The sequence below is a fragment of the Ranitomeya imitator genome, chromosome 1 (assembly GCF_032444005.1).
Source record: "Ranitomeya imitator isolate aRanImi1 chromosome 1, aRanImi1.pri, whole genome shotgun sequence".
Taxonomy (NCBI): domain Eukaryota; kingdom Metazoa; phylum Chordata; class Amphibia; order Anura; family Dendrobatidae; genus Ranitomeya; species Ranitomeya imitator.
This window is the reverse complement of record NC_091282.1, coordinates 975942813-976086991: the sequence shown is the minus strand read 5'-3', so window position 1 is coordinate 976086991 and position 144179 is coordinate 975942813. Positions and strand designations below refer to the sequence as shown.

At 43.8% G+C, this 144179-nt stretch overlaps 1 protein-coding gene across 1 annotated transcript; it reads right to left on the bottom strand.

The window, feature by feature from the left end:
* Positions 1 to 56906: 56906 nt before the first annotated feature.
* ETNPPL (ethanolamine-phosphate phospho-lyase) lies at positions 56907 to 116782 on the bottom strand. Its single transcript, XM_069743866.1, has 13 exons — positions 116609 to 116782; positions 92171 to 92289; positions 91861 to 92020; positions 84954 to 85028; positions 84766 to 84859; positions 79211 to 79327; positions 76079 to 76161; positions 72523 to 72748; positions 71272 to 71426; positions 69137 to 69226; positions 63131 to 63261; positions 59641 to 59705; positions 56907 to 57590 (listed from the first exon to the last, which is right to left on the bottom strand). Exons 1-13 carry the CDS (start codon positions 116662 to 116664, stop codon positions 57483 to 57485), a joined length of 1479 nt encoding a protein of 492 aa, XP_069599967.1. The 5' UTR covers positions 116665 to 116782; the 3' UTR covers positions 56907 to 57482.
* Positions 116783 to 144179: the final 27397 nt, after the last annotated feature.

The following is a 144179-nucleotide window of genomic DNA, read 5'->3' as shown; positions in this document are numbered from 1 at the left end:
ACGCTGGTAACCGGACGGCTTCTTTGTTTAAAATGAGCGCCTTTAGGACCTGCGAATGACGTCGCGGCTTCTGATTGGTCGCGTGCCGCTCATGTGACTGCCACGCGACCAATCAGAAGCCGCGACGTCATTCGCAGGTCCTCAATTCCTAGAATTAGGAGTTTAGTGAATGAGAATGACGTCGCGGCTTCTGATTGGTCGCGTGGCGGTCACATGGGCGGCACGCGACCAATCAGAAGCCGCGACGTCATTCTCAGGTCCTAAAGGCGCTCATTTTAAACAAAGAAGCCGGCCGGTTACCAGCGTGATGTCCAGGGGCCGCCGGAGAGGTGAGCATATCAATATTTTTTATTTTAATTCTTTATTTTACACATCCCTATGGATCCGATACCGATACCCGATACCACAAAAGTATCGGATCTCGGTATTGGAATTCCGATACCGCAAGTATCGGCCGATACCCGATACTTGCGGTATCGGAATGCTCAACACTAATGGTGAGACATTTTTCCAGATTACCTCAGCAAATTAACTGCTAGAATGCCAAAGGTCTGCAATGCTGTAATTCCTGCAAAGGGAGCATTCTCTGACGAAAGCAAAGTTTGAAGGAGAAAATTATTATTTTAAATAACAATCTTTTTTTTCGAACCCTGTCAATGTCTGGACTAGATTTTCAATTCATTTGGAAACTCATTTGATTTATAAAAGTAAAAAGTATGCGTTTTCATGGAAAACACAAAATTGTCTGGGTGACCCTAAACCTTTGAACGGTAGTGTATATGGAGGACTGAGGAGTGTATTTTAATATATGGAGTACTATGAGGAGTGTATTATACTACAGTCATGGCCAAAAATTTTGAGAATGAGGCAAATATTAATTTTTCAAAAGTCTACTGCTTCATTTTTTCTAATGGCAATTTGCATATACTCCTGAATGTCAAAGTGATCAGCTTAACAGCAATTACTGTACTTGCAAAGTCAATATTTGCCCAGAAAATTAACTTTAACCCCCAAAACACATTTCAACATCATTGCAGTCCTGCCTTAAAAGGAGCAGCTAACATCGTTTTAGTGATTGATCCATTAACACAGGTGTGGGTGTTGATGAGGACAGGGCTGGCGATCAATCAGTCATGATTAAGTAAGAATGACATCACTGGACACTTTAAAAGGAGACTGGTGCTTGGTATCATTGTTTCTCTTCAGTTAACCATGGTTATCTCTAAAGAAACACATGCAGCCATCATTGCACTGCACAAAAATGGCCTAACAGGGAAGAGTATCGCAGCTACAAAGATTGCACCTCAGTCAACAATCTATCGCATCATCAAGAACTTCAAGGAGAGAGCTTCCATTGTTGTCAAAAAGGCTCCAGGGCGCCCAAGAAAGACCAGCAAGCGCCAGGACCGTATCTTCAAACTGTTTCAACTGCGGGATCGGACTACCAGCAGTGCCGAGCTTGCTCAGGAATGGCAGCAGGGTGGTGTGAGTGCTTCTGCACGCACTGTGAGGCGGAGACTCTTTGAGCAAGGCCTGGTTTCAAGGAGGGCAGCAAAGAAGCCACTTCTCTCCAGAAAAAATATCAGGGACCGACTGATATTCTGCAAAAGGTATAGGGAGTGGACTGCTGAGGACTGGGGCAAAGTCATTTTCTCTGATGAATCTCCTTTTCGATTGTTTGGGACATCTGGAAAACAGCTTATTCGGAGAAGAAGAGGTGAGCGCTACCACCAGTCTTGTCTCATGCCAACTGTAAAGCATCCTGAAACCATTCATGTGTGGGGTTGCTTCTCAGCCAAGGGAATCGGCTCACTCACAGTCTTGCCTAAAAACACAGCCATGAATAAAGAATGGTACCAGAATGTCCTCCAAGAGCAACTTCTCCCAACCATCCAAGAGCAGTTTGGCGCCCAACAATGCCTTTTCCAGCATGATGGAGCACCTTGCCATAAAGCAAAGGTGATAACTAAATGGTTAATGGAACAAAACATAGAGATTTTGGGTCCATGGCCTGGAAATTCCTCAGATCTTAATCCCATTGAGAACTTGTGGTCAATCATCAAGAGACGGGTGGACAAACAAAAACCAACAAATTCTGGCAAAATGCAAGCATTGATTATGCAAGAATGGACTGCTATCAGTCAGGATTTGGTCCAGAAGTTGATTGAGAGCATGCCAGGGAGAATTGCAGAGGTCTTGAAGAAGAAGGGTCAACACTGCAAATATTGACTTCCTGCATTAACTCATTCTAACTGTCAATATAACCTATTGGTACTCACAATATGATTGCAATTATATTTCTGTATGTGATATAAACATCAGACAAACACTAATAAAAACCAGAGGGCAGCAGATCATGTGAAAATATAATTTTGGTGTCATTCTCAAAACTTTTGGCCATGACTGTATATGGAGGACTATGGGTAGTGTATAATACTATTTGGAGGACAGAGGAGTGTATTATACTATATGGAGGACTGAGGAGTGTATTTTAATATATGGAGGACTATGAAGAGTGTATTATACTGTATGGAAGACTATGGGTAGTGTATAATACTATATGGAGGACTGAGGAGTGTATTTTAATATATGGAAGACTATAGGGAGTGTATTATACCATATGGAGGAATATGGGGAGTGTATTATACTATATGGAGGACTGAGGAGTGTATTATACTGTATGGAGGACTATGGGGCACATTATATTATATAGAGGACTATGGGGTGTGCATTTTACAATATGGAGGACTGTGGTGCACTCTGGTAGTTGATGTCCTTAGAAACAACACTCTATGTAAGACAAAAGCCCTCACAGCAGGAAAACGATAGTGGATTGAAAAAGCAAGTCAGTTGTAAACTTGATTATATTAATTCTAAATATACCGTTTTAATAACATTAGGCTACCCCTTTAAGTGATTGTATGTGCTCTTGTTTCATGGAAACTGCAGCTTCCTTTCAGATTTGCCAGTTTTTCCCATTGAATTAAAGGGGTTGTCTGGCTTTTGGGTACAAGTCTGCAGTCACTCTAAGTGATTGCCAGTTTGTGACTCCTGACAACGCACGCACTGCATATCTTGAGCATTCGCTGGACTCGAGAGCCTGCAGTCATGTGACTACAAGTAAAGGTACCGTCACACTAAGCGACGCTGCAGCGATACTGACAACGATGTCGATCGCTGCAGCGTCGCTGTTTGGTCGCTGGAGAGCTGTCACACAGACAGCTCTCCAGCGACCAACGATCCTGATGTCCCCGGGTAACCAGGGTAAACATTGGGTTACTAAGCGCAGGGCCGCGCTTAGTAACCCGATGTTTACCCTGGTTACCGTTGTAAATGTAAAAAAACAAACACTACATACTTACATTCCTGGTGTCTGGTCAGGTCCCTCGCCTTCAGCTTCCAGCACTGACTGAGCGCCGGCCGTAAAGTACAGCGGTGACGTCACTGCTGTGCTCTGCTTTACGGCTGGCCGGCGCTCACCAGTCAGTGCGGGAAGCTGAAGGCGGGGGACCTGACCAGACACCGGGAATGTAAGTATGTAGTGTTTGTTTTTTTACATTTACAACGGTAACCAGGGTAAACATCGGGTTACTAAGCGCGGCCCTGCGCTTAGTAACCCGATGTTTACCCTGGTTACCAGTGACGACATCGGTGAATCGGCGTCACACACGCCGATTCAGCGATGTCAGCGGGAGATCCAGCGACAAAATAAAGTGCTGGACTTTCCCCAGTGACCAACGATCTCCCAGCAGGGGCCTGATCGTTGGTCGCTGTCACACATAACGATTTAGTTAACAATATCGTTGCTACGTCACAAAAAGCAACGATATCGTTAACGATATCGCTATGTGTGACGGTACCCTAAGTTTTGTCTGGATGCTGAATAAATGAACTCTTCAATTTACATAAACTATTGAGTGCCAAGCTATTCAATATATTTACAAGTAAGTAATTAGCATACTTCCGGCCACATTCTGACTAGACGTGGCTCAATACACTTGCGAGGTCGTGCACGACTAGATGGCATATGCCTGCATGTATGCAAATAACATACTTGCAGTCACGCACCTGCCACTTCCGGTGAGGGCAGCGAAGAATCCTCATGGTGCTCAGTGCATGCGTTGTGAGGCGTCACAAGTCTGCAGAAAATTTTCAGGAGTACATAAAATTACTTCAGTGAGGACAAGAGAACACATTTTTAAAAAGATGCAATTGGCAAATCGGCTGAAAACTTCTATAACCTTAAATCTCAGCCACAAAAACAAACATAAGATAAAAACAGGTGAAGTTATAGAAAAAAGACAATTTAGTACAAATGAAAATGAGGTGGGAAACACCAAAAAACAGACAAAAAAGGCACAAATGCAAAAATAAATATGGCCCTGTGATTTCTGCCACTTCCTACTACGTGATATGCTATGGGGCCAATTCATCATTTACAATTTTCTTTTTAATTTATAGAAATTTTGAGGAACTTCAAATGAGTAGGAACAAAATATACTTCAGTGATATTACAAATGTATCTTTATTTTACATCAAGTGTAAAATATTTGCTTGACAAAATGTAACGTATAGTGTCCTCATACATGTTAGCAGGGTGTGCAATGAGACATGTAGCTAAACCCCCTGTCTTCTTTAAGAAAAGAGGCTGTAAAGTTGTAACCTTCTTTTATTGATTGCAGATGTGACAGGAAAGGGTGAAACTATAATGCGATAACAGGAGCATTTCAGAATATATAACTGCACAGTGCATAAAATACAGATTGTCTGCAATACACAGGTAACATGAGGTAATACACACTGATGATTGCCTACTTAGTACAGCGAACCTATTGATAAACACAGGATTATAGCACATAGATAGTGCTTAACAACTATGCTTAGAGCAGGCTGTCTAAGGAGCATGAAGAACACGAATGGTGTAGTTTCTCCTAAGATGCATGGAGGAATAATGGCTGCTGTTCCCTTCACAGTGTCATAACAAGATCATAAGCAACAGGAACAATCCCATAATGCCCTAGGAACTTCCCATAATACATTGCAAATTAAACTAGAATCTATGCATTAAGCGGCCATCAGGTGGTGCTGTTACCTTACAATATGAAATATAGGAAGGATTAATACACACAAAAATACAATGTCTGTAATAACGGAGACATAAAAAAATGACTAAACTTTCTAGACAGCAATTATATGGCTGGACAGAACATAACCAAAAGCATAGTTTTACGTTATGAACAGCTCATCAGGCTGTATTAAAACATACATACGTAAATACGTATACTGTACTGCGCAAAAGTTTTAGGCATGTCTGGAAAAATGCTAAAAAGGAAAAGCATTCATAAAGAAGAAGTCTTAATTGTTTATTTTTATCAATTAACAAAATGCAAAGTGAATGAACAAAACAGAAATGTGAATCAAATCAATATTTGGTCTGGCTATTCTTTGACAGCATCAGGTGTTTTAGGTACGCACACTTGCACACAATTTCGGAAGGAACTCTGCAGGTAGGTTGTTCCAAACAGTTTGAAGGACCAAGCACAGATCTTCTGTGGGTATAGGTTGGCGCAAATCCTTTGGCCTCTTCATGTATCAGACCGGCTGATGTTGAGATGAGTGCATTGTGGGGGCCATATCATCACTTCCAGGACTCTTTCTTCTTTACACTTAATATAGTTCTTAAAGGGGTTGTCCAGGCTTTTCACTCTGTGACTGCAGACTAGTAAATCCTCACATTGCGCACAGGACACTATGAAGATTCTCCGGTGCCAGCGGCAAGGCCAAAGGGTCATGTGATCACAATTTAACCATATGCATACTCCTGGCCTCATTCTGACCAGACATTCGTGATTCTCATGGTTCGGGGCGACGTGTGTGCAGGGCTTTATTTGGTGCTCTTTTTCATATTCATCCTCATGGGCTTACATGACAGGTCACTGAACCTTCAGTGACCTGCCTCTTTTTTTACATACTGCATATAATAGTGTTAGCTTTGAAAAAAAATTAATTACAGCAAAATGGCACTGGCGGTGGCGTTTGCGTAGTAGCATCTATTGACAATTGATAGATGCTACAGCCTCTGCAATGCCGCTGACGCCATTTTGCTGTAATAATTTTTTTTTTCAAAGCCAACACTTATATATGCCGCGTGGAAAATAAGAGGCAGGTCACTGAAGGTTCAGTGACCTGTCATAAGCCCATAAAGATGAATATGAAAATAGAGCACCACATAAAGCCCCGCCCACATGTCACCCCGAAGCACGAGAATCTTAGTGACTGAAAACTGGAAATACAGATTAAACAACAACCACAAGACATACATAGTAACATAGTAACATAGTTAGTAAGGCCGAAAAAAGACATTTGTCCATCCAGTTCAGCCTATATTCCATTATAATAAATACCCAGATCTACGTCCTTCTACAGAACCTAATAATTGTATGATACAATATTGTTCTGCTCCAGGAAGACATCCAGGCCTCTCTTGAACCCCTCGACTGAGTTCGCCATCACCACCTCCTCAGGCAAGCAATTCCAGATTCTCACTGCCCTAACAGTAAAGAATCCTCTTCTATGTTGGTGGAAAAACCTTCTCTCCTCCAGACGCAAAGAATGCCCTCTTGTGTCCGTCACCTTCCTTGGTATAAACAGATCCTCAGCGAGATATTTGTATTGTCCCCTTATATACTTATACATGGTTATTAGATCGCCCCTCAGTCGTCTTTTTTCTAGACTAAATAATCCTAATTTCGCTAATCTATCTGGGTATTGTAGTTCTCCCATCCCCTTTATTAATTTTGTTGCCCTCCTTTGTACTCTCTCTAGTTCCATTATATCCTTCCTGAGCACCGGTGCCCAAAACTGGACACAGTACTCCATGTGCGGTCTAACTAGGGATTTGTACAGAGGCAGTATAATGCTCTCATCATGTGTATCCAGACTTCTTTTAATGCACCCCATGATCCTGTTTGCCTTGGCAGCTGCTGCCTGGCACTGGCTGCTCCAGGTAAGTTTATCATTAACTAGGATCCCCAAGTCCTTCTCCCTGTCAGATTTACCCAGTGGTTTCCCGTTCAGTGTGTAATGGTGATATTGATTCCCTCTTCCCATGTGTATAACCTTACATTTATCATTGTTAAACCTCATCTGCCACCTTTCAGCCCAAGTTTCCAACTTATCCAGATCCATCTGTAGCAGAATACTATCTTCTCTTGTATTAACTGCTTTACATAGTTTTGTATCATCTGCAAATATCGATATTTTACTGTGTAAACCTTCTACCAGATCATTAATGAATATGTTGAAGAGAACAGGTCCCAATACTGACCCCTGCGGTTCCCCACTGGTCACAGCGACCCAGTTAGAGACTATACCATTTATAACCACCCTCTGCTTTCTATCACTAAGCCAGTTACTAACCCATTTACACACATTTTCCCCCAGACCAAGCATTCTCATTTTGTGTACCAACCTCTTGTGCGGCACGGTATCAAACGCTTTGGAAAAATCGAGATATACCACGTCCAATGACTCACCGTGGTCCAGCCTATAGCTTACCTCTTCATAAAAACTGATTAGATTGGTTTGACAGGAGCGATTTCTCATAAACCCATGCTGATATGGAGTTAAACAGTTATTCTCATTGAGATAATCCAGAATAACATCCCTCAGAAACCCTTCAAATATTTTACCAACAATAGAGGTTAGACTTACTGGCCTATAATTTCCAGGTTCACTTTTAGAGCCCTTTTTGAATATTGGCACCACATTTGCTATGCGCCAGTCCTGCGGAACAGACCCTGTCGCTATAGAGTCACTAAAAATAAGAAATAATGGTTTATCTATTACATTACGTAGTTCTCTTAGTACTCGTGGGTGTATGCCATCCGGACCCGGAGATTTATCTATTTTAATCTTATTTAGCCGGTTTCGCACCTCTTCTTGGGTTAGATTGGTGACCCTTAATATAGGGTTTTCATTGTTTCTTGGGATTTCACCTAGCATTTCATTTTCCACCGTGAATACCGTGGAGAAGAAGGTGTTTAATATGTTAGCTTTTTCCTCGTCATCTACAACCATTCTTTCCTCACTATTTTTTAAGGGGCCTACATTTTCAGTTTTTATTCTTTTACTATTGATATAGTTGAAGAACAGTTTGGGATTAGTTTTACTCTCCTTAGCAATGTGCTTCTCTGTTTCCTTTTTGGCAGCTTTAATTAGTTTTTTAGATAAAGTATTTTTCTCCCTATAGTTTTTTAGAGCTTCAATGGTGCCATCCTGCTTTAGTAGTGCAAATGCTTTCTTTTTACTGTTAATTGCCTGTCTTACTTCTTTGTTTAGCCACATTGGGTTTTTCCTATTTCTAGTCCTTTTATTCCCACAAGGTATAAACCGCTTACACTGCCTATTTAGGATGTTCTTAAACATTTCCCATTTATTATCTGTATTCTCATTTCTGAGGATATTGTCCCAGTCTACCAGATTAAGGGCATCTCTAAGCTGTTCAAACTTTGCCTTCCTAAAGTTCAATGTTTTTGTGACTCCCTGACAAGTCCCCCTAGTGAAAGACAGGTGAAACTGCACAATATTGTGGTCGCTATTTCCTAAATGCCCAACCACCTGCAGATTTGTTATTCTGTCAGGTCTATTAGATAGTATTAGGTCTAAAAGTGCTGCTCCTCTGGTTGGATTCTGCACCAATTGTGAAAGATAATTTTTCTTGGTTATTAGCAGAAACCTGTTGCCTTTATGGGTTTCACAGGTTTCTGTTTCCCAGTTAATATCCGGGTAGTTAAAGTCCCCCATAACCAGGACCTCATTATGGGTTGCAGCTTCATCTATCTGCTTTAGAAGTAGACTTTCCATGCTTTCTGTTATATTTGGGGGTTTGTAACAGACCCCAATGAGAATTTTGTTACCATTTTTCCTCCATGAATTTCAACCCATATGGACTCGACATCCTCATTCCCTTCGCTAATATCCTCCCTTAAAGTGGACTTTAGACAAGACTTTACATAGAGACAAACCCCTCCTCCTCTCCGATTTTTACGATCCTTTCTAAGCAGACTGTAACCCTGTAAGTTAACTGCCCAGTCATAGCTTTCATCTAACCATGTCTCGGTTATTCCCACTATGTCAAAGTTACCTGTAGATATTTCTGCTTCTAGTTCTTCCATCTTGTTTGTCAGGCTTCTGGCGTTTGCGAGCATGCAGTTCAGAGGATTTTGTTTTGTTCCAATCTCCTCACTGTGGATTGTTTTAGAAATGTTCTTACCTCCCTTCTGAGTATGTTTTCCTGGGTCGTCTTTGTTCGAGTCTAATGTTTTTCTTCCCGTCCCCTCTTCTTCTAGTTTAACGCCCTCCTGATGAGTGTAGCGAGTCTTCTGGCGAATGTGTGTTTCCCAGGTTTGTTGAGGTGTAGTCCGTCTCTGGCGAGGAGTCCATCATACCAGTAATTCACACCGTGGTCCAGGAATCCAAATCCTTGTTGTCTGCACCATCGTCTTAGCCAGTTGTTTGCATCAAGGATCCTGTTCCATCTCCTGGTGCCATGCCCGTCTACTGGAAGGATAGAAGAAAAAACTACCTGTGCATCCAGTTCCTTTACTTTCTTCCCCAACTCTTCAAAGTCCTTGCAGATTGTCGGTAGGTCCTTCCTTGCCGTGTCATTGGTGCCAACATGTATCAGAAGAAATGGGTGGACGTCCTTGGAGCTGAAGAGCTTTGGTATCCTATCGGTCACATCCTTGATCATCGCACCTGGAAGGCAGCATACTTCTCTTGCAGTTATGTCCGGTCTGCAGATGGCTGCTTCTGTGCCTCTCAGTAGTGAGTCTCCCACCACCACCCATTTCATCAACCCATGTATCATTTTAATCAGTGCAACGGCACCAACCTGACAATGTCTGTAGCTTGCTTAGCAAAACCCGATGGCACATTCACTTTAAGTACTGGTGTTTTGCTGTAGATAGTCTTACTTCAGTATAATGGCATCCTTCACTGGGCTTCTTCAAAATGGCAGTTGATATGCACATGTGCTCTACAATCACATCTCCTTCAACTGAGGGAGTGAGCATGTCTGTGACAACATCTGGAGATTTCTCCTTCAAGTGCGCTCACTCTGAAAATTCGAAGAAAAACAGGCAGATAGTTATTCATCATACAATACCATAACTGAGGCATCTGATTGTCTCCAAAGTTATTCTGCAGCTGGACAATGACCCCAAACATATAGCCAATTATATTAAGAACTCTCTTCAGCAAAAAAAGAAGAACAAAGAGTTCTGGATGTGATGATTTGCCCAGTCTCTCTCCTATGGTGGAGTTATGAATGCTGACCTTAACTGAGGCAAGTGAGGCCTGCAGTTCTTTGTATGTTGTTGTTGGGTCTTTTGTGACCTCTTGGTTGAATCGTTGCTGTGCTATTGGGATAATTTGGGTTGGCCTGCCACTCCTGGGTTGGTTCACCACTGTTAATAATAATCTTTATTTTTAATAATAATCTTTATTTTTATATAGCGCTAACATATTCCGCAGCGCTTTACAGTTTGCACACATTATCATCACTGTCCCCGATTGGGCTCACAATCTAGAATTCCTATCAGTATGTCTTTGGAATGTGGGAGGAAACCGGAGTGCCCGGAGGAAACCCACGCAAACACGGAGAGAACATACAAACTCTTTGCAGATGTTGTCCTGGGTGGGATTAGAACCCGGGACTCCAGCGCTGCAAGGCTGCTGTGCTAACCACTGCGCCACCGTGCTGCCCACTGTTCCATGTTTTCACCATTTGTGGATAATGGCTCTCACTGTGGTTCGCTGGAGTGCCAAAGCTTTAGAAATTGCTTTATAACCTTTTTCCAGACTGATAGATCTCAACTACTTTGTTTCATGGCAAGATGTCTAGCTCTTGGTCAACTTCAGTTTTTCAGGCAGGTCCTATATTAGTGATTTCTTGATTGAGAACGGAATTTGAACTCAGCTTCCCAAAGATGTGATAAACCACAGTTAATTTATGTTTTAAGGAGAGGGGGCTATCACTTTTTCAAACAGAGCCCTGTAGGTTTGGATTTCTTTTTCCCTTAAGGCCATGTTCACACAGTGCGTTTTTAACTGCGGAACCGCCGCGATTTTGCCGCTGCGGGTCCGCAGCTGTTTTCCATGCAGGGTACAGTACAATGTACCCTATGGAAAACAGGAACCACTGTGCACATGATGCAGAAATGAACTAAAAAAGCCGCGCTGAATAGCTGCGGTAAAAAAGAAGTACCATGTCACTTCTTTGTGCAGAACTGCAGCGGTTCTGCACCCATAGACCTCCATTGTGAGGTCAAACCCGCAGTAAATCCCGCAGACAAAAAAAATATCTGCGGGTTTTCTGCGGTTTGTGGTGCAGAACCGCTGCAGCAGGAAGTGCGTGAGCGGAGTGTGGCTGCCCCCCCGTGCTCCAATCCCACCCCCCCATGCTCCGATGCCACCCCCGTGCTCCGACGCCCCCCCGTGCCCTCATCTCTCCCCCTTATACTTACCGGGCCTCCCGGTGTCCGTCCGGCCGTCTTCTCCCTGGGCGCCGCCATCTTCCAAAATGGCGGGCGCATGCGCAGGCACATTTTGATCACTGTGATAACCTCACAGTGATCAAAATAAAAAAAAAGGTAAATGACCCCCCCCCTTTATCACCCCCATAGGTAGTAACAATAATAAAATAAAGAATTTTTTTCCCCCACTACAGTTAGAACTAGGGTTAGGGTTAGGGGTAGGGTTAGGGTTAGGGGTAGGGGTAGGGTTAGGGGTAGGGGTAGGGTTAGGGTTAGGGGTAGGGTTAGGGGTAGGGTTAGGGGTAGGGTTAGGGTATTTTCAGCCATTTTAACCCTAAAAAAACTTCCTAGAAAACACACAGACTCTGCAGAGAAAACTGCATAAAAAACCGCACTAAAAACCGCATAAAAAAACGCATAAAAAAACGCACCAAAAAACGCACCTGCGTTTTCTGCCAAGAGCTGCGGTTTTTAGTGCAGAAAAAACAGCAGGGAAATCAGGAACGTGTGAACATGGCCTAATAATAAAGACTTTCATTTTTAAACTGTATTTTGTCTATTATTTAAATTTGTTTGGTGATCTGAAACATCTAAGTGTGTGACTGTATGTAATATGGCTGGACTACCCAAGTCAGGGGGAGAGGAAACCCCATTTACAATGAGAAGATCCTAAAGTGTAGGAACTTTTTTCTACGTGCACTTCAGCACATATCAATTCAAGCTCTGATTTCTCAGTAAAAGTGGAACAGACTGACTAACTAAACGTGTGGCTGGAGTTGTCTTTACAAGAACAACATGTGCATACAAATAGTTTGGGGGTTAGGAGTTGTGGGGAAATCCTGCTAAGATATTCCCTTCAAGCGGCACACACATTTCTACGTGCAGAGTAGCAGCCGCCTAGTTGTTGCAAAGACCATTGAAGGTCCTTAGCACTGCTAGAAATGTGGCACTAGCTAGTACCACCCAACAAGAAGCATTTTGGTGAGATAGGCTGTGACATAGGGTGGTCTCCCAAAGATGTCAAGAAGCAAGAAACGTTTGGCATCAGCAATCTAGGGGATTTGTGACGACCAATTAAACAACACTTTGTAAATTTTTCAATTAAATTATTTCTTGTAAAAGTTCAATCTAATCACCAAGCACATTGTGCCACTTATGTGAGCTGCATCCGTCAAGCACAGTAAACCTAGATGTGGGAAGAAAAATAACATTGTTCTCCATCATTACGTGAGATACAACCCCTTCATACACCGACTGAACAACCTCTAATTTCCTATTCAATGTGTATGATCGAAGCTATCAAACAGGATTTTTAGATATTTTCTTATGGCAGCAGCATGAGTATTTCATCAGATGCAGAACTTTGTGATGTCTGCACCCCAGCGCTTAAGAGTCTGTAGGAAATTGTCCGAAATAAAAAGCATGCCTGTCTATGCATTATATTCTGTGTACTCAGGACTTTTGAACAGGCAGCTGCTATGCACTATTTAGCATGTAGAATAAGCTGTGTCATCTGGATTATATCTGACAATAGTTAATCAGCGGATGTTTGAGGAGGAAGCTCCTGTATACTCTTTTCAAAAATCCCACACTCTATGCAATGCAATGCCCATTATTTTAATCCTACATGTGACGCTCCATGCTACAGTCCACCTGTATGATGATAACTACTAGGCATAATAAATACCAACAACTACTGGTGAAGGTCTCTTAAGAAACTTGCCACAGGCACAAAAAGAAGGCATGACCTCTGTAATGTCTAGTAGAAAACATGAACCTAATGAGACAGATATTCAATATTTCAATTTTACAACTAAGTTTCTGCTTGCGGAGTAATAATGTAGTGCAGTCTAAAGACATGCTCTTTGTGAAGGCTGCTTCATGGCATTGCCCACGTGGTCTCATAAAAACGGGACTCATCTTTAACCCCTTCATGACCCAGCCTATTTTGACCTTAAAGACCTTGCCGTTTTTTGCAATTCTGACCAGTGTCCCTTTATGAGGTAATAACTCAGGAACGCTTCAATGGATCCTAGCGGTTCTGAGATTGTTTTTTCGTGACATATTGGGCTTCATGTTTGTGGTAAATTTAGGTCAATAAATTCTGCGTTTATTTGTGATTAAAATGGAAATTTGGCGAAAATTTTGAAAATTTCGCAATTTTCACATTTTGAATTTTTATTCTGTTAAACCAGAGAGATATGTGACACAAAATAGTTAATAAATAACATTTCCCACATGTTTACTTTACATCAGCACAATTTTGGAAACAAAATTTTTTTTTGCTAGGAAGTTATAAGGGTTAAAATTTGACCAGCGATTTGTCATTTTTACAACGAAATTTACAAAACCATTTTTTTTAGGGACCACCTCACATTTGAAGTCAGTTTGAGGGGTCTATATGGCTGAAAATACCCAAAAGTGACACCATTCTAAAAACTGCACCCCTCAAGGTACTCAAAACCACATTCAAGAAGTTTATTAACCCTTCAGGTGCTTCACAGCAGCAGAAGCAACATGGAAGGAAAAAATGAACATTTAACTTTTTAGTCACAAAAATTATCTTTTAGCAACAATTTTTTTATTTTTCCAATGGTAAAAGGAGAAACTGAACCACGAAAGTTGTTGTCCAATTTGTCCTGAATACGCTGATACCTCATATGTGGGGGTAAACCACTGTTTGGGCGCACGGCAGGGCTTGGAAGGGAAGGAGCGCCATTTGACTTTTTGAATCAAAAATTGGCTCCACTCTTTAGCGGACACCATGTCACGTTTGGAGAGCCCCCGTGTGCCTAAAAATTAGAGCTCCCCCACAAGTGACCCCATTTTGGAAACTAGACGCCCCAAGGAACTTATCTAGATGCATAGTGAGCACTTTGAACCCCCAGGTGCTTCACAAATTGATCCGTAAAAATGAAAAAGTACTTTTTTTTCACAAAAAAATTCTTTTAGCCTCAATTTTTTCATTTTCACATTGGCAACAGGATAAAATGGATCCTAAAATGTGTTGGGCAATTTCTCCTGAGTACGCCGATACCTCATATGTGGGGGTAAACCACTGTTTGGGCACATGGTAAGGCTCGGAAGGGAAGGAGCGCCATTTGACTTTTTGAATGAAAAATTATTTCCATCGTTAGCGGACACCATGTCGCGTTTGGAGAGCTCCTGTGTGCCTAAACATTGGCGCTCCCCCACAAGTGACCCCATTTTGGAAACTAGCCCCCCCAAGGAACTTATTTAGATGCCTAGTGAGCACTTTAAACCCTCAGGTGCTTCACAAATTGATCTGTAAAAATGAAAAAGTACTTTTTTTTCACAAAAAAATTCTTTTCGCCTCAATTTTTTCATTTTCACATGGGCAGTAGGATAAAATGGATCATAAAATTTGTTGGGCAATTTCTCCCGAGTACGCCGATACCTCATATGTGGGGGTAAACCACTGTTTGGGCACACGGCAGGGCTCGGAAGGGAAGGCGCGCCATTTGACTTTTTGAATGGAAAATTAGCTCCAATTGTTAGCGGACACCATGTCGCGTTTGGAGAGCCCCTGTGTGCCTATGCATTGGAGCTCCCCCACAAGTGACCCCATTTTGGAAACTAGACCCACCAAGGAACTTATCTAGATGCATATTGAGCACTTTAAACCCCCAGGTGCTTCACAGAAGTTTATAACGCAGAGCCATGAAAATAAAAAATAATTTTTCTTTCCTCAAAAATGATTTTTTAGCCTGGAATTTCCTATTTTGCCAAGGATAATAGGAGAAATTGGACCCCAAATATTGTTGTCCAGTTTGTCCTGAGTACGCTGATACCCCATATGTGGGGGTAAACCACTGTTTGGGCGCACGGCAGGGCTCGGAAGGGATGGCACGCCATTTGGCTTTTTAAATGGAAAATTAGCTCCAATCATTAGCGGACACCATGTCACGTTTGGAGAGCCCCTGTGTGCCTAAACATTGGAGATCCCCCAGAAATGACCCCATTTTGGAAACTAGACCCCCAAAGGAACTAATCTAGATGTTGGGTGAGGACTTTGAACCCCCAAGTGCTTCACAGAAGTTTATAACGCAGAGCCATGAAAATAAAAAAAAAAATTATTTTCTCAAAAATGATCTTTTAGCCTGCAATTTTTTATTTTACAAAGGGTAACAGGAGAAATTTGACCCCAAAAGTTGTTGTCCAGTTTCTCCTGAGTACGCTGATACCCCATATGTGGGGGTAAACCACTGTTTGGGCACATGCCGAGGCTCGGAAGTGAAGTAGTGACGTTTTGAAATGCAGACTTTGATGGAATGCTCTGTGGGCGTCACGTTGCGTTTGCAGAGCCCCTGATGTAGCTTAACAGTAGAAACCCCCCACAAGTGACCCCATTTTGGAAACTAGACCCCGAAAGGAACTTTTCTAGATGTGTGGTGAGCACTTTGAACCCCCAAGTGCTTCACAGAAGTTTATAATGCAGAGCCGTGAAAATAATAAATACGTTTTCTTTCCTCAAAAATAATTATTTAGCCCAGAATTTTTTAATTTTCCCAAGGGTAACAGGAGAAATTTGACCCCAATATTTGTTGTCCAGTTTCTCCTGAGTACGGTGATACCGAATATGTGGGGGTAAACTACTGTTTGGGCACATGCCGGGGCTCGGAATTGAAGTAGTGACGTTTTGAAATGCAGACTTTGATGGAATGCTCTGCGGGCGTCACGTTGCGTTTGCAGAGCCCCTGATGTGCCTAAACAGTAGAAACGCCCCACAAGTGACCCCATTTTGGAAACTAGACCCCGAAAGGAACTTATCTAGATGTGTGGTGAGCACTTTGAACCCCCAAGTGCTTCATAGAAGTTTATAATGCAGAGCCTTGAAAATAATAAATACGTTTTCTTTCCTCAAAAATAATTATTTAGCCCAGAATTTTTTATTTTCCCAAGGGTTACAGGAGAAATTGGACCCCAAAAGTTGTTGTCCAGTTTCTCCTGAGTACGCTGATACCCCATGTGTGGGGGTAAACCACTGTTTGGGCACACGTCGGGGCTCAGAAGGGAAGTAGTTACTTTTGAAATGCAGACTTTGATGGAATGGTCTGCGGGCGTCACATTGCGTTTGCAGAGCCCCTGGTGTGCCTAAACAGTAGAAATCCCCCACAAGTGACCCCATTTTAGAAACTAGACCCCCCAAGGAACTTATCTAGATATGTGGTGAGCACTTTGAACCCCCAAGTGCTTCACAGACGTTTACAACGCAGAGCCGTGAAAATAAAAAATCATTTTTCTTTCCTCAAAAATGATGTTTTAGCAAGCATTTCTTTATTTTCACAAGGGTAACAGGAGAAATTGGACCCCAGTAATTGTTGCGCAGTTTGTCCTGAGTATGCTGGTACCCCATATGTGGGGGTAAACCACTGTTTGGGTGCACGTCGGGGCTCGGAAGTGAGGGAGCATCATTTGACTTTTTGAATACAAGATTGGCTGGAATCAATGGTGGCGCCATGTTGCGTTTGGAGACCCCCTGATGTGCCTAAACAGTGGAAACCCCTCAATTCTAACTCCAACACACCCCTAACCCTAATCCCAACTGTAGCCATAACCCTAATCACAACCCTAACCCCAACACACCCGTAACCCCAACACACCCCTAACCCTAACCACAACCCTAATTCCAACCCAACCCTAGCCCTAAGGCTATGTGCCAACGTTGCGGATTCGTATGAGATTTTTCAACCCCTCAATTCTACCTCCAACACTAACCCCCCCACACCCCTAACCCTAATCCCAACTGTAGCCATAACCCTAATCACAACCCTAACCGCAACACACCCCTAACCCTAATCCCAACTGTAGCCACAACCCTAATTCCAACCCTAAACCCAACACACCCCTAACCACAACCCTAACCCCAACACACCTCTAACCCTAACCACAATCCTAATTCCAACACTAACCCTAAAGCTATGTGCCCACGTTGCGGATTCGTGTGACATTTTTCAGCATCATTTTTGAAAAATCCGTGGGTAAAAGGCACTGCGTTTTACCTGCGGATTTACCGCGGATTTCCAGTGTTTTTTGTCCGGATTTCACCTGCGGATTCCTATTGAGGAACAGGTGTAAAACGCTGCGGAATCCGCACAAAGAATTGACATGCTGCGGAAAATACAACGCAGCGTTCCCGCGCGGTATTTTCCGCACCATGGGCACAGCGGATTTGGCTTTCCATATGTTTACATGGTACTGTAAACCTGATGGAACTCTGCTGCGGATCCGCAGCGGCCAATCCGCACCGTGTGCACATAGCCTAATTCTAAAGGTATGTGCACACGCTGCGGAAAACGCTGCGGATCCGCAGCAGTTTCCCATGAGTTTACAGTTCAATGCAAACCTATGGAAAACAAAAATCGCTGTACACATGCTGCAGAAAAACTGCACGGAAACGCAGCGGTTTACATTCCGCAGCATGTCACTTCTTTCTGCGGATTCCGCAGCGGTTTTACAACTGCTCAAATAGAAAATCGCTGTTGTAAAACCGCATTGAAATGCGCAGAAAAAACATGGTAAATCCGCCATAAATCCGCAGCGGTTTAGCACTGCGGATTTATCAAATCCTTAGCGGAAAAATCCGCAGAGGACCAGAATACGTGTGCACATACCGAAACCCTAACCCTAACCCTACCCCTAACCCTAACCCTACCCCTAACCCTAACCCTACCCCTAACCATACCCCTAACCCTACCCCTAACCCTAACCCTACCCCTAACCCTACCCCTAACCCTACCCCTAACCCTAACCCTAGTTCTTACCCCAACCTTAGTGGAAAAAAAAAATATATTTTTTTTTTTATTGTCCCTACCTATGGGGGTGATAAAGGGGGGGGGTCATTCACTTTTTTTTTGTTATTTTGATCACTGAGATATAACCTATCTCAGTGATCAAAATTCACTCTGGAACGAATCATGCGCCCGCCATTTTGGAAGATGGCGGCGCCCAGGAAAGAAGACGGACGGTCCCCGGGAGGCCAGGTAAGTATAAGGGGGGGGAGATCAGGACACGGGGGGGGGCGTAGGAGCATGGGGGGGTGGATCGGAACACGGGGGGGTGGATTGGAGCACGGAGTGGGGGATCGCTGTGCGGGCGGGTGGATCGGAGCACGGGGGGGGAATCGCTGTGCGGGGGGGGGATCGCTGTGCGGGGGGGGGATCGTTGTACGGGGGGGTTTGATTGGAGCACGGGGGGTGTGATTGGAGCACGGGGGGAGCGGGCAGGAGGACGGGGGAGCGGAGCACAGGACCGAGGGGAGCAGACCACAGATCGGGGGGCTGGGGGGGCGATCGGAGGAGTGGGGTGGGTGCACATTAGTGTGTCCAGCCATGGCCGATGATATTGCAGCATCGGCCATGGTTGGATTGTAATATTTCACCATTTTTTTAGGTGAATTATTACAAATCGCTCTGATTGGCAGTTTCACTTTCAACAGCCAATCAGAGCGATCGTAGCCACGAGGGGGTGAAGCCACCCCCCCTGGGCTAAACTACCACTCCCCCTGTCCCTGCAGATCGGGTGAAATGGGAGTTAACCCTTTCACCCGATCTGCAGGGACGTGATCTTTCCATGACGCATATGCTGCGTCATGGGTCGGAATGGCACCGACTTTCATGACGCAGCGTATGCGTCAAAGGTCGGGAAGGGGTTAAAGCAGATAGATCTCCATTCCTCCCTACAATGCAGTCTTGCTCTGCACCATGATAGGCTCTTGAGAGAGGTGGTGTGAGGTCATTGAAGAGGTCTTGTCAAGGGAATGTCACACTGGCCCTATGCCCAAGATTATAGCATGAGGTGACCCCTGTAGCTGGAACCCTGTAGCCTTCATTCCAGGTACACAAGTTGTATGGCATTATATGAATTTTGTTGTTAAACCAATGGTGGCCATTTCTCAAAAGTGTCCCAGGAGCAGTTTTTCATCACAATGCCAGACCGCATGTTGCTCATGCTACTGTGAGCAGCCTGTGAAACGCCCGCCAGAGCTGTGAGGTATTCGGCACCGGGTCCAGTCGCTCTTAAAGGGGAAGTCATAGTGGCTGTGACCCGGTCCGTGGCCCTGGGACTCAATTAAAGGGGGTCAGAATAAAGTCTATTGTTCGTGACGCCACCTGTGGTGTTCGGTCAGTGGGGACAGACGCTGCTTAAAGGAGTCCTCTGGGGTGATGGTATGGAGCAAGATGGTGACACTTCCCACAGGTGAAGCAGGGTCCCCAGGGCTTCCCAAGTGTAGGGCACCAATGGTGTGGTGGATGGTATAGCAAAGAACGAGGAAACAGGTTTGCAGTCTTTACCTGGTTTACTGATGGTAGTAGTAGTCCTCATTCCAGGGCACCAAGTGCAGGGTAGCTGTGGTCCGGCTGGCTTGGAGGCAATTGGAGATCCCTCTCCCAGGTGAGGTCCGTAAGCCTTTCCTACTTGCACTATTTAGTTGATTAGGTCCCTGCTAATTGAAGGTTATTGCAAGTCCCCTCTCTCCTGTCCTAAGACAGATGTCTGTACGATAGGCAGTTAGAGCCTGTTTATAGGATCTTTATCATGACCCGGGCTCTAAGGTCACTGATTCACCTCAGACTTTATGCAAGCAATTGACATACAGTTCTATGCCCTTCGCTTCTGTTGCGCGTCCTGGAGAACAACACGACCTCGGGTTCCCAGTACCCGGCTTCTGCGCTCTGGCTCCTTGGGTGTCCTTCCACTGTTCCCCTCCTGAGCCTTTTCCTCCTCTGTTTCCTTCTAAGCTTCTCCACAATTCAACTCTCCTTCAGTTTCTCCCTCTTTTCAGGGGTAGCTGCTCCCTCGTGGCTGCTCGGCCCCTACGTCTGTTCCAGACGTCCTTCTACTCTCCTCTCCTCTCTCAGACTGACTGACTCCTCCTCCAGACCAGGATACATAAAGTGTAAGGAAGCTCCCCTGAATCTGGGTCCTGAGCTCACCCTCCTGGCCTAGATTCAGACGTGTTGAATGTGAGTGCCTTACCTGATAGAGAGAATCTCCCTTGCCTCCAAGTGTGACATCACCCTTCCTGAAAGGAAGGCAACATGACTGCAACAATCGGTTACCTGGGGTGTTGCACCTGCATGGCCTAATTGTGCTACTATAGCCTGCGGCATCTCCGGTCTTGTCTTCAATTGTGTACATCACTGGTTATCAATTACAGAGGGAGCTGCCATCAGCGGATCTTGATGAGTTGTGTGCCCAAGTGCATTCAGCGCGGCAATATTCTTCACACAGCCGTTAATAATGTAATTGATAGCATGTCTATGTGTGTAAGATTGTGTATTTCTGCACTGGTCCACAACTTTTTCTTCTTAGTGTTGCAATGTCAATGTTAAGGAGTGATATAAAGAGAATTAACTTAGTACTTTAACTGATTTTAAAGGTAATTTATAGACTATTTAAAGGGACTCAGTTTGAACAGTGATTCTGTGCTGGCAAAGTCCCGCCACTCGGTGCTTCACAGTGGGGCCAATCATTTAAATACAACTTCCCACCTGTTTGTTTTCCCTCTATCTCCACCCTCTCTCTTTTTTGAGCCACAGCTCTGGCTTCATAGAGCCAGAAAAGGGTGGAGATAGATGCACACTAATCAGGTGGGAAGGTGTATATAAATGATTGGTCCCACTGTGAAGCACCGAGCACCTGTGCTTATTTTAATTAGTCTTTCTGTGCTGACAAAGTCCTTTTAAAAGGAACCTGTCACCTTGGAAAACACTATTTACCTGCAGATATAGCATACCTCCAAACCGTCCCGGATCCAGCTGGACTGTCGTGATACATTAATTGTCCCGCACTGGTTGGGAGGTATGTGATATCACCCGGTCAGCTGAGAGCTCCCTGAGTCCCTGCACAGGCTGCACCCGCAGAGCAGCACACCATGTAATGGCTGCTCTGTGCGAACAGGACCTGTGATGAGGTCACAGGATGGGAGGAGTCAGGGATCATAGATCGGGAGGACCTCCATGTACAGGACTCTGCTGGTTGCCATGGCGCCAGAGGAGGGTAAGTGTATGTATGTGTGAGGCCAGGAGGTGTTTACAGTGTGGATGTAGCAGAGCCGTGTGTGTACGAGGTGTATGGATCGGAGCAGCGTGTGAAAGGTGTATAGAGCGGAGTCGTGTGTGTAAGACGTGTACGGAGCGGAGCCATGTGTATAAGAGGTGTACGGAGCGGAGCCATGTGTATAAGAGGTGTACGGAGCGGAGCCGTGTGTGTAAGAGGAGTACGGAGCCGTGTGCATAAGAGGAGTACGGAGCCGTGTGCATGAGGTGTACGAAGTGCAGCCGTGTGTGTAAGACGTGTACGGAGCGGAGCCATGTGTGTAAGAGGTGTACAGAGCCGTGTGCATGAGGTGTACGGAGCGCAGCCGTGTGTGTACGAGGTGTACGGAGCGGAGCAGCATTTGAAAGGTGTAAGGAGCGGAGTCGTGTGTAAGAGGTGTATGGAACCAAGTGTACGAGGTGTACGGAGCACAGCCGCGTGTGTATGAGGTGTACGGAGCGGAGCAGCGTGTGAAAGATGTACGGAGCGAAGCCATGTGTGTAAGAGGTGTGCAGATCAGAGCAGAGAGTGAAAGGTGTATGGAGCAGAGTCGTGTGTGTACGAGGTGTACAGAGCGGAGCCATGTGTGTACGAGGTGTACAGAGCAGAGCCCCGTGTGTATGAGGTGTGCGGAGCAGAGCCATGCGTGTACAAGGTATACGGAGCAGAGTAGCGTGAGCAATGTGTATAGAGCGGAGCCGTGTGTGTGCGAGGTGTATGGAGAGGAGCCGTATGTGTATGAGGTGTACGCAGCAGAGCCGTGTGTGTGCAAGGTACACAGAGCGGAGCAGCGGGTGCAATGTGTATGGAGCGGAGCAGTGTGTGTACGAGGTGTACGGAGTAGTGCCGTGTGCACGAGATGTATGGAGAGGAGCCGTGTGTGTGTGAGGTGTACGGAGTGGTGCCATGTGTGTACGAGATGTATGGATAGGAGCCGTGTGTGTATGAGGTGTATGGAGCGGAGCCGTGTGTGTACGAGGTGTATGGAGCGGAGCCATGTGTGTACGAGGTGTACGGAACGGAGCGGTGTGTGTATGAGATGTATGGAGTGGAGCCGTGTGTACGGAGCGGAGCCGTGTGTGCAAAGTGTACGGATTGCAGCCACGTGTGTAGGAGTAGCTATGTGTGGCCATTATACGGTACGAAGTATCATGTGCGGCCAATTTACAGTATGGAGCATCATGTGCGGTCATTATACAGTATGGAGCATCATGTGGGGCCAGTATACAGTATGGAGCATCATGTGTGGCCATTATACAGTATGGAGCATCATGTGTGGCCATTATACAGTATGGAGCATCATGTGCGGTCATTATACAGTATGGAGCATCATGTGTGGCCATTATACAGTATTGAGCATCATCTGTGGCCATTACACAGTATGGAGCATCATGTGTGGCCATTATACAGTATGGAGCATCATGTGCGGCCATTATACAGTATGGAGCATCATGTGAAGTCATTATACAGTATGGAGCATCATGTGCGGCCATTATACAGTATGGAGCATCATGTGTGGCCATTATACAGTATGGAGCATCATGTGTGGCCATTATACAGTACGGAGCATCATGTGTGGCCATTATACAGTATGGAGCATCATGTGCAGTCATTATACAGTATGGAGCATCATGTGCGGCCATTATACAGTATGGAGCATCATGTGTGGTCATTATACAGTATGAAGCATCATGTGTGGCCATTATACAGTATGGAGCATCATGTGCAGTCATTATACAGTATTGAGCATCATGTGGGGCCATTGTACAGTATGGAGCATCATGTTTGGTCATTATACAGTATGGAGCATCATGTGTGGCCATTATACAGTATGGGGCATCATCTGTGGCCATTATACAGTATGGAGCACTGTGTGGCCATATTTTTTTGTTTATAATTATTCTTTATGAACAGTGTGATCAGCAGTGCTAAATGGGTGTGGTTGGGACGTGGATATGGGTGTGACTAGTGAATGGGTGTGGTCAGAGGCATGGCCTAAAATTTGCCGCGACGCGCGTTGCGCGCCGCAAACTTTGTCCCTCTTTCCCAGATTCAAAAGTTGGGAGGTATGGATATAGGGATAATATGGACGTATATAGAATTACAAAGCTTATACAACAAAGGAAAACACCAGCGCTACCAATAGAAAAGATACCCTTTGCTGCTGGTATCAAGACAGCCAGATGCCAGGGCTGTCAATGAATGTAAACAATATTAGTAAAACAGGATGATACCGCGCTAAAGAGAAATGTCTGTGCTGAGGAATCTATATACCAATAGGTGGAGTATACAAAAGTTGCCCCTATTAATAAACTCCCCGCTGAGTCCCTGCTACATGTGATGGGAAAAAAGTGGAAGGATAAGTGCACTGTGATAAATACTATGCTGAGCACAACGTGGTACCAGAGGTGTTGGCACTAAACAATACGAGTCTGACTCACCGAGGTCTGATGATAGACGTAGTGCCAGAGGTACCAAGGATCCGAGCGCCTGGAACGTGAGTCCAGCACATGAGACGCTGCTCCTGAGGAACAGGTACCGGGCGAGGAAGCCAGCGCCAGGTGGCAGCAGCCAAATAGAAAGGCGACCCTGATGAAGAAGGACTGCGTTCCTTCGAAACGCGTCGGTTGTCTGCTTGGTCCCAGTGTTGCTCCACACTTTTTGTGACGTCACACAGTGAGCGCTCCCGTCGGCCATTTTTTTTTTCCTGTTTTGCTTCACTGTCTCCAGGGACGCCACCGGCCGGGGCGTTCCTGGTTTCCACGCCGACTCACCGCCTTCCTGTTTGGCTGCTGCCACCTGGCCAACACCTCTGGTACCACGTTGTGCTCAGCATAGTATTTATCACAGTGCACTTATCCTTCCACTTTTTTCCCATCACATGTAGCAGGGACTCAGCGGGGAGTTTATTAATAGGGGCAACTTTTGTATACTCCACCTATTGGTATATAGATTCCTCAGCACAGACATTTCCCTTTAGCGCGGTATCATCCTGTTTTACTAAGAATTACAAAGCTGCCCGGCTGCCTTACTGAAAGTGCATCTACTGGGTTAAAATTAAGTTATTTCTTCCCAGGAACCGCTGGCTTTCAGTCATAGGGCCGGTGCAGAGAACACTTACAGTCATCACCCACGTCATCACTCACCACAGCCTTGGTAGTTTGATTTATAGCCGGCTTTGCAGCACATCTGTGCAGAGCGAGATGTCAATAAATGTGCCAGGAGTGCTTAGAGCCACCGCTCATAGTATGAGTGGTGATGTGAAATGTGACTGTAGCTGCTCTGTGCTCTTGAGTGAAAGCTGCTGGTCAGAGGAAATAAGTTCATTTTTGTCTTGTTGTCACACTTTTATTAAGTTTTATTTATTTTATAATGTTTATTAAGCATTGTAACAGTATTTACCTGCAGATTTACCCTATATCTGCAAGTAAATAGCATTTTCCAAGGTGATTGGTTCCCCTTAAGATTGCTCCAGGACTGGATACAAAGGGAATCCGTCAGCATGTTTTTGCTATTTAATTTGATAGCAGCACAATATGCAAGGGAACCTGATTATAAGGATGTGTCACTTATTAGGCTGCATGTTGTAGTTTCAATACAATCAGGTTTTTATTGGTAGGAGATTATCAGTACTTGACTAGGTCTCATGTGAAGGCCAGTCCAGCTAATCTGTGTAGCCCATCCCCCACTATTGATTGGCAGCTTATTGACAATGCATGGTGTACACAGGAAGACGACAATCAGTGGTGTGGGTAGACTTCTAGGCACCTCAGAATTCTGACCACTGCTATATCAACAACAGAGAAAACAGGAATTTTATGAAAACTACACAAAGCACCAAGCAGTCCAGTAAGTGAAACATAGCTAGAATCAGGCTCTATCTCCCTACATCTCAGATTTCATAGCAAAAAACTGCTGACATATTCCCTTTAAGTCCAATCTGTATTTCAGCTTCCGTTCTCTCAGTTCTACTGAACCAAACTTAGCTCATAACAGCGTATGGTATTTAAACTCCAATAATTTGAACCACAGGGAATCTGGATGTTGTAATTCTTAAGGGCAATTCATACTTGGCAGCTGTTCACGCTCCATCAGGAGCCCTTATCCAGCCCTTTTCACTTAGAAGTAACCCTTCAAGGGAAGCAATGGACTTCCATATGTCATTTATATGGAATAAAATGCAAAAAATGTAAAATCATAAGGCATATGGTGGTACAGTAGAAAGGGAGTGTGAATAAGGGTCTTATTAAAGCTAATTTCCAAACAGAACCATAATACATTTGTGTAAATTAGACCTTTAGGTTTGGTTATGACAAAGAACCTGAAACCTTTTTGATAAATTCATATATGGGCATCAGCCAGGGCCAGACTGGCCATCGAGCAAATCTAACAATTGCCAGATGGACTACTGCGGCCGTGTGCTGCGTCAAATACAACACTGACAACACTATCGGTGTCCTCAGGACATTGGTACTGTTAACAGCTGTGGAAGAGCATGTAGCCACAACAGGTTACTTCCAAATATGCAGGGACCCCAGTTGGCACAATGAAGTCACGGCAACACACCGCCCATGTAAAAAATAGAAGAGGAGAAGGCTGCTGCAGCAAGCTTAGGTGAGTATAAGGTTTTTTTTCTGTGGGCTGTGGTGACCATAGTGTGTGAAGGGACCAACATACTATATGGAGGGCTGTGGGGAGATCATCATATTGTATTGAGGATGTGAGAGATCGCCATACTATGTTTGGAGGCATCATACTGTGTTGGGGCTGTGGGGACTATCATACTATATGAAGGGCTGTGGGGGGACTATCATATTGTATTGGGGCTAAGGGAGATCACCATACTATATTTTGGGGCATCATACTGTATTGGGGCTGTGGGGGACTGAAATACAGTATTAGGACAGTCGGGACCATCATAATGTATGAATGTGTTGTGAGCACTGGTGGACATCATACTGTGTGGGAAACTGTGGGAACCATCATAATGTGTGTGTGTGTGGGTGGAATAGTGATGACCATCATATAGTGTGGGGGCAGTAGTGATCATCATACTGTGGATGGAGGTGGGGGACAGCGGTGACAATCATAGTGCGCTGGAAACAGTGTTTACCATTACTGTATATTGTGGATGGCGAGGTAGTGAAGACCATCATAATTTGTGGGGCTCTGATGACCATCATGCTGTGTAAGGCTGGTTTCACATTTGCGTTTTTTGCCGCTGCGTCTTAGCGCAAAAAACGCATGCGTTTTTTTCTATACTTAACATTAAAAACGTATTGGTTTTTTTGCCGCGTTTTGATGACGCTTGCGTCGTTTCTATGCTTGCGTTTTGTTGCGGAAATGCAACCTGTAGTAATTTCTAGTGGCTTTTTTTGCCGCAAAAAACGCATGCGTTTTTTTTGCGGCAAAAAAACGTATTGCTGTCTATGTAAACGCATGCGTTTTTAAGCACATGCGTTTGCATGCGTTTTTAAACGCATGCGTTTCAATAGAAAAACTCAAGAATACACACTGATAAGCCACCCCCAACCCTAACCCTAGGGATCCAAACCCTAACCCTAAAGGTTAGGGTTAGGATCCCTAGGGTTAGGGTTAGGGTTAGGATCCCTAGGGTTAGGGTTAGGATCCCTAGGGTTAGGGTTAGGGTCCCTAGGGTTAGGGTTAGGATCCCTAGGGTTAGGGTTAGGATCCCTAGGGTTAGGGTTAGGGTCCCTAGGGTTAGGGTTAGGGTTAGGATCCCTAGGGTTAGGGTTAGGATCCCTAGGGTTACTAGGGATCCTAACCCTAACCCTAGGGTTAGGGTTAGAGTTAGGGTTAGGATCCCTAGGGTTACTAGGGATCCTAACCCTAACCCTAGGGATCCTAAACCTAACCCTAACCCTAGCTATTTCTGTTTTTAGTGGGTTTTCTAGTTGATTTTGATGATTGGCAGCTGTCACACACTTCTCATCATGCGTTTCAAAAACGCAAACGCAGGAAAAAACGCATGTAAACACGTCAAAACGCAGCGTTTTTTTACCACATGCAAAAACGCATGCGTCTAAAAAACGCAGCATTTGCACGCGTTTACATGCGTTTTTTGCACCACCTGCGTTTGCGTTAAAAACGCTGCGTTTTTTAACGCAAATGTGAAACTAGCTTAAGTGGAGGAATGTGGGAACATTATTCTGAGTGCTGGATTTTTGGGGAGTATAGTGCGTGATAACACTAGGGGGCTTTAGTAGGGGAAATATTACTGTGTAACTGATGCAATACATGTCCCTCTCTATACCTTTAAAAGTAGGTAGGTATGCCCTTCTGTGACTGCCTCTTTGTGCCGAGATAGAAACCACCGGAGACTAGACGGAGGTGGACATGACTTGGGGATGGGTGGACTGAGATCTCCTGCAGCCTTTGTTTGTATTGCAGTGTAGATTTTAAACAAGAGTGTTGTTGCTTTAAGAGGAAGGAGTTTAAATGTTTGTGCCTGGTCTATTACTGTGAGGAGGGTGGGGCTTATATAGGGGAGGCAACTCTGGCTCTCCCTCTTTCTCTCAAACGATGGACAGGAGGAAATATTACCCGCCCTCCCGCCCTGTTTATAATCTCTGTCCTTAAACTTTTTAATTATTGCTTGTATAATGATAAATGCTTTATTGTATTTTTGAATTTGTCATTGTATATCTTGTACCAGGTTCAATTGTATATTGGCTATAAAGAGTTATTATTTGCGGTATCCTTCTAAGCCCAAGGGAAGGGCAATCCTTCAGCCATGGTTCCCTGGAGGTTTACTCCACAGGGGGTTTTTCCTCTCCTGAGCGCTGTAGGATGACTCTTTGTGAGTCGGGGGTTTGCCAAGTTTAGTCCCATTAATGCTTTTGCAGGGACTCCTAGTTTTTAAGTTTGCAAAAATGATTTAATTATAAAAAAAAAAAAAAGGTGTCAAATGAGACTTGGAATTTATAACCCGTCACGGCTTTGCGGTTTAGGAGTCAGGTGGAAGTTGCAGACAAGTTAAGGTGGACTCATTTTAACTAATAGAGGATGTAAAACCTCATGGTGGTGAGCAGGCTCGGCTTTGGTGGCCAGCCTCAAGGACGTTGTAATGGTAACATCAATCAGGGGCGGGCACAGTGGTTAAGCACAGGAGTGAGGATAATAGGGTCATTGGTGCCCTGAAAGTTTACTGGCTCTGCTTGAATGGCAAGCCAGTGCGTGCCGCCCCTTTATGGCTGTCTGTCCTGGTGCTGTATGTCAGACAGCTGGGGATATCGCAGTACTTGTGAATCCCAATGTACTAGCACTCCACCTGACTCCTACTGTGATTATTTAATCCTGTGATTTGAATAAAAGCTGTGGCCATTTTGACAACCAAAATAATGTGTTTTGTGTATTTATTTTAGTACCTAGGTTTACAGTAGTTATGGTGGTTTTAAGAAGGAGTGGGGTCCATCCCATATCCAAAAGCCAAGGACTTTTACCATAGGGTTCTTTGATTTCTATATATGGAGGCATGAGCATTATGACAATAAAGAGGCACTCAGGGTCATGTTTATATATGAGTCACAATGGGGGATTGTTATCATTGTACAGTAAGAACAAAAGGCATTATTATTACAAAAAAAACACTGTGGTGTTTGTTCTATTATAAAAAGAAGTGGGGTCATTATCATTATAATGGGTTAAGGGGAATTATTATAAGGCAACATAAGGGAATATTATTTCAATAGTCTGTTGTGTAACTTTAGGGCGCAAAGCGGAGCATTATTAATAAGAAAGTACAGACAGGGCCAGAGTTAGGGGCAGGCAAACAAGACATTTGCCTAGTGCCCCCACTCCACAAGGGGCCCCCCAGCCAGTGACAGGGCGCAGCAGGTGCAATGACGTCACTTCATCACGCACCATGTTGTGCTGACCAGTGGAGCTGGTGAGTAGACGTGCTGCAGAGGGCAGAGCAGCCGAGGAATGAGAAGAGGTGAGTAATGTATTTTTTTCTAAATCAGTGAGTACATGGTGGCCATTATACTGGAGGATTATAGGAGCTGCATTATACCATATGTAATCAATGGGGCTTCATTATACTCTATGCAGGCTGCATTGTACTCTATAGGAGCTGCATTATACTCTATGAGGGCTGCATTACACTATATGGTGGCTGCATTATACTCTATTGGGGCTGCATTTACTGTATAGGGGCTGCATTATATTATATGTACTCTCAGGGGTTGAATTATACTCTACGGTGGCTGCATTATACTCTGTGGGGCTGCAATATACTCTATCAATGGCTGTGAGGAGTGCGTACTATACGTACTATATGGGTGCTGCATTATATTCTATCGAGGACTATGGGGAATGCACTATACTATATGGGGGCTATGTTATACTATACAGGGGCTGCATTAAACCAGGAATTGTAGCTCAAGGAAATAATTTGCATATTCCTGGTGCATTCTGGGAAGTGTGAAGAGTCGCCATGAGTCTGAGGATCTTTGGGTGTAGCTGGATTGAGCAAATTGGAGGAAATCATCAAATCGAATCTTTACAGTGATTCCACAGAAATTTGTTTTGTTCAACATGTAGAAGGTGATTACCCATATGATGTGCTGCAATGTGTGCTATATGTTAACAAACTTGCCAGAGGAATGGCAAAATTTACGTGCCAGAAATGCAAGCTTGTGACGCTGTTAAAGAAAAAGGTGCAAAGTCTTCAGGAGAGAATAGCTGCACTGAAGCTCATCAAAGAAGATGAGGCTTTTCTTGACAGAGCAGAAGAATCTCTTTAGAATGTTGCAAGAGAAGAACTTTTCTGCGCTCCTACAGAAGCTAATGACAGAGTAGAAATAACTCTTCTGAATGTTCAAAGAGAAGCATCTTGCAATGTACAGTCACCACCCATACCACTGGAGAACCGCTGCCAGGTTCTCATGCAGGATAAGTATGAAGATGAATCTCAAAGAAATGCTTTGTCTTCAAAGGACACCCCATTAAGAAATCAGAAGCATCTTGAAGAGAGAAAAAGGAGCACTGTGATGAAGAAGAAAAGGAGAGTAGTTGTGGGGAATTCCCTAATGAGATGAACAGGAGCCGCTATCTGCTGACCGGACATTACCTCACGAGAAGAGCGCTGTCTTCCAGGTGCCCAAAACAGATGTGTCTGATAGGGTATCAAGACTTTTCAATGCTACAGATGACTATGCAAGCCTACCAATACACGTAGAAACCAATGACACAGCAAAAAAAACCCTGGAAACTATATGCAGAGAATTGAAGACATAGGCCGGAAAATTAAGGAACCTGGAGAGCAGCTCATCTTATCTTCCATCCTCCCAGTGGATGGACATGGACCAAGGAGATTAAACAGAATTCTTCAGGTGAAGAACTGGCTACATCAAAGGTGCCATGAGCAACGTTTTGGGTTTCTTAACCATGGAGTGAATTACCTGTATGATCGACTACTTGCTAGAGATGGGTTGCATCTAACGAAAACAGGAAAACATATATTTGGTAGGCACCTTGCTACACTCATCAGGAAAGCTTTAAACTAAACACAATATGGGATGTGAAATATACGGCCAGGAAAACATATGCAGCTAAAGAATTATTTTGAGAACCCTGCTATTAAAAATGGAAATAAAGAACAAAAACAGCAAATTATTAATGAATATAGAGGAGTAGGAGAAACCGATTACAAACTAAAATGTGTCAATACAAATGCACACAGTATGGGAAAAAACATGGAGAAGTGGAGCTGCTAACACAGGAAGAGAGATATGTCATAGGAATCATTGACAATTGGTTGGATGATGCACATGATTGGAATGCAAACCTTGAAAGCTACAATGTATTTATTAAAGGTAGTGTTAACAAAAGTGCAGGAGGTGTTGCATTGTATGTTAGGAAAATGAACATTTCCACAGAGATCCAAGCTTCAGAGACTGGTAGCTTTGTAGAAGTTGTTTGGGTAAATATAGAAGGAGAGAAGAACAGAAAGTAGGTGTTTACTATAGGCTGCCTGGACAGACTGAAGATATGAATTAACTCTTTTTACATCAGATCTCTCTGTTATAAAAAAAAAAAGTACAAGAGATTTTAACTATCCAGATATTTGTTGGAAATCTCTCTGAGGCAAAAGTAATGGGTCAAGAAAATTCTTATCTTCTCTTGTTGACAACTTTATCTTTCAAAATGTAGAGGAGAGAACAAGAGGATCTGCAATCTTGGACCTAATTCTTACCAACATGGAGGAAATGGTTGAGAAAGTAAAGGAGTAAACGATCATGCTATCCATGAATTTTGGATTACAAGAGGAGGAATGGCTGCGAGGACTCAGATTTTAAAGTTAGACTTCAGAAAGGCAGAATTTAATGGACTCAGAAAGAGGGTAGGAAAGGTCCAATGGCTGAATGTTCTTGACGACAGAAATGTCCAAGAAGGATGGGAGATTTTGCAAAATGAAATTCTCACTGCACAATCAGTAACAATCACAAATGTATATTAATTGCAAAGAGGGGCATAGGTAAAGAAGAATATAATGCTGTTTCGAGTGAATTCAGGGTAAGTGTTAGAAGACCTAAAGTCAGTAATGAAGTGAGTGAATTTGCAGATGATGCAAAGCTAGGAGGGATAACTAATGCTAGAGAAGACAGAGAAAGGATTCAGAGAGATCTAGATAAGCTTGAACAATGCGCAGTGACTAATAGAATGGTATTTAACCCCTTAATGACAGCCAATACATCTTTTAACTGACCTGAGATATAAGAGAATAGCATCCCTTATACAGGTAACAATCCAGCAGCTGTCGGCTGTACACTATAGCGCACAACTTGCTGCATCAGCCACGATCAGTGTTGGCACCGTCCAAATCTGTTTAACCCCTTAGATGCTGCTGTCAATAGTGACTACATCATTATAAATGGTTAACAGAGTGTGTCGGCTTCCTCTTTATCCCAATTTGTGCCCTCAGATCATGATTGTGTGGTCCTGACGTTTGCGATGGCAATTCATGACCAAATAGCGACCTTAGAGTCTGTCAGCTGTTGTAACCTGTTCAGAAGTTACCGACATTTAGGTGATAAAAATACACATTTTCATTTCTGTCATACCACTTTGCATTAATTCCTGTAAAGCACCTGAAGGGTTAATAAACTTCCTGACAGCAGTTTTCAATATGTCAGGGGGCGCTGTTTTTAAAGTGGTATCACATTTGGGGTTTCCCAATATATGAGACCCCTAAATTCAATTCAAACATGGATAGTTCCCTAAAAAAATAAATGTTGTAAATTTCCTTGAAAAAATTAAAAATTGCTGCTACACTTTTAAACCTCCTAAAATGCTAACAAAATAAAAGAACATTTTACAAATGGTTCTGATGTAAAGCAGGCACGAGGGAAATGTTATTTTTTAATGGTCTGCTGTGGTATGGCCATCTGGATTAAAGAGATAATCATTCAAAGTTTGAAAATTGGTAACTTTTTACATTTTTATCAAATTTTTTATATTTTTTATAAATAAACACAAAACATATTGACCTAAATTTACCATTATCATAAAGTATAATGTGTCACGAAAAAAACAGTCTCAAAATCACTGGGATTTGTTGAAGCGTTGCAGAGTTATTACCACATAAAGTGACACTGGTCAGATTTCAAAAATTTGGCTCCGTCACTACATGGAGAAATGCAAGACTCTACATTTGGTCAGGAAAAACAAAAAATACATCTACAGAATGGGAGAAATAGAAGTAAGCAACAGCATGTGTGAAAAAGACTTGGGTATACTAAAAGATCACAGACTGCACATGAGTCAACAGCGTGATACAGCAGAAAAAAGGCAAATACAGTTTCAGAATGTATTAAGAAAAGCATAAAATCTAGATCATGAGAAGTAATTATCCCCTCTACTCCTCCATAGTCAGGCCTCATCTGGAATACTGTGTATAGTTCTGAGCACTATGTTTTAAAAAAGACATTGAAAAACTGGTGCAAGCTCAGAGAAGAGTTACCAGAATGGTGAGCGGACTGCAAAATATTTCCTACGAGGACTGGTTAAAGGATATGGGGATGTTTAGCTTGCAAAAAAGAAGGCTCAGAGGAGACTTAATAGCTGTCTACAGATATCTGAAGGGATGTCACAGTGTAGAGGGATCATCCTTATTCTCATTTGCACATGAAAACACAAGAAGCAATGGAATGAAACTGAAAGGGAAAAGATACAGATTAGATATTATAAAAAACTTTTTGACAGTGGGGGTGATTAATGAGTGTAACAGACTGCCATGAGAGGTGGTGAGTTCTCCATCAATGGAAGTCTTCAGAGGCTGGACAGACTTTTGTCTGAGATGGTTTAGTGAATATTGCATTGAGCAGTGGGTTGGACACAATGACCCTTGAGGTCCTTTCAAACTCTAGCATTCTATAATTCTATTGTTTTACTATATCAAGGACTATGGGGAATGCATTAAACTATGTGTCCTACATGAGGAGTGCATACTGTATGGAAGACTAAGGAAAGTGCATTATACAGTGTGGAAGACTAAGGGAAATGCATTATAATGTATGGAGGACTATAGGGAATGCATTATACTGTATGGAGGACTATGGGGAATGCATTATAATATATAAAAAATTATGGGGTGCATTATACTATGGCAAGTGCATTGTTCTATATGGAGGATTATAGGGGTGCATTATACAATATGGAGGACTATGGTGTACATTATACTATATGAATGACTGTGGGGAGTGCAGAGTACTATATGGTGGTCTATGGGGAGTGCATTAGACTATTTGGAGGACTTTAGTGAGTGTATTATACTATATGGAGGACTATGGGGATTGTATTATATTATATGGAGGACTATGGGGTGCATTATACTATGTGGAGGACTATGGGGTGCATTATAATAAACAAGCAAAATACTGCCTATTCATTGAGTAATTGTATTGTTTATGCCAAAACAATAATTATTGTTCTCAGTGCACATTGAAAACTGCAGATATGCTGCTGATACTTGGAATTGTGTGAGGACAGACTGATCTACTAGTGATCGTTCTGTGGTCATCATCCTTCCTTAGGCAGTGTAGAGAGGCCAGGAAACAAGTGTCGAATAACTTCAATATTGTCGATTGCGATTGTGTCAGACACAAAAGAAGGGGACTATTACAAAACAGGTCAAAGAGAGGGCATTATTATTGTCTAGGATAGATGGTAAAACTGCCCACTCTTCTTGGCAAAGAGCCTCCAGTTCCTGTAAATTACTGGGCTGTCTGGCATGAACTGTGCGCATGAGATCTCCCCAGAGTGGCTCAATGACACTGAGGTCAGGAGGCTGAAATGGCCACTCCAGAACCTTCACTTTGTTCTGCTGTAGCCAATGATAGGTCGACTTGGCCTTGTGTTTTGGATTGTTCTCACGTTGGAACGTCCAAGTACGTCCCATGCGCAGCTTCCAGACTGATGAGTGCAAATTTGCCTCCAGTATTTGCTGATAGTGTGCTGCATTCATCTTTCCTTCAACTTTGACCAAGTTTCCTGTGCCTTTGTAGCTCGCACATCCCCAAAACATCAGTGATCCACCTCCGTGATTTATAGTAGGAAAGGTGTTCCTTTCATCATAGGCCTCTCTCCAAATGTAACGTTTATAGTTGTGGCCAAAAAGTTCAATTTTTGTCTCATCACTCCAAATTACCTTGTTCCAAAAGTGTTTAGGCTTGTCGCTGTGCTGTTTTGCGTATTATAGACAAGATACTTTGTGGAATTTGCACAGTAATGGCTTTCTTCTGGTGACTCGACCATTTTTTTCAAGTGCCTACTTATTGTGCATCTTGAAGCAGCCACATTGCTAGTTTTCAGAGAGTCCAGTATTTCAGCTGATGTTATTTGTGGGCTTTTCTTTGCATCCCGAACAATTTTCCTGGCAGCTGTGTATGAAATTGTTGTTGGTCTTCCTGACCGTGGTTTTGTTTTTACAGAGCTCCTGATTTTCCATTTGTTAATCACAGTTTGAACGCTGCTGACTGGCATTATCATTTCCTTGGATATCTTTTTGTATACCTTTCCTGTTTTATACAGTTCAAGTACCTTTTCCCATAGATCCATTGACAGTTCTTTTGCTTTCCCCATGACTCACAATCCAGAAACATCAGTGGCTAGATGAAAGATGCAAGAGTCTGTCTGGATCCCAGAAACTCGCTCAGCTTTTATGCACATACACTGATTACAAGCAAGCAGGTCACAAGTGAGGATGTTACCTTTAGTAGCCATTCAAACCCATTTGTGTCAAATTCTGTGCATGTTATCAGGCCAAACTCACCAGGGTACGTAAACTTTTTATCAGGGTCATTTGGATATTTTGGGTTGTCATTATTATTTAAAAAGAGAAAGCACAGTAGTTTAACAATTAATGGCTTCACCAAACCACTAACCATGAGTGGAGAAAAAGTTTTGGTGTTATCATTCATATTCTCTGAAAAAATGCCAAGAAAGCAAAAATTCTGCTGGGGTATGTAAACTTTTGAGCACAACTGTATATGGTCTGAAGAGCATTGATGTACAAGTGATATTACCATTATAATATCACTATATGGTGATAATATCAGTTCTAGATCAGTAGTTTTGGTTAATGATTAGTATGGCAGTATTTTCCCTACTGTGCAGTCTATGCTGGTAATATGTTGTTATGGTCTGGTGGTATTTGTTATATTACAATATTATTATTACACTACTGGATGGTGGCCCGATTCTAACGCATCGGGTATTCTAGAATATGTATGTATGTATATAGCAGCCACATAATATATATCACAGGCCACGTAGTATATAGGAGCGCTACGTGGCCTGTGGTATATACCATGTGGCTGCTATATACATACATATTGTAGACTACCCGATGCATTAATATAGGCCGCGCAGTTAATAACACAGCCCACACAGTATATAGCAGCCACGCAGTATATAGCAGCCACGCAGTATATAACACAGCCCACGCAGTATATAACACAGCCCACGTAGTATGTAACACTGGCCACGTAATATATAATACAGCCCACATAGTATCTAACAGTGGCCACGTAGTATATAGCATGCAGTATAGAACACAGCCATGTAGTATATAACAGCCATGTAGTATATAACGCAGCCCACGCAGTATAGAACACAGCCCACATAGTATTTAACACTGGCCAGGTAGTATATAGCAGCCATGCGGTATCTAACACAGCCCACGTAGTATTTAGCAGTGTGGGCACCATATGCCTGTTAAAAAAAATAATTAAAATAAAAAATAGTTATATTCTCACCCGCCGGGATTCAGCGTAGATCTAGTGAACCTCTGGCGATGCGTGTGCGCGCGGCTGCCGCCATCTTTCGTTCCCAGGATGCATTGCGAAATTACCCAGATCACTTAATGGTTTCGTGAGACCGCTAAGCCTTCTGGGTAATTTCGCAATGCATCTCTGGGAACGGAAGCTGGCGACAGGCGCGAGCGCATCGTCGGACTACGGAAGGTGAGAATAGCAGGTTTTTGTTTTTTTTTATTATTTTTAACATTAGATCTGCATAGGCAGCATCAATAGTAAAAACTTGGTCACACAGGGTTAATAGCTGCGGTAACGGAGTGAGTTACCCGCGGTATAACGCGGTCCGTTATCGCTGGCATTAACCCTGTGTCAGTAGTGACTGGAGGGGAGTATGGAGCGGGCACTGACTAAGGGGAGTATGGAGTGGGCTCCGGGCACTGACTGCAGGGCAGTAGGGAGGGACTGTGGCCGTCGCTGATTGGTCGCGGCAGCCATGACAGGCAGCTGGCGAGACCAATCAGCGACTTGGATTTCCATGACAGACAGAGGCCGCAACCAATGAATATCTGTGACAGACAGAAGGACAGACAGAAGTGACTCTTAGACAATTATATAGTAGATTATTATTGAATGACATAATAAATTATTGGAAACATAGGTCTTGTAGTAAATCTTGATTTCCTGCAGGAACGATATTATAAGTAATAGAGAACCCCTTCTGGGGATGTGGATGGAGCTGGCATGGGCTTTAAAATGCCAGGGCTGAATTTTAGTGTCAGTCCATCCCTGGTGTCAGTATCAAGTATTATTTTCCCGGTCGCTCTGAACATTTCCTGCTGACTTTGTAGAACATTTTACAAACATTGTTCCTATCTCACACAGGAATGACAGAAGTAACTTGTACACACAGAGCAGGATATAACCAGTTTATTTCCAGATATTTAACGGAGGGCAAAGACCAAGTGTCTGATAGTGTCACAGACCTGTGAACAACTGTAACGCTAAGGATCAAGGTTCCAGCAGGTAAACAAAAAATTGCACATTGACTTCATTATGACCTTATTACAAGTGGTATATCTCATATGAAAGTCAGATCCAACAGCTTGAATTTCTCTGTCCTTAGTGTGCAATCATAAATGAATTTCCATTTCACAGCAGATCTAGGTACCGTATATACTCGAGTATAAGCCGAGATTTTCAGCCCAAATTTTTGGGCTGAAAGTGCCCCTCTCGGCTTATACTCGAGTCACGGTCAGCGGTGGGGTCGGCGGGTGAGGGGGAGAGGGCGCTGAGGCATACTTACCTGCTTCCGGGGCTCCTGGCGCTCCCCCTGCAGTCCCATGGTCTTCGGGTGCTGTAGCTCTTCCCCATTTCAGCGGTCACGTGGGACCGCTCATTAGAAAAATGAATATGGACTCCACTCCCACAGGGGTGGAGCCGCATATTCATTTCTCTAATCAGCGGTAACGGTGACCGCTGACAGAGGAAGAGGCTGCGGCACCGAAGACCATCTGTCCGGGAGAAGGAGCGGGACGCCGGGAGCAGGTCAGTATGTCATATTTACCTATCCCCGTTCCACACGCCGGGCGCCGCTCCATCTTCCCGGCGCCGCTCCATCTTCCCGGCGTCTCTCCGCACTGACTGTTCAGGTCAGAGGGCGCGATGACGCATATAGTGTACGCGCCGCCCTCTGCCTGATCAGTCAGTGCGGAGAGATGCCGGGGCCGGACGCTGAGGAGCTGCAAGCAAAAGAGGTGAGTATGGCTTTTTTTTTTTAATTGCAGCAGCAGCAATGGCACAGCTTTCTATGGTACATCAATGGGGCAATAATGAACGGTGCAGAGCACTATATGGCACAGCTATGGGACAAAAATGAACGGTGCAGAGCACTATATGGCACAGCTATGGGGCAAGAATGAATGGTGCAGAGCACTATATGGCACAGCTTTCTATGGTACATCTATGGGGCAATAATGAACGGTGCAGAGCACTATATGGCAGAGCTATGGGGCAAAAATGAACGGTGCAGAACACTATATGGCAGAGCTATGGGGCAATAATGAACGGTGCAGAGCACTATATGGCACAGCTATGGGGCAATAATGAATGGTGCAGAGCACTATATGGCAGAGCTATGGGCAATAATGAACGGTGCAGAGCACTATATGGCACAGCTATAGGGCAATAATGAACGGTGCAGAGCACTATATGGCACAGCTATGGGGCAATAATGAACGGTGCAGAGCACTATATGGCACAGCTATCGGACAAAAATGAACGGTGCAGAGCACTATATGGCACAGCTATGGGACAAAAATGAATGGTGCAGAGCACTATATGGCACAGATATGGGGCAATAATGAACGGTGCAGAGCACTATATGGCACAGCTATGGGGCAATAATGAACGGTGCAGAGCACTATATGGCAGAGCTATGGGGCAATAATGAACGGTGCAGAGCACTATATTGCAGAGCTATGGGGCAATAATGAACGGTGCAGAGCACTATATGGCAGAGCTATGGGGCCATAATGAACGGTGCAGAGCACTATATGGCACAGCTATGGGGCAATAATGAACGGTGCAGAGCACTATATGGCACAGCTATGGGGCAATAATGAACGGTGCAGAGCACTATATGGCACAGCTATGGGGAAATATGAACGGTGCAGAGCACTATATGGCAGAGCTATGGGGCAATAATGAATGGTGCAGAGCACTATATGGCACAGCTATGGGGCCATAATGAATGGTGCAGAGCACTATATGGCACAGCTATGAGGCAATAATGAACGGCGCAGAGCACTATATGGCACAGCTATGGGGCAATAATGAACGGTGCAAAGCACTATATGGCAGAGCTATGGGGCAATAATGAATGGTGCAGAGCACTATATGGCACAGCTATGGGGCAATAATGAACGGTGCAGAGCACTATATGGAAGAGCTATGGGGCAATAATGAATGGTGCAGAGCACTATATGGCACAGCTATGGGGCAATAATGAACGTGCAGAGCACTATATGGCAGAGCTATGGGGCAATAATGAACGGTGCAGAGCACTATATGGCACAGCTATGGGGCAATAATGAACGGTGCAGAGCACTATATGGCACAGCCATGGGGCCATAATGAACGGTGCAGAGCACTATATGGCACAGCTATGGGGCAATAATGAATGGTGCAGAGCACTATATGGCACAGCTATGGGGCAATAATGAACGGTGCAGAGCACTATATGGCACAGCTATGGGACAAAAATGAACGGTGCAGAGCACTATATGGCACAGCTATGGGGCAATAATGAACGGTGCAGAGCACTATATGGCACAGCTATGGGGCAATAATGAACGGTGCAGAGCACTATATGGCACAGCTATGGGGCCATAATGAACGGTGCAGAGCACTATATGGCACAGCTATGGGGCAATAATGAACGGCACAGAGCACTATATGGCACAGCTATGGGGCAATAATGAACGGTGCAGAGCACTTTATGGCACAGCTATGGGGCAAAAATGAATGGTGCAGAGCACTATATGGCACAGCTATGGGGCAATAATGAACGGTGCAGAGCACTATATGGCACAGCTATGGGGCAATAATGAACGGTGCAGAGCATTGTATATGGGGCACAGCTTTATATGGAGCATCTATGGGGCACATTTTTATATAGAGCATCTTATGGGCCCATCATGAACTGTATGGAGCATTATATGGGGCTCCTGATTCAATATAGATATTCAAAAACACTTAACCTACTGATGTCTCAATTAATTTTACTTTTATTGGTATCTATTTTTATTTTTGACATTAACCGGTAGCTGCTGCTTTTCCCACCCTAGGCTTATACTCGAGTCAATAAGATTTCCCAGTTTTTTGTGGCAAAATTAGGGGGGTCGGCTTATACTCGGGTCGGCTGATACTCGAGTATATACGGTATTTTATATACTGAAGTTGCAACATTTATTAATATACACAAGAATAGACTGCATGGGAAATCATACCTATTTAACCTAATTAAATTAGATCATGATTTTTTCCCCCCTTATTTTGCAATATATCTTTCATCAAGGATGCAATCCATGCATTCTCATAACCATAGACAAATAGTATTTAGCACAAAATAGTCACACAGTGTTTAAAGGGAATGTATCATCAGAAAATGATCTATTGTTTAAATCACGGTGTTCTGTTTAATATATTTTGTTGTTGCAAGTTTCTTTTCATATCACAATCTTTATAAAAAAAAAAGATCTTTTGCAATTTTCACACTGGTCACAGGTAGTGATGGGCGAATCCCCCGATGTTCGGGATCGGCGTGTTCACCCTAGTATTTCTGAAAAGTTCGAGTTCGGGCCGGAGATGACGCGAACTTGTGTCCGAACCCCAAACTTAGAGTTTACAGATATGGTATGGGGCGGGGAGGTTTGTAAAAGAAAGCATAAAATTAATAGTAAACATTATAATTATACTTACCTGTCCAGCGATGCGTCCTCCCATCCTGCTGTCTCCTGCTTCCGGGGCTGCTCATTACCTTCTAGCGGTATTCACAGCACTCGACAGTCTTCTGCTTTTTCCGGCAGTGTTCGTGCGGGGTCTAGTTTCCAAAATGGTTTCCCCTGTTCAAGCACAGTAGGGGCTCTACAAATGGGACATGATGTCGGCTGATGATTCCAGGAAATTTTGCATTCAAAAAGTCAAATGACGCTCCTTTCCTTTGGAGCCCTGCCATGCGCCCGGACAGTAGTTTTCTCCCTCATATGGGATATTATTATTATTATTATAATTTATTGTTATAGCGTCATTTATTCCATGGCGCTTTACATGTGAGGAGGGGTATACATAATAAAAACAAGTACAATAATCTTAAACAATACAAGTCATAACTGGTACAGGAGGAGTGAGGACCCTGCCCGCGAAGGCTCACAATCTACAAGGGATGGGTGAGGATACAGTAGGCGAGGATAGAGCTGGTCATGCAGCGGTTTGGTCGATCGGTGGTTACTGCAGGTTGTAGGCTTGTCAGAAGAGGTGGGTCTTCAGGTTCTTTTTGAAGGTTTCGATGGTACGCGAGAGTCTGATGTGTTGTGGTAGAGGGTTCCAGAGTAGGGGTGATACGCGAGAGAAATCTTGTATACGATTGTGGGAAGAGGAGATAAGAGGGGAGTAGAGTAGGAGATCTTGTGAGGATCGGAGGTTGCGTGTAGGTAAGTACCGGGAGACGAGGTCACAGATGTATGGAGGAGACAGGTTGTGGATGGCTTTGTACGTCATGGTTAGGGTTTTGTAGTGGAGTCTCTGGGCAATGGGGAGCCAGTGAAGGGATTAACAGAGGGGAGAGGCCGGGGAATAGCAGGGGGACAGGTGGATTAGTCGGGCAGCAGAGTTTAGAATAGATTGGAGGGGTGCGAGAGTGTTAGAGGGGAGGCCACAGAGCAGGAGGTTGCAGTAGTCAAGGCGAGAGATGATGAGGGCATGGACTAGGGTTTTTGCAGATTCATGGTTGAGGAATGAACGGATTTGTGAAATATTTTTGAGTTGAAGTCGGCAGGAAGTGGAAAGGGCTTGGATATGTGGTTTGAAGGAGAGATCAGCGTCAAGGATTACCCCGAGGCAGCGAGCTTGTGGGACTGGGGAGAGTGGGCAGCCATTTACTGTAATGGATAGGTTCGTTGGGGGGGTCGCGTGAGATGGGAGAAAGATGATGAATTCTGTTTTGTCCATGTTAAGTTTCAGAAATCTAGCGGAGAAGAAGGATGAAATAGTGGACAGACATTGAGGGATTCTGGTTAGAAGGGAGGTGATATCTGGTCCAGAGATGTAGATCTGTGTGTCGTCAGCATAGAGGTGATACTGAAAGCCATGAGATTCTATGAGCTGTCCCAGGCCAAAGGTGTAAATGGAGAAGAGCAGGGGCCCAAGGACTGAACCTTGTGGGACTCCGACAGATAGAGGGCGAGGTGAGGAGGTGGTGTGTGAGTGGGAGACGCTGAATGTCCGGTCTGTTAGGTATGATGAAATCCAGGATAGGGCCAAGTCTGCGATGCCAAGGGATGAGAGGGTCTGTAATAATAGGGAATGGTCCACTGTGTCAAAAGCAGCCGACAGGTCGAGGAGGACAGAGTAGTGTCGCTTGCTCTTGGCGGTTAAGAGGTCATTGGTGACTTTGGTTAGGGCAGTTTCAGTGGAATGGTGTGACCGGAAGCCAGATTGTAGGCGGTCAAAGAGGGAGCAAGAAGAAAGATGGGAGGACAGTTCAAGGTAAACGTGTTGTTCCAGTAGTTTGGAGGCATAGGGGAGAAGTGATATAGGGTGATAGCTAGATACAGAGGATGGGTCAAGAGAAGGCTTTTTGTGTGATGGAGGCATGTTTAAAGCTTGAGGGGAAAACACCAGTTGTTAGTGATAGGTTGAAGAGATGGGTTAGGGTTGGGATGAAGACTGTGGTGAGGTTTGGGATGAGGTGGGATGGGAGCGGGTCAAGTGCACAGGTGGTGAGATGCGATCTTGAGAGCAGAGTGGAGAGTTGATCTTCTGTAATGTGGAGAAGTTGGTTTTGGAGGTGGAGGGCTGGGAAATCGGGAGGAAGGGCTCTGGGGGTTGTTGACCAAAACTGTCTCTGCTGCTATCAATCTTGATATTGACATACTCAGGGGAATTTTCACTACAAATTGTATGGTGCAATTTCTCCTGTTACCCTTATGAAAATGCTAAATTTGGGACTAAAATAATATTTTTTGTGAATAAAATGTGATTTTATTATTTTCACGGCTCAACGTTATAAACTTCTGTGAAGCACCTTGGGGTTCAAGGTGCTCACCACACATCTAAATACATTCCATGACTTGTCTAGTTTCCAAAATGGGGTCACTTGTGGGGGGTTTCCACTGTTTAGGGTATGTGCACACGTCAGGATTTTCTAGCAGAAATTTCCTGACAAAAACCGGACATTTCTGCCAGAAATCCGCATGCGTTTTTGTGTTTTTTTGTGGTTTTTGCACGTTTTTTTGTGCGTTTTTTTGTGTTTTTACCCAATGCATAGAATAGCGGGAAAAACGCGAAAAAAATGCAAAATTAATGAACATGCTGCTTTTTTTACCGCAATGCGTTTTTTTCACGGAAAAAAAGCGCATCATGTGCACAAAAATTGCAGAATGCATTCTAAATGATAGGATGCATATGTCTGCGGTTTCTAATGCGGTTTTTATCGTGAAAAAACGCAAAAAAAAGTGAAAAAACCTGAACGTGTGCACATACCCTTAAGCACATCAGGGGTTCTCCAAATGGGATATGACTTCTGCTAATGATACCAGGAAATGTTACATTCAAAAAATCAATTGTAACTCATTCCCTTCCAAGCCCTGCTGTGCACAGAAGAAGTAGTTTTCTCCCTCATATTGGATATCGGCGTTCTCAGGAGAAATTGCACAACTAATTGCATGGAGCAATTACTCCTGTTACCCTTACAAAAATGCAATATTTTGTGCTAAAACCACATTTGTGGGTAAAATTAGATTTTTTTTATTTTCACAGCTGAACGTTATACATTTTTGTAAAGCACCTGAGGATTTAATTTGCTCACCACACATCAAGATCTGTTCCCTGAGGGGCCTAGTTTCCAAACTGGTGTCACTTGTGGGGGATTTTCACTGTTTAGGCACATCAGAGGTTCTCCAAATGTGACATGCATCCGCCAATTCTTCCAGCAAATTTTGCATTCAAAAAATCAAATGGCACTCCTTCCCTTCCAAGCTCTGCCGTGCGCCCAAACAGCGGTTTTCTCCCTCTTCTGGGGTATTGGCATGCTCAGGAGAAATTACAGAAAAAAATTTGAGGTCCATTTTTTCTGTTACCCTTGTAAAAATAAAAAAAAATGGATCTGAATAAATTTTTTTGTTGAAAAAGTTAATTGTTCATTTTTATTTCCACATTCCAAAAATTTCTGTGAAGCACCTGAAGGGTTAATAATCTTCTTGAATGTGGTTTTGAGCACATTGAGGGGTGCAGTTTTTAGAATGGTGTCACTTCTGGTTATTTTCTATCATATAGACCCATCAAAGTGACTTCAAATGTGATGTGGTCCCTAAAAAAAATGATTTTGTAAATTTTGCTGTAAAAATGAGAAATCGTTGGTCAACTTTTAACCCTTGTAAAAAACAAAAACAAAAATATTCCAAAATTGTGCTGATGTAAAGTAGACATGTGGAAAATGTTACTTATTAAGTATTTTTTGTGACATATCTCTGTGATTTAAGGGCATGAAAATTTAAAGTTGGAAAATTGCAAAATTTTCTAAATTTTTGCCAGATTTCAATTTTTTTCACAAATAAACACAAGTCATATCAAAGAAATGTTACCATTGTCATTAAGTACATTTTGTCACAATAACTAATCTCAGAATCACTGGGATCCATTAAAGCGTTCTAGAGTTATCACCACATAAAGTGACAATGGTCAGAATTGTAAAAATTGGCTTGGTCATTAACGTGCAAACCACCTTTGGGGGTAAAGCGGTTAATTCGAATTAATCCAGTGCTATGATTGTGTCAGCCTTTTTGTGAGACATCATGTTTTTACTAATAACAGAGCACAGCAACCTATGTAACCTTTTTAACATATTTATTAATGACCTTGTAGGGGGCATATAGAGTAGAATTTCAATATTTGCAGATGACTGTAAACTCTGCAGGGAGGAGGAGGACAATTTTATATTACAGGATGATTTATGTAAACTAGAAGCTTGGGCTGATAAATGGCAAATGAGCTTTAATGGGGATAAATGTAAGGTCATGCACTTGGGTAGAAGTAATAAGATGTATAGCTATGCGCTTAATTCTAAAACTCTTGGCAAAACTGTCAATGAAAAAGACCTGGGTGTATGGGTGGATGACAGGCTCATATTCAGTGGCCAGTGTCAGGCAGCTGCTACAAAGGCAAATAAAATAATGGGATGCATTAAAAGAGGCATAGATGCACATGAGGAGAACATAATTTAACCTCTATACAAGTCACTAGTTCGACCACACTTAGAATACTGTGCACAGTTCTGGTCTCCGGTGTATAAGAAAGACATATAGCTGAACTGGAGCGGGTGCAGAGAAGAGCGACCAAGGTTATTAGAGGACTGGGGGGTCTGCAATACCAAGATAGGTTATTATACTTGGGGCTATTTAGTTTGGAAATACGAAGACTAAGGGGTGATCTTATTTTAATGTATAAATATATGAGGGGACAGTACAAAGACCTTTCTGATGATCTTTTTAATCATAGACCTGAGACAGGGACAAGGGGGCATCTTCTACATCTGGAGGAAAGAAGGTTTAAGCATAATACCATAATAACAGACGTGGGTTCTTTACTGTAAGAGCAGTGAGACTATGGAACTCTCTGCCGTATGATGTTGTAATGAGTGATTCATTACTTAAATTTAAGAGAGGACTGGATACATTTCTGGAAAAGTATAATGTTACAGGGTATATACACTAGATTCCTTGATAGGGCGTTGATCCAGGGAACTAGTCTGATTGCCATATGTGGAGTCGGGAAGGAATTTTTTTCCCCAAGGTGAAGCTTACTCTTTGCCACATGGGGTTTTTTTTTATCTTCCTCTGGATCAACATGTTAGGGCATGTTAGGTTAGGCTATGGGTTGAACTAGATGGACTTATAGTCTTCCTTCAACCTTAATAACTATGTAACTATGTAATGGTAGCAAATCCAAGGTTATGTTGGCATTGTTTTCACTTCTCTATTAAATTATATAATATAATATGTAGTTTTCTATCATGGCCATAGCATTGATGTAACACTAACCTCTCATCACTATACAACACTACTACTACTAACACACTATCACACTGTGGTTGTCATTGACGTAGGACATACATTTAATATTGTACATAACTGAATATTAGGCAATTAAGTTTTGCATTGGCACTGCATGGACTGGCACTAACCCACCTTATTTAAAAGCAAAAGATTCATGCTACCAAAACCACAGACAGCAAGAATCAGAGCCTTACTGCTAGATTGCAGCTAGGTATGTTTTAATGCCCCCATGCACATCAGATTAATGTTGGCCAATATTGATGGGCTTGGCTGAAGCACCAGCCAACTGATTGTCAGGTGAGATGTAGATTGGGCATCTCCGAATTCGGATTGCTTGTAGGTTTATTCTCCCGGATATATGCCACCAGCAGAGATGTCTGTCACTGTTTTTTTCATGGAGAGCACAAGATTGCATATGGGAGCTCCTGTGTAAGGGAGTGACGGCCAAGGTGACTGTTAGACATCTAATGTGTTTGGCTGTAAGGTACCTTCACACTGACCAACTTTACAACGATATCGCTAGTGATCCGTGACGTTGCAGCGTCATGGATAGCGATATCATTGTGTTTGTCACGCAGCAGCGATCTGGATCCTACTGTGACATCGTTGGTCGGAGCAGAAAGTCCAGAACTTTATTTTGTCGCTGGATCACCCGCTAACATCGCTGAATCGGCGTGTGTGACGCCGATTCAGCGATGTCTTCACTGGTAAGCAGGGTAAACATCGGGTTACTAAGCGCAGGGCCGCGCTTAGTAACCCGATGTTTACCCTGGTTACCAGTGTAAATGTAAAAAAACCCAAACACTTCATACTTACATTCCAGTGTCTGTCGCGTCCCTCGGCGTTCTGCTTCCCTGCACTGTCAGCGCCGGCCAGCCGTAAAGCAGATTACAGCAGTGACGTCACCGCTGTGCTTTACAGCCATCCGGCGCTCACAGTCAGTGCAGGAAAGCACAGCGACGGGGGACAGACACCGGAATGTAAGTATGTAGTGTTTTTTTTTACATTAGCACTGGTAACCAGGGTAAACATCGGGTTACTAAGCGCGGCCCTGTGCTTAGTAACCCGATGTTTACCCTGGTTACCAGGGGACTTCGGCATCGTTGGTTGCTGGAGAGCTGTCTGTGTGACAGCTCTCCAGCGACGCTGCAGCGATCGGGATCGTTGTCTAGATCGCTGCACCGTCGCTAAATGTGATGGTACCTTAAGTCTAAAACTTTGCAACATTTCAGAGAGAACATAGTCTGAAAAACCAGCCAGAGACTATGTGTGTCCATAGGAAGAGACCTGTAAATCAACTTGTGTGGGGTGGAGAGAAACCCGCTGCAGATTGCACCAAACTAGTCCGCTCTCTCCATATAGTCCCCTTTTTCAAAACTATGTTTTCTCTGAAATGCTGCAGAGTTTCAGAAAAAGACATGGCTGCAATCATGAGGCTCTGCTTTGGGCATCATAAAACTATGATAGGTAACCCAAATAGTGGAAAGTGATACCTCGTAGCAGATCCATGTTCAGATTGTAGTGACCAATTCTTTTACTAAAGCTCTTGTGTTAAAACTGCAGATTTTTTTCTTGGCTTGTCTTGCTCGTTGCATAACTTTCTGTTGACTCTGCACATTGACACATTGTGATTATTTCATACTGTTCCATTCTGCTGGCTATCATAAGGTAAATGACCTTAGTTATGTAAAAAATGGATTTTTCATCTCTCTGCATACAATAAGTTGTATAGTTGATGTCTCAAACCATTCAGTAACAGAGGTGCACTGACCATTTCCTTACAAAGGCAATACTGTAGGAGCCAGAACCAAAAGATATCTAAAACCCCTGATTCTGATATAGTGGAGTCTATCAGCAGTTTTGATCTTACAGAACAGCAGATAACGCTAGATAAAAGACTTGTAGATGTTTCAAACCTTACTGTAGCATTTTAGCAGCAGCATTAATTAAAAAAATAGAAATTTGAATCCAGTGGGCACCTTTCCTGCAATTACTCTAGAGGTAAAGGTAAAGTTCTCTCAGCTCTTTGCTATATAAGGCTTGGTTCACATTGCATTCAGGGGCAACGTTAAATGGAGTACATTACACCGCGGCATAACGCGGTGTAACGTACTCCGTTAACACCGCCATTGAATGCAATGCTGGACGCATCGCCTAGCGCACGCCCATAATGGGCGTGCGCTAGTGATGCGCCATCATTGAGTGACGGACCCGAGACGCTGGCTGCAGCGTTTCTGGGTCCGTCACTGCTAGCGCAAACTCTTACGTCTGACTACTGTAGCTTCCATCAATGAGTCTACTATACACTGTGTGCAGAATTATTAGGCAAGTGGCATTTTAATCACATGATACTTTTTATACCTGTTGTCCTACTCCAAGCTGTTCAGGCTTGAGAGCCAACTACCAATTATGTACATCAGGTGATGTGCATCTCTGTAATGAGGAGGGGTGTTGTCTAATGACATCAAAACCCTATATAAGGTGTGCTTAATTATTAGGCAACTTCCTTTCCTTTGGCAAAATGGGTCAGAAGAGAGATTTGACGGGCTCTGAAAAGTCCAAAATTGTGAGATGTCTTGCAGACGGATGCAGCAGTGTTGAAATTGCCAAACTTTTGAAGCGTAATCACCAAACAATAAAGCGTTTCATGGCAAATAGCCAACAGGGTCGCAAGAAGCGTGTTGGGCAAAAAAGGCACAAAATAACTGCCCATGAATTGAGGAAAATCAAGTGTGAAGCTGCCAAGATGCCATTTGCCACCAGTTTTGCCATATTTCAGAGCTGCAACGTTACTGGAGTAACAAAAAGCACAAGGTGTGCGATACATAGGGACATGGCCAAAATAAGAAAGGCTGAAAAACAACCGCCTTTGAACAAGAAACATAAGATAAAACGTCAAGACTGGGCCAAGAAATATCTTAAGACTGAGTTTTCAAAGGTTTTATGGACTGATAAAATGAGAGTGAATCTTGATGGGCCAGATGGATGGGCCAGAGGCTGGATCAGTAAAGGGCAGAAAGATCCACTCCGACACAGACACCAGCAAGGTGGAGGTGGGGTACTGGTATGGGCTGGTATAATCAAAGATGAACTTGTGGGACCTTTTCGGTTTGAGGATGGAGTGAAGCTCGACTCCCAGACCTACTGCCAGTTTCTGGAAGACAACTTCTTCAAGCAGTGGTACAGAAAGAAGTCGGTATCGTTCAAGAAAAACATGATTTTCATGCAGGACAATGCTCCATCACATGCCTCCAACTACTCCACAGCGTGGCTGGCCAGTAAAGGTCTCAAAGAAGAAAAAATAATGACATGGCCCCCTTGTTCACCTGATCAGAACCCAATAGAGAACCTGTGGTCCCTCATAAAATGTGAGATCTACAGGGAGGGAAAACAGTCCACCTCTCGGAACAGTGTCTGGGAGGCAGTGGTGGCTGCTGCACGCAATGTTGATCGTAAATAGATCAAGCAACTGACAGAATCTATGGATGGAGGCTGCTGAGTGTCTTCATAAAGAAAGGTGGCTATATTGGTCACTAATTTTGGGGGGGTTTGTTTTTGCATGTCAGAAATGTTTATTTCTAATTTTTGTGCAGTGATATTGGTTTGCCTGGTGAAAATAAACAAGTGAGGTGGGAATATATTTGGTTTTTATTAAGTTGCCTGATAATTCTGAACAGTAATAGTTACCTGCACAAACAGATATCCTCCTAAGATAGCCAAATCTTAAAAAAACCCACACCAAATTCCAAAAATATTAAGCTTTGATATTAATGAGTCTTTTGGGTTGATTGAGAACATAGTTGTTGATCAATAATAAAAATAATCCTCTAAAATACAACTTGCCTAATAATTCTGCACACAGTGTAGTAGTCTGTTAAGAAGAGGGGATGGGATTTGGAGTCACATAATGCAGAGCGGCGAGCGCTCCTAAAATTTAGTAACCAGCTTAGGAGCACAGTTAGACCACCATTATTGCTTTCCCATTTACTCCAAGCATAGACTTTCTGGATCATTCTCTAATGTTCACCTAATCACTTGTGTTCTCCACCTAACACTATCACACAACAAAACTTTGCAATTGCATTTATTTGATCCGTGAGTCATCTCTTCAAACTAGCACTTAAAAGGTTTATCCAGGATTATTTCACTTTTTTACTATAGGCCTAAGGGTACCATCACACTGAAACGACGCTGCAGCGATACGACAACGATGTCGATCGCTGCAGCGTCGCTGTTTGGTCGCTGGAGAGCTGTCACACAGATAGCTCTCCAGCGACCAACGATCCCGAAGTCCCCTGGTAACCAGGGTAAACATCGCAGGGCCGCGCATAGTAACCCGATGTTTACCCTGGTTACCAGCGTAAACGTAAAAAAAACAAACATTACATACTTACATTCCGTGTCTGTCCTCCGGCGCTGTGCTTTCCTCTGCACTGTCAGCGCCGGTCAGCCGTAAAGCAGAGCGGTGACGTCACCGCTGTGCTTTCTGGCTGGTCGGCGCTGACACAGGATGCAGGAGGAGTGCAGAGAAGCAGAGCGCCGGGGACAGACAGCTGAAGGTAAGTATGTAATGTTTTTTTTTTTTTTTACGTTTATGCTGGTAACCAGGGTAAACATCGGGTTACTAAGCGTGCCCCTGCGCTTAGTAACCCGATGTTTACCCTGGTTACCAGGGAAGACATCGCTGAATCGGCATCACACACGCCGATTCAGCGATGTCAGCGGGAGATCCAGCGATGAAATAAAGTTTCAGACGATCTGCTACGACGTACGATTCTCAGCGGGGTCCCTGATCGCAGTAGCGTGTCAGACACAGCGAGATCGTAACGATATCGCTGGAACGTCACGGATCGTGCCGTCCTAGCGATCAAAGTGCCACTGTGTGACGGTACCCTAAGAACTAGTAGGCAGTTAGCTCCTATCTACCAGCCTGTTGTGACCGCTGCTGGTCTCTGCTGGCACGGAGTGGTCACAGACCACTATTGCTTGTAATTCAGTGGCTGCTGCGGACATCACATCAACAGAGCAATGGCTTCTCTTCCGCTCTGCTCCGTTGATATGGAGTGAATGCCAATGTCATGCTGACTGACAGCTGTCTTCTCACTGCCTAACTGCATGAAGCCAGCTGTCACTCAGCATGACATCAGCAGTCATGCCCCATCAACTGAACAGCCTGGAAGAAGAGCTGCTTTGTTGACATTGAGCAGTTGAACCGCAGGCAGGAATGTTCGGGGTTACCTCTGTTAGAAACTATCTGCCTGTTAGTTTTTAGGCCCATTTCAAAATAAAATAGTCCTGGTAAACTCTTTTAATATAACATTTTCCATTTATCACTGGGGATGGGGCCACCCGAGTGTAGATTCTCTCCTGCGAGAGAATCTGATCGATTATGGTAATGACACGTGGATCAAACTCTGATCATCATTTGAGCCGACTATCGGCTTAGTGTGATCCAATTTGCTCAGATCAGAGAATCATAGCACAAGTGACGAGGAGGTGGAGAACAAGTTTTCTCCATCTTATCCATTGTGTGAGTGCATTCGAGAGCAGTCAGATGTTTTCCACACACTCATAAACTTGAATGGCTAAGTGCCATCCAATATGCAGAACCACTCGCGGCATGCTGCTATTTCTCTCATACCCACTCAGCAAAATGAAACCCGCAGATCAGAATTACATTGGTCCGAGTGCTATCCGATAACACATCGGATAGTGCTCATCCGATGTATATGCTTGTGTGAGTGAGCCCAAAACATGCAACTATTACACCCATCCATGAGAAGCCATATCTAAGCCCATCCTTTGTAGCTATTGCCACCTGTTATAAATCCTCTCTTCCTCAAACCTTGATACAAAAGTCCACCTTTGAAGTGAACTTCGATTTTTAATGCATCATGAATCCAATGCAATTCTCTGGGGAAACTATGGGGAAGGAAAAAGCAGAAGTCCAGCGCGGGTGATGTCCATAAAAAATACCTTTTATTCCATATTCGTTAAAAGCACATAAATCCAAAGTCCATCTTCATATCCATAGACACAAAAACGGGTGATTCATACCAGTTGCAGTCACAGGCTTAAAGTGCATTAAAATCATACGCGTTTCAATGGTCGTGCCGCCTTACTCATTGTGATGAGTAAGTAATGAGTAAGGCGGCAATGAGTAAGGCGGCACGACCGTTGAAACGCATATGATTTTAATGCACTTTAAGCCTGTGACTGTCACTGGTATGAATCACCCGTTTTTGTGTCTATGCATATGAAGATGGACTTTGGATTTATGTGCTTTTAACGAATATGGAATAAAAGGTATTTTTTATGGACTTCACCCGCGCTGGACTTCTGCTTTTTCCATCAAACTACTTACTGCACTGCATGATCCGTGCGCTGGGCCTGAGAGGAGGTGAGCTGATCTTCGTTGCTTTTTCTTTTCAAACTATGGGGAACTCTTAAGAAAAACTCACGTTGCCAATCTCAAACACACACCACAGATCAGTATATGCAGCATAAAAAAGAAGCACAGAGGGCATGAGATTTCTATAAGTCCCATCCACTTTGCTGGGACTGTAAGACGCCGTGTTTTTAGCATAGCAAAAATGCATAGCGTCAAAAACTCACCAAAATCTCATGTGACCTTAACCTCACAGTCTTTTTCATATACCCACGCATGGCTAAATCTTGCTAGCACAGCTCATCAGCAGCCTAAAATGAATCATAGCTTGAACTAATGCCAGTCAGAAGAGGATCCAAGAACTAGACCTAACCACAAAAATAAACAGTATAAAAAGACATTTGTTCTTATAGGCAGTTCATGTCAGGACAGCGAGGAAGTCACTTGGCAAGACATGACGAAGTACACAAATACAGAAATTAAAAGAAGAAGATGGTAACTTAATACAGCAATTAGTACTTGTTTGTTTTATTCTTTCATTAAAAAGTAACTTCACCTTGAGTGAAAAATTACTCACTAAGGTACCAAAGTGTCAAAATACAGAAGAGACAGACTTTTTATGATACAGAGTTTGTCATAGGCCCATTGCTGTTTTAATCAACTTATTAAGGTTCATGCAGACAACTTTATCCAGTCACACATCCCAATACAATGGTAACACACTTACACAGGGACATGGAGGAAGGCGATCCCATATTGTTATCTAGAAAACAGTGTTCTTAGTCGTTCTTGTGGGGAATATGCTGCCATGTATGTGCGGCGCTCCATTGTCCTGGTCGTCACAGTGGTATTGCTTTCCTCTTGGGGAGAGTGATGCTACGTTTGAAGGCAAGGAAGGATAACTGCATCCAGGTACCACAAACATGCAACACATTCACACTCTAGGCCACCAGGGGGAGCTTTTGCTGCTATTTATTAGGACACTCCCCATATATATATAACTGGCAGTATGTAGGGAAAGTTAGAAAGTTTCAGACAGGAGTTAGTTCCTGACAGAGCTCCAGACAGGAGTTCTGTAAGAGTCAGTTCCAGACAGTAGTCTGAGGAGGACAGAAGGTTAACAGAGCTGTGCATGCCCTCAGAGCTGCAGCTCCCAGAATGAGACATTGAAAGGCAGAATTGTATAGCAGCGAGCGTGAAGGAAAGAAAAGGAGAGGATACCAGAAGGGGACCAGCCTCGCTCAGGCTGCCTCCTTCTGAGGCGCAAAATCCCAGCAGCCGCAACACCGAGGGAGTAAGGACCTCTACGCCTTATTTGAGAGACCATATAATAAAGTATAGCATGGCACAGCTGAAATGGTGCTCAAAGAGGGTTCCCACACCAGAGAATATATATAATAAACTTTGGCACTCATACGAAAAAATCAAAGAAGACATAGTATATAGCGTGCACACGGAAAGGAAAGTTCATATAATAAAGTACAGCGTGGCACAGCTGAAATGGTGCACAAAGAGGGTTCCCACACCAGAGAATATATATACTTTATTATATGAACTTTCCTTTCCGTGTGCACGCTGTATACTATGCCATAACATCACCCCAGCGGACCCCTTAAAGCAGCGTCGGTCACCCTGACCGAATACCACAGGTGGCATCACAAGCATAAACTTTATTTATTTAAAGACCTTTCCCTTTTACACGGACGTCCCAGGGCCACGGACCGGGTCAGCCACCGTGAGATCCCCCTGTGAACCCGCAGGACCCGGTACCGAGTACCCCACGGCGCTTGAGGGGCGATCCATATGACACCCAGTTGACTGTGATACTCTTCTAAATTGCACATCAGATTACAGCTGAAGCATACACAGTCATGTACATGATGCTTTGCTCTGCTTTATAGAATATGGCTCCAAAAGCGATTATGGCCAGTGACTGTGTTTTTTTTATATTTTATTATATATCACTTATGGTACCTAAGGCTCTGTTCACACCATTATTGTAAACATTTGTTCAGCTTCACAGCATGCAGTAATATTCATGATATTACAGTGATGGAAAACTTGATGTAATTCTGACAGACCCTAGTGGAAGTCCATGAGATCTCTTAGGCATCCTTGGGATCTTTTGTGTGATGGATTCAGCAAAGTGTTTTGGCTCCATCACAAAAGAAGCCACAATGCAGATGAAAACAGTTTCTAACAGAAGCAACTGAAAAAAAAATGATGCTTGGATCATCATCTCTGTTGTCATTCATAGGCACTTTTTTATTCGGCAAGAATTTAGATCTGGACGGATCCATTTATAATAATCCTGCTGGTTCCTTGTAAACTTCTCTACAATTTAGAAATACATTAGCATTTTAAAGTATGTGAACCCTTCAGAATTTTCTATATGTACACTTAAATTCGATCTAAAATGACATCAGATATTCACACAGAAAAAGTAGAAAAAGAGAGCCAAATAAAACAAATGAATCAAAAGACTTTGTAATATTTAACTGAGAAAAATGATCCAATATCGATTGTATGTGAACAGTAAAAGTAAATGAACCTATAGTGAACAGTACTGGGCCTCATCAGAGCTGGTAGTGCCAGCCTAATGTGAGATGCCCAGGGATATCCGGGCTCACTGCATTGATAAGAAGAAGAGTTGAGGAACTGACAGGGGGACTGTGAGGAGAGGAGGGACTGTATAGGTGAGTATTAAGGTGAATATAAGTTTTTTTTAACCTCTTTACAATTCAGGAAAATGGTGGACAACCACCGCCGTTTTGACAAATCCATGTGAAAGCCAATTGCAAAAAAATCTTAAGTTTTGTAATATTCAGTTAGAATAATTCCGCTGGAATATATTCGCTCTTCTCTATTTAAGATCATTTTTACCCATCCTAGGTAAGCAGACATTACTCCAAGCGTAAGGTGTACAATAGTTTACAAAGTCACAAAGGAACCCAAGGTAATCTATAAGCAACTAAAGGCCTGATAATGGAAATGTTCATGAGTCCACTATCAGTAGGACACTGAGCAAGAAGGGTGTGCATGGCAGGATTGAAATGGGATAAACCAATGCACTGCTCATCTTCTGTTTACTAAAGATCATTTGGACAATCTAAAGGTATATTATAACAATATTTCGTGAACAGATGAGTCGAAAATAGAGCTTTTTGCTTTAAATGAAAAACATTGTGTGTGAAAAAACCCCTAGAGCATTACTGCATAAAAACCTCATGCTATCTGTGAAACAGTATATTATCACAGTTTCTGCCCGATTTGCTGCATCTGTACTAGGGTGGCTTGTCATCATTGATGGAACAATGAATTCTACATTATATTAGCAACTTTGAAAGTGAAACGTCAAGACATCTGTCCATGAGCTGAAAGTCAAGAGAACATGGGTCATACAGCTAGACAATGACCCAATACACCACAAATCGAACTACAAAAGAATGGCTGAAGCAGAATAAAGGTAAAGCTGCAGAATGGCCAAGTCAAAGCCCCAATCTTAATTCTATAGAAATCTTGTGAAACCGTTCATGGGAGAAAATCCACAAACATAACATAATTAGAGCTGGTTTGTAGAAATAAATGGGCTAAAATTCCTCCAAACTGATGTGCCAGACTAATCAATAATTACTGGAAATGTGTAGATGCAATAATTGCTGCACAAGGGGTCACAGCAGATACTGAAAGCAAAGGTTCACATACTTTTGCCACTCACAGATACTGATATTGGATCATTTTAATTGTTCTAATATTTTTACGCATGGCTGCAGATAGATAAATAATACACATCTAAGAAATAGGGTAATTAAACTGGTAAATGAAATGGTTTATTGATATTACCATAAGTAATAGTGAAAAGTTACAGTACAGTATTATATTTATATAGTATCATTATCCAATACGTTAGGTTAAGTCTGTCACCAATAAGTCTCCATACGATTTCATGAACTTTACAGTACTGCCATTTGTTCTCGACGTTTGTTCCTATTACACAATTGCATGATTTATTGGTTAGATTTTGGATTGTGAAATAGCTGTACAAATACCATGATAGCTAAATGAAGAATTCCGCACATTAATTTGCAAAACCTGATAACATGATGAAATATTGTAACTTGGCAATATGTATGAAAAGGTTATTTGATGGCATTGCACTCTCATAATGCACCACCCCCAAGCCAGAAATGTGAAATTGTGTTATATGTTTAAGCCATTAAAACATGGATATAGTTTCCATTCCAATAAGAAATATTGAAATTACAGGCACGCATACAATACAGATCACGGTAGAACCATGCATTTCTACCATTACCCATCCATACACTGGCTTTCATCGCAATATTGGAAGCATTAAAAACTGCAAAGGAATCTGGCATCTGGTTTATGTTCTTATTCTTTTGTTGCTGACCGCATGGTTTTCTGAGTGTAACCCACTCTCTTGGGTTCTGCAAATATTGCCTTGTAAATTATTAGAGGTCTCATGTGCATCCTGTAAAGAGAAAAACTTTATGAAGGTGAGGTTGCACATCTATGGTAAACGACCTTACATATTGGTGGTCAGAGCAATATTATGACATTACTGCAAATGAGCTTATGCCACTATCATCATGTGAATGGGTCTCCTCAGACTACTGCCATTCCTTATGGAACATCCTAGCATACAACTGACTTCTACTGGAGATCGCCTTGCGTCTGTGTGGTTTTATCAAATGAAATGCATTTTTTAAGGCTGGCCAGGAAGCATTTCCACAGACACCTCCGGCACTGCTTTTCTCTAGATAGGATAGATGATCGAAGGTTAGGGAAGATAAAAGTTCTACATATCCAATCCTTTTTTATCACAATAGCTTACTCTGGGACATAAGGAAAGAAATATAGGAATGAGAATGTTTGCAAATCCACTATAAAATTATGTGATCCAGTGATAAAAATGACATGTCTATGGACACGGTAGTACTTAATTCTGGCAAAAACCTGTTTTAATGACAAATTTAGTGCTAAATAAATAAAACAGATGATAATTGTAACCATAAGGGTATGTTCACACGTTCCTGATTTCCATCCTTTTTTTTTCAGGACTGAAACCGCATCTCTTGGCAGAAAACGCAGGTCCTTTTTTTGGTCCTTTTTTTGTGCTTTTTTGGTGCGTTTTTTGATGCGTTTTTTGATCCTTTTTTTTAATGCAGTTTTCTATGCAGAGTCTGTGTGTTTTCTAGGAAGTTTTTTAGGGTTAAAATGGCTGAAAATACCTTAACCCTAACCCTACCCCTAACCCTACCCCTACCCCTACCCCTAACCCTAACCCTACCCCTAACCCTAACCCTAACCCTACCCCTACCCCTAACCCTAACCCTACCCCTAACCCTACCCCTACCCCTAACCCTAACCCTATTCTAACCTTAGTGGAAAAAAAAAAATTCTTAATTTTTTTTATTGTTCCTACCTATGGGGGTGACAAAGGGGGGGGTGTCATTTACTATTTTTTTATTTTGATCACTGAGATAGGTTATATCTCAGTGATCAAAATGCACTTTGGAACGAATCTGCCGGCCGGCAGATTCGGCGGGCGCACTGCGCATGCGCCCACCATTTTGCAAGATGGCGGCGCCCTGGGAGAAGACAGCCGGACGGACACCGGGAGGCCGGGTAAGTGTAAGGGGGGGAGATTAGGGCACGGGGGGGGGGGGCATCGGAGCATGGGGGGGGCATCGGAGCATGGGGGCGGTATCGGAGCACGGGGGTGGGGCATCGGAGCATGGGGGGGTGGGATCGGGGCAGCCACACTCCGCCCACGCACTTCCGTCCGCTTCCCCGCACTTCCTGCTGCAGCGGTTCGGCACCGCAATAAAACCCGCAGATATATTTTTGATCTGCGGGTTTTACTGCGGGTTTGACCTCACAATGGAGGTCTATGGGTGCAGAACCGCTGCGGCTCCGAAAAAAGAAGTGACACGCTCCTTCTTTTTTCCCGCAGCTATTCAGCGCGGCTTTTTTTTTTAATTCAGGATCATGTGCACAGCGGTTCCTGTTTTCCATAGGGTACATTGTACTGTACCCTGCATGGAAAACAGCTGCGGAACCGCAGCGGCAAAAACGATGCGGTTCCGCAGTAAAAAACGCACTGTGTGAACATGGCCTAAAATGTCTACTTCAACATAAAGCAATCTCATATTCTTCATTTAAACAGCATATACAGTACATAGACCAAAGGACTTCTACATCATTTTTGGACATATACGCCTAGACTAGACTAGACTAGAATAGTAGACTACATCCTGGTGCCTGCAATAGGTGTAGACAGCCAAAAATGATGTACAACAGAGCACACCGTGACTCCGTCTGCATCATTATAGTCAATGGCCCCCTCAGTGCATACGAATAAATCCCGATTTGCTTGGCTTCAGACAAAAACCCAGAGGGAGACACTGAACGTAGGGTCAAATGTGATGTGAACATTGCCTGAATAAGAAATCTCCTCTAATAATATTTAAATTGCTGCAAAGATACAATGGTAAAAATCAGCAAGGTTAGCAACTTACTTTTCTTTTGTTTCCAGACTGTTCATTCGCTATGGCTTTGTTTGTTCCTGTTGCTTCTTCAAAAGCTGCAAGGAAGCAATTACAAATTGTTTTTGTTACCATTGTTTTCCAATATACAATTCTAGTGTACCTCAGAATGTTATCAGTTTGCAATGGTGGTTCATAAATGTCTGGACTTAGGCAAACTCAACCAAAAGGAAATTTCCTTGAACTTTCTCCTCAGTTAATAATATGTAACTTTTACATGTTATAACTGTATACACTGTCAGAATGGGGAATAAGGAACTGTCATGCATTGCCGCTGTTGCATTGCCTTTTATGAGTTTGTCCTCCCTCTCTCCCTGTCTGCCTCCCTACCTCTGATGTCAGTAACCCTTACCTTCTGCTTACTCATTTTATGTTTGTTCGCCATCTTATGAGGCTCATGTCTTTGCATCTCTGGTTCAGAAAAGTCTTTTTACCTATTGTATTGTGCATAACTACAAGAACTAGCCTTCTGCTGGAATTTTCATACATGCCTCCTGCAGTCGAGTCAAGCTATCCGATGAAATCTCTTTGTGTGAGTACAAGTACATGGATATATCCATGGAAATGGAGTCTCAAGTATCCTACACTCGCAGCCTAGTTATGGATCCAGAATAGGAATTGTTTTCCAATGAATTCTGTCTAGAAAAGCAGTCAGTTCTCTGATATACTATGGATCACTTGGGTATCGAGAGTTGTCAGTGACTAGGACAAATGTTGCACCCACTAACTCTGAGTGTCACCTTAAGGGCTTGCTCACACCACCGTATAAATTGGACGAGTGCTATCTGTTTTTCTATCGCTAGAACTCGGACCAGTGTTATTCAATGGGGCAGTTCTGATGACCGTTCTTTTGACTGACAGAATCTGTCTGTGAAAAAAATGCTGCAATTTCACTCTGAAGTCAAATGGATCTGAGAAAAAATCAGATGCCATTCAAAGCCACAGTAAAGCATCCGATTTTTACTGATTCATTACAATTCTGACTCATAGGAAGCTCTAAACAGAAAAAAAAGCCAGATTGAATACTGAGTGTACACGGATGACAAATGAGAAAATAATCATCCTGCGTTTCTGGATGAAAATAGGCCCAATTTATATTACGCTTGTGTGACCCTAACTTAAAACTAATAATGCCTCCTTTCAAAAGTGTTAATGCTCCCTTAAAAAGTAAAGATGCCCCTGAGTGTCACCTCCAAAAGTATGAATGCCATCTTTGGCCAACCCACACAAAAATTGTACTCATCTAATCCAAGGGACTGGATCCTTTTCTCCCTTGCACACAGATTGGGTGATGCAGTGCAGTGATATCACTGCGCCATCTGCAATTTGTGGCTTATCTTGGGGAAAATAATGCAATTGGTGGGCTGAAACTGTACATGCACGATCAACACCTCTGCCAATCATCAGTCAGCTGCTGCTCCCGTACACATTGCACCCTTGGCCAAAACCATCAGTATCAACTCAGTTAGCCAACATTAGTCTAATGCAGGGATGCACAGCCTGCAGCCCAGGAGCCACAAGCAGCCCTCCATGCCATTTTGTGTGGCCCTGAGCATTCTGTATACAGTACTTTGCAGGTCAGAGTGGAAAAGTGTAGCACATTGCTCAGGAGCAGGGATGGATAAGCAGGGATAAAGCACTGTTTAACATAACTGGGTCCACCATACATCAATAAACTAGTTCTTTGAACTCTGCTTAGTACTTTAGAAAGGTATATGTGAGTTAGTGAGGTGGTTGTCTACGTATGAAACTTGCACTATTCTATTGTTAGGGAATTGTGAAATGCAGCCAGCGACTAGAACCATAGTCTTCAGTGTGCAGGGTCTCATCCTGTCTAGATTACTGATTGAAGGAGATGATCACAACTTTTCCCTGATACGTGAAAGTCCTGGTAGTGGTATCTGCATCTCTTAAGGTACCTTCACACTGAACAACTTTAGAACGATAACGATAGCGATCCGTGACGTTGCAGCGTCCTGGATAGCGATATCGTTGTGTTTGACACGCAGCAGCGATCAGGATCCTGCTGTGACATCGCTGGTCGGAGCTAGAAGGCCAGCACTTTATTTCAGCGCTGGATCACCTGCTGACATCACTGAATCGGCATGTGTGACACCGATTCAGTGATGTCTTCACTGGTAACCAGGGTAAACATCGGGTTACTAAGCACAGGGCCGCGCTTAGTAACCCGATGTTTACCCTGGTTACCAGTGTAAATGTAAAAAAAAACAAACACTACATACTTACATTTCGGCGTCTGTCGTGTCCCCCGGCGTTCTGCTTCCCTGCACTGTGTCAGCGCCGGCTGGCCGTAAAGCAGAGCACAGTGGTGACGTCACCGCTCTGCTTTACGGCCGGCGCTTACACAGTGCAGGGAAGCTGACGGCGAGGGACGCGACAGACACCGGAATGTAAGTATGTAGTGTTTGTTTTTTTTACATTTACAATGGTAACCAGGGTAAACATCGGGTTACTAAGTGCGGCCCTGCGCTTAGTAACCCAATGTTTACCCTGGTTACCCGGAGACTTCGGCATCGTTGGTCGCTGGAGAGCTGTCTGTGTGACAGCTCTCCAGCGACCACACAGCGACGAAACAGCGACGCTGCAGCGATCGGCATCGTTGCCTATATGCTGCACCGTCGCTTAATGTGACGGTACCTTTAGACCTGTACTTTTGACATTCCATAAACCTTTCAAAAGGTAATACCCCTCTAACTGCGGCCCTTGAAGCAGTTCAATATGATAGCGTGGCCCTTGGACCAGAAAAGGTTGCGCACTGCTGGTCTAATGTGTATGGGACCCTTTATTCTGCTATTTGTTTGTCTGCCCTTACACTCAATAAGAAATTCTGAAACAGTTATTGACAATCCCTGACACAGAAAATGCCAATGCAATCTGTCTAACCTTGTGCATTGCTGATAGCTGCACATATTGGCAGTATCCAAGGCAATATACTTTATCTTTACTGACGTGCACAGACGCAGCACTGAGATATGGAAGTATTATAGATGTCAACAACACAAGTACAGTCTCCGACTCCCGTACAGGACAGTGTCATCCATCTGACTGTAATGAAAGATTTGCTGTTTCCCATGTATAATACCTTCACCTTATCATAGATAAGAGGCCCGTGAACTGCACCTTCTCTATTCATGGCCTATTTTTTCTTGGCTTTAATCTTTTAGCCTTTGTAAATAAATTTACCAACTCAAAAGCAGAAGAGCTTGAGATGTTTATAAAATGTATATGTTGTAAGGCTACATAAGAAAATGTATGATTCATTCTTTATGTGTATAATGCATATGATATGTATGATATGTATCGGTGAAACTTTTGTTACTTTCAATTCATATATTGCTTTTCAGGGCTTTGGGAAGCTGTCTCTTCCTAGGTATAATTTTGAATGGAATATTTCTTTTTTATAGAGGTTTGACATTACATTATTCTCTTGCGGTGTCCTTACCAGTAAGTAGTTCATCTATAATATCCACCACCATCTTAGCATCTTCCTTTGTAAAGCACATCGGAGGCTTAAATTTAAGAACATTTCTATGGGGGCCATCTGCACTCAGAAGAATATGTTTTTCTTTCAACCTGTAATATACAGAAATATTTAGGTTTCTTTCCTTTTATGTTAAACTTAATTTTCCATAAATGTTTAGTCATAAAACATTCAGAACAAATAAAGTGGTAGGAACAAATGTCATGAATTGTCTTATAATAGTTTCCTGGAAAAAAGAAAATGCAAAGCTATAGTCATAGGCTAACTGAGTACTAAAAGAGGTCATTTACTGCTTTTATATTGATGACCTATCCTTAGTATAGGTCATGTGGCTTATAAGTATAAGTATAAGTTAATGATATCATATAAAAGGGGGTCCAGCCGATATCACCTCCGATGGCCAGATGTAGAGAGTGTAAATAATAGAGCACAACAGCTTCACACACTATTTAGTGTACACAATAAAGCACAATAGCGCCACACAATATTTAGTGTACACAATAGAGCACAATAGCGCCACACACTATTTAGTGTACACAATAGAGCACAATAGCGCCACACACTATTTAGTGTACACAATAGAGCACAATAGCGCCACACACTATTTAGTGCACACAATAGAGCACAATAGCGCTACACACTATTTAGTGTACACAATAGAGCACAATAGCACCACACACTGTTTAGAGAACCCAATGGAGCACAACAGCTCCACACACTACTATTTATTGTACACAATAGAGTACAATAGCGCCACACACTATTTAGTGTACACAATAGAGCACAATAGCGCCACACACTATTTAGAGAACACGATAGAGCACAATAGCGCCACACACTATTTAGTGTACAAAATAGAGCACAATAGCGCCACACACTATTTAGTGTTCACAATAGAGCACAATAGCGCCACACACTATTTAGTGTACACAATAGAGCACAATAGCGCCACACACTATTTAGTGTGCACAATAGAGCACAATAGCGCCACACACTATTAAGTGTACACAATAGAGCACAAGAGCGCCACACACTATTTAGTGTACACAATAGAGCACAATAGCGCCACACACTATTTAGAGAACCCAATAGAGCACAACAGCTCCACACACTATTTAGTGTACACAATAGAGTACAATAGCGCCACACACTATTTAGTGTACACAATAGCGCCACACACTATTTAGAGAACACAATAGAGCACAACAGCTCCACACACTATTTAGTGTACACAATAGAGTACAATAGCGCCACACACTATTTAGTGTACACAATAGCGCCACACACTATTTAGAGAACACAATAGAGCACAACAGCTCCACACACTATTTAGTGTACACAATAGAGCACAATAGCGCCACACACTATTTAGTGTACACAATAGAGCACAATAGCGCCACACACTATTTAGTGTACACAATAGAGCACAATAGCGCCACACACTATTTAGAGAACACAATAGAGCACAACAGTTCCACACACTAGTTAGAGGACACAATAGAACACAACAGCTCCGCACAATAGTTAGAGTACATAATAGAGCACAACAGCTGCACACACTGTTTTTTGGCTGCTACAGGATACTGCATATCTGCTCCTGTTCTCCTCAATAGTAGCCAATCTGCAGTAATCAGTAGAAGTCCCTATAAGAGATGTGATGAACTGTGGTGTTCTTCCCGGTGCACTTTTTACACCCGGTCATCGGAGGTAATATCGGCTGCTCAGTAGAGTTCCTATTTAACCCCTATAAACATCATACCTGTATTATAGATTCTAGTGGTTTAAATGTAAGAACAAATATTTATTTTGTGTGCAATTTAGGGAATTTTAGTGCACAGTTGGTGTGACCAAGGACTTGTTACACCATTAAGGCCTTTCAGTTTGCATATTAAGCACATGGTCATAACTTGATTGACTACACCCAACCAAGTGATGCCTGAACTCAAATTGTGGCTTTGCGACACTGCAGGAGCTCAGCTATGTTCAGTGTCAGTGTACACTCTCATTGCTGGTTGTTGCCTGCAGTTCAGTACCAAGTGCCATGTATAGACAGGAGCTGGAGCACACTGACACTGCAGGAGTACAGACATGTGCTACTCCCACACTGTCAATGTGTGCTCTGTAAGAGTGCATACTGACGCTAAGCCTGGCTGAGCTCCTACAGTATCACTGTTTAGGTTCCAAGCCGCTGGTTGAGGTCAGGCAGCAGTTGCTTGGGTGCTTTTACATAATATATGTCAATGTGCTCAGTATGCATATAGAGGGGGCATAATGGTGCTCTGAGCCCTTGGTCACGACAAGCGTGCACCAAAGACCACTCTTGTGCATACAATTTTTTTAGCTACCTAAACCACTAACATCTATACTACAAATATATATATATATATATATATATATATATATATATATATATATATATATATATATTTTAATAGGAATTAATTCTACTACCTACATGTGTAAGTGGTTGAATTAAACCCTTTGCCAGATGTTCTCATAGACAACAACTGATTACTGAATTATCATCATCTGCCTATTGTCATGGGACCAAACATGTGTTATTCATAGTATGAAGATAAATAGGACAATAGGAGTCGTTAGTGGGGTAATAAATGTAGAATTTAATAAAACTGGAGTGTGTAAATATAGATTTTCTGCATTGATAAAGATAAATTGATAAATCTGGAATACTAAGTTTGACTAGTTGTTAGTTGTAACATTATTCAGTATGTATAAGGCTACATTCATGTCTAACAGTCCAAGCATGGACCATGATGCTCAAACTCTCCGGAGGTCTCCTGGCTTGAACTTGATAGCTCTGTAGATATACATGAGGCTGTGAAGACAGGAGATCCATGGAAAGTCTATGCATCACATCCCGTTCTTAGATTGTGAGACATGGATGAGTGAATGTAGCCTAAGGATGAAATATTATGTAGTGTAAAAATATACATTTCTTGCCTTATGCCTGACATGCTTATTAAAGTATGCAAGCCCCATAGAGATTTCCTAATATATTTCAAAGTGAACCCAACAGCTTATAAATGCTGCCTGATTTACGGCAGCACATGTATCAGACACTGGCTGTGCGATTTCAGCCATATATTTTTGACTCTGAAGCTCTGTTCCAGAGGAAAAGAACAGCACGGGAGTCTAGTCGGACATGTAGTTTCCCCAGTGGCATCTCTTCTCCCACTCTCTGTCAGTGTCAGGTCTCTCTATGTGCACACACATAGTGAGGGACTTGTCACCCATAGAAATCGGGCAGGGAGAATGTCAGGGACCCGCCTGTCTGTCTTCATGCAGCTCAGTCCCAGATGACTTTTATGTGTTTTTCTCTGTATTGCTGCAGCATTTCAGGCTCAAACACACCTGGCTGAGGTCAGCCAGTGCCTAATACATACTATCTGTATATTGGCAGCATGTATCAGCTGGAAGGTTCCCATTTAGGCTTCTTTTACACTTGCCGTGATTTTGCGGCCCATTTTTGCAGCCCCAATAGATTTCTTTGGGGCGGCAAAAACGGGCCGCAATAATTTCACGGAGCGCTGTGCGCCATATGGCCGTGAAGGCCATATTTACGGCCGTAGAAAAAGATCGAGCCTGCTTGATCTTTTTCATGGCTTATGGGCACGGCCCGGAAGGTTGTTTTTGCGGTGCACCGTGACTTCCCGTTTTGCGGACCGCCATTCTTTTTCCCAATACTTTTGCTATAGTATTGGGAACCCGAAAAATGGTGATCCACTAGTTTTTTGCGGTCCGTTATTGCGGCAGACCGTGAGAATTGTGGCAATACGGCCTGCAAAAAAGGCCCGCAATAACGGGCTTCAAAAAACCCAGTTAGTGTAAAAGAAGCCTTAATGGCAGAGATACTCCATTACAGAAAGATAAAATATTAAAATACAATCCACTGGCTATGACATTTTAAAATGTTCCAAGAAACATTAGAATAAAGTTGATCAAAATGATCAATTTCAACCAAAATGGTCATTGACTGGGTAAAAGCGTAAGAAACAACTGTATCAGCTGAATCATCGCTGGTTGTCATAATTTGTAATTAAATCCACTATGTTTCATTTTTTGGGCCAAAAGTCGTGCAAATGAAAGATTGTTCATCCATGAAGGATTTTTTATTGTCATCGGGTAAACATCAGTACCGTATATACTCGAGTATAAGCCGACCCGAGTATAAGCCGACCCCCCTAATTTTGCCACAAAAAACTGGGAAAACTTATTGACTCAAGTATAAGCCTAGGGTAGGAAATGCAGCAGCTACCGGTGAATTTCAAAAATAAAAATAGATGCTCCATACCGTTCATTATTGCCCAATAAGATGCTCTATATAAAGCTGTGCCACATATAATTCTCCATACTGTTCATTATTGCCCCATAAGATGCTCCATATAAAGCTGTGCCACATATAATGCTCCATACTGTTCATTATGGCCCCATAGATGCTCCATATAAAGCTGTGCCCCACATATAATGCTCTGCACCATTCATTATGGCCCCATAGATGCTCCATATAAAGCTGTGCCCCATATATAATGCTCTGCACCGTTCATTATGGCCCCATAGATGCTCCATATAAAGCTGTGCCCCATATATAATGCTCTGCACCGTTCATTATGGCCCCATAGATGCTCCATAAAAAGCTGTGCCCCACATAAATTGCTCTGCACCGTTCATTATGGCATAGATGCTCTATATAAAGCTGTGCCCCATATATAATGCTCTGCACCGTTCATTATGGCCCCCATAGATGCTCCATATAAAGCTGTGCCATATATAATGCTGCTGCTGCAATAAAAAAAAAAATCACATACTCACCTCTCTTCGCTCAGGACGCCGGCGCTTTCAATATTTACCTGCTCCTCGTGCGGCTCCGTCTCCAGCATTGACGCTCAGCAGAGGGCGCGCACTGACTGCGTCACCGCGCCCTCTAACCTGAGCGTCACAGCCAGAGGACGCTGGAGACGGAGCCACCCCGGAACGAGGAGCAGGTAAATATCGCGCAGCGCTCCCCTCCCCGTATACTTACCTGCTCCCGGCGCGGTCCCAGCAGTCCCTGCTTCTTCCAGCGCAGCAGATTCTTCCTGTGCTGTGCGGTCACATGGTACCACTCATTACAGTAATGAATATGCAGCTCCACCTCTATGGGAGGTGGAGCCGCATATTCATTACTGTAATGAGTGGTACCATGTGACCGCTCAGCACAGGAAGAATCTGCTGCGCTGGAAGAAGCAGGGACTGCAGGGACCGCGCCGGGAGTAGGTGAGTATAACTAGACAGCCCCCACTCCCACTCTCCTGCCAACCCCCGGGTATGACTCGAGTATAAGCCGAGAGGGGGACTTTCAGCCCAAAAAAATGGGCTGAAAATCTCGGCTTATAGTCGAGTATATATGGTAATTACCTTTATGTAGTAAAATATTAAGTCTCGTGTTGGAATTACAATCATTCGTTAAACGTTCTTTCGTTAAACAATCACGTAACCAGCAATATACTTTAATCTAATGTTTAAGTGAACTTTTACTTGAGATAGGAAGGGTTCCTATTTTATAAGCTTTTTGTACTGCTGGAAACTACTCATGGACTTACCGTGAGGCAGGATAGTCAAGAAGTCCAGAGTCAGTACCAAGAGGGTTCGTAATAGACAAAGGGAAAAGACAAATGCGTACTAAGGTAACAGTACAGTGCTGAATAGCCCAGTAATCAAACAGAATGGATGACTTTTGAAGGAGATCCCACAGACCTAGCCAAAAGGGACAACTGAGCTGTCAATCAACCTCTGCATTAGATTGGATGGTAGAGCTGTCACTGACAATCCTGAAGGGTCAGCAACCCCTCAATCCCACATGGTGGCAGAGCTGTTATTCACATTGTCCATAGGACACTGTGAATGGTTGAATCATGACACTGTTACTCGGCACGGACTTGCCTTACTGTTAAATAATGAAATACTTACTTATATATGATGTGCTGGGCCTCCGCTGTAGCGGGAGTCCTCAGTTGTCGGTCTTTAACCAGATCTACACCAACAAATAAGCCGACACCTCTGAAAGAATAGTGAATGATAGTTTAGTATATTTTTACAGTACATAAAGGTAATATGCATAGTAATATGAGCTTATTACAAATTGCTTTGCTCTGTATAAATCTGGGGTTAATAAAGTGTTTTATATGCAATTAATAGTCACGGCTATAGTTGAACACATACTGTAATAATAATCATTTGTATTTGTATAGCGCTCACATATTCTGAATAACTTTACAATTGTACAGACAATAGAGACATTACAGAATAGCACATAACTCAGGCGTGAGGACCCGGCTGGTAAGCTTACCATCATGTACAATACACTGTAGTCTATAACGATTCAGTGTAAACTTATTTAGCCTTATAGGCAATTTTATATAATTTTACAGCATCCCATCTTCTTTTTGGATGTTGAGTAATTATTTTCAACCCCAATTCCAAAAAAGTTGGGACGTTGCATAAAATGAAAAAACAAAACAAGAATGCAGTGATTTCGAAATATCTTATTACCATATTTTATTCACAAAAGAACACAGAGCGCATATAAGGAGTTGAAAGGTGAGACGGAAATAAGTCTAACTTTCCACTTCTGATCTGTGTTCTATGTTCTTCTGTGAATAAAATATTTCAATCATTGCATTCTTGTTTTCATTACACTTTACTCAAGATCCCAACTTTTTTGGAATTGGGGTTGTATAATAAATATATAAATTATTTTATTATAAGAAATACATGTAAGCATGTAACCACTTCTTATGATATTGAATTAAAGTTCACGACATAATGAGACTCATGACCTAAAATGTTCTTAGATTTAATGACCATATCGATTTGTTATATTTTTCATAGCACACCGGATTACTTATAGCAAATAACTGGGCAAAGATTTCAGTCTAATGATACACATTAGATTAAAGAAAGCCAAACCTGCAAATTTCTGTGGAATTTCTGTGGGACACCTAATGTGGATGGCGGCCTGCTGACTTTCCCTCAACAGAAAACAAGGGGGGAGATAAGTATCGGCAATTTGTATTCAAATCCCTGGCCTGTTTGGTCTCCAGCTAGGGGAGCCCCAGGCAGAGGTGTGGGGCTCTGTTCTCCCTAATAGATAATACATTAAGACTTGCTGAGCATCTATGTCTATGGGAGAGACATGAAAGTTACTGTAGTTATCAACCAAGTTTATCCAACAGATATCTGACTGACCTGTTTGGGCACCTTTAGACAATGACAAGCATTGAAGACAGTGTTATCTTGCTGGGACTTGTGTTCTAAGAGGTCTTTCTTCCCTGTATGCACTCATTATAAGACCCTTGAAACAACTTGCCATACCCTTGTTTGCCAGCAGTCTATTCTATATAAGATCAATTTTACACAGGTTCTTGGCACCAGCTAGGCTTGGTCCGCTCTTTTTAGCCTCATGTTCTATCTTTATGGTATATATGCCATTAGTCTATAAGTGTTAACTCTTCCTTATTGATCATCCTGTCATCAAGATTTGCAGAGTATCTTCTCTTCTTTTTATTCTTTATGCTGTGAATTTATTCACCATTATGACACGTAGTTCATATCAAGGCATATAGAATTCAGAATGACTACATAGTGCTCATAGTTGAATTTTTCAAAGAAAATGTTTCTGCTACGTAAATGAAAGAAAATTACGTCCAGCTGTTTTTCCAAAGTAATTGTCTCATATATATTCGTAAGGAATTTTTCCATTGCATTCCACGGAATGAAGCGTCTCATGCTCACATGTGAACAGAACATATAACACTGAAATGAATCATTATTATGAGTTGCCATTTCTGGATTAGAGGAAACTGAACATAGTTATAAGGCGGCCAGATGCTAACAATCATACCATTCATTCCACTTGTGAGCATATTCGGGAACTGAGGAGCTGCTGCTATACTTATGTCATTCACAGTCAGTCATTATGGAAAGTAGGAGGGAGAAGAGAAATATGGCCAAGAGAAGGACAGCTGGTGACCTTGCCCTGCAGCAAGGTGTTTTGGAAATCTATTTTAGCATCAAGGCAGATCACTTCTACAGAGAGCAGTTACCTGATATCGCCTATCATCTGATGTTTTTCCTTCTGCTCCTGCAGTAGCTCAACAAGATAGTTTCCCACTCTGGTAGCATTTCCTCGCAAATCTTCTTTTTCAATAATATCAAGCACTGCCAAGCCAATGGCACAAGACACAGGATTTCCTCCAAACTGCAAAAGTTACAGAGATCAGTTTTACCAAAAGTCACTGAAAAAGGATTAAAATAATCACTGGCAACATGTGAGGCCTTTCAAACTTGCTATTTGAGAGCTGTCTTGTAAAATAACTGTTGTTATATGAATGGGCCAGGACGGATGTTCGGCCACCAGTCACTGTGTGCTGAGCGGTGGCTGTAATCTCTTCGGGCACGCCTCTGTGACTGAAAGCCTGAGGAGTAAAGTGCATTTTCTCCCAATAATTGCACTTTCAATAAGGTGTCTGGACAGCCTTGTAATGCTATTAACTTGCAGATTAAACCTATATCTGTAGGTTAAAAGTATTCAGGGATGCAAAGTTTTTTTTTTTAAGCTTACCATTGTATATAATGGTCATTTGAAACCATGGACTAATTTACTAATTATCAAGCAATTTTGCAATAACTTTCTGTTAAAATTTGCCCCCGTTCTCCCATTATTTCAATTTTAATATTCTGTTGTTTACGTTTTGATGTCCAGAGGACAGTTCACTCCGTGGTCTAGCAGCACTGGCTGAACATGCTCAGTGGTCCTCTTTTCAGTTAGCTTCAACCCCACTGCACTTTCGATGCTGCAAAGTTGCCTCATATAGCAATATTGAGAGGCCAATGTTCAGGCCCGCTGCAAGGCAATCCCACTGGTCTGTACTACTACTGAAGCAGGAGCACCTGCCTTGATCCCCAGCAGTCAGGAAGTTGACGACCTGGGGAGTAGAGCGCTCGTGAAATGCACAGACTAGAGCAACCCTTCAAAAGTATAACCCAACCCTAGACAGACCTATGTGTACATGATTATTATTTGCTCTATAGAAAAGATATTAATACATGAAAGCTAATGGGGTGGAATACAGGCTGTACTGTGCTTTTGTTTGTTTTTAATGAAATATTATTAGTTATAGTATCCTAAGTATATTAATTTAAGTATCTTTGTAATTCTACACACTTTACATATGTATATGGGACGATAATGGTATCTTACAATAGCAGTAATTTAATATCCATATAGAAGGACTTATCAAGTGCATAGATAGCTTTCAAATGACGCAAAATTTTGAAATTTTTCACAAATTTACCGTGTTAAAGTATTCCAAGCCAGTCGCTCCAAATGCTTCTGCAATTTCCTTGGTTGTCACTACACAAGACATTGGATGCCCATTACCAATAGGCTTTCCCATGGTGACAATGTCTGGCACAAAGTCTTCACCTTGTAACTGGAAACTCCAAAAATGTTTTCCAACTCGTCCAAATCCAACCTGAACTTCATCAGCTATAAATACTCCTCCAGCCTTATGTACGTACCTGGAAAGAAAGATATACATCAATCAAATGCGAAAATAAGAAATAGGAATATAAAAGCCATCAGGGAATGTGAGTAGAGGGCATGAGTTCCACAGACAAAATCTTTTTTTTGCCATAAATGGAGCCTGTAGTGATGAAATTATCACATCGATGGGCCATGTCTCCCATCAAACTATGAATACATGCCAGAACAGATACCATAACCATATTAATGGGAAATACTCCTGAAAGAGCAATATAGTAATCATACGAAAAAAACAAGGAGCCAGGAAAATCCCAAGTATAATTACCTATACAAATATGTAACATATACCATGAGAAATCTTCATAAAAAATTACAAAATTTTATTGAAACATTAAACAGAAACATATACAAAAAATAAACATATAATGAATAGAAGAAGAAGCAGTGCGAAACGCGCGACGGGGCAGAGGGACGCCTAGGCATTCACCCGTGTGGCCAACTTACAGGTAGTTCACCCTTTTCTCTGTACCTAATGGTGTATTGTCTTTAGAACTATGTATAATACTAGAGGACTAGCATTTGCTTACCTTAAATAGAACATAGATACTGACTTATTAAAGGTGTTATGCCTTCAGGAGATGTGTATCATTGTTATTGACTCCATACTCAGATTTTGGCCCACTGTTTGGGTTTAGCCTATGGTATTTTTTGTCCCTCATGTGTGTGGTCCAGTACCCTCTTTTTAATGTTGTTTTTTAAGAGAATAATTTTCTAATAAACTGGTATTTTATATTAGTACCATGGTCATAGTCATTCTTATTTTTGTGTGATTAGACCCTATGTGAGATGATAGTTGTTATGGTACAAGTCCCCCTGAGGGGTAGGACATTGATTCTAACTTACTGAGCGTATTATTGTGAATATATAATAAATTAGGACAGGTGAGTAATGTGACAATGCATACAGGCAGTGCCAAAACTGTCTATAATTGAAAGGGTTCCCAAATATATAGCCACAATAATACATGTGCCTAGACCACAGTATCATAATTATAAGTAACCCAATGAGACCCATATACATCAGTGGGTGAGCTGCAGATATATAACACCAGACTCTATAACTCCATATGTGGAATATATACAAGACCCATAATGAAGATAGGGTATATGCAAAAAGTCACCGAAGGAGAGAGGCTGGAGAAAGTAAGGTCTCACCCATTATGACAGAAATGGTGCACTGCTCCGATACCCCAACGCGCATTTCGCTGCTTCCTCAGGGGGCAGACTGCCCCCTGAGGAAGCAGCGAAACGCGCATTGGGGTATCGGAGCAGTGCGCCATTTCTGTCATATACCCTATCTTCATTATGGCTCACCCACTCATGTATATGGGTCTCAATGGGTTACTTATAATTATGATACTTTCAATTATAGACAGTTTTGGCACTGCCGGTATGCATTGTCGCATTACTCACCTGTCCTAATTTATTATATGTTTATTTTTTGTATATGTTTCTGTGTTAATGTTTCAATAAAATTTTGTAATTTTTTATGAAGATTTCTCATGGTATATGTTACATATTTGTATAGGTAATTATATTTGGGATTTTCTTGGCTCCTTGTTTTTTTCGTATGATTACTATATTCCCATCAAACTATATTTGTGGCAAATTTATGCATGGCTATTAAAGCTACTGCTCTGACTACAAATGTTATCTGTATAGGTCTTCAAAGTGAAATATGCACAAGAGTCAATCAATAAAGGATCACAAAATTTGGGGGTTTGTGAGTGGAGTATTAGAAATAAGTGGATCCCATTGGTCTGCAAAGTAAAATGCCTTCAGAATTGCTTATTGGGGCAATATCAATATCTTCAAAATATAAGCTTTTTGCGACGTTAAAGGGAATCTACTAGTTAAAATTTTGATCAAATGTAAGTATGTAAAAAATGCCTTGGATGTTTTGTAGCATTTTATTTTAAGAAGCTCTGCTGGGGCCAGAAATACTTATTGCATACCCATGCTCTCTGTAATGTCTGTGCACATACACAGTCGAGAAAAAGATGAGGAATCCAGCTCAACGAGGTAGTGAAAAAAAACTTTCTTTATTCACTTCATGATTAAGGGTGTTTGTTCACCAGAAACGCGTTGATATCGCATTTTATTCCTTGTTGCTGCTGATGTTTTATCCTTCACTGAACATGATTTGAAGTGAATAAAGAAAGTTTTTTTTCACTACCTCGTTGAGCTGGATTCCTCATCTTTTTCTCGATTCCTCCATGCCCTGACACAGCGGTTCCGTGCTCCGAGTTCCTAAGGATGCCGATCATGGTGAGCTGGACTTTGTTTTATCGCACGTACACAGTGCATACTGATAGCATACCCATCCTCTCTGTAATGTCTGTGCACGTACACAATGCAGCAGGGTTGGTGCGCTTTAGGGCAGATACAAAGAATGGAAATTAATGGACAGAAAAATATCAATAAACTAGTGTAGTCTCGGGGAAGTATTACAGTAATGCCCTTCGCCAGAGGCCAGGGAATGACAAAGGAGCAGCTGTGTAAAGAGTCTTATCAATATATTTCAATGGTTTTTTCTACTTGGCAATTAAAATCCGTTTTATTGTATCATCTTTAAAATAATCCATTTGGCGGAAATCCTTGGTATACACAGGGGGATCAAAAAATGGGCACACTGCTGCTTTATGCGTGCAGACAACGCGTTTCGACCTTCTTAGGTCTTCTCCTAGGTCTACTTAATTGCCAAGTAGGAAAAATCCTCTGGAATTATTTGTTGTTTCCTGTGGCTATTGCATCATGGGTGTGCCTTTCCCATTTCAACTCCGTGCGGCTTCCTGGCAGTGAGCCGATCTCCTAAAGACGACAGACTGGGTGAGCTGGATATAACTTTAATTGTTTGGACATATCAATATATTTGGTGTATATTTTGGCTTTCCTAACTTATCTGCACACCTAGCAGTACAATAGAGCCATTTGTCCATCCCTCTACTGGTAATTTGATGACTCTACTGCCATAACCTACGTAGCAAAGCTATGAAGCAAAAAAACAGAAATATCTTTTTTGCTCCAGAAGCTAGTGTAAAAACTGGAATGTTTCACCAAAAATATGTTTATAATACAATCCTGATCTACATACTATGCCAAATTCAGATGATAATTTCTCCATAAAAATAGACAGTTTGTGCATTGCTGAACTCTAGAAAGACATATGTGCTTCCTAATGTAATTGGCTCTTCTACGACATGATCGTTACCCTTTCGATATAATGCTCTTGGGTATAATCTAGATTTCCTTGAATAACTTTTATAGTACTTAACCAAAGATATCCGTCATAAACTGTGTACATACTCTGAGACTTTCTGGAAATAGCCGGTTGGTGGGATGATTTGACCTCCACAGCTTTGCATGGATTCAGCAATGAATGCAGAAATCTATACCAAAGAAAAGAAAGTCAGGGCAATATTCTTGGTAGACTCTGGTAAAATGTCTTCAGTCCACGATGTGTAACCTTTATTGACTGTAAAATAATTAATCTAAAATACCTAAATAATAAATATATTATCCTAAATTCCACCATAAAGTCAGTTTGGTGGCAAGAAGGTTGGTGAAAAGGACCACCATTATTCAGTAATGTTCTGAATATCACTTGACCTCGGCTAAGAAGACCTTCATTAGATCCACAAGAGCACTAAACAATAAAAAGTGCTGGTTTAGTTCATTCCTTCCTACAAAAAAAAACCTTTATGATAGTTCATTACCAGCAACTGATTATTTTCTAGTTCTAGCAAGGAAAAATCAAGGTTATGTAATATAAAACAATCCATTTTATTCTTAATAGTAATAATATTTCTTTGAAAAGTTATTATTAAGCCTCCAACTGTAAAGCAGATAGCTATACCCTGTTTTCCCTGAATTGTCTCCTGTGTAAAAGCTAGTAGGCTGAGTTCTATAGACCTGAGAGGAGAATCTTTGGCAATCAATTTACAAACCCAATCCAAGAAATATCGGACAGACTATTCCCTATATATGAAAACTGTTCAATAACCCTTGCTCTTAATTTTGTCTTGAATTTACAAATTTTCTCTGTATTGTTTTTTTTGTAAATTATAACACATTTTTGGTGTTCAGTATCATCATCCCTAATCTGAAAACACAAAGCTGTGAATAAATGAATATATACACTATACAGTTGAAGAGAGCCACTACAGTGCAACATCATGGGGAAATCCAAAGGAGAGATATAAGTCTTTAGCACAGCTTGGTCAGCAACTGGGTAACTGGGTCATCAAAACCTACAATATGTAAAGGGGAGAAAAAGGGAAAAAGAAAAACTGACCATTAGTAAGAAGGTTACGTAAGGTCGATCCATAAATTCCTCAGAGTAGAAGAAGTATAGCACAGCATTATGTCAGTCTCATAAGATTAGTAGAAGAGTATGGAACAAGTGTTCTGGCTAGCAAGGCTTGTGTTTCATAACCATCCTTTTGTCTTGGAATGAATGCAAGTCTTTCTGTCCCTATGACAAAGGCTTTTTATGAGGTCTAAAGAATAAACAGTTAGTAAACAAATAATTTTATCCACCTAAATGTATCTATAAGTCACCCGTTCGGCATTCTATATATTTTAAAGCCCTACTCTTCCCAAATATCATCGTTGCAATTATCGATTTTATTTAATCTTATAGCAAAGTATAATTTTTTTATTATATTCATTTTATTATAATGCTTAATTATATTTTGAATAAATACTAAGTGAACTACACATCTGAGGCATAATGTCTACGTAATGCAGTTCAATTGTCCAGGAACTTAGTATTTTTTTTACCATTTGAAATAATAGCTAACACATAAATGGATGACAGAATGGTATGAATGTTCCAAGGAGCATATGATTATTACATTCTGTTCTGTAAAGCCAAAGCCCTTGGCAGGAGAAGAGCTCGTTATTGGGGCCTAAACCTGATCACGGGATATCCTGTTGGTCTTTAGCAGATGTGTAGAAACATTTCCTTAACATACTTTGGAAAATTTATACCCCAGTAAAGAATAATAAATCCAATCCCAAAACAGCAGTGGTTGTTAAATATTTTCGGATGGGTAACACCCTTAAACGGGGACAGGAATATTAAGCCTAAAAAAAAAGCAAACAAGTTAAACAGAATACTAGTGTTTCTGCCTAGGAGAAAAAGGTGTCATTTTTGGAACTACGGTACCTACATCAATTATAACTACAACCTGACTCATTTTCTTTTTTGATTGGGTCGTTGCCATGTACTTAGTGTGTTATGATGCATTTATCCCCCCAGGTAAGTTATGTACACAGTAAGAATATACTCTGGGCTAGACCTGTCCTGCTGGCTTCAGTCTAACTAATGACAAATGCATCACATATCAAGCAAACCTGTCTTAGATGCTTCCAGGGCATTACCTGTCATGCAAACAGGACATTTAATTAAATGGTATATGGGGGTGGGGGAATTTTATTGAGACCAGTGTGTATGTCAGGTGCAGATTAAACAGATTCAGGTCTGGGGTAAAATGTGATAAATTCATTAAGAGGCACAATACTTTTAATGATTGTGGCCGCCCATGCGCTAAAATCAGAAATAAAATCCAGTAATGGATTGGAGTACATATCTCCTTTAATTTACACCACTTTTGTGGCATAAATGATAATTAATCAGTTGGACCAAGGTACGCTATGACCTTTCCCGAAGAACCACCCACACTGCACAAAGTTTGTGAGGCTGGCATAAAAAAGCCAAAAGTCAATTTTAGTTTATTTTGCAACTATGCGATGGGCAAACACTTTTGGACATTTTCACCAACTATTTTGACAAAAAGGACATGATGAATTTGCCCCGTAAGAGGATAGTTCAGCAAAAAAAAACTGTACCTCACATGACTGTCACTGTTTCTTTCCACATGCCAACTTTATTTGACAAATATTATATGTATTCATGTCACCTGTTCCTCGCAATACAAAAGTCACCCCTACAGCTTTATCCAAAAGGTTTACATTTCTCATATCTACGTCTGCTATACAAACCAAGGTCATAAATACTCACATAACAAAAAACCCAAAATACAATATGCCCATGGCATGGTGAAATGAGAAAGGCTAGTGGGCTAGTCGAAACTAGAATACCTTTATCCTGACTTTGACTGAACAGTTGCATAAAAGGTAAAAACGGATTGTCAATGTTAAATTTATAAACTAGATAGATGTTTTAACCAAAAAATCATATCATCATATAACACCATCCAAAAATATTTCCAGTCTGTGAATGTTTAAGAGAGGCAACTAAGGTGGGATAGGATATAATTACATTAGATTTTGGTCAATAGTTTTGTAGTTCATTAATAATTTATGGATTTTTGTGTGTAGATGTATAGATACATGGATACAGATATAAACACACAGATACAATGGATGAAAAACTTGTGTATCTCAGGAGAGTGTTAATGTCTCCACACTAACCTGTCGATTATTTTGATGAGCCTTTTTAATGACATCCTTTACTTCATCAGCATATGCTGTCCCAGGATCAGGATGGTCTTCTCTGTATTTACCCCTGTAGGTATCAGGTGATGGAGCCTGGAAAATGATATTTTTTTTAGTTTTATTAATAGATTATTCCCATAATCACATTTTTTAACAAAGCACAGTAAATGCGTACGTATTGTTAATAAACAGACTAAGCCTATCAAAGTTTCTTTCTTATACCTTTGTGTCTTTTTTTCTTTCATATCTCTATGCCTCTCTGTGCATCCAGCTTCACATAGCAGAAAGGACTGTCCTATCCTTATCTGCTAAAACTTCATTTCCCAGCTTTCTCCAGCACTGCAGACCGTTCCCCTCTTTCCATTGCCCCTGATTAGCCTTACCTATCTGAGTTATCATTAACCCCTTCCCGACATTGAACATATCCATTCTTCATGGTCAACTAGTACTTACTGACCTTTGACTTATGGATAAGTCATAGTTGCCATGGTGATCCGATGTCATGACGACATCGAGCTTGCGCTGGTGTTTCGGTGTAAATCTCTGAAATGCATGATTCAGACAGAACCCCCGCAGAAGATTGCCTGTGGATGCCGTCAGGCCTATGATCCAGCGGTGTCCGTCTTTTTAGGCATGCATAAAAATGTGGTTCGCCACAGTTTTGTACACTTCTGATAAAAAGGACATCGCTGAATAGAGGTGACTCTGCTGCCTCATTATAGTGAATGGATCCTTCGGGAGTTTCACCTAAATAAGGTCACTCAGAAATTTAGATGGAAACACCAAAGTGTTCAGCGTAGAGCACAGGATAAATGTGATCACCAATGTTATGTAAAATGTTCCAGCTAAAAGCTTCAACTCAATCCACAAAAAAAGTCCCCATTTAGGTCCGTCATCCGTCAGTGGAAATATAGGGAGCTTCAACGTTACTGGTAGCACAAAGGTTCTGGAAAAACTAAATGACTCACCGCCCCAAAAGAAATTCAGCAAATTCTGTGCTCTCGAGTTCAAATGCTCTTCTCCCTTCTGAACCCCACAGTATATGTAAACTACATTTAGCGCCCACTTGTTTGGCATTTCTGTAGCGATGAGAACCTGCCTAATTTGTGGGTGTGTGTCTCTAGAAGCATGAACAGGGCTCAATGTACTGATTACTACAATGTACTGGTCACTACAATTTACTTGTTACTACAACAGCATTTTTCAATTTTCACTCCGCAACATCCACTGCTTGTTTCCAGAAAACACTCATGGAGTCAAAATCGGCACTACACCTGTACATAAATTCCCAAAAAGGGAAAATTTCCATAATGGAGTCAACTTGAGGGGAGATTCTGCTCTTCCACCACATAAAGACTGGATATGGAATTTGCAAACTATTCCAGAAAAATCTGCGCTCCAGGAGGCAAATAGCGCTCCGTCCCTCCCAAGTCTCGCTGTATGGCAATACAGTACTGTACAGTCACATATGGAGTATTTCTACATTCAGCAGAAACTGTTTAGACACATCAGGGGCTCTCCAAACGTGATATGACACCTGCAGACCATTCCATCAAAATCTGCATTCAAATATGTCACTTATTCCTTTCTTAGCCCTGCCGTGCGCCCAAACAGTAGATTTTCACTACATTTCAGGTCTCTGCATACACAGGAGAAATTGCACAACAAATTTTAGGGTCCATTTTCTCCTGTTACCTTGTGAAAATTTAAAAAATTGGGACTAAAACAACATTTTTGTGGGAAAAATGTGATTTTTTTTATTTTCACGGCTCTTTGTTATAAACTTCTATGAAGCACCTGAGGGTTCAAGGTGTTCACCACACATTTCAATAAGTTCCCTGAGGGGTCTAGTTTCCGAAATGTCACTTTTGAGGGTTTCCACTATTTAGGCACATCAAGGGCTCTCCAAACGCAAAATGTCATCCGCTAATTTTTCCAGCAAATTTCGCATTCATAAAGTTAAGTGGTATTCCTTCCCTTCTAAGCCCTGCTTTTTATTTTCACGGCTCGATGTTATAAATGTCTTTGAAGCATCTGGAGATTTAAGATGCTCAGCACACATCTACACTGTGTGCAGAATTATTAGGCAAATTGTATTTTAGAGGATTATTTTTATTATTGATCAACAACTATGTTCTCAATTAACCCAACCCAAAAGACTCATAAATATCAAAGCTTAATATTTTTGGATGTTGGAGTGAGGTGTTTTTAGATTTGGCTATCTTAGGAGGATATCTGTTTGTACAGGTAACTATTACTTTGCAGAATTATTAGGCAGCTTAATAAAAACCAAATATATTCCCATCTCACTTGTTTATTTTTACCAGGTAAACCAATATCACTGCACAAAATTTAGAAATAAACATGTCTGATATGCAAAAACAAAACCCCCCAAAATTAGTTACCAACATAGCCACCTTTCTTTATGATGACACTCAACAGCCTTCCATCCATACATTCTGTCAGTTGCTTGATCTGTTTACGATCAACATTGCGTGCAGCCACCACAGCCTCCCAGACCCTGTTCCGAGAGGTGGACTGTTTTCCCTCCCTGTAGATCTCACATTTTATGAGGGACCACAGGTTCACTATGGGGTTCAGATCAGGTAAACAAGGGGGCCATGTCATTATTTTTTCTGCTTTGAGACCTTTACTGGCCAGCCATGCGGTGGAGTAGTTGGAGGCATGTGATGGAGCATTGTCCTGCATGAATATCATGTTTTTCTTGAACGATAACGACTTCTTCCTGTATCACTGCTTGAAGAAGTTGTCTTCCAGAAACTGGCAGTAGGTCTGGGAGTTGAGCTTCACTCCATCCTCAAGCCAAAAAGGTCCCACAAGTTCATCTTTGATTATACCAGCCCATACTAGTACCCCACCTCCACCTTGCTGGCATCTGAGTTGGAGTGGAGCTCTCTGCCCTTTACTGATCCAGCCTCTCGCCCATCCATCTGGCCCATCAAGAGTCACTCTCATTTCATCAGTCCATAAAACCTTTGAAATGTCAGTCTTAAGATATTTCTTGGCCCAGTCTTGACGTTTTATCTTATGTTTTTTGTTCAAAGGTGGTCATTTTTCAGCCTTCCTTACCTTGGCCATGTTCCTGAGTATCGCACACTTGTGCTTTTTGTTACTCCAGTAACGTTGCAGCTCTGAAATATGGCAAAACTGTTGGCAAATGGCATCTTGACAGCTTCACACTTGATTTTCCTCAATTCATGGGCAGTTATTTTGCGCCTTTTTTGCCCAACACGCTTCTTGCGACCCTGTTGGCTATTTGCCATGAAGCTCTTGATTTTTCGGTGAACACCCTTCAAAGGTTTGGCAATTTCAAGACTGCTGCATCCCTCTGCAAGACATCTCACAATTTTGGACTTTTCAGAGCCCGTCAAATCTCTATTCTGACCAATTTTGCCAAAGGAAAGGAAGTTGCCTAATAATTAAGCACACCTTATATAGGGTTTTGATGTCATTAGACAACACCCCTCCTCATTACAAAGATGCACATCACCTGATTTACTTAATTGGTAGTTGTCTCTCAAGCCTGAACAGCTTGGAGTAGGACAACATGTATAAAAAGTATCATGTGATCAAAATACAACTTGCCTAATAATTCTGCACACAGTGTAGATAAGTTCCCTGAAGCGTCTAGTTTCCAAAATGGTGTCACTTGTGTGTGTGTGTGTGTGTGTGTGGGGGGGGGTTTCCATTATTTAGGCACATCAGGGGCCTTCCAAACGCGTCATTGCATCCGCTAATTATTCCAGCAAATTTTTCATTCGAGAAGTCAAATGGCGCTCCTTCCCTTCCGAGCCCTGCCATGTCCCCAAACAGTGGTTTTCCACTACATATGGGTCTAAAGTAAAATTTTTGTGAAAAAAAGTTAAATGCTCATATTTTCCTTCCATGGTCTAAAATTTCTGTGATGCTCCTAAAGAGTTAATAAAGTTCTTGAATGTGGTTTTGAGCACCTTGAGGGGTGCTTTTTTTAGATTGGTGTCACTTTTGGTTATTTTCTGTCATATACACTCCTCAAAGTAACTTCAAATGTACTGTGGTACCTAATAGAATGGTTTTTCTACGTTTTGTTGAAAAAATGAGGAATCGCTGGTCAACTTACTAACAAAAAAAATTGTTTCAAAAACTATGCTGATATAAAGTATACATGTAGTAAATGTTATTTATTAGCTATTTTGTTGTGACACAACTCTCTGATTTAAGGGCACAAAAATAAAAATTTTGAAAATTGCTAACATTTTTGTCAAATTTCCATTTCTTTTCACAAATAAACGTAATTCATATTGAAGAAATTTTACTACTGTCATGAAGTACGATACGAAAAGTTAATACTTCATAAATTGAAACTGGTCAGAATTGTAACATTTAGCCTGGACATGAAGGTGAAAACAGGCTTTGGGGCTGAAGTGGTTAAAATAATCTAAGTGTAGAATTCCCCTTATGCTCTGTGCGCTCAATGCTCCTGCATAAGTTCCCTGCCTTACTGATTTCATTGGTAGCATGTTTTAGTAGAGCAAAACAATCCTGCACTCCAGGGCTATGCTTGCTGTCTACTGTTGACAGATCAGTTTTGTGATGCTGCAATTACTGCTCTATCCATTCACGCAGGAGATAATCCTCTGTTGTATGCAGCAAGCAATAAACACAGCTCAACTAATCTCAGCCCCTGTATATAGCTCCATCCTACAGTATGTCCTCTCAGCCCCTCTATATAGAGCCCCCTCCTGTAGTACATCCCTCTTTTCAGCCCCCTACTGCAATATATCTCTCCTCTCAGCCCTTGTACACAGAAACCCATCCTTTAATATATCTCTCCTCTTTACCAATGTTTGAAAAGCCCCAGCCAGTAATATATTTCTCCTCTCAGCCCCCTGAATACACAGCCTCATGCTGCAGTATATCTTTCCTTACTGTCTCCTGTATACAGGGCCCCATCATGCAGTATAGCTCTTATTTTAGCCCTGGAATATAGCTCCATCCTGCAGATCATCACTCCTCTTAGTAACCAGCACACCGGCACAATTCTGCTACCTAGCTATCTACACCACAATAAAGGAGGCTTTTCCCCTTTCCATTACATCATCCCTTACAGTAGAAGCTATGACAGTATGACCGGTGAGAGAGTCTGCACTTTAGATGTAATTTTGAAAATAACTTTACAGTTAAGATAAAGTGGTAATTGCAAAATCCATACAAACATAAAAGTACTGGAACTGAAAATGGTTATTTTGCTTGCTTCTGTAAATGAATAGTTTCATGGAAAATTAGTAATTTTTGGAAACTTTTTAAAAACCAATGATAAAACTCTTGTGATAGAATTCTAGAATTTGAGAGCTTTCTGAAAACTGATTTATCATTTAGATCAATGTGAACTGTATAATTCCATATTTTAGTACATTATGTTATTAAAAGGTAGCATTTCAAATTGTAAGAATGAGTTACAAGCTAAATTATGAGTTAAGATGGTAAAAATAGAATAATGATAGTAAGTGGAAGTGCTAATAAACACTCACCACATGAACATATTCTTTTTTGGCTTCTTTTCCGAGCTGTTGAAATTTATATGGACTTATGTCAATCAAAGAGGTCACGTGTCCATGGTAGGCGCTAAAACAACAAATGACAAGTTTAATGTGTAAAATAAACTTACTAAGCAAACAAATGTGAACGTTCTACGGTATAATGACATTTAAAAACCTACTGGTCAAGGGTTATCACATCATGGTGTCCAGAGAATTGGCGTGCCAAACGTAAAGCTAGGTCATTTGCTTCTGACCTGCAAGAGACAGTTGAACAAATAAGGGGCGTAATACTATTACGTACTCTTTGTGAAAAGAGTTTCAGAAAAACAAACAAGAATTAAATTCACACTAGCATATAAAAAATTGTCCACTTTTCATCCAGAAAGACAGGATGATTTTTTTTATCTGAATTGTCATCTGCATGCCATCCGTTGTTATACAGCCGCAGTAATTAAAATTTACAAGAACAGATACAGCTTCTGATTTTAAGGAATTCGAATGTATCCATAAAAATGAGATGCTGTATGGATGATCCATATGGGATCTGGGCTCACCCATAGACTTGAGAAGGCGAGTCCAAAATATGGAAGAGAATAGTGCATGCTGCAATTTTCTTCACGTCCCTGTCAAGAAAACAGTTACCTGAACAACCCTGTTGAATAGTATTTTCCCTAGTACTATCAGTTTTTTTATGGACAATACTTTGATTGTGTGAGCATCACCTTAGAACACACATGTCAAACTCTGGCCCAGGGGCCAAATCTGGACCTCAGGATGATTATATTTGGCCCGTGACACTGGGGACTATGAGGTCATATACTGTATAGAGGACTATGTGGAGCCCATTATACTGAATGGAGGACTGTGAGAGGCCTATTATATTGTATGGAGGACTATGTGGGGCCCTCTATACTGCATGGGCGCCAATGTGGGGCCAATTATACTATATGGAGGACTATGTGGGCCCATTCTACTGTCTGGAGTACTATGTGGGGCCAAATATATATATAAAGAGGACTATGTAAGGCTTTTTATACTGTATAGAGGACTATGTGGGACCCATTATTCTGTATGTAAGACTATGTGGGGCCAATTAATCTGTATGGAGGACTATGTATGGGCTATTATTCTGTATGGAAGACTATGTGGGGCCCATTATTCTGCATGGAGGACTAGGTAGGGCACATTATGTTGTGTAGAGGACTTTATGGAGCTCATTATACTGTGTGGAGGTCTATGTGGGGATCACACTTGGAGCATCATACTGTGATGGGTCACCATACTTTGTTGAGGGGTACAGTAGGGTCATCATATTGTGTGTGTGAAGGGTTCTGTTGAGGAATTCACTGTGGGGGTATCAAACTGTGTTTTGGGGGCATTTTTATTGGCATCATACTTTATTACCTGTATTATTCATTAATATAAGGTTTTATATCTTTTGTTATTACATATTTAAATTAAGCCATTGGGTCATATGCTTTTTACTGCTCTTACATAACATATTATTCCAGTATGTCCCATGTAAAATGTACTTTTTTAGTGGAACAAGCTTTTTAAGTTTGTTTCCATGTGATCCATATGAAAAGTTTCATCATCATATTTTAATGATCTGGAAAAACTTCCTCAACTGTAGACATTTTTTTAATAAATATCAAGGTTGGCCCGCAACTTTGTCCGACTTTTTAACTTTGGCCCTCTGTGTATTTGAGTTTGACATCCCTGCCTTAGAGACAACTATGTAAAACCCATCATACATACTGCTTGGTATCACAAAAAATGAGATATGTGTTACATATTTGCAGTAGTTGGTAACATTTTATTATATGTTTTACTCCTGATTTTACATTAACCCCTTAATGACCTCTGATACGTTTTTTAACTGACCTGAGATATAAAAGAATAGCATCCCCATACAGGAGATAATCCAGCAGCTGTCAGCTGTCCACTATAGCTGACAATTTTCTGCATCAGCCACGATCAGTGTTGTCACCGTCCATATCTGTTTAACCCCTTAGATGCTGCTGTCAATAATGACTATATCATATAAATGTTTAAAAGAATGTGGCTTCTCCCTCTTTATCCCCATCAGCACCCTGAGATCATGATTGCGTGGTCCTGGTGTTTGCCATGGCAATTCATGGGCAAATAGTGGCCTAAAGGTACCGTCACAATAGGCGACGCTGCAGCGATACCGATAACGATGTCGATCGCTGCAGCGTCGCTGTTTCGTCGCTGGAGAGCTGTCACACAGACAGCTCTCCAGCGACCAACGATCCCGAAGTCCCCGGGTAACCAAGGTAAACATTGGGTTACTAAGCACAGGGCCGCGCTTAGTAACCCGATGTTTACCCTGGTTACCGTTGTAAATGTAAAAAAAAAAAACACATACTCACATTCCGGTGCCTGTCACGTCCCCGGCGTCCGCTTCCCTGCACTCCTCCTGCATCCTGTGTAAGCACCAGCCGTAAAGCAGAGCGGTGACGTCACCGCTGTGCTCTGCTTTATGGCCGGCCGGCGCTGACACAGGATGCAGGAGGAGTGCAGGGAAGCGGACGCCAGGGGACGTGACAGGCACCGGAATGTGAGTATGTGGGTTTTTTTTTTACCTTTTTTACATTTACAATGGTAACCAGGGTAAACATCGGGTTACTAAGTGCAGCCCTGCGCTTAGTAACCCGATATTTACCCTAGTTACCAGTGAAGACATCGCTGGATCTGCGTCATACACGCCGATCCAGCAATGTCAGCGGGAGATCTAGCGACAAAATAAAGTGCTGGACTTTCCCCAGCGACCAACGATCTCCCAGCAGGGGCCTGATCGTTGGTCGCTGTCACACACAACGATTTCGTTAACGATATCGTTGCTACATCACAAAAAGCAACGATATCGTTAATGATATCGTTATGTGTGACGGTACCCTTAGAGTCTGACGGCTACACTGACCTGTAAAAAAGACAGCGACATTTAGGTGGTAAAAATCAACTTTTTCATTCCTATCATGCCACTTTGTATTCATTCCTGAAAAGCACCTAAAGGGTTAATAAACTGCCTGACAGCAGTTTTCAGTATGTCAGGAGGTGTTGTTTTTAATATGGTATGAGTTTTGGGGATATTCCAATATATAGGACCCCTAAAGTCACTTCAAACCTGGATAGGCCCCTAAAAAAATAATGTTATAAATTTCCTTGAAAAAATGAAAAATTACTGCTACATTTGTAAACCTCCTAAAATGCTAACAAAATAAAATAACATTTTACAACTGGTGCTGATGTAAAGCCAGCATGTGGGAAATGTTATTTATTAATATTTTGCTACGGTATGGCTATCTGAATTAAAGGTATAATCATTCAAAGTTTGAAAATTGCTAATTTTTTTTACATTTTTGCCAAATTTCTGATTTTTTTTATAAATAAACACAAAACATATCAACCTAAATTTACCATTATCATAAAGTATAATGTGTCACGAAAAAACATTCTCACTGGAATCTGTTGAAGCGTTCCAGAGTTATTACCACATAAAGTGACACTGGTCAGATTTTTTTAAATTTGGGTTTTGTCACTAAGGGGTTAAAGGGGTTGTCCGGTCAAAAACAATAATAATTCAGTCACTCTGTGTGACTGCAGACTTATCAATCTCCCCATTGCATGCACTGTGCGCTGCGAGGATTCGCCAGTTTGAGACCGAGGAATGGAGGGTATGTATAAGTTATACTTACACCCGGCCAGTGGGCGTAGCCTCTCTTCAATACCCTTGCATGGAGCGAGACAGCGCTCTCTAGTTGGACACGCCCACTGTCCATCCACGTCACTAGATGGGGCGCGACCTCGCTTCTATACAAGTGTATGGAGTGAGGCTGCGCCTACTGGCCGGGGTATGTAAAACTTATACATAGACTCCGTTCCCCAGTCCGAAACTGGTGAATCACTGCAGCACATAGTGAGTGTGCGCTGGGGGGATTCATAAGTCTGCAGTCACACAGAGTGATTGCAGACTTATTGGCTTTGACAGGACAACCCCTTTAAAGTAACCACTGAGCATGAATATATTCAAGTCTATCTGTCCTTGCCCTCAATCATGTTCTCTGATATTCCCATGTAAAAGAGGCCAGACTGAAAGGCCATGGCTGCACTGTTCCACCTACAGTGTCACATTTGTTCATGGATTGTATCTGCTATTGTATCCTAACTCCATTAAAATGACCGATGCTGACCTGCAATATCTCACACAACCAGTGGACCACTGTCGTGATGTTTCGTAATCCTTTAAAAACCTATTTCAATAAGTGAAGTCTTTATGTATTTATCTCCCACCAATATTCGTGGGATCTCCAAACAAGTATCAAATTGTCTCTAAATATGTTTCTGAGATTTGCCATCCAGGAGAAAAATGTTTAGAGTTTGTTTTTTCCATTATGTCTTTTTGGGGTAGTTCTCCACACCATGGCTACTAATAATGTAGTTTCTCTGTAGTTACATTGGTCCCATATGTTAAGGGCTCCCATTGAACATGCACCCCATAGCAGCTGCGGGTACTATGATATGTACACCCTTGGTTGCTATTTTTCTTATAGTATTAGCAGTCAAACAATATGTAGAGAGCATGCTCTTGGCATCAAACAAAATGTTCTTCACGCTCTACTATTCAAGAAAATAGATGATTTTAATTGTGGCCTACGGGATGGGTACACCTTAAACACATATTTCACATAGGTCTGTTCATGTTGAGGGTGTTTCCAGCCCCTAAGCCACAGATAATATGTAAAGAACTTTGTTTGCTTATATTCTTTAATATGTGCACTTTTAGATCACTATTTCTGACTCATTTTATTACTACATATCTGCTGCTATTGCTTTTTTATTTTAGTGCTATACTTGAGCATTTATATGCTCTATTGTAAGCCATATTTGAGAGCATTTTCATGGACTGTTACAATAAAGATGCACTTTAAATTAATTATTTTAGGCTGACTGAGCTCATTGTAGCCTATTTAGGTTAAAGAGAACCTGTCACCTACTCAATAAAATTAAGTTAATTACCTCGTAAAGGCTCCCCTGATTCTCCCACTTTTTCCCATTTTGCGCTGCGCTGCTCCACTGTAGCAATATTCACACTTGTTGCTTTTGGAGTCAATATGAGAAATTTCTACTTGTAGCTCAACAGGGCCTTTCTTCAGAGTCTTCTCTGAAGGCATGCATTATCATCTCTACCTCCTAGACTGCTAGATCAGCACCTGAGTTGTAATTGGCAGCATCTGGAAAGGAGGAAGGAAAGCACACACCCCTAGAGAACAATCTGAATAATCACCCAGTTGAACTATGAGAAGAGATTTCACATACTGTGCTACTAAATATGTAAATGTGAATATCTCTACAATAGAGTGGTGCAGCTTAAACGGAAAAAGAGAAGGAGAATCAGGGGAACTCAGGGATTTTTGCGAGGTATTTCACTCAATTGTTTTGAGCAACTGAAAGGACCTCATTAACACTCTGTATGGGGGCAAGTTATTGGTTAGTAACTATATAATTGTAGCTTATGGGTCACTTTTTAGCATCTTATTGAGGTTAACTATCTTAGGCACTATGGAGCAGAGGTGTTTTCTATTGTCTGACAGTTCAATGCTCTGTGGTTGGCAAAGAAGAAAATCAATATTAAGAAAAAGATAGCAATAGAAATATAGGCTATCTTGTTTTCTCAGAATCATTTGCAAAAACGTATCGATGGTTTCAGGGAACTGTGTACTTGTAAGTGTAGGTTGAATACTAGGGTTAATATTGTACATGAAACTTTCCTTGCCACCCAAAGCCCAAATTTGCACAATCTCCTAGACCAGTTCTGTTTGCAAATTGGGGACATGGCTGGGTCCATTTACAGCTCTGTACACACATCTGTGACATGGATAGGTGAAGGATCAGCTATTAAATCAAGTACTGACTCATCCACAAAATAAGTAAGATTAGTGCATATTGCGATTTTAATGGTCCATGTGCAAAATCTCTCATGTGCACAAGTGCATTGGCTTAATTTAAAGGGAACCTGACAGCTGATACATCCTGCCTGATCCATAGGTAGCATTTATCAGACACTGGCTGCATTATTTCAGCCGTATATTGTTCATTCTGAATTAGTGCTGTGTTTTTGAGAAAAGCATTTTTTAAAAGGTGGTGGAGACTGAGCCACAGGGCCGTCATCAGGGTATTACTACCTTGACTGACGTATGGGCCCCGATGAGCAGAGTTGGGTTTTTGTTGGCTGTAAGCCATAATAATCAACATAGACAGAAAGAAAACCCTTGAAATAGATCATTCTGTTTGTAATGACCCTATATAATATATGAGTTTTACTTTTTGCATTGAACTGAAATAAAATAACTTTTTAATGATATTCTAATTTTGTGAGAAGCACCTGTATACCACAGAACTTACAATTGTGGTGAAACGACATTGTGAAGCTTTTTGCTAAATTACATTGATAATGTCAATATAAATAATCTTATAACTGTCTTCATTTAATTTAGGCAGGTGTAGAAAAAAGCTGAAAAGTATGAATTCTTTAAAAAATATAAGTACCATCTATGTGTCTGATTGACTCCAAATTTATTATGCAGCAAGACAACAAGCCCAATTATACAGCCAATGTCATTAGGAACTTCAGTGTAAAGAAGAGAAAGGAGTCCTGGAAGTGATGTTATGGCCCTCATAGAGTCTTGATCTCAACAACATCAAATCTGTGTTGGACTTCATGAAGATCCTTTGCACAATCTAACACCCACAGAAGATCTGTGGTTAATTCTACAAGATGTTTGGAACAACCTCACTGCCACCTTCCTTCAAAAATTGTCTGCAAATGTTCGTAGACGAACTGATGCCTTTATGCTGTTTAAAGGCAAAGATTGGTCACACCAGATATTGGACAATTTCGATTTTTCTTTTGTTCATTAACTTTGCATTTTGCTAATTGATAAAAATAAACTATTTTGATTTGTTTAATGCATTCTTACGTTGCAGTGTTTTTTTCATAATTACAAATGTTTTATCAAAATATCTGGTATGTTGAGAAGCTTGAAATATTATTATCAACCATACCCTGAGTTCACAAAGTAGCAAACAGACAGCTTCTCAGGCAGGGTCGCTGTTAGGCGTTCAGCATACTGGACAAGGTTGTCATGTAGGAATCTAGAGTTTGTATTCAATAGCTCCATCTGCTTCACTGCAGCCTTTGTCACCTCGGGATGACTATGTCCAACTGCAAGTGAGGAAAGAAATGCATTATTCACAAGCGAGTTCTGCCAAAAGCACACAATGATCCAATGAGATCATACTAACAGTTGTGTTAGACAGTCTAGTGTGTATATGTGTAGATTGACTTACCCTTATATATAATTGATAGACTTACCGTGAGCAACATTATTTATGCAGTCCAGGTATCTTTCTCCTTTCTCATCAAACATGTACTGCCCTTTTGCACAAACAATCTTAATTGGATCTTTTGCAAAAAACACCTTGCAGGATGGTCTGAAAGGGAATAAATAATATAATTAAAGACCCTGTTATTTGTGCTGCTCTCTGATATAAAGAATACAATATGTTCTTTGGAATTCTACAGTCAGTAAAAACCATACCACTCTTTCCAAAAGTGTTAGATGTCCAAAGGTTTGCTCGTTGCTAAGGTAAGTACTGGGGCAGACGTCACAAACCCTATAAGATGGTACATGGCGTCTATAAGACTGTGTGGTGCCTGTTATGAAAGGTAATTCAGTACCACAATGGACATAGAGGTCAGTGCACATACAGTGACCTGGCAATAACCCAAAAAACTAGAACGAGCTCTGAGACGTGGGAACTCTGTTGACCGCAATCCCTAATCCTCTCCAACCACACTAAAGGCAGCCGTGGATTGCGCCTAACGCTCCCTATGCAACTCGGCACGGCCTGAGAAACTAGCTAGCCTGAAGATAGAAAATAAGCCTACCTTGCCTCAGAGAAATACCCCAAAGGAAAAGGCAGCCCCCACATATAATGACTGTGAGTTAAGATGAAAAGACAAACGTAGAGATGAAATAGATTTAGCAAAGTGAGGCCCAACTTTCTGAACAGAGCGAGAATAGGAAAGGTAACTTTGCGGTCAACACAAAACCCTACAAAAACCACGCAAAGGGGGCAAAAAGACCCTCCGTACCGAACTAACGGCACGGAGGTACACCCTCTGCGTCCAAGAGCTTCCAGCAAGCAGAAAGAAACAAATTGACAAGCTGGACAGAAAAAAAACAGCAAACAAATAGCAAAGAGGAACTTAGCTATGCAGAGCAGCAGGCCACAGGAACGATCCAGGAGGAAACAGGTCCAATACTAGAACATTGACTGGAGGCCAGGATCAAAGCACTAGGTGGAGTTAAATAGAGCAGCACCTAACGACTTCACCACATCACCTGAGGAAGGAAACTCAGAAGCCGCAGTACCACTTTCCTCCACCAACGGAAGCTCACAGAGAGAACCAGCCGAAGTACCACTTGTGACCACAGGAGGGAGCTCTGCCACAGAATTCACAACAGTACCCCCCCCTTGAGAAGGGGTCACCGAACCCTCACCAGAGCTCCCAGGACGACCAGGATGAGCCATATGAAAGGCACGAACAAGATCGGGAGCATGGACATCAGAGGCAAAGACCCAGGAATTATCTTCCTGAGCATAACCCTTCCACTTAACCAGATACTGGAGTTTCCACCTTGAAACACGAGAATCCAAAATCTTCTCCACAATATACTCCAACTCCCCCTCCACCAAAACCGGGGCAGGAGGATCAACAGATGGAACCATAGGTGCCACGTATCTCCGCAACAATGACCTATGGAATACGTTATGTATGGAAAAAGAATCTGGAAGGGTCAGACGAAAAGACACAGGATTAAGAACCTCAGAAATCCTATACGGACCAATAAAACGAGGTTTAAACTTAGGAGAGGAAACCTTCATAGGAATATGACGAGAAGATAACCAAACCAAGCCCCCAACCCGAAGTCGGGGACCCACACAGCGTCTGCGATTAGCGAAACGTTGAGCCTTCTCCTGGGACAAAGTCAAATTGTCCACTACATGAGTCCAAATCTGCTGCAACCTGTCCACCACAGTATCCACACCAGGACAGTCCGAAGACTCAACCTGCCCTGAAGAGAAACGAGGATGGAACCCAGAGTTGCAGAAAAACGGTGAAACCAAGGTAGCCGAGCTGGCCCGATTATTAAGGGCGAACTCAGCCAAAGGCAAAAAGGACACTCAGTCATCCTGATCAGCAGAAACAAAGCATCTCAGATATGTTTCCAAGGTCTGATTGGTTCGTTCGGTCTGGCCATTAGTCTGAGGATGGAAAGCCGAGGAAAAAGACAAGTCAATGCCCATCCTACCACAAAAGGCTCGCCAAAACCTCGAAACAAACTGGGAACCTCTGTCAGAAACGATATTCTCTGGAATGCCATGTAAACGAACCACATGCTGGAAAAACAATGGCACCAAATCAGAGGAGGAAGGCAATTTAGACAAGGGTACCAAATGGACCATCTTAGAGAAGCGATCACAGACCACCCAAATGACTGACATCTTTTGAGAGACGGGAAGATCTGAAATAAAATCCATAGAGATATGTGTCCAAGGCCTCTTCGGGACCGGCAAGGGCAAAAGCAACCCACTGGCACAAGAACAGCAGGGCTTAGCCCGAGCACAAATCCCACAGGACTGCACAAAAGTACGCACATCCCGCGACAGAGATGGCCACCAAAAGGATCTAGCCACTAACTCTCTGGTACCAAAGATTCCAGGATGACCAGCCAACACCGAACAATGAAGCTCAGAGATAACTTTATTCGTCCACCTATCAGGGACAAACAGTTTCTCCGCTGGGCAACGATCAGGTTTATTAGCCTGAAATTTTTGCAGCACCCGCCGCAAATCAGGGGAGATGGCAGACACAATTACTTCCTCTTTGAGGATACCCGCCGGCTCAGATACACCCGGAGAGTCGGGCACAAAACTCCTAGACAAAACATCCGCCTTCACATTTTTAGAGCCCGGAAGGTATGAAATCACAAAGTCAAAACGGGCAAAAAACAACGACCAACAAGCTTGTCTAGCATTCAACCGCTTGGCGGACTCGAGATAAGTCAAGGTCTTATGATCAGTCAAGACCACCACGCGATGCTTAGCTCCTTCAAGCCAATGACGCCACTCCTCGAATGCCCACTTCATGGCCAGCAACTCTCGATTGCCCACATCATAATTTCGCTCAGCAGGCGAAAACTTCCTGGAAAAGAAGGCGCATGGTTTCATCACCGAGCAATCAGAACTTCTCTGCGACAAAACAGCCCCTGCTCCAATCTCAGAAGCATCAACCTCAACCTGGAACGGAAGCGAAACATCTGGTTGACACAACACAGGGGCAGAAGAAAAACGACGCTTCAACTCTTGAAAAGCTTCCACCGCAGCAGAAGACCAATTGACCAAATCAGCACCTTTCTTGGTCAAATCGGTCAATGGTTTAGCAATACTAGAAAAATTGCAGATGAAGCGACGATAAAAATTAGCAAAGCCCAGGAACTTTTGCAGACTTTTCAGAGATGTCGGCTGAGTCCAATTATGGATGGCTTGGACCTTAACAGGGTCCATCTCGATAGTAGAAGGGGAAAAGATGAACCCCAAAAATGAAACCTTCTGAACACCAAAGAGACACTTTAATCCCTTCACAAACAAAGAATTAGCACGCAGGACCTGAAACACCGTTCTGACCTGCTTCACATGAGACTCCCAATCATCCGAGAAGATCAAAATGTCATCTAAGTACACAATCAGGAATTTATCCAGGTACTCTCGGAAGATGTCATGCATAAAGGACTGAAACACTGATGGAGCATTGGCAAGTCCGAATGGCATTAGTAGATACTCAAAATGGCCCTCGGGCGTATTAAATGCAGTTTTCCACTCATCGCCTTGCTTAATACGCACAAGATTATACGCACCACGAAGATCTATCTTGGTGAACCAACTAGCCCCCTTAATCCGAGCAAACAAATCAGATAACAACGGCAAGGGGTACTGAAATTTAACCGTGATCTTATTTAGAAGGCGGTAATCTATACAAGGTCTCAGTGAACCATCCTTCTTGGCTACAAAAAAGAACCCTGCTCCTAATGGCGACGATGACGGGCGAATATGCCCCTTCTCCAAAGACTCCTTCACATAACTCCGCATAGCGGCGTGCTCAGGCACAGATAAATTAAACAGTCGACCTTTTGGGAATTTACTACCAGGAATCAAATCGATAGCACAATCACAATCCCTATGCGGAGGTAGGGTATCGGACTTGGGCTCATCAAATAAATCCCGGTAATCAGACAAGAACTCAGGAACCTCAGAAGGGGTGGATGACGAAATAGTCAGAAATGGGACATCACCATGTACCCCCTGACAACCCCAGCTGGACACAGACATGGATTTCCAATCTAATACTGGATTATGGACTTGTAGCCATGGCAACCCCAACACGACCACATCATGCAGATTATGCAACACCAGAAAGCGAATAACCTCCTGATGTGCAGGAGCCATGCACATGGTCAGCTGGGTCCAGTACTGAGGCTTATTCTTGGCCAAAGGCGTAGCATCAATTCCTCTCAATGGAATAGGACACTGCAAGGGCTCCAAGAAAAACCCACAACGCCTAGCATACTCCAAGTCCATCAAATTCAGAGCAGCGCCTGAGTCCACAAATGCCATGACAGAATACGATGACAAAGAGCAGATCAAGGTAACAGACAGAAGAAATTTTGACTGTACCGTACCAATGGTGGCAGACCTAGCGAACCGCTTAGTGCGCTTAGGACAATCAGAGATAGCATGAGTGGAATCACCACAGTAGAAACACAGCCCATTCAGACGTCTGTGTTCTTGCCGTTCAACTCTGGTCAAAGTCCTATCGCACTGCATAGCCTCAGGTTTAAGCTCAGGTAATACCGCCAAATGGTGCACAGATTTACGCTCGCGCAAGCGTCGACCGATCTGAATGGCCAAAGACATAGACTCATTCAGACCAGCAGGCATAGGAAATCCCACCATGACATCCTTAAGGGCTTCAGAGAGACCTTTTCTGAAAATAGCTGCGAGCGCACCTTCATTCCACTGAGTGAGTACGGACCACTTTCTAAATTTCTGACAATATACCTCTATTTCATCCTGACCCTGACACAGAGCCAGCAAATTCTTCTCTGCCTGATCCACAGAATTAGGCTCATCGTACAGCAATCCGAGCGCCAGGAAAAATGCATCGATATTACTTAATGCAGGATCTCCTGACGCAAGAGAAAATGCCCAGTCCTGAGGGTCGCCACGCAAAAAAGAAATAACGATCCTAACTTGTTGAACTGGGTCACCAGAGGAGCGAGGTTTCGAAGCCAGAAATAGTTTACAATTATTTTTGAAACTCAGAAATTTAGTTCTATCTCCAAAAAACAAATCAGGAATAGGAATTCTCAGTTCTAACATAGAATTCTGAACCACAAAGTCTTGAATACTTTGTCCTCTTGCCGTGAGCTGATCCACACATGAAGACAGACCTTTAATGTCCATTGCTACACCTGTGTCCTGAACCACCCAAATGTCTAGGGGAAAAAAAGGCAAAACACAGTGCAAAGAAAAAAAAATGGTCTCAGATCTTCTTTTTTCCCTCTATTGGGAATCATTAGTACTTTGGGCCTCCAGTACTGTTATGAAAGGTAATTCAGTACCACAATGGACATAGAGGTCAGCGCACATACAGTGACCTGGCAATAACCCAAAAAACTAGAACGAGCTCTGAGACGTGGGAACACTGTTGACCGCAATCCCTAATCCTCTCCAACCACACTAAAGGCAGCCGTGGATTGCGCCTAACGCTCCCTATGCAACTCGGCACGGCCTGAGAAACTAGCTAGCCTGAAGATAGAAAATAAGCCTACCTTGCCTCAGAGAAATACCCCAAAGGAAAAGGCAGCCCCCACATGTAATGACTGTGAGTTAAGTGAAAAGACAAACGTAGAGATGAAATAGATTTAGCAAAGTGAGGCCCAACTTTCTGAACAGAGCGAGGATAGGAAAGGTAACTTTGCGGTCAACACAAAACCCTACAAAAACCACGCAAAGGGGGCAAAAAGACCCTCCGTACCGAACTAACGGCACGGAGGTACACCCTCTGCGTCCCAGAGCTTCCAGCAAGCAGAAAGAAACAAATTGACAAGCTGGACAGAAAAAAAACAGCAAACAAATAGCAAAGAGGAACTTAGCTATGCAGAGCAGCAGGCCACAGGAACGATCCAGGAGGAAACAGGTCCAATACTAGAACATTGACTGGAGGCCAGGATCAAAGCACTAGGTGGAGTTAAATAGAGCAGCACCTAACGACTTCACCACATCACCTGAGGAAGGAAACTCAGAAGCCGCAGTACCACTTTCCTCCACCAACGGAAGCTCACAGAGAGAACCAGCCGAAGTACCACTTGTGACCACAGGAGGGAGCTCTGCCACAGAATTCACAACAGGTGCCCACGTGATTACTTTTAGGGAAGAGTTGCTTCATAACACGACATACATATAAAATTGGTTGCGTATCGGGAAAAAATATGAGCCTATGACAATATACGGGCACTGTATTACATATCTATATAACATGGATACATACTGGGAAGGGAGAGCACTCTGGGCTTTTTTCTGGGGCACGGACCTTGGGAGAGGGAGATTGCCCTCATTATAATAGTTTTTGCTAACATTGTTGGTGGTGGTCTACATTGCCGGGCAAGGAGTGTTCCTGCAGCTCCACTGCTTGCAATAGAGGATGGTGGTGCGTTCTCTATGACTCGGCAAAAAGCAAGAAGTGGTCGGCACTCCGTGTTACAGTGTGACGCTGGTGGAGGAAGTATAAACGGAAAGGCAAAGAATCCAGGCACTCACATATTGAGGAGTAGCTGTTTTATTGCAATCAAAGCAAATCCATAGATGTTTCAGCCCATCCCTGGCTTTTATCAAAGCTTTCTCTATAAATCAACCTTCACTATTTTGTAATTTAGCAGGTACCCACTGGCCACCGAAGGAAGGAAGCAGAGCTGCAGAGATTGTTTGGAGAGGTGATTCTTGTTTTTAAATTTAAATTGAATGAATGGAGATATGGGAGAGGACAAGTATTATAAGGAATTGGAGGTATGAGAGAAGATGTTGAAGTATAAAAACGAGGGAGTGGGTACTGGGAAAGAGGACATGAAAGTAAAATCTGGGAGTAGGGGCTGGGAAAGAGGACATGAAAGTAAAAACTGGGAGTAGGGGCTGGGAAAGAGGACATGAAAGTAAAAAGTGGGAGTGGGGAATGCGAAGGGGGGCATGAAAGTATAATAAATTAGGTTAGGGGAGCAAGAGGAGAACAGTGGTGGGGGGTTGAAGATGCAGGAGAGTGATTGGTAAAGAGTTGGGGGAACAAGTGGCTAATTAATATATTTTTATTGGCCTCGAGAAAAATGGCTAAATAGATGTAGTGTGGGGGAGGGGGGCACAATGCTGACATTAATTTACATTATTAATGGTGGCTTGCATAATGGTTAATTATTAGTGATGAGCGAGTGTACTCATTGCTCGGGTGATCTCCGAGTATTTGTTATTGCTCGGAGTTATAGTTTTCATCGCCTCAGTTGCATGATTTACGGCTTCCAGATACGCTGAATACATGTGAGGAATGCCTATTTGTTAGGGAATTCCCACATGTATTCAGAGTATCTGGAAGCCGTAAATCATGCAACTGAGGCGATGAAAACGATAACTCCGAGCAATAACAAGTACTCGGAGGTCACCCGAGCGTGCGCGGGAAAACCCAAACAACAAGTATACTCGCTCAACACTACTAATTATATTAATGGTGGGTGCATAACTGTATCGACGCAGTGTAAGGGAATATGTATTCTTGAAAAAAAAATTGTATACAGTATATGTGACTTTTTTTTCTGGCATGTGATCAGTGCAGCAAACACTACAGGAATGTATCACAACTTTAAGGCTGCCGTCACACTAGCAGTATTTGGTCAGTATTTTACATCAGTATTTGTAAGCCAAAACCAGGAGTGGAACAATTACAGGAAAAGCATAATAGAAACATATACACCACTTCTGTATTTATCACCCACTCCTGGTTTTGGCTTACAAATACTGATGTAAAATACTGACCAAATACTGCTAGTGTGATGGCAGCCTAAGACACTGATATAAAATTTTGACAAGATGGAGAGGAAGCAATGAAAATTAGTCTAATCAGTGTTAAGTTACTGGATGACTGACCGGCAGCACCAAACGACTGCCATTCAGTAAACCTTACCCAATTGACGGTCATTTAATAGCCTCTTTGCACAGGCGTTTTAACTAAAAGAGCCACCTTGTGCAGCACTAATGCTGCATTCTGTCAAGGTGGCTCTTTTAGTTGGGGTCCCTGCCAATGCTGAACTATTCGTTTTTAGAATTTGCCTTTCCTACCTGTAGTTTGTCAGGGAAGAAAAGACATGCCCCTGACACACATGCCTCCCAGCCATCACTCATGGCCTCCGTATGCCGGGTGCCGCCTCCACTTCCTTCATTAACGTCCCTGGTGCCTGCGCTATAAGGTTTTTTTTCGGGCATGCGCAGTTTGCGCTGCCCTTCGACTCCCATCACATGATGGGAACTTACAGCGCAGGCGCTGGAGACGTTAATGAAGGAAGTAACTTTCCATTTTTGTCTTGTGGCATTCATTCTCATTTTTTATGCCAAATTCTTCAAAATGGCGCATGGAGTTAATGAATTTGCTGCTTATGGTCTTTTTTACTGTCCTGCGCTATTTTTGCAACTGTTTAGCGCAAAAGTCTAACGTTTTGTAAAATGCACCAAATTACCAGTGCACTTACAAATACACCAGAGGGGATTGGAGTGGAGTTGCACCAAAGTTTTAAAACGTCACAATTGAGGAATCAGGAAAAACATCTCCCCACAAAGCCAAAAGCTAAAAGAGACCTAAAAAAGGATGCAAACAGAATAATGAATTGTGTGTAAACAAAAAAAAGCAAAACCACGCTAAACTAGGCAAAAACAGGCACAAGGGCAATAATGAATCAGGGCTTAAGTAATTTTGTGTTTATGCAGTAAGTGCCACAATTCCAAGCTATCTCTGGGCTTTACTTCCTGACGAAACAATGAAACCGAAATAGAAGAGCATAAATATTACTAGTAGTGACAATACATAACGTCTCTCTTCTCCTCTCACTACATAACGTCTCTCTTCTCCTCTCACTATAGAACGTACCTTTTCTCCTCTCACTATAGAACGTCTCTCGTATCCTCTCACTATATAACGTCTCTTGTTTCCTCTCACTATAGAACGTCTCTCGTCTCCTTTCACTATAGAACGTCTCTCGTTTCCTCTCACTATAGAACATCTCTCGTCTCCTCTCACTATAGAACGTCTCTTGTTTCCTCTCACTATAGACCATCTCTCTTCTCCTCTCACTATAGAACGTCTCTCTTCTCAACTCACTATAGAACGTCCCTCTTCTCCTCTCACTATAGAACGTCTCTCGTTTCCTCTCACTATAGAACGTCTCTCTTCTCAACTCACTATAGAACGTCTCTCGTCTCCTCTCACTATATAACGTCTCTCGTCTCCTCTCACTATAGAACGTCCCTCTTCTCTCACTATAGAACGTCCCTCTTCTCTCACTATAGAGCGTCCCTCTTCTCCTCTCACTATAGAACGTCTCTCGTCTCCTCTCACTATAGACCGTCTCTCTTCTCAACTCACTATAGAACGTCTCTCGTCTCCTCTCACTATAGAACGTCTCTCGTCTCCTCTCACTATATAACGTCTCTCGTCTCCTCTCACTATAGAACGTCCCTCTTCTCTCACTATAGAGCGTCCCTCTTCTCCTCTCACTATAGAACGTCTCTCGTCTCCTCTCACTATAGACCGTCTCTCTTCTCCTCTCACTATAGAACGTCTCTCTTCTCCTCTCACTATATAACGTTTCTCGTTTCCTCTCACTATAGAACGTCTCTCGTCTCCTCTCACTATAGAACGTCTCTCGTCTCCTCTCACTATATAACGTCTCTTGTCTCCTCTCACTATAGAACATCTCTCGCTTCCTCTCACTATAGAACGTCCCTCTTCTCCTCTCACTATATAACGTCTCTCTTCTCCTCTCACTATAGAACATCTCTCGTCACCTCTCACTATAGAACGTCTCTTGTTTCCTCTCACTATAGAACGTCCCTCTTCTCCTCTCACTATAGAACATCTTTCATCTCCTCTCACTATAGAACGTCCCTCTTCTCCTCTCACTATAGAACGTCTCTCGTCTCCTCTCACTATATAACGTCTCTCGTCTCCTCTCACTATAGAACGTCCCTCTTCTCTCACTATAGAACGTCTCTCATCTCCTCTCACTATATAACGTTCCTCTTCTCCTCTCACTATAGCACGTCTCTCGTCTCCTCTCACTATATAACGTCTCTCGTCTCCTCTCACTATATAACGTCTCTCGTCTCCTCTCACTATATAACGTCCCTCTTCTCCTCTCACTATAGAACGTCTCTCGTCTCCTCTCACTATAGAACATCTCTCGTCTCCTCTCACTATAGAACGTCTCTCGTCTCCTCTCACTATATAACGTCTCTCTTCTCCTCTCACTATAGAATGTCTCTCTTCTCCTCTCACTATATAACATCTCTCTTCTCCTCTCACTATAGAACGTCTCTCATCTCCTCTCACTATATAACGTCTCTCGTCTCCTCTCACTATAGAATGTCCCTCTTCTCTCACTATATAACGTTCCTCTTCTCCTCTCACTATAGAACGTCTCTCGTCTCCTCTCACTATAGAACGTCTCTCGTCTCCTCTCACTAAATAACGTCTCTCGTCTCCTCTCACTATAGAACATCCCTCTTCTCTCATTATATAACGTCCCTCTTCTCCTCTCACTATAGAACGTCTCTCGTCTCCTCTCACTATAGAACGTCTCTCGTCTCCTCTCACTATATAACGTCTCTTGTCTCCTCTCACTATAGAACGTCCCTCTTCTCTCACTATAGAGCGTCCCTCTTCTCCTCTCACTATAGAACGTCTCTCGTCTCCTCTCACTATAGACCGTCTCTCGTCTCCTCTCACTATAGAATGTCTCTCGTCTCCTCTCACTTTCAGACTCTGAATACTTTTAGCCCTTTATCCTGGTGCATGCAAAACCAGTTCAAACTGGTCTAAGGGGAACTAAACAACTCTAATCAGCTGTCACAGAAGATAATGACTTGACAGAAACTGTAGTCTTTCTTTAATAACAGGACATTTGCTAGAGAGCAGTCCAAAAGTTTTATCCAAACTTTCCACTTTTGTTGACAGCAGAACTTTTCACTAAACTTCTGAAAAAGAAAAACATGCAAAAAAACCCGAGGCACTGACTTCATCTAATTGTGACAAGTTTCCATGATGATTTGTACTGTATGTGTTTTTTACACTTTCTTTTACGTGTTAGGAATAGATGTCAGACAGGTTGAACACATCAGCTTTCCGCAGTTCTGTCACTGTTGACAGCAAGACTTTACTTTTGACAGTTACTTTTGACAGTTTGTAGCACTATTCTTGCTGTAAAAAGAATTAAAGGTGTTTTATGGAACTATTTTTTTTTTCATAGGACTAAAAATTGACAGGCAGGCAGATGCTAAGTATCTGTCTGTTCTGCTTGCTGCCTGCTCAGAGCAATCACAGACTTCTCCTGTCAGCGATTTAGGTGCTTCATATCAACAGAGCAGCTCTTCCTTTTCCAGGCTGCTCTATCAATGGGGAGCGACTGTTGGCATTATGATGATTGACATTCATTCCTGCAGTTATGCAGCAGGGACATGACTAATGATCAGCATGACAATGACAGTGATGCCCAATCCACAGAGCAGAGGGGTAGACAAGCAGCTGCTCTGTCGAGTTGATGTCACCGGAAGCAGCAGAATCGCTGGCAGGAGCGGTCCATGACTGCTGTCAGCCAGCAGAGATCAGCACCAGGCACAACATGCAGGTAGTTAACAACTACCTGCCTGTTAGTTCTAAGGCTTATAAGAAAAAAAATATTCACAGATAACCTCTTTAATCAGCATTTACACTGAATTATAATTATAAACGAGCATTCTTAAAACTGCTGAGTTCATGATTATCTTGCAGTGTAAACAGGCTGCAGATCACCGAATGAACAAGCAAAATACTCGTTTATAAGATGAATTGATCTTTTTTATTGCACAAAAAGAAATCGTTCTCATCGGTGCATTGACCTGTGTAAACAGGACTTGAGCTACCGAGAACCATGACAGCCTATTTGTACTGAAGATCTATTACAGATCGCTTAGTGAGCATAATTTTCTTTGGTCTAGACATGCATTTAAATGACTGCTGATCGGTAAAGGTTTTGTATCATGCTGTCAGTCGGCCCATGTAGATAGACCTTTAGAAAGTACCACAACAGACCCCATTATAAATCTATGGGCATTGCATGCTGTTTGGATTCATAGTAAGACTAGTTTGGCAGGTGTGAATGAAGAGTAAAGGTACCGTCACATTAAGCGACGCTGCAGCGATATAGACAACGATGCCGATTGCTGCAGTGCCGCTGTTTAGTCGTTGTGTGGTCGCTGGAGAGCTGTCAGACAGACAGCTCTCCAGCGACCAACGATGCCGAAGTCCCCGGGTAACCAGGGTAAACATCGGGTTACTAAGCGCAGGGCCGTGCTTAGTAACCCGATATTTACCCTGGTTACCATTGTAAATGTAAAAAAAAAAACACTACATACTTACATTCCGGTGTCTGTCGCGTCCCCCGGCGTCAGCTTCCCTGCACTGTGTAAGCGCCGGCTGTAAAGCAGAGCCGTGATGTCACCACTGTGCTCTGCTTTACGGCCGGCCAGCGCTGACACAGTGCAGGGAAGATGACGCCAGGGAACGCGACAGACACCGGAATGTAAGTATGTAGTGTTTTTTTTTTTACATTTACAATGGTAACCAGGGTAAATATCAAGTTACTAAGCACGGCCCTGCGCTTAGTAACCCGATGTTTACCCTGGTTACAAGTGAAGACATCGCTGGATCGGCGTCACACACGCCGATTCAGCAATGTCAGCGGGTGATCCAGCGACGAAATAAAGTTCTGGCCTTCTAGCTCTGACCAGCGATGTCACAGCAGGATCCTGATCACTGCTGCGTGTCAAACACAACGATATCGCTATCCAGGATGCTGCAACGTCACGGATCGCTATCGTTATCGTTCTAAAGTTGCTCAGTGTGAAGGTACCTTTAGTGAAGCAGCAGTACTCAATGTCAAGCAGCAGCCGCAAAAGCAAACAAGAACTTAGGATGTACAGTGGAGGAAATAAGTATTTGATCCCTTGCTGATTTTGTAAGTTTGGCCACTGACAAAGGCATAAACAGTCTATAATTTTAAGGGTAGGTTAATTTTAACATTGAGAGATAGAATATCAAAAATAAAATTCATAAAATCACATTGTATAAATTATATAAATTTATTTGCATTTTGCAGTGAGAAATACGTATTTGATCCCACTACCAACCATTAACAGTTCTGTCTTCTACAGACCAGTAAGACGCTCCTAATCAACTCGTTATCGGTATTAAAGACAGCTGTCTAACATAGCCACCTTTATAAAAGACTCCTGTCCCCAGACTCAATTAATCAGTCAGACTCTAACTTCTACAACATGGGCAAGACCAAAGATCTTGATAAGGTTGTCAGGGACAAGATCATAGACCTGCACAAAGCTGGAATTGGCTACAAAACCATACGTAAGACGCTGGGTGAGAAGGAGACAACTGTTATTGCAATAGTAAGAAAATAGAATAAATACAAACTGACTGTCAATCGAAAATCGATCTGGGACACCATGCAAAATCTCACCTTGTGGGGTATCCTTGATCATGAGGAAGGTGAGAGGTCAGCCTAAAACTACACAGGACAACTAGTTAATGATCTCAAGGCAGCTGGGACCACAGTGACCAAGAAAACCATCAGTAACACATTACCCTGAAAAGTTTTTTAAATCCTGCAGTGCCTGCAAGGTTCCCCTGTTCAAGAAGGCACATGTACAGGCCCATCTGAAATTCACCAATGAACACCTGAATGATACTGTGAGTGATTGGGAGAAGGTACTGTGGTCAGATGAGACAAAAATTTAGCTCTTTGGCATTAACTCAACACGCTGTGTGTGGAGGAAGAGAAATACTACCTATGACCCCAAAAAAACATCCCCACTGTCAAGCATGGAGGCGGAAACATTATGTTTTGTGGGTGTTCCTCTGCTAAGGGCACAGGACTACTTCACTGCATCAATAGGAGAATGTATGAAGCCATGTACCGCAAAATCCTGAGTGACAACCTCCTTCCCTCCGCTAGGACATTAAAAATTGGTCATGGCTGGGTCTTCCACCAAGACAATGACCCAAAACATACAGCCAAAGCAACAAAGGAGTGGCTCAAAAAGAAGCACATTAAGATCATGGAGTGGCATAGTCAGTCTCCAGACCTTAATCCCATAGAAAACTTATGGAGGAAGTTGAAAATCCGAGTTGCCAAGCAACAGCCTCAAAATCTTAATGATTTAGAGATGATTTGCAAAGAGGAGTGGACTAAAATTCCTCCTGACATGTGCGCAAACCTCATCATCAACTACAAAAAACGTCTGACTGCTGTGCTTGCCAAGAAGGGTTTTGCCACCAAGTATTAAGTCTTGTTTGTCAGAGGAATCAGATACTTATTTCCCACTGCAAAATGCTAATAAATTTCTATAACTTATACAATGTGATTTTCTGGATTTTATTCTTGATATTCTATCTCTCAATGTTAAAATGAACCTACTCTTAAAATTATAGACTGTTCAAGTCTTTGTCAGTGGACAAACTTACAAAATCAGCAAGAGATCAAATAGTTATTTCCCCCACTGCATAGAAAGAGAGATAAGATCCCGCGATCCCAATGTATTATTACCTCTTTATAAATCACTGGTGAGGCCACATCTAGAATATGTGATCCAGTTTTTTGCTACACATTTTAAAAATGATATTCAGAAGTCAGTTCAAAGGCGGGCAACTAGATTATTACAAGGGATGGAAGGCCTCTCATATGATGTGACGTTGGAATAGTTGGGCTTGTTTAGCTTAGAAAAAAAGACGCCTTAAAGGGGATCTCATTTACATGTATAATACATGTGTGATCAGTACAGAGGACTTTCGCATGACTTATTCCTTCCAAAGAGCATACTAAGGACCATAGGGCACTCATAATGGGTGGGAAAAGGGTAATTCCGACAGTTAAAAAGGAAAGGCTTCTTTACAGTTAGAGCAGTCAGACTGTGGAATGCCCTACCACAAGAGGTAGTAATGGCAGTTACTATAACAGCTTTTAAAAAGGGCTGGACGATTTCCTCGATTCACATAACTTAAATTTGAGACAAGTGTACAATTGGTGGAGAAAGGTTGAACTTGATGGACCTAGTTCGTATTTCAACCTATATAACTATGTACAGTATGTAACTATGTAAGCTAAAGAATGCTTATTTGTTTGAAAGGTCTTATATTTACATTATTCTAGATTATTATAGACATTACAGATTAACAAATCAATTTGTTAATCACTGAACAAGAACCCTGCCAGATTTCCTGGTGTCTTGTCTGATTTCTAGTACTGAGGCTTCATCATCATTGTGACATGATGCACATTTGATGTTATGGTGGGCTTGCTTTTCAGAAGAGGCACCCAGGATGCTGCAGGTAGGAGGTTAACAGCCACAGAATATTGATGTGGCCACTAGACCATGGTTCTGTGTATTAATCTGCTCATTAGGGATGAACAGACCTGTGTAAGTTTGCGTTCTGGTACTCGACCCGAACTTTAGTCCAAAGTTTGGTTCGGGTCCCAGAACTGTATCCAAACTTGAACCCGAACCTGAACTCCATTATAAACAATGGAGATCTGAGAAAATAAATCTCTCTCTCTTTCTCTCACTCTCCACTCCCAGACTTCACCCGCAACTCTGAACATCACAAAGGAGCTCCAGGGAAAGTCCGAGTTGGGCGTTTAGCACGGGACACTAACTGTCCAGTACAAAGGCCAAACTTTTAAGTTCGGCTTCACACATCTCTACCACTCATCTCTACCACTCATCACTACCACTCATCTCTCATAGATATTTTTGTTATTTAATCTTTTATTTATTTTAAGATATGAAATGAATAAAATCATTCTTGCCATCATCGTGCAATGCTATAATAGCTATTCTCATTAATTCACATTGTCTGGGTCATCTACGTGATGACTCTAGATGTTAATGAATTTGTAAATCACTGTCAAAAGTGATGACAGATGTCTTGTGGGGGTATGGGAACAATAGCTAGGACAGTCAAAAAGCCTACATCAATTTGAACTTTTAGTTGGGATCACAGGAGCATATAATCTCTCATGTGAGAGAATTGGGCAGATTATGCTAATTATGCTAATGTCACTGGGATCAAACTGTCCGAGTTTGATCAGTGTCATGTAGTGTGATTCAATTCTCTCGCATGAAAGAATCACATCACAGGTTTGGAGAACTTAATTTCTCCATCTTCTCCATTGCCTGTGATCTGTGTGCGCTCTGCCAGAATTCTCCAGAGGCGGCATTGGAAGAGGACAGGTGCGTTTCCACAACTATGCAAGTTTTAAAATATGGAAATAAAAAAGTAATTATTACACATAATTTGTATCACAAGTCCATAAAAGTCCAATCTATCAAAATATAATATAATATTCGTTCGAAACCGAAAACAAAAACAAGATCAAAATGCCAGATTTGCATTTTTTCAGTTACCGAGGTTCAAACAAATGCAATAATAATTGATCAATAAAGTCTATGAACCCCAAAATTATATCAATAAACACATCAGAATGGTATGCAAAGAAACAAGTTCTACACAGCTCCAAACATAAAAGTGAAAGCTACAGATCTCAGAAAATGGCGGCATAAACAAACTTTTCTTTTTTACAAATTTCATAATTTTTTTCATTGCTAAAATAATCACAATTTGTATTTCTATAGCGCCAACATATTCTGTCGCACTTTATAATTCAGAGGGTACTTGTACAGACAATAAAGATATTGCAGAGTAACACATAATTCAACACATTCCAAGGAATGAGGGCCGTGCTCACAAGCTTATCGTCTATGCTATATAAAAAAATGTTGCTAGTATGGTTTCGCTGTAATTATACTGACATGGGGAATTATGTTGCCCAATCAATTTTACTGCATAAACAACGCTGTATAAGCAAAACCTGAAAAATTATGGCCGAATTGCAGTTTTTTTTAATTTCACCTCTCATGGAATTATTTTCCTGTTTTCTAGTACTTGATACAATAACATTTATGTTGTCATTCAAAAATACAACTCGTCCTGCAAAAATCAAACTCCTATACGGCTATAATAATGGAAAAATAAAAAACGTATCGCTCTTGGAAGACGGGGAGGAAAAATCGAAAGCACAGAAGGGAAAACGAAAAAAAATTGTCTCAAAGGGGTTAAATCATGCAAAACAACCTGGAAAATCCTACCCTGCCAAAATATGAATAATAGTGAAAATGAAAACACACTAATAAATGTCTACATGTTAGGATACAGTACATTTACAGAAAATACAGGACACAGACATGGGCTAGGGGAATTACAGAAATCTCAGAATGATTTTTTAAAAAGTTTCCAGGACTTACGTCAAGAAAGAGAACTTGTCACATTGTGCAGGCAGCCTGATCTGTGGACAGCCTGACACATTGCTGGTTTGGCATGTCAGAGGCTCTTCAAATGTGACAAGGCATGCGCAATTTATTCCAGACAAAATTGAGCTCCCTGTGGTCGGCGCTTATAGCAAGTGAGCATTTCTGCTACACACAGGCGATCTGATCATCGCCTGTATGTAGCAGAGGCTATCAAAGGACTGCAGCTTCTCGTCTCCCATGGAGACTATTAAAGCAGGCAAAAAGTAAAAAACAATCGTTTTAAAAAATATTTAAAAAAATTAAAAAATAAAAGTTCAAATCACCCCTCTTTTGCCCCATTTCAAAATAAAACAATAAAAAAAAAATCAAATATGCACATATTTGGTAAGCCGTTTTCGGAATCGCCTGATTTATCAAAATAAAAAAAGAATTAACTCAGTCGCTAAACGGCGTAACGAGAAAAAAATACAAAACGCCAAAGCTATGTTTTTTGAGTTGTTGCTATAGGTCTCGGAAAATGTCGCCATTTTATTATTTTTTTTAACAATTTTTACATTTTTTTTCACCACTTAAATAAAAAATAACCTAGACATGTTTGGTGTCTTGTGAACTCGTAATGACCTGGGGAATCAGTTTTAGCATTAAATGAACATGGAAAAAAAAAAACTGTGGAATTGCACTTTGTTTGTAATGTCACTACACTTGGAATCTTTTTCCCGTTTTCCAGTACATGATATGTTAAAAACAATGGTGTTGTTAAAAAGTACAACTCGTCCTGCAAAAAAGAAGCCCTCACATGGCTATATTGACAGAAAAATAAAAATGTTATGGCTCTGGGAAGAAGGGGAGCAAAAAATGAAAACGCAAAAACTAAAATACTCCTGGTCGTTAAGGGGCTAAGCAATTGTATGTGTCAAGTAATTACAGCGTCCTTATCACATCCGAGAGATCTATTTGTTCATTTCTGCAGTTTGCATTGTGAAGTCTGGAGACAGATCTGCTCTAAGGCTACTTTCACACTAGCGTCGGAATCTCCCCGTCGCAATGCGTTGGGCAGAGATTCCGACGCTAGTTTTTGACGCACTGCACAACGGAGGCAGCGGATGCATTTCTCCGGCGCATCCGCTGCCCCATTGTGAGGTGCGGGGAGGTGGGGGCGGAGTTCCGGCCGCGCATGCGCGGTCGGAAAAAGCGGTCCGTCAGGAGCAAAAAACGTTACATGTAACGTTTTTTGCTCCCGGCGGTCCGCCACAACACGGCGCAACCATCGCACGACGGTTGCGACGTGTGGCAAAGCATCGCAATGCATCGCTAATGTTAATCTATGGGGCAAAAACGCATCCTGCAAACAACTTTGCAGGATGCGTTTTTTGCCATAAACGACGCATTGCGACATCTGGCAAAAAACGCCAGTGTGAAAGTAGCCTGATAGAATATGGAATTGCATTGGCTTTCTTAGCGGCTGGACTTTCGCAGTGTTTCACAAGTCTTTCAAAGAGGTTTTTACTAAGCAACAAGAAGTTTGTTTACTGATGGGTGGATTGTAAAGAAGGAGCATAGGAAATGATTACAGTGTGTGGGCTGCTGCTTAAATGGAAAACAACTGTCTGGTGGTGGAGAGAGCACATATGTGGCCAGGGCAGCGCTGCACAGCCGGCGACTTCTGGCTACTGAGGTGACTGTAGGGCACTGATGTTTGTTTCCCTGCAAGCTATCCTCCTTGTTTCCGTTACTCCACTGGAATGAGTGGGTTTTATCCCAAAAATTATTTACTATGTGAATTGATATTCAGATGTTTGCCCACACTTCAGTCTGGCAGTTCTGGCCAATTGTGTACAGAAAGCTGCCATAGCAAAACTTGTTAACATGCATCACTATAGAGCCTCTTAAAACCTCAGGGATTGGTATAATCAGAGAATTAGCACTTTGTATTTAACCTATTTACCTACCAGTCAGTAGCGTAGCTACCGGATGGGCAGAGGGGGCCATCGCCCTGGTGCTCAGAGGGGGCCCACCGGGAGCTACGCTACTGTAACTGTATTGGCGTGCACAGCGCAAAGTTACATTCTGCGGCAGAGCAGGGAGAATCGATCTCCCTGCTCTGCCCCCTAACCGCTATGGGCCCCTGAGCAGGCGGGGAGGGGCCGATGCTAGCAGTGAGCCCCCCATCCGTCATCGCAGGGTCAGCTGTACCGGCATCTAGCTGATGCAGCTGACAGCTTGATGAGGGAAGGAGCGCTATGCTCCTTCTCCCATCATCCCCCTATCAGCGTCTAACATCACCGATGCCGACAGTGACAGGGTGTGCAATGATGTCACTGCCCGGCACCCGCGGTCCGGAGGTGAGCTGGAGCAGAGAGCAGCGCAGGAACCAGGAAGAAGAGAGGTGAGTATTGATTTATTGTTTTTCTTTATCGGGGCTGCCTTATATTAGAGGGTCTGCCTGTGGGGGGTGCTGCTTTATACTACAGAGTATGCCTGTAGGGGGATGCTGCCTTATACTTCAGAGTCTGCCTGTGGGATGTGCTGTCTTATAGTACAGGGTCTGCCAGTGGTGGGTGCTGCCTTATACTACAGGGTATGCCTTTGGGGGGTGCTGCCTTATACTACAGAGTGTGCCTATGGGGTGCTGTCTTATAAAAAAGGGTCTGCCTATGGGGTGTTGTCTTATACTACAGAGTTTGCCTATGGGGTGCTTCCTTATTCTACAGGGTCTGCCTATGGGGTGCCGCCTTATGCTATAGAGCAGTGGTCCCCAACTCCAGGCCTCGAGGGCCGCCAACAGTGCAGGTTTTCAGGATTTCTTTAGTATTGCATCGGTGGTAATGTGATCGTCTGCACAGGTGATGATTCCAACCCCTGTGCAATACTAAGGAAATCCTGAAAACCTGCACTGTTGGCGGCCCTCGAGGCCTGGAGTTGGGGACCACTGCTATAGAGTCTGCCGATGGGGGTGCACTATACAACATAGAGTAGGCCTATGGAGAGTGCATTATACTATATGGAGTCCTATTGGGGTGCATTATACTATATTTAGGACTATCTGGTGCATTATACTATATGGAGGCTATCTAAGGGGCCATCATACAGTGTGGAGATTACAGTGAAGGGGCCATCTTATAGTGTTGAAACCATCAAACAGTTTGGGGGCTACCAAGGGGTCTGTATACTGTGTGGGTGGTACTATACAGTAAGGGGGCATTATACTGTGTATAAGAGAGCATCATACTGTGTATTGGGAAGCTGTACAGGGGGCAGACTCGGGACATTATTCAATGTTAAGTGGGCACTTATGGTTATAGGGGAACTCAGGTTACTGTGACTATCAAAGGGGCACACAGGACAATATTACTTTCTAGGGGGCAAAATGTGGGCACTGTTTTCTAGGGCACTTGCACCTGGCATTTCTATATTATAGAGGGTTGCTTTAGAATTTAGAGGGCACAGAGAACCACACAGCAGGTGCAGTAATAGGGACACATACGGCAGCAGCGGCTCAGCATTGGGGTATCAGGTGCAGTAATAGGGACACATACGGCAGCAGTGGCTCAGTATTGGGGTATCAGGGGCAGTAATAGGGACACATACGGCAGCAGTGGCTCAGTATTGGGGTATCAGGTGCAGTGATAGGGACACATATGGCAGCAGTGGCTCAGTATTGGGGTATCAGGGGCAGTAATAGGGACACATACGGCAGCAGTGGCTCAGTATTTGGGTATCAGGGGCAGTAATAGGGACACATACGGCAGCAGAAGCTCAATATTGGGGTATCAGGTGCAGTAATATGGACACATATGGCAGCAGCGGCTCAGTATTGGGATATCAGGGGCAGTAATAGGGACACATACAGCAGCAGCGGCTCAGTATTGGGGTATCAGCAGGATGAAGAGTTTGTGCAAGTTGGGAATAGATGGTGATGGCTGAAAATATGAGGCGTGAAATGTGTCTTTGTTGCTTTCTCTGCAGCTGCGTCGTGGCTGGAAGAAGTTGTCATGTAGGTCTGGGCCAGATGGAAAAGACGTGAAAAGTGAACGACTCCATCAGAAAGAACATCAGTGGTAAGTCATTATCTGTAACTGTGCTGTGATCTCTTATATGTTCTGTAGGACTGGAATCTACCACTGACCATATGGCGGTAATATCAATATTGGTCATCTGCTGATGTTATCCTCCACTATTACGGTGCGTCACCCAGTTGTAATCAAGGTTACCTGGTTAGGGGCCCACTCAGAAGCTTCGCCCACCTGAACCAAAACCATAGCTACGCCTCTGGTACCAGTACAAGAGAAAATGACAAACAAGACATGGTTATTGGGGGTTACATAAAGCTTAGGCTGCTATTGCACACCCATAACAGGCAAGGTCAAGTTTGTATTGTTTATCTCTCCTGCCCATGTGTAAAGGCTTGGCAGGGAAAGAAACTACCATTACTACTGCAATTCTTTCCTTTCTATGGTGATGTGCCCCTTTGATCAGGGTCTGTTAGATGCCTGGAACACAACCGAGAGCTGACTATTGTATTACTAGATACTTTATGAACTATTTCCTTGAGTTTACAATTTAGTTCAAAATCCAGGAAGCCTTATACCTTGTCGCCTGTGTTAGGGACACTACATGGCTAGCCAGGACTTTTCTTGTCTCGATAAGAGAAAGCTGATCCAAGGCCTGCTCAGAGACTATTCCATTTTGGACAGTCTGGATGTAGTAGAAGAGGATTAACACCCTCTCCTTCTCGCTGTCCCCTTCCCCTGTCTGCTTCTGGATCACCTCTTCCCGATTCCCTTCATCCTACTCGCCACCACTCATCACCGTCTGTAATTGTCTGTGTATACTGTAGATATGCGGGGTTATTAGTGTAACATGCGTCCTGACGCCTAGTAAAGGGACATTTCTGCTATATGTTGTACCTTCATGCTATGAAGGATTATGCATAGCGTCTAATGACACATACTGTGTACTATAAACAGTTTTATTTGGGAAAATGGTGCCATTGGAAGGCAATTATAGGGCTTGTTTGCCCCTGCCCCCTACTGTCTGTGGAAGACTGCAAACTTTAGACATTAAGAAATGGAATACACTGGAAAAAAACAGATAATGTAAAGTGTAGATTCAGTTGTTTCCTTCCTGCTTGCAGCGGGCTGCAGCTTCTCTGATTGTCCTGTTTTTTCCTGTGCACAGTCAATGAGGGCTTTCAAGAACTACTGACAACACTTCAGTACCGCTGATCCTCATGAATATAATAGGAAGGTTACCCAGCCCTCCGCTTTTGTTATTTGGCTCCAGTGTTATATTCTCTGTATAATCCTAATTGTTTGTGAGAGAACAATGAATCAGGCCCTTTGAGGACTGGACATATGGGATCTTCTATCTATCTATCTATCTATCTATCTATCTATCTATCTATCTATCTATCTATCTATCTATCTATCCAATATCTATCTATCTATCTATCTATCTATCTATCTATCTATCTATCTATCTATCTATCCATCATATATCTATCCATCATCTATCTATTATCTATCTATCCAATATCTATCTATCTATCTATCTATCTATCTATCTATTATCTATCTATCCACCATATATCTATCTACCTAGCATCTATCTAGCATCTATCAATCTATCTATACATCATCTATCTATCATCTATCTATCTATCTATCTATCTATCTATCTATCTATCTATCTATCTCATATCTATCTATCTATCTATCTATCTATCTATCTATCTATCTCATATCTATCTATCTATCTATCTATCTATCTATCTATCTATCTATCTATCTATCTATCATCTATCTGTCATCTATCTATGTAGCTATCTATCTATTATCTATCTATGTAGCTATCTAAGGCATGGTTGTTGGTTAGGAAATAGAGAGGTGAGTCAGTAGGCTCCATCCAATGAGGCCACCTTGTCCCTGTGGATGTTTTTTTTTTACATTTTTTGATCAATAATGTTATGTTGCAATAGTGGAATTAATATATTCATTCATTGCAGGCTGCTGTTGTATACACTTATGTCTATTTAAATCCTATCTATTTACCATATATCTGTCTACCTTTTAATCTATTTTGAGCATTATAATATAGGAATACCACTGTACAGTGAAATCATATTGCAGAGTTTAAGCACATTGTTGAAAAATATTTAGAATTTGTGATATACCATGTTGAATTTGATCATTCTTTTATATGTAAACTTTATCAATTTAACTAGGGCCATATCAGTTACCTAAGTTCTCTTCTGTAAATATTAGGACATGTGTGATTGTACCCAGAAATGTGAGATGCCAGCTTCCTTTTCTGCTGCCGTCTGTTCTTTTCGGAAATGCCTCACTTGTGGTCAGTGTGCTGCTGCTTGCACCAGACTTCTTTCTCCACCACTCAGTGGTATGGCAGGTTTATGTAGTATGGCAGGTTTATGTAGTATGGGCATCTTGTGTTGTTTGCACATACTCCCCTATTATTATTACTATTTATTTATTTAGCACCATTAATTCCATGGTGCTGTACATGAGAAAGGGGTTACATATAGAGTTATAGATATCGTTTACAGTAAACAAATTTACATTCTATTAGGATTGTCTGCCTGGAATGATAAGTGCAGATGGGAATCATCTACACAAGGATCTGCTCTCCCTCAAATATCAGGTCCCATCTAATTTTGGGTACACTGACATTCAGGACCCAGGGCTGCGGCATTTTGGCACTAGGTATTATTGCTGTTTACTTTCCACTAGTTACAGTCAACATCAAACTTACTGCTCAGCTTTGCCAGAACTAGAGTCAGGGATGCAATGTCCCACATTGCATAGTACATGTATTATACAAGTAACATATGGTACCATTCAACAGAATAAAACCACGACCACCCTACTATATGATGCAGGATGTGTCCTGATGCTTAATTCTTTAAGAATAAGTACAACTGTATATCTGAAGCAGCAACACTAACAGATGATGATAAAGTACTGAAATGATGGTTTCTTAATCTTCCGCAGTGTAGACTTACCCTATGTGCTTTTTTCTCAGTTCAATGGTTTTCTCCTTGCAGTATGGCTCACACATGTCTGCTCCTGTCAATCTCCCCCTGGCACAGACCTGCAGACCAGCTGAGCTCCTGGGACTCTGGTGTGACCACAGGCGGGGAGGTGTGAGAGCTGGTCTCTTGCTCTATGCTCTCACCCTATTTGGCTGAGTTTTCTAAGGACACTGCCTCTTCCACTCCCCTCTCACGCCTCTGCCTGACATTAACTCCTCCAATGATGTTGGGCTAGCAAATGGTTAACTTTTCCAACTTTTGTTCTAGTTGAGGACATAAAAGCGGTAACATATGCCTTCGAAATGTCTACTACACAGTTATTGTACGGACTCCATGCACATATTGGGTACAATGTCCTGCTGACTGTTCACTAGTTAATTTAAATTATTAACTTACAAACTTTGTATTCTTGTGCTTTCCTAACTGTTTAACCCTCTTGTGAATAGACTTCATCCTGATAACAGCTCTATAGTGAGTCCTTGTCTATATACAGCATATTCTCTTCTGGTGGGATTCCAGTGCCTTAAGGTATTGTCACATTTAGCGATGCTGCAGCGATCTAGACAATGATCACACAGACAGCTCTCCAGCGACCAACTATGCGAAGTCCAGTGGTAACCAGAGTAAACATCGGGTTACTAAGCGCAGGGCCGCGCTTAGTAACCCGATGTTTACCCTGATTACCAGTGATAATGTAAAAAAAAAAAACACTACATACTTACATTCCGGTGTCTGTCCCCCAGCGTTCTGCTTTCCTGCACTGACTGTGAGCACTGGCCGTAAAGCACAGCGGTGACGTCACCGCTGTAATCTGCTTTATGGCCGGCCGGCGCTGACAGTGCAGGGAAGCAGAATGCCGAGGGACACGACAGACACCGGAATGTAAGTATGTAGTGTTTGTTTTTTTACATTTACACTGGTAACCAGGGTAAACATCGGGTTACTAAGCGTGGCCCTGCGCTTAGTAACCCGATGTTTACCCTGGTTACCAGTGAAGACATCGCTGAATCGACGTCACACACGCCGATTCAGCGATGTCTGTGGGAGATCAGCGACGAAATAAAGTTCTGGCCTTTCTGCTCCGACCAACGATGTCACAGCAGGATCCAGATCGCTGCTGCGTGTCAAACACAACGATATCGCTAGCCAGGACGCTGCAACGTCACGGATCGCTAGCGATATCGTTGTGAAGTTAGTCAGTGTGAAGGTACCTTTAGTATTAATGATTGACAACCCAAATTAGAAGTGAATCCCAATATTAGAAACTATCCACGGCCTTTATATTCAGATACTCAAGTAAAAAAATACAATCTGAACAAATATAAAAATAGAAATAAAAATACTGATCAGATCTATCAAGAAGGAGCGGCACAAAATAGATTTACAGTTATTTGCTAAACTGTCTGAAGTATTCAAAATACTTATTGTTTTTCTCATCGCATTGTATTGTATAGCTGTATTGTATGTAATGGAAGCAGTGAGGGATTGAACTAAACTTTAAAAACATCTGGTGCACCGTGGGACACTGGTTAGGCCCCTTTCACACATCAGTTTTTTGCCGTCAGGCATAATCCGGCGAGTTTTGAAAAAAACAAATCCGGCAAAATTTGCCGCCGGATCCATTTTTTTTTTCTCATAGACTTGTATTAGCGACGGATTGTGACGGATGGCCCAGAGGCGTAGCTAGAGCTTTTGCCGCCCGGGGCTGTTCCCGAGTTTGGCGCCCCCCCCCAGCTCAATACACACAAAGGTTACCAAAAATGGTTTTCCTGTTTTGTAGAACTTAAACTGGGCCTAATGGTGTCACCCCCACATGCCACACCTGTGACTTAATACCACCACACCATGACCAGGCCACATAGTGACCGAATAATACTACATACAAGGGACAAATACCACCGCACCATTTCCAGACCACATATTACCACCACATAGTGACTGAATACTACAATACTGATCAGTAATAAAAAAAAAACCACAATACTATCGCCATAAGTGCCAGTATTCACAGGAGATCTGTACTTAGTATGCAGTGTCTGTGTAGAGGTAATACAGAGATCACTGGTGACATTATACACAGGACCTCTATATAGTATACAGTGTATAGTGTCAGTGTATAGGTAACACTGACTCACCAGTGACGTCTCTAGGTGAAGTCCTTCATCTTTTATCCAGCACAGACCGCCATCATTCCTTCCAGCCAGGACTCGTTTCTGCAGGAAATAACACAGTTATCTCGAGCTCCGCTTGCAGAACACATTACTTAATTTTTCACAACTTCTACATTACACCACATGAAGAAAAAAAGGTGATATAGTGTCACTCTGCACAGTAACAGGACCGCCCCCCCATTTAAAACAGTATACTCAAAAAATAAAATAAATACATCACTGCAGTAACAATATCCCTTAATTATCCCCTATGGTAATAATATTCCCCACCCTGGCCCCGTTTATCTCATTCCTGGCTCCAGCCATATGTTGTCGTATCCTGCCCTCATGAGTATCCATTCTACCCCATATGATCTCCCCATCCTGCCCCACCAGCCTCCATCGTATCCGTCCTGCCCCATGATCCAATCCTGCCCCGTGTCTCCAATCATGCCCCGTATATACATTCTGCCCATGCCTCAAGTCCTGCCCCCAGTGTGTCCAGCATATTACCCCCATGTTGTCCAGCAATCTGCCCCAGTGTGTCCAGCATATTACCCCCATGTTGTCCAGCAATCTGCCCCAGTGTGTCCAGCATATTACCCCCAGTGTGTCCAGCAATCTGCCCCAGTATGTCCAGCATATTACCCCCAGTGTGTCCAGCAATCTGCCCTCAGTGTGTCCAGCAATCTGCCCCAGTGTGTCCAGCAGTCTGCCCCAGTGTGTCCAGCATATTACCCCCAGTGTCCAGCATTGCCCCAGTGTGTCCAGTATATTACCCCCAGTGTGTCCAGCAATCTGCCCCAGTGTCCAGCATTGCCCCAGTGTGTCCAGAAGTCTGCCCCAGGGTCTCCAGCATTGCCTCAATGTGTCCAGAAATCTGCCCCAGGGTCTCCAGTATTGCCCCAGTGTGTCCAGCAATCTGCCCCAGGGTCTCCAGTATTGCCCCAGTGTGTCCAGCAATCTGCCCCATGGTCTCCTGTATTGCCCCAGTGTGTCCAGCATTCTGCCCCATGGTCTCCAGTATTGCCCCGGTGTGTCCAGCAATCTGCCCCATGGTCTCCAGTATTGCCCCAGTATGTCCAGAAGTCTGCCCCAGGGTCTCCAGCATTGCCTCAATGTGTCCTGAAATCTGCCCCATGGTCTCCAGTATTCAGTGTGTCCAGCATTCTGCCCCATAGTCTCCTGTACTGCCCCAGTGTGTCCAGCATTCTGCCCCATGGTCTCCAGTATTGCCCCAGTGTGTCCAGCAATCTGCCCCATGGTCTCCTGTATTGCCCCAGTGTGTCCAGCATTCTGCCCCATGGTCTCCTGTATTGCCCCAGTGTGTCCAGCATTCTGCCCCATGGTCTCCAGTACTGCCCCAGTGTGTCCAGCAATCTGCCCCATGGTCTCCTGTATTGCCCCAGTGTGTCCAGCATTCTGCCCCATGGTCTCCTGTATTGCCCCAGTGTGTCCAGCATTCTGCCCCATGGTCTCCAGTACTGCCCCAGTGTGTCCAGCAATCTGCCCCATGGTCTCCAGCATTGCCCCAGCCCCAGACAGTCAGACATAAAGAAAAAAAAAAAAAAAGTAAAATCCTCACCTCTCCCGTTCCCAGCGCAGGTCCGGTGCAGTCAGCGTCTCTCCGGCTCTGCGACGCTCAGGACAGAGAGGCAGAGCGGCGCGCACAGTAGTGACGTCATCGCGCCCTCTGCTCTGAGACGTCGCAGAGTCAGAGGACGCTGAAGCCGCAGGAACCAGGAGAGGTGAGTATTAGAGCGGGGGGCGGGGGCGGGACCCGGGGGTGGGGGGAGCTGGCCCTGGTCGTGGCGCCGGACGGCGCCGCCCGAAGATTTAAAGGGGCGTCTTTTTTTTTTTTTTTTTTTTTATCTTCTTCTCCTGCAGCGCCGGCTGCCCCCAGCATTGTGCCGCCCGGGGCGGACCGCCCCCCCCGCACCCTCGTTCCTACGCCACTGGGATGGCCTCATGTTTCATCCATTTTTCGCTGGATCCGTCGAAAATTTGCTTTCCGGCGGCCGGAGAAAACGGACATAGGAACGTTTTCTGTGTCTGTCGAAAAAACGGGCAGCAACGGATCCGTCGCAGTCTGTCGTTTGCTGTAGTGAAACCCTATGGCACGGGTCCAGCGACGGATTCGGTTTTTTTAAACTAAGCATGCATTTTCCATTATGGGTCTCTCTCTCTCATTCTCTCTCTCTCCCTCTCTCTCTCTCCTGCCCAGAATCCAATTAGCCGGATCATCTAGTTGGATCCGGCTAAAAACCAGATCCGTCGCATCAGTTTTTCACAATTTGTGACAGATCCGTTTTTTTCAAAATTCGCCGGATTGAGCCGGATGGCAAAAACTTGATGTGTGAAAGTAGCCTTAGGGTGATGGTGCTGCTCAGGATTACCAACTTGACTTTTTCTGTTTTCTGAACAGCTTAACAAAAAATCACAGACAGACAATATCTTTTACGGACACATAGGAAAACCATAATAAATCGTTGTGATTTTAGGCATGGTTGGACTGGTGTGTCTGGGGCCCACAGTAGGTATTGACTCTAGGGGCCTGTCCTACAGCTATATTCCTGTTAACCGTTATCCCAGTTATAGTGGAGTATTGACTGTAAAACACAGGCGGCTCCTGCACATCTACTGTGCGCCACCACAACTGGGATGTACAATTACGGTAGTTTGCATTATAGGGCTTTATTGAAAGCATGTCATGAACAATCCACAGGTTAGGTAGGTGATTATTATTGATTGGGAGAACCTGACCAATGGAAACCGTGCCAATTGGAAGGATGAGAAATTTTTATTCCTGACGGGGAACTTTTATCCCCATATTAAAATGGAGCAGCAGGTCAGATGTCTGACCGCAGTTCCATTCATCCTGTTTCGGGCTTCTTGAAAAAGCCAAGTGCAGCGTGCAGTACATAGGGAACGAATGTGATTAGTGATCAATTTGATCATGTCGCGCCTTACTAATGGGGATAAAAGTTGGAGATTCTGCCTATCGGGGCTGGCCTCAACAGTCGGACCCCTACCAATCAATAACTTATGACTTATCCTTAGGCCATGTTCACACATTCAGTACGTGGTCTGTATCTTACATTATTACATTACATTATTATTACATCAGTATTTGTAAGACAAAATCAGGAGAGGAACAATTAGAGGAAAAGTATAATAGAAACCCATCACCACTTCTGTATTTATCACCCACTCCTGGTTTTGGCTTACAAATACTGAATGTGTAAACATGGCTGTTACACGTGGTCCAGTTCCTGTATCTTCGCGGGGTCCCCATAGGGACTCCCGCTTTGTGCCGGCTCCACACTGTCCGGACAGGGCCTCTGCTTCTCCTCCCTCCTCTGCTTCCTGGCATGCAGCCAGCAGGTCCTCGGGCTGTGTGCTTAGGTCGCGCACGCGTGCTTGCTCCCAGTCTCTTAAAGAGACAGCGCACATTTTCCAAAAGGAGCTTCTGACCAATGGCGTGTTAACGATTATTATTTCTAGCCCCTCCACCATAGGGAGGGTTCTGGAGCTACAAGTATCCTCACTTGCTAATTTCCGGTTCCTGCTAGCATTAGCTTTTAAAGTCTCTGTCAGTGCTTCGCTTACACTGTTTTTCTCCACAGACTATCTGCTACCCATTACCTGGCTTTGCTGGACGATCTCCAATCTGCTTACTCCAGTTCCGTCTTGTCCCGCCATTCAGTCACCTGAACCTCAGGACAACGTCAGTACTGCTGGAACCAGCTTCTACCCGTACCCCCAGTAAACACCGGTTAGCTCTACGTCACCCACTAACCCTGCTTGTCCATCTGTCCCGCTGGGTCAGCTACCACCATTCCAGGGTCTAACTGGAGGTAGCACCCGTGTCCCCCAGGCATTCCATTCTGACCGTGTTCGAGGGGTCTTACCACGGGTGTCTGGGGCTCACGTAGTCACGCCCCCTTCGGAGCCCCCCAAACCGTGGTCCAGAGGTTCCACGTTTAATTATAATAAAAACGAATGTGAACTTCACCACCTGTGCCTTCATTTCCATTCGTTACAGATTGCTCAAGCCATGGAACCTGCAGGAGCCCAGACACCTCCGGCCGTGGAGCTATGTCAAGAGGTTACCCGTCTGAGGGGTCAACAGGACAAGATCACAACTTTTCGACACAGCTTGTCTACTCATATGGATACCCTGGTCTCTTCGACTGCACCTGTCTCTGCCACCAGCATCCAGGTATCTAACTTCACAGCAAGTAAAGGTCCCTGTCTAGCGGCTCCCGCTTCCGTGGCGATCCCATTCAGTGTCGGGGTTCATTAACCAGAGCATTCTGCACTTTGAACTCCTGGGGCATATGTTTGCTTCTGATCCGGCTAAGGTGAGCTTCATTATGTCTCACCTTGATGGAGAGGCTCCGCCTTGGCTGAATCCGCGCTGTGGGAGAGAATGGATCCCCTGGTTACTAATCTTCAGTCTTTTCTAGAGGCATTCCGCAGGACCTTTGTCGAACCTGGTTGTGCCACGTCGACAGCTTCGGCTCTTCTTCGACTACATCAGGAGGCTCGTACAGTGGCCCAGTATGCAGTGAAGTTCCGTACCCTTTCATCTGAATTATCCTGGAACAATGAAGCCTTGGTGGTCACCTTCTGGGAGGGTCTTTCAGGAAGAATTAAGGATGAACTGGCGGGCCAGGACGTGCCTACAACTCTGGATGACTTGATTTCCCTGGCAGTCTGGATAGACCTACGGTTTCAAGAATGACCCAAGGAGATCAAAAGTGAAAAGAGGTTCTACCACCCGGCTGCTAGTACTCCTAAACCAGCCGCCTCTTCGGTTTCGTTCCCCTCACCTATGGCTATGGAAGTACATCGAGTAAGCTTTGGAGGCGCGTCACCAGGAGGAGAGCTGTTTCTATTGTGACAGTTCCGAGCATCTTATCCGCTCCTGTCCAAGGAAGTCGGGAAACTCCAGTGCCTAGGGTCTGTAGGAGAGGCAGCTCTAGGTAAGGATCATCTCTCCCACCACTGCAAATAACAGTCTCTGTGGTCTTTGGCAAGGTAAAATTTTCGGAATCCATTCAGCAGGCGGTCATGGATTGTTATCAGATACCAGTCCAATGCCTTCCAGGACCGTTGCAGGTGACATCCGTGGATGACAAACCCTTGTCCAACTCCATTTGGTTCCAGACTGAGCCAGGGGAACTCCGGGTAGGTTTAACGCATTCAGAAAGAATTCACTTTTATGTGTTGCCTGGTTCCTGTCACTCCTTGCTTTTAGGTCTACCCTGGCTCCGGATGCATGAACCAGTCTTAAATTGGAAGACGGGAGTGGTTCTGCGCTAGAGAGACTCCTGCTTGGATAGATGTATCATTCTGGTTCGACCTATTCTTCCTCCAGCTCAGCCCACTGCCCTGCCGGGCCTACCCTTCTCTTATTGGGCCTTTGCTGACGTCTTCGGGAAAAAGGAGGCAGAGAAATTACCTCCACACAGGTCGTATGATTACCCGATTGATTTGATCCCCAGAACATCTCCCCCTCGGGGGCGAATCTTTCCTCTTTCTCAAGCAGAGACCCAGTCCATGTCGGACTACATTCAGGAGAACCTGGCCAGAAGATTTATCCGGAAGTCATCCTCACCAGCTGGAGCTGGAGCTTCGTGAAGAAAAAAGATGGATCTCTTCGGCCCTGTATCAATTATAGGGGGCTGAAGCAGATTATGGTAAACAGGTATCCGTTGCTGCTTATCTCAGAGTTGTTTGATCATCTTAGGGGTTCTAAAATCTTCACCAAACTGGACCACAGAGAGGCCTACAAACTAATACGTATTCGTAAAGGAGACGAGTGGAAAACCGCTTTTAACACCCGGGACGGACACTACGAATACCTGGTTATGCCATCCGGTCTAAGTAATGCACCTGCAGTTTTTCAGGAATTCGTAAATGATATTTTCAGAGATCTGCTCTATTCATGTATTGTTGTTTACCTGGACAACATCTGATCTTTTCTGCAGATTTAGCCTCCCACCGGAGACAAGTACGTCTGGTCTTACATAGACTCAGGGAGAACAGACTTTATGCTAAATTTGAAAAATGTCTCTTTGAACAATCCTCTCTGCCTTTCCTTGGTTATATTGTCTCGTCCACAGGATTAAAGATGGATCTGGAGAAGGTATCTGCCATTCTTAAGTGGCCTCGCCCATCCGGTCTGAAAGCCATACAACGGTTCCTGAGGTTTGCTAACTATTACCGTTTATTTATTCCACACTTTTCCACCCGAGTGGCACCCATCTCAGCCTTGACCCGGAATGGCGCAAATGCCAAGGATTGGACTCCTGAGGGAGAGGAGGATTTTGTTTCTCTAAAACAGGCCTTCTCCTCCGCACCCGTTCTTCATCGACCGGATTCTGATAAACAATTTTTGCTAGAGGTAGATGCTTCTTCCATAGGTGCTGGTGTGGTTCTCACCCAGAAGTCGTCCTCCGGTCGGATGGTCATCTGTTGTTTCTCCTCGAAGGTCTTTTCTACCTCAGAAAGGAACTATTCCGTGGGAGATCGAGAATTATTGGCAATCAATGTAAGCCCTGCAAGAGTGGCGACATAACCTCGAGGAAGCAGTCCATCAGGTTGTCATCTTCACTGATCATAAAAACTTCGCTTATCTCCAATCCGCACAAAGACTGAATCCTTGTCAGGCCCACTGGGCCTTGTTTTTTGCTCGATTTAATTTTGTTCTTCATTTCCGTCTGGCTGATAGGAAAGTTAAAGCCGATGCACTCTCTAGAGCGTTCCTGCCTCCTGATTTTGAGGAAGAACCGCAACACATCATTGAACCGTCCAGGTTTGTGTCCATAGCCGCAGTTAATCTTGCTCGACTTTCCCCAGGTAAAACTCTTGTTTCTACTTCGGATCAGAGCCGTGTCCTCCGGTGGGGTCATTCTTCCAAGTTGGCTGGCCATGTTGGTCAGAAAAAGACTGCAACTCATCTCCCATTACTACTGGTGGCCCACCATGGGCAAAGATGTCCAGGAATATGTTGTTGCCTGTCCTTCCTGTGCCCGCAACAAGACTGCTAAGCATCTGCCCTCTGGGCAGCTATTACCTCTCTCTGTTCCCTCAGTTTCCTGGCAGCACATCGCGATGGATTTCATTACTGATCTTCCCATCTCTTCCAGCTGTTCCGTCATTTGGGTAGTGGTGGATCGTTTCTTGAAGATGGCCCACTTCATTCTGTTACCCGGTCTTCCGTCTGCTCCTGAGCTCGCTGACCATTTCATACAGCACATCTTCCATCTCCACATTGTGTCCGACAGGGGCGTCCAGTACACCTCCAAGTTCTGGAGGGCGGTTTGTAAATCTGTGCAAGTGGAACTGGACTTCTCATTTGCATACCACCCTCAATCCAATGGGCAAGTAGAGAGGACCAATCAAATCCTGACTGGATTCTTGTGTCACTTCGTCAGTGAGCATCATGATGACTGGATCAAATTGTTGCCTTGGGCAAAATTCTTGTACAATAATCAAGTAAGTGAATCCTCTGGAAAATCTCCATTTCAGATTGTGTTTGGACTCCAACCCAGGATCCCTCTTCCCATCTCTGGGTCTTCAAGCGTACCTGCAGCTGACATCTTTACTGGGGAATTCTCAAAAGTATGGAGCGACACCAAGATCGCCTTGGAGAAAGCCTCACAACGTATGAAGAGGCATACGGACAAAAGACTTCTGGATGCACCTATGGCTCTCCACCAGGTACATCCGTTGAAGGTGCCCTCATATAAACTAGGTCCCTGCTTCATCGGTCCATTTGAAGTCTTGAAACAGATCAACGCAGTTTCCTACAAATTGAAATTGCCTGCTTCATTGCGTGTGCCTAACTCTTTCCATGTTTCTCTCCTCAAACCAGTAGTTTTGAGCTCCTTGTTTAAAGACCCAGGTTTCACTCCAGAGCCCATCAGTGAGGAGCATGTTTTTGAGGTAAGGAACATCTTGGCCACTAAAAGAGTAAGGGGTAAGATTTTTTATTTGGTGGATTGTAAAGCCTTTGGTCCTGAGGAGAGGTCATGGGAGCCTAAAGAGAATATACAAGCTCCTCTTCTTCTGAAAAAATTCTATGCAGGCTTGAAAAAGAGGGGGTGTAAAGAGGGGGATACTGTTACGCCCGGTCTGGTTCCTGTACCTTTGCGGGGTCCTAATCAGGACTCCCACTCTGTGCCGGCTCCAAGCTGTCCGGACAGGGCCTCTGCTTCTCCTCCCTCCTCTGCTTCCTGTCATGCAGCCAGCAGGTCCTTGGGCTGTGTGCTTAGGTCGTGCGCACGCTCGCTCCCAGTCTCTTAAAGAGACAGTGTGCATTTTCCAAAAGGTGTTTCTGACCAATGGCGTGTTAATGATTACTATTTCTAGCCCCTCCACCATAGGGAAGAGGCCGGAGCAACAAGTATTTTCACTTCCTAATTTCCGATTCCTGCTAGCGTGTGGTTCTGAAGTCTCTGCCAGTGCTTCGCTTACACTGTTTGTCTCCATAGACTATCTGCTACCCATTACCTGGCTTTCCTGGATGATCTCCAATCTACTTACTCCAGCTCCGTCTCGTCCCACCATTCAGTCACCTGAACTTCAGGACAACGTCAGTACCGCTGGAACCAGCTTCTACCTGTACCCCGGTACGCACTGGTTAGCTCTACATCACCCGCTTACCCTGCTTGTCAGTTTGTCCCACTGGGTCAGCTACCACAAGTCCGGGTTCTAACTAGAGGTAGCACCTGTGTCCCCCAGGCATTCCATTCTGACCCTGTTTGAGGGATCTTACCACGGCTGTCTGGGGCTCATGTAGTCACGCCCCCTTCGGAGCCCGCCGGACCGTGGTCCAGAGGTTCCACATTTAATTACAATAAAAATGAATGTGAACTTCACCACTTGTGCCTCCGTTTCCATTTGTTACAATGGCCTTAGAATAGCTGATTATGATTACTTGTTTTTACCGGAGAACCTCTGTAAGTGCACATTTGCTACTGTGTAATAGTCACAGGACAGGGAGGGGTTAAACGTCCAAGTATTTAATCTCTATTGGAAATAAAGAATCTTCCCCTTATTGATATCAAAGACAATAAGTAACCTCCATACACAACACAATCCACTGCTGACTTGACATATCTCCAGAAGGCAGTCATTGACACACGCCACAAGGAGAGTAAGCCACAAAAGGTCATTGCTAAAGAAGCTGGCTGCTCACAAAGTGCTGTATTCAAGCATATTAATGGAAAGTTGAGTGGAAGGAAAAAGTGTGGTAGAAAAAGGTGCACAGGCAACCGGAATAACCACAGCCTTGTAAGGATTGTCAAGAAAACGCCATTCAAAAATTTGGGGGATATTCACAAGGAGTGGACTGCTGCTGGAGTCATTGCTGCAAGAGCCACCACACAAAGACGTATACAGGACATGGGCTACAAGTGTCACATTCCTTGTGTCAAGCCACTCATGACCAATAGACAACTCCAGAAGCGTCTTACCTGGGCCAAGGAGAAAAAGGACTGGACTGTTGCTCAGTGATCCAAGGACGTTGTTTTCAGATGAAAGTAAATTTTGCATTTCATTTGGAAATCAAGGTCCCAGAGTCTGGAGGAAGAGTGGAGAGGCCATAATTCAAGCTACTTGACGTCTAGTAAAGTTTCCACAATGAGTGATGGTTTGGAGAACCATGTCATTTGCTGGTGTAGGTCCACTGTGTTTTATCAAGACCAAGGTCAGCACAGTCGTCTACCAGGAAATTTTGGAGCACTTCATGCTTCCCTCTGCCGACAAGTTTTTTGGAGATGGAAATTTCATTCTCCAGCAGGACTTGGCACCTGTCCACACTGCCAAAAGTACCTGTTAGGGCTAGTGGAACACACCAAATAATAAGATAGATTAAGGTGCGTTCGCAGCTCGGGGTCAACCGTGCAGAGATGGAACCTGCTGTCAAGTAATGACGGACTATATGGTGGTACAATGTGAAAACACACGGGTTAACTTCACCCTGTGTGAAGGAAGCGAACCCTGTTAAGTCACAGGGCTGCGGTACCTCACACAAGAGCGCAAGCAAGGAGTCACCAAGCTCAGTCCCAAGACTTGGGATCCGAGTCCGACTAGACTACTTGCGCTCGACACCGCTAATGGGTTGTCAGCGTAACCAAAGTAATAATAAAAGATGCACGAGAGTGCATGCGGTGCCGCACTGGCGGACGCCACTAACCACCCAGGCTTGGGTCAGGAAAACGCTGTGAAAGTGCACGGCGCCGCACTGGCGGTCACAGCAATTAGACACTGTATGGTGTGTAACGTGCTGGTAGCTAAGTCGGGCGCTAGATAGCAATCACCCACCTTACGCGAACAGTCATCCAATAGGGAGGGGATTTTAATGAACGACTTTCACTCACAACACACACACGTTAACAAATGTACACTAGCGCATGGCCGTGCGGTCATGCGCAGCTTATATAGCTGCAGCACGTTCAGGACCTTCCAATAAAGGACCAATGGGAACCGCTGCAGCATCTGAGCATGTGGCCCTCGATCTCCAATGGGAGATCTTACTCTGGGCATGCTCAGAAGGGAAAAAGCAGGACTTAGATCCCAAAAGCATCTGCTCACCGCTGCCCAGCACTGGCTTCAATGGCAGAAGCAGGCAAAGCAGCAGTAGTCCTATGCACAGAGTGAGACTGAGCAAGACGCTGGGAACGACGTCTCCACTGAGCAGACTCCACTGCGGCTGGAGAAGAATGGGAGACTGCAGCAGAGATGGTTCGAGATTCCCCTGTGCAGAGGCAGGAACTCGACACCTAACAGTACCAATACCTGGTTTAAAAACAACGGTATCACTGTGCTTGATTTACCAGCAAACTCGCATGATCAAGAGGAAGATGAGCGATACCAGACCCAACAATGCAGACGAACTGAAGGCTGCTATCAAAGCAACTTGGGCTTCCATAACACCTCAGCAGTGCCACAGGCAGATCGCCTTCATGTCATGCCACATTGATGCAGTAATTGAAGCAAAAGGAGCCCCGACCAAGCATTAAGCGCTAGGGTTGAGCGACTTTTACTTTTTTAGGGTCGAGTCGGGTTTTGCGAAACCCGACTATCTCTAAAGTCGATTCGAGTGAAATCGGCCGATTATGGCGAAAAGTCGGGGATCGACCGAAACACGAAACCCAATGCAAAGTCAATTGGAATTTTTTTTATTTTTTATTTTTGTTTTATTTTTATTTATTTTTTTCTCCCTCTCCCTCTCCCTCTCCCTCTCCCTCTCTCTCTCTCTCTCTCCCCTCCGTCCCTGAACAGAAAAGCTGGTGTTACACATTGCAAATCGCTACTGTGCACAATCGACAAGATGACGATAGGCGTCCACGCCCCTAAGACCTATGTCATCACTCTGCCCACGCTCCTTCATTGGCTGAAAAAATGGCGCCAAGCGCGTCATACGAAACGCGACTTTGGTGCGAAAGTCGCGTACCGCATGGCCGACCCCACACAGGGATCGGGTCGGGTTTCATGAAACTCGACTTTGCCAAAAGTCTGCGACTTTTGAAAATGAATGATCCGTTTCGCTCAACCCTATTAAGCGCATTTACTGAACACACATTTCATTAAGCCAACATTTCGGATTTTAAAATCATTTTTCAAGCTGGTGTTATAAAGTATTCTAATTTACTGAGATAATGACTTTTGGGTTTTCGTTGGCTGTAAGCCATAATCATCAACATTAACAGAAATGAACACTTGGAATAGATCACTCTGTTTGTAATGACTCTATATAATATATGAGTTTCACTTTTTGTGTTGAAGAACTGAAATTAATTAACTTTTTGATGATGTTCTAATTTTGTGAGAAGCACCTGTATATGCCCAGCACTGAAATTTTTTGTAAATATTGTGTTTTAATGGCATGGGTTTGGCTTCTGTGTTGATTGGTGAATGTATGCCAGCCACACTATATAAACCTGACCTGTACGTTGTAATATATACTTGATAAGGTGAAAGGTCAAAACATATTATGATGGTGGAATAACCTTGAACACTTGAGGAAGATTGACAGTCTCTTTCTGTTTCTTCTATTTTCTAATAATTGTGCCAACAGCTGTTGCCTTCTCAACAAGCTTCTTGCCTTTTGTACTGTAGCCCATCCCAGCCTTATGCAGGTCTACAATTTTGTCCTTGGAGTCTTTAGACAGTTCTTTGATCTTGGCCATGGTGGAGAGGTTGGAGTGTGATTGATTGAGTGTGTGGACAGGTGTCTTTTATTTAGGTAAGGAATTACAGGTAATGAGTGCAGACTAGCATGGATTCTTAAAGAAAAACTAACAAGTCTATGAAAGCCAGAATTTTTGCTGGTTGGCAGCTGATCAAATACTTATTTCATGCAATAAAATGCAATTTAATTATTTAAAAATCATACAATGTGATTTTACGTTATTTATTTTTAGATTCTGTCTCTCATACAATTACAGACCTCTCCATTTTTTGTAGGTGTGAAAACTTGTAAAATCAACAGTCTATTAAATACTTATGTTCCTCACTGTATATTGGATGATGTCTACGTTCATCTAAAATAGTGAATAATGGAAAGCAATATAAAAAGTTGTCTATGGGAAGTCTTGGAGAAATTTTTTTTTTGTAATACTACTAAATGGTAAACTTGAGATTGTGCACTGCTGTTCTCACATGAAATGTGAGAGGATTGGGATATTAAATTAAAGATGTATTGTTTTTTATCTTCTAAACAGACACATACTTGCAATTATATTTCTTTTGGAAACTCATCTGAAAATAATATCCACTTGATAAAGAAACAATGGTCTGGTCAGGAATTTCACTTTGTGTATTCATCCCACTCTACATCTCCTGTTTATATTCCTCCTCCATATATTCCAGTCAGTTTAAAACAATTGCTTCATTTTATTTTTCGGAGGAGTTTGTGTCCACTGTGTATAGCTTGAGATTTTAATTACATAATGAATTCCCAGTTGGATAGTGTCAGTATATAACCAGTCAGATTCTTGGAAGACACTAAACCTGCAGAAAAACTTATTCTCATGTTCCAATAAGACATACAGCTAAGATTACACATGAACCAAATGGGACTAAGGGTACCGTCACACAGTGGCACTTTGGTCGCTTGGACGGCACGATCCGTGACGTTCCAGCGATATCCTTACGATCTCGCTGTGTCTGACACGCTACTGCGATCAGGGACCCCGCTGAGAATCGTACGTCGTAGCAGATCATTTGAAACTTTATTTCGTCGCTGGATCTCCCGCTGACATCGCTGAATCGGCGTGTGTGACGCCGATTCAGCGATGTCTTCACTGGTAAGCAGGGTAAACATAAGGTTACTAAGCGCAGGGCCGCGCTTAGTAACCCGATGTTTACCCTGGTTACCAGCGTAAACATAAAAAAACAAACACTACATACTTACCTTCCGTGTCTGTCCTCCGGCGCTGTGCTTCTCTGCATTGGCTGTGAGCGCCGGCCAGCCGTAAAGCACAGCGGTGACATCACCGCTCTGCTTTCCGGCTGTCCGGCGCTCACACAGTGCAGAGAAGCACAGCGCCGGAGGACAGACACGGAAGGTAAGTATGTAGTGTTTGTTTTTTTTTACGTTTACGCTGGTAACCAGGGTAAACATCGGGTTACTAAGCGTGGCCCTGCGCTTAGTAACCCGATGTTTACCCTGGTTACCAGGGGACTTCGGGATCGTTGGTCGCTGGAGAGCTGTCTGTGTGACAGCTCCTCAGCGACCAAACAGCGACGCTGCAGCGATCGACATTGTTGTTGTATCGCTGCAGCGTTGTTTCAGTGTGACGGTACCCTAAGGCCATTATCCAATTTTGATATATTTTCACCAGAATCAGATAGAGGCTCTACTACCACTTAGACTGAATCAACGTTGCTTTTCAATATTAGAGAATCGGGAGCCTATTGCAAAAGAGCTATGCAAGTTTGGGGATTTTAATTGTGGTACAGCCCAGTTACAAATCAATGGAGCACATTCAAAGCCTTTTTTTAATCGCTGTCAATACTTGTAGAGATTTAATGGTTAGGAGGAATATCTAATTAGAAAAGTTTAATATCACTAATGTTCTGTATAACAGGGTAACCCAACAGAAGAAAATAATTGGTTATGGGAGGCACAAAGGAAGTTTGTCATGACCACCCTCTTTTAAGCTGGTGTGACATTTGGATGTGATTAGGAGTAACATGAGTGGCGTAAGATGGCCACCGGACATGTCCTTGAGGGGAAATATGCATCATCGAGGTTGATAGCTTCGGTGATGGAAACCCTGGAAAGCAGGCTCCAGCACATATAATGCTGAGAGAGTCAATAGGGAATATCAGGGCTGGGTTTTAAGAGCAGTCAAAGACATGGGTGGGACTGAATGCTCACATATCCCACCTCGGGGGCATGATATTGCAGATAAAATGGAGATGAATTTTCTCATTCAGTGTCTGGGTCAGGAGATGTGTGGATCTCTTGTGTGTTGGTCTGTGCTAAGGCCTTAAGAACTAGACACTAACCTGAGTGGGTGAACCCACAATCCTGTAAGGACTATTTACTTTGGTCTTTCACTTTGCGCCAGAAAAGGCTGTTTTTTTTGTTTGGTTTTCTGAGCGGATTTTGCAGTCTTAATAAACCAGCATGGACATTTTTAATGAAACAGTTTCCTATGCCTACTTTAACTGCAACCAAGGGAGAACAGTGGACACAAACATAATAAGGCCCTTGTGCTAGAGCAATATATGAGCCCTTTGCAGTCCAATAGCTCAATATAATGCACAATTCTACCTACGTTGGAGGTGGAAGTTGGCCACTCTACCTCTTCGGCCTCTTTGTGACTGCTCAGCTGGCACCAATGATAAGTAATGGCCGAAGCTGAAGCCGCCCCTCCCCCCACGGTGTAAGGGTAGGCCCATCATGACCATGGGATGGAGGGAGGGGTTAAAGTTAAGAGGTGGCGGTTAAGGGGATTTTGAGCTTAAACTGGGAGTGGGGGGTGTGGCCTGGTCAGTTCTTGCTCTCTGGGCATCAATTGTGCACGTACCATGGCCACTGTGGATGGGATCCTGGAGAGCCTGAGGGCTGCAGCAGCAGCGCACCCTCCGGGCTGGCTTGAGCAGCAGGTGGCTGGGATAATCGGGAGCGGTGGGACGGCAGCGGCAGCGGTGGTGTCTCTGGTGAGGCGTGCACGTCGGACCAGGCCTCCAGATCGCCTGTCACCCAATTCAGCTCCCCGGGCCCCCCATCGGCGCAGGAGCCCCTCTAGGGACCCTCCAGGCTGGGCGCCTTTAAGTCGCAGTGCCACCAGGCCCCGGCCTGGGAGGAATCCTACTGCCAGGCGGGGTCCATCGGTGGCTGCAAGGCCTTCACCTCGCAGCAATGTGGGGGTAGAGCCAGTGCGAGCCGGGCAGCGCTTGAGGCCTAACATGTCGGGGGGCCACGGCGGTGATGCTCCTGCCGTGAGGCCTGCCTCTGCCTCACCTACATCCGGACGGGGGAGCAGTGTCGTTGCAGGTGGCCCTGCAGGCCCGGGAGCGGGGCTGGCCCCTGTCGCTGCAGCGGGGTCTACCCCTGCAGCTGGGCGGGTGGACACAGCGGCGGCCTCACTCCGCGTGGACAGGGGTTCATCCGTTTGGGCAGCAGCAGCAGCAGATCAGCGGCAGCCATCAGGGACACAGCAGGCAGCGTTTCCCTCTCCTCGGGCTTCATCATCGCAGCAGGACGCAGCTCAGACCCCCCTTTGGCAGTCGGCTTCGGATGGGATGGACCTTCACAGACAGCGGCATCTGGATCCTGGGACTCCGGCTGGGGGATCACAGCTCCCTCACAGCCTGGTGAGTGTGTGTCCATGTCTTTAATACCTTTACAGCATTTGCCCTCTCCTGCGCGTGTGGGGTCGCAGGGGGGTTCAGTGACGGGTTTTGGGGTTGGGTGTACGGATGGGTCTGACGTGGGGGGTGTCGGGGCGGTGTTAGCGAACGTGAGGGATTTGTTGGTGTGGTTGGAGAGGGGAATAAGTGATCAACGGCACTTGACGGCGTGGATGGGGTCGCAGAGGGTCACGGGTGTAAGCGAGGTGTCGTCGGGCCCCTGGGCGCCTGATTCGGTTTCGGTTCAAATGGAGAAAGAGAAGGAGTGTCGTATTCATTTAGATGATAGGGCTCATGGGGAAGTTTATGTATGTTTTGAGGGCCCTTTGGGGGCGCATCTTAAGAAGGAGGTAAAGGAAAAAATCCTAAAGGATGAGTATGTGGAAATTTTTTCACTGCTCCCGTTAGAGAAATTTAACTTGGACAAGGGGAAGAAAGAGGACAGCAAAAAGGAGGAGGAGAAACAGAGGTGGCGGTTGATTCCTCAGACTTTCATAAATTGGCTGCAGGCGTTTGCTATTTTGGCGAGCGTGATTGGGGAGAAGGCGCCGGAGAATTGTTCGGGCCTGTTTTGCTACATGGATTCTATTGAAGAGGCACATAGGGTTTATGGCGGGCAGGCGTGGTTGAGATACGACGAGCAATTCCAGCAGCGGAAGGCCATACGTCCAACTCTTCGCTGGGACCAGAAGGATATCGGGCTTTGGCTGCGCGTGATGGCGCAGTATAAGTTTGGTCACTCCTTTCAAGGAGGGGCCGGTAGTTCCGGTCAGAGTAGTCAGTCCAGTTCGGCGGGGGCGTCAGGACAGCCCAGCCAGGCGGGGGTTACAAAGCGGGTTTGTGTTGGCAATTCAACGACGGGCAGTGCAGGTTGTGGTTAATTGCAAATTCAAGCACCTGTGTTCACACTGCAGTGGCTCTTCCCATAGGGCCTCAAAATGCTTCAAGAAAGCTAAGTCCAAGTCAGGGGCTGGGAATTGTCATGGGGGTGACGCCAGTGAGGCTGGAAAGGATGGTCCCCTTTCTAAATAGGTACCCTCGGAAGGAAGCGGCGGTTTTGTTACATCACGGTTTTCGGGATGGTTTCGTTATTCCGGCCCCTCCGTTTGTGGTTCCTCGGATGCTTAAAAATTTGCGGTCGGCGGTGTTACACGGGGAGGTGGTGTCAGAGAAGTTGGGGAAGGAGGTCGCGTTGGGTCGGATGGCTGGCCCCTTTTTGTCCCCTCCATTTGAGGATCTTGTGGTTTCCCCGCTAGGTGTGGTTCCCAAGAAGGAAGCGGGTAAATTCCGTTTAATACACCACTTGTCTTACCCGCGTGGGTTGTCGGTTAACGACGGTATTGCGCCTGAGCTTTGCTCGGTGGTTTACGCGTCATTTGATGAGGCTGTTGCTTGGGTTTGTAAGTTCGGACGTGGGGCCCTGTTGGCCAAAACGGATATTGAGGCGGCGTTCCGGTTGCTACCGGTCCATCCTGATAGTGTTAAGCTTTTAGGTTGTTTTTGGGATGGGGGTTTTTACGTGGATAGGTGTTTACCTATGGGTTGTTCCCTATCATGCGCTTTGTTTGAGACGTTCAGTTCTTTTTTGGAGTGGGCGGTTAAGGATGTTTCAGATTGTGATTCGGTTATACACTATCTGGACGATTTCCTGTGTGTAGGCCCGGCTGGGTCAGATCGTTGTTATCGGCTCTTGCGGGCTGTCGAATGGGTGTGCGAACGTTTTGGGGTTCCCCTGGCCCCTGGTAAGACGGAAGGGCCATGTACGTGTTTGAGTTTCTTGGGTATTGTCATCGATACGGTTGGATGGGAGTTTAGGCTTCCCGTGGACAAGATTGAGGGGTTGCGGGAAGATTTGGCCCGGGCGCGACGTTTGAAGAAATTGACTTTGTGAGAATTGCAATCGTTGCTTGGGAAACTTAACTTCGCTTGTCGGGTGATGCCGATGGGGAGAGTGTTTTCCAGGAGGTTGTCAGCTGAGCTGAAAGAAGATTTGGCAGTTTGGAGTTCTTTTTTGGGATCCTAAAATTGTCGTTCCTTGTTTATGGAGGAGGCGGTCGACAATGACTCTTTGGATTTGTTTACGGATGCGGCGGGTGGCAGTGGTTTTGGGGCATACTTCAGGGGGCAATGGTGTGCGGCACCCTGGCCTGCGGAGTGGATTTCATCAGGGCTGGTCTGTAATATTGCGTTATTGGAAGTTTCTCCTATCCTGGTGGCGGTTCATTTGTGGAAGCAGCAATTTCGCAACAGGCGCATTCGCTTCAACTGTGATAACATGGGGGTGGTATGTGCAGTGAATGGACTTACGGCTTCATCACCGCCTGTGGTTCGGGTTCTCAGACGATTGGTCCTATCTTGTCTGGAGTTGAATTCTCAGGTCACGGCGACGCATGTGCCTGGGGCGAGGAATTCAATAGCTGACTCTCTTTCTCGTTTCCAGTTCGAGCGTTTCCGGTCCTTGGCTCCGGAGGCAGAGACCATCAGTTTGGATTGCCCTGCGGACCTTTGGCTCGTGGCATCCGGGATGCTGAAGATCTGATAAGGTCGTCGTTGGCTCCCAAAACATGGGAGGCTTATCAGGCGGTTTGGTCATCTTGGGAAGGGGTGTTGGCATCTTGCCTGGGTGGAGGCAGTGCCAATGATCAGGTGGGGATTTTGTTGTCTTGGATTAGCCGTGGTTTTTCAGAGGGTTGGTCGTGGGCGAAGGTATCACGCTTGCTGGCTGCTTTGGCGTTTGGCTTTAAATTGAGGGGGCAGTGTGATTTGTCTAAAGCGTTTTTGGTGAGGCAGGCGGTAAAAGGTTTCCGTAGACAATATGGTAGGTTGGATTCACGGCGTCCCGTGTCTTTCGTGATGTTGGAGCGCTTGGGTGAGGTTTTGGGGGAGTGTTGTGGGTCATTGTTTGAACAGCGTCTTTTCAGTTTGGCTTTTTCGTTTGCATTTTTTGGTGCAATGAGAATCGGTGAACTGGTGTCCCCTAATAAGAATGCAATGGGGGGAATTTTGGCACGGGATGTTCTCTTGTCTGAAGGGCGTGTGGAGTTTTGGTTGCGTCGCACGAAGACTGACCAGGTGGGAAGGTTGAGCTGGGTGTGGTCGCCGGTTCACTGATGTGCCCAGTTGGTTGTTTGAAAGGTTTTTGGGGGCTAGGGCCTCGCAGGGAGGGATCGTTACTTTGTCATGAAGATGGTTCTTCGTTGTCAAGGTATCAGTTTCACACAATTTTTAAGAGAGCGCTTGATGTGTTGGGTTTGGATGATTTGCGTTTTATTCCTCATTCATTTTGGATTGGGGCGGCAACGGATGCGGCTGCTGGAGGTTTGGATTTGGAGGCTATCAAGCGTATTGGTAGATGGAAGTCGAATAGATATCGCAGTTATGTTAGGTGTTAAGCGGTGGTGAGCGGGTCAGTCTTGAAGAAGTTCGTTTTAATACCTTGCGGTTTTTAGCTGCTGGATTTGACCGTTTGTGTTTGTATTTTTTCAGGTTCCTTACCGTTTTTGGTGTGGATTTTCGGCCATTCCTATGTGCATTGGGGAGCCCGGCGCGCTGACGTACGGTCGGATGGTAGACAACTTGGTTTCGATCGGTCAGTAGCAGTGGTCCAGTGGATTGGTTTTAGGGGTTTGGCCTGGAACAGGGTGTTGAAAGAAATCAATGCTGTGGTAGTTTTGGATAAGTCACCGGTAGTGTTGAGCGATACCTTCCGATATCGGAAAGTATCGGTATCGGTTTGGATCGGCCGATATTCAAAAAATATCGGATATCGCCGATACCGATACCCGATCCCAATGCAAGTCAATGGGACCAAAATATCGGAATTAAAATAAACCCTTTCTTTCCTTGTAGGTTCATTCTACATGAAGGAAAACAACTAAGAATAATGTAGGATGTATTGTGGGAGGTGGCGGAGACATTAAAGGCAATGAGGTTTAGCCCAATCAAATAGAATAGCATGTTTTTTGTTTTTTTTAAGACGTTCGGAGTGAAAAAGATATTGAGTATGTAAATTTTTTTTTATTTTGTCAGATATTGATGTTTCACTATTCCACGCCCTTCCCCTTCTTTTTTTTTCTTTTTTTTTTTTACTTTTCCCACACTTTCATCTTCATCATCATCAGCATCTTTGACATCAACTTCTTCTTCACCTTATTCATCTTCTTCTTCATCTTCTACCTATTTTTTTTTTTATTACATTCTTCATATTCATTTTATTCAACTATTATTATTCTTCCTATTCTACATATTCTTTTTATTCCACTGTTATTATTCTTCCTATTCTACTTCTTCATCATATTCTCATTTGTGACAGGTATTCCCGTAGTTGTTATCTATAAAAGTTGGAAGATTACACCTTCCGTTCTGCCAGTCACAAAAGTTACATTTGTCCGCGTTCCGTTTGGCCTGCAGCATCAGGCTTTATCCAGGGGCACCACGAGGAGGAACGGACTCACCCCCATACACTGCTTAGTCTTCTTCTGCATATAATTTAGATAATATCTTTTGCTCTGATATTAAGTCTTATGCTTAATGTTCTTCTGCTCTTTGTTCTGCAGCCTCTTGTTCTTCTGCTTCTCGGTCTTCCATGTCGTCGTCTCCAGGGTCGTCGTCTCCAGTGTCGTCATCTCCGCCGTCGTCGTCTCAGCCGTCGTCGTCTCCGCCGTCGTCGTCGTCGTCATCGGGGTGGTCTTCCGGGTCGTCGTCATCGGGGTGGTCTTCCGGGTTGTCGACGTTAGGGTCTTCAACTTGGAAATGTAGCAGAAGGTACAAGAAGGCTGAGAAAATGCCAAGAACCCGCTGATGGAACTGGAACTCGGATGGCTACCCGAAGGTTCAAGAGCCTATGGAACTACCGAGGACCAGCTGACGTTACTGGAACCCGGTTACTAAGCAGGAGGTACCCGTGCTAAAAAGCACTACCAAGGACCGCCTGACGTTGGCGGAACTCGGATACCCAGAAGGAGGCACCTAAGCCAAAGGCTCTGCCCGGAACCAGCTGACGTTACTGGAACCAGGATGGGGAGCAGAAGGTACAAGAGCAAAAGACACTGCCGAGAACCAGCTGACGGTACTGGAACCCGGATGGGTAGCCGAAGGTCCAAGAGCCAATGGAACTACCAAGGACCAGCTGACGTTACTGGAACCCGGTTACTAAGCAGGAGGTACCCGTGCCTGAAAGCACTACCAAGGACCACCTGACGTTGGTGGAACTTGGATACCCAGAAGGAGGCACCTAAGCCAAAGGCTCTGCCCGGAACCAGCTGACGGTACTGGAACCAGGATGGGGAGCAGAAGGTACAAGAGCAAAAGACACTGCCGAGAACCAGCTGATGGTGCTGGAACCAGGTGGTGGACCCGAAGGCCCACAGGAGAGGAGAGAACAGCTAGGCCGCGAGGCAGCCACAGTTACCGAACCCCAACAGTCCTACAGGGGGAGCTGGGCCTACTGGCACTACAGAACCAGCCTTGACTACCAGTTCACGCAGCCCACATAGGAAGCTCCTAAACTGGAGGCACCCTGGAGTTGGCTAACTCGACCGCACCACGACGGGGCAAGCATAGGCGTCTCAGTGAAGTTGACACAACCCGGAAACAGCTGACGGTGCTGAAACCAGGCTTGGCACGAGGGAGTACCTGTGACAAGAACACTGCCGAGAACCAGCTGGCGGTGCTGGAACCCGGATGCGTTGCCCCAGTGTGCAAGAGCCAATGGCACGACCGAGGACCAGCTGACGGTGCTGGAACCCGGTTACTAAGCTGTAGGTGCCCGCGCTTAAAAGCACTACCAAGGACCGCCTGGCGTTGGCGGAACTCGGATACCCAGGAGGAGGCACCTAAGCCAAAGGCTCGGCCCGGAACCAGCTGACGGTGCTGGAACCAGGTGGTGGACCCCAAGGCCCACAGGAGAGGAGAGAACAGCTAGGCCGCGAGGCAGCCGCAGTTACCGAACCCCAACAGTCCTACAGGGGGAGCTGGGCCTACTGGCACTACAGAACCAGCCTTGACTACCAGTTCACGCAGCCCACATAGGAAGCTCCTAAACTGGAGGCACCCTGGAGTTGGCTAACTCGACCGCACCACGACGGGGCAAGCATAGGCGTCTCAGTGAAGTTGACACAACCCGGAAACAGCTGACGGTGCTGAAACCAGGCTTGGCACGAGGGAGTACCTGTGACAAGAACACTGCCGAGAACCAGCTGGCGGTGCTGGAACCCGGATGCGTTGCCCCAGTGTGCAAGAGCCAATGGCACGACCGAGGACCAGCTGACGGTGCTGGAACCCGGTTACTAAGCTGTAGGTGCCCGCGCTTAAAAGCACTACCAAGGACCGCCTGGCGTTGGCGGAACTCGGATACCCAGGAGGAGGCACCTAAGCCAAAGGCTCGGCCCGGAACCAGCTGACGGTGCTGGAACCAGGTGGTGGACCCCAAGGCCCACAGGAGAGGAGAGAACAGCTAGGCCGCGAGGCAGCCGCAGTTACCGAACCCCAACAGTCCTACAGGGGGAGCTGGGCCTACTGGCACTACAGAACCAGCCTTGACTACCAGTTCACGCAGCCCACATAGGAAGCTCCTAAACTGGAGGCACCCTGGAGTTGGCTAACCCGACCGCACCACGACGAGGCAAGCATAGGTGTCTCAGTGAGCTTGACACAACCCGGAAACAGCTGACGGTGCTGAAACCAGGCTTGGCACGAGGGAGTACCTGTGACAAGAACACTGCCGAGAACCAGCTGGCGGTGCTGGAACCCGGATGCGTTGCCCCAGTGTGCAAGAGCCAATGGCACGACCGAGGACCAGCTGACGGTGCTGGAACCCGGTTACTAAGCTGTAGGTGCCCGCGCTTAAAAGCACTACCAAGGACCGCCTGGCGTTGGCGGAACTCGGATACCCAGGAGGAGGCACCTAAGCCAAAGGCTCGGCCCGGAACCAGCTGACGGTGCTGGAACCAGGTGGTGGACCCCAAGGCCCACAGGAGAGGAGAGAACAGCTAGGCCGCGAGGCAGCCGCAGTTACCGAACCCCAACAGTCCTACAGGGGGAGCTGGGCCTACTGGCACTACAGAACCAGCCTTGACTACCAGTTCACGCAGCCCACATAGGAAGCTCCTAAACTGGAGGCACCCTGGAGTTGGCTAACTCGACCGCACCACGACGGGGCAAGCATAGGCGTCTCAGTGAAGTTGACACAACCCGGAAACAGCTGACGGTGCTGAAACCAGGCTTGGCACGAGGGAGTACCTGTGACAAGAACACTGCCGAGAACCAGCTGGCGGTGCTGGAACCCGGATGCGTTGCCCCAGTGTGCAAGAGCCAATGGCACGACCGAGGACCAGCTGACGGTGCTGGAACCCGGTTACTAAGCTGTAGGTGCCCGCGCTTAAAAGCACTACCAAGGACCGCCTGGCGTTGGCGGAACTCGGATACCCAGGAGGAGGCACCTAAGCCAAAGGCTCGGCCCGGAACCAGCTGACGGTGCTGGAACCAGGTGGTGGACCCCAAGGCCCACAGGAGAGGAGAGAACAGCTAGGCCGCGAGGCAGCCGCAGTTACCGAACCCCAACAGTCCTACAGGGGGAGCTGGGCCTACTGGCACTACAGAACCAGCCTTGACTACCAGTTCACGCAGCCCACATAGGAAGCTCCTAAACTGGAGGCACCCTGGAGTTGGCTAACTCGACCGCACCACGACGGGGCAAGCATAGGCGTCTCAGTGAAGTTGACACAACCCGGAAACAGCTGACGGTGCTGAAACCAGGCTTGGCACGAGGGAGTACCTGTGACAAGAACACTGCCGAGAACCAGCTGGCGGTGCTGGAACCCGGATGCGTTGCCCCAGTGTGCAAGAGCCAATGGCACGACCGAGGACCAGCTGACGGTGCTGGAACCCGGTTACTAAGCTGTAGGTGCCCGCGCTTAAAAGCACTACCAAGGACCGCCTGGCGTTGGCGGAACTCGGATACCCAGGAGGAGGCACCTAAGCCAAAGGCTCGGCCCGGAACCAGCTGACGGTGCTGGAACCAGGTGGTGGACCCCAAGGCCCACAGGAGAGGAGAGAACAGCTAGGCCGCGAGGCAGCCGCAGTTACCGAACCCCAACAGTCCTACAGGGGGAGCTGGGCCTACTGGCACTACAGAACCAGCCTTGACTACCAGTTCACGCAGCCCACATAGGAAGCTCCTAAACTGGAGGCACCCTGGAGTTGGCTAACCCGACCGCACCACGACGAGGCAAGCATAGGTGTCTCAGTGAGCTTGACACAACCCGGAAACAGCTGACGGTGCTGAAACCAGGCTTGGCACGAGGGAGTACCTGTGACAAGAACACTGCCGAGAACCAGCTGGCGGTGCTGGAACCCGGATGCGTTGCCCCAGTGTGCAAGAGCCAATGGCACGACCGAGGACCAGCTGACGGTGCTGGAACCCGGTTACTAAGCTGTAGGTGCCCGCGCTTAAAAGCACTACCAAGGACCGCCTGGCGTTGGCGGAACTCGGATACCCAGGAGGAGGCACCTAAGCCAAAGGCTCGGCCCGGAACCAGCTGACGGTGCTGGAACCAGGTGGTGGACCCCAAGGCCCACAGGAGAGGAGAGAACAGCTAGGCCGCGAGGCAGCCGCAGTTACCGAACCCCAACAGTCCTACAGGGGGAGCTGGGCCTACTGGCACTACAGAACCAGCCTTGACTACCAGTTCACGCAGCCCACATAGGAAGCTCCTAAACTGGAGGCACCCTGGAGTTGGCTAACTCGACCGCACCACGACGGGGCAAGCATAGGCGTCTCAGTGAAGTTGACACAACCCGGAAACAGCTGACGGTGCTGAAACCAGGCTTGGCACAAGGGAGTACCTGTGACAAGAACACTGCCGAGAACCAGCTGGCGGTGCTGGAACCCGGATGCGTTGCCCCAGTGTGCAAGAGCCAATGGCACGACCGAGGACCAGCTGACGGTGCTGGAACCCGGTTACTAAGCTGTAGGTGCCCGCGCTTAAAAGCACTACCAAGGACCGCCTGGCGTTGGCGGAACTCGGATACCCAGGAGGAGGCACCTAAGCCAAAGGCTCGGCCCGGAACCAGCTGACGGTGCTGGAACCAGGTGGTGGACCCCAAGGCCCACAGGAGAGGAGAGAACAGCTAGGCCGCGAGGCAGCCGCAGTTACCGAACCCCAACAGTCCTACAGGGGGAGCTGGGCCTACTGGCACTACAGAACCAGCCTTGACTACCAGTTCACGCAGCCCACATAGGAAGCTCCTAAACTGGAGGCACCCTGGAGTTGGCTAACTCGACCGCACCACGACGGGGCAAGCATAGGCGTCTCAGTGAAGTTGACACAACCCGGAAACAGCTGACGGTGCTGAAACCAGGCTTGGCACGAGGGAGTACCTGTGACAAGAACACTGCCGAGAACCAGCTGGCGGTGCTGGAACCCGGATGCGTTGCCCCAGTGTGCAAGAGCCAATGGCACGACCGAGGACCAGCTGACGGTGCTGGAACCCGGTTACTAAGCTGTAGG

Bases quoted from the DNA above. Each gene is read 5' to 3' on its own strand.
- ETNPPL (XM_069743866.1), bottom strand. From the start codon at position 116,664: ATGTGTGAGCCATACTGCAAGGAGAAAACCATTGAACTGAGAAAAAAG. The intron at 84,860-84,953 runs GTAGGTTTTTAA...TTGTTGTTTTAG, and splicing joins GATGTGATAACCCTTGACCA to CGCCTACCATGGACACGTGA. The intron at 57,591-59,640 runs GTAAGTTGCTAA...TTCTCTTTACAG, and splicing joins AGTCTGGAAACAAAAGAAAA to GATGCACATGAGACCTCTAA.